General features: G+C 39.7%; 1 protein-coding gene across 1 annotated transcript; it reads right to left on the bottom strand.

The window, feature by feature from the left end:
* Positions 1-22,469: 22,469 nt before the first annotated feature.
* SUMF1 (sulfatase modifying factor 1) lies at positions 22,470-113,652 on the bottom strand. Its single transcript, XM_074198684.1, has 9 exons — positions 113,392-113,652; positions 106,555-106,728; positions 104,709-104,783; positions 76,285-76,367; positions 69,913-70,035; positions 68,996-69,110; positions 65,605-65,718; positions 37,434-37,493; positions 22,470-26,357 (listed from the first exon to the last, which is right to left on the bottom strand). The coding sequence occupies exons 1-9, from the start codon at positions 113,611-113,613 to the stop codon at positions 26,250-26,252; spliced, it is 1,074 nt and encodes a 357-aa protein (XP_074054785.1). The 5' UTR covers positions 113,614-113,652; the 3' UTR covers positions 22,470-26,249.
* Positions 113,653-122,622: the final 8,970 nt, after the last annotated feature.

The raw sequence follows: 122,622 nt of genomic DNA, 5'->3' as shown, positions 1-122,622 counted from the left end.
AGAACTAACATCTCAGGAATGTTGTTTCACCTAAAGTGATGTTTTCATAGGAATGAATTTTAAGGTATATGGTGCAAAGCAAGAAGTAATGTTTTGTCTTTTGTTTTTGAAGAAAGACCAAGACATCAGGGAGGTGATGCCATGACCTGCTTGTCAATTGGATTTGAGTCAGGGGAAGTTATTCAAAGCAAGAAATAAACCTCCTATCAAGGGATAGTTTACCTGTCAGATCTCTGGAAAGGGAAGCAGTTTATGACCAAGGAAGAGATGGAGAACATCTTTAAAAATAAACTAGATAATTTTGATTACATTAAATTAAAAAGGCTTTGGGGGCGGCTAGGTGGCACAGTGGATAGAGCACTGGCCCTGGAGTCAGGAGTACCTGAGTACAAATCTGGTCTCACACACTTAATAATTACCTAGCTGTGTGTTTTAGGGCAAGCCACTTAACCCCATTTGCCTTGCAAAAACCTAAAAAAAAAATGCTTTTGTGCAGACAAAACCACTGTAATCAAGATCAAAAGAAATGTAGTAAATTGGGAAACAGTTTTTACAACTAGCATTTCTGACAGGGGACTCATTTCTAAAAAATACAGAGAACTGAGTCAAATTTATAAAAAAAAAAAGCCATTCCCCAACTGACAAATGGTCAAAGGTTATGCAGAGGCAATTTACAGATGAGGAACTCAAAGCTATTCATAGTTATATGAAAATTTCTCAAAATCATTACTTATTAGAGAAATTAAAGCATCTCTGAGGTATCACCTCACATCTCTCAGACTGACCAATATGACCAGAAAGGTCAGTGATCAATTTTGGAAGGGATGTGGGAAATCTGGGACACTAATGCATTACTGGTAGAGCTGTGAACTCATCCAACCTTTCTGGAGAGTAATCTGGAATTATGCCCAAAGGGCAATAAAAATGTGCATACCCTTTGATCCAGCAATACCACTAGTGGGTCTATACCCTGAAGAGATTATGAAAAAGGTAAAAATATCACTTGTACAAAAATATTCATAGCAACATTATTTCTGGTAGCAAAGAATTGGAAATTGAGTGAATGTCCATCAATTGGGGAATAGCTGAACAAATTTTGGTATATGTGCCTTTTGGGACACTATTGTTCTATTAGAAACCAGGAGGTATGGGAATTCAGAGAAACCTGGAGGGTTTTGCATGACCTGATGCTGAGAGGGATGAGCAGTAACAGAAAAACACTGTACACCATAACAGCAACATTGGGGTGATGATCAACCTTAATGGACTTGCTCATTTCATAAGTGCAAAAATCAGGGACAATTTTGGGGTATGTTCGACAGAGAATACCATCTGTAGAGAAAGAACTGTGGAGTTTAAATAAAGACCAAAGACTATTACCTTTAATTAAAAAAAACAACAACAATGTTATCTTATTATGTAATCTTGCTACCTCTTATATTTTATTTTTTTCTTAAGGATATGATTTCCCTCTCAACACATTCAATTTAGATCAATGTATAGTATAGAAAAATGTAAAGCATGAAAACTGCCTTCTGTGGGGGGGATTGTGAAATTTAAAAATAAACATTTATTTTTTTTTTTTTAGGTTTTTTGCAAGGCAATGGGGTTAAGTGGCTTGCCCAAGGCCACACAGCTAAGTAATTATTAAGTGTCTGAGGCTGGATTTGAACTCAAGTACTCCTGACTCCAAGGCCGGTGCTTTATCCACTGCGCCACCTAGCCGCCCCTAAACATTTATTTAAAAAAAAATTAAAATTAAAAAAAAAGAAATAAGCCTCCTATGAAGGCAAAACTGGGTTAGCACCAATGGGGTTCCAAAGAAAAAAAGAACTTTTCTGACTCAAAGAGGTTTTTCTGTTTATTCCAAGGATCATCAATCCACGACTTCATCAACATAGAACATTCTCTTCCCCCCACTCAGAATATAGCCTGTCTGTGACTTGTCAGAGAATCCCTGGAGAGGTTCTTGAGACTCTTAAAAGTTAAGTGACTTATCCAGGGTCACCCAACCTGTATCAGAAGAGGTGAGACTGGAACCAGTCCTCCTGCCTCCAAGTCCAGCCTAGGTAGCTCAGTGGACTTTTGAAGTCTGAAAGACCCAAACTCAACTCCTGTCTCAGGGTGGCCCTAAGCACATCTCCTACAGGACCCTCTATGCTTCGGTTTCCTTATCCATGAAATGAGCAGGTTGGACTCAATGACCTTTAAGATCCCTTCCAACTTCTGTGACCATTTTATCTCCATGAAATGAGCAGGTTGGACTCAATGACCTTTAAGATCCCTTCCAACTTCTGTGACCATTTTATCCCCTATATCACTGTGCTCTTAGTAATAACTAATCAAGTCCAAATCAACAAGCATTCATTAAGCTTCGTTAAGGACTAGAAAAACAGATGCAAGTCTAAAGAAAGGCAGTTCCTGTCCTCAAGACACTAAAGACAACACATAAAAGAAGCCAGAAGCACAGGGGAAAGGAGGGAGGTGGGGATGGAGGTGCTCTTGGCAAGGGTCATAGGAGGAGAGCCCATGAAGCTATGGAGACCTGAGGTTCAGGGAAGAACCATCTAATCAGAAGGAAGAGTGCCAAGAGTGCAGAGAAGTACGGGGGTTTTCCATGGCCTTCTAGATAGAGAAACAGAAGTGCCAACTAAAGAGAGGATGTAATACTAAGTACTTCAAAGCAGAACTAGGAGAACAATTTATATAACAATGTTGTAAAAAAAAAATGAATAGTTTAGAAAGTCTTAAGAACTCTGATTAATTCAAGAGCCAATCAAGATTCTGGAAGCTTCCCACTTTCTAGGAGAGAGGAATAAATGTGCAGAATGAGATCCATGTTTCCAAACAAGCCAATGAGGGAGTTGGTTTTGCAGAAAAACACATACATAATTATGTCACCTGAAAAGTGAAATATGGTTAACGTACATCTTGGTTTTTATGTCTTATTCTCATTGATAACATTTAAAAACTATGTCAAAAAGAAATGTTGATAGCAGGTAGCCTTCTTAGATCATTTTTAAACATATCTCCATCTTCATCTTATAGATTCTTAGCTCCTTATTTCAAATAGATAATAATCATGTTAATGAAGGAGAAAGATAAGCAGTAATCTCTCAAAGGTCAATGAAGGGCCAATGAAGTCAGTCAACAAGCAACTGCCTAACACTGTGTGTGAAGGGTAAAAAGTGATAAAATTGAAAGTTGAAGAGATCAGAGATCATGGAGCACCCTGAATGTCAAACTAAGGAGTTTGCATTTTATCTTGTCACCCATGGGAAAGCACCCAAAGTATTTGAGCAGAAGAGAAAAACAGAGACCAGCAGATGGACAGGCAGAAACAGAAGAGGGAAAAGGAGAGAGAATGAATTAGGAAAATTACTAAAGGGGGAAGAGCTGGAAGAGGGTATCATTCTTAGATTTTGATTCCATGTCAGTCATTAATTGGGTATATACTATCAGATGCTTTCTCCCCTCACAGATTTTTACCCCCCCCCCAACTATGAACAGAGCTACTAAGAATATTTTTATTTAGTTGAGTTTATTGAGTAGAGTTAGGTGAGAGCTTCATGGTCACCAGAGATTTAATTGGGTCAGGAAGCCCAAAACCAAGGTCCTCTTGTCCTTGATGGTACGTGAAGTCCTTCACAGCATCAAAACGAGGAGAACACTAACTGGGGAGAACAGTAAAGCTAGGAAGCTACCAGATGGTCATTGGACTCCTCCATTACCACCCTAGACCCAGCTTTGCAGGGTCTTGCTCTGAGAGTGTCCCATGTATGATCACATGTCAAAAAAAATTCAGAATAAATCGGTAACTTTGATTATTAAAAAACTACATCAAGTCACAGCCAGATGGATAGTAATACTAGTTTTTTAGATGGTTTAAAAACTGGCACCTTTTGGATTGTTAAAAACTTGCAAGGCCAAAATCAACTTCATTTCTTTTCAAACAGTGCCACCCAGTGGAATTCTAGAGCATTATGAAAAGATTTAACCTTAAAAAGGAAGCATATATTAAAATGTGTGTACATATATGTGTGCACATACACAAATATATTCACACAAATTCTCAGCTTTGATGTCTATACTGGGTGGTAAGGATCTATAAGATATATATATATATATATATATATATATATATATATATATATATATATATATATATATATATATATAGCAATAGGGGCGGCAAGGTGGCACAGTGGATAAAGCACCGGCCCTGGAGTCAGGAGTACCTGGGTTCAAATCTGGCCTCAGACACTTAATAATTAACAAATTGTGTGGCCTTGGGCAAGCCACTTAACCCCATTGCCTTGCAAAAAAAGCCTATATATATATATATATATATATATATATATAGCAATCTTTCCATAGAAGATACTTTCAGGAACCAGAATAAGAATTTAACAGAATTGGAGAAAATTATTAATATCAAACTTAATTTTATAGTAAATTTGTTGGAGCATTTTTTTGTTTTTTGAATTTTACAATTTTCCCCCAATCTCACTTCCCTCTCCCCGCCCCCCACAGAAGGCAATCTGATAGTCATTATTGCCATGCTATACATTTATCAAAATTGAATGTGAGAGAAAAATCATATCCTTAAGGAAGAAAAAATGAAGTATAAGAGATATCAGAATTATATGATAAGATATCTTTTTTAAAAAAAATTAAAGGTAACATGTGGGGGTCCAGCCTCTGAAGGGTCCTTGGAACCTGACAGGAGGGATAGAGTCAGCGAAATGAGTTGAGTCAATACAGGGGTTAAAGGCAGGAGCAGGTTGACTGACTGTTAGCTGCTTGGATTTATTTTTATAGTCTCAGAATCATGTATGCATCAAGCAAGCAAGCTAAGATCATTTCCTTGATTACAAAAGTGTACAATTTTCATTATCAATCATATAGTTCATATGGTTACAAGTTTGATCATGTAGTTAATTTTTATCCCTGCTCAGGCCATGATGACCTCAACCTGTCTGCTACCTAGTTTGTTGCTGCATTGTATAATTGTTAATTCATTTAAAGTTATTAAGCAATTCATTTAATGGAATGTTTTTATATTTTCTGTGTAAGTAATGTTCTTCAATATACTCCCTTAACAATTTATAGTGAGGGTTGTTATGCTTGTCCACCCATCCGTTAACTCTTACAATAACCAATTTTCCTTTCAGCCCTTGTTGGTAGAAACCACAGTTAGTGTAACTTTTTTATTCCTGTGTATGGTAAGGGGGGGCAAAACTGTTAATTTCCCTGGAATTCTATCTGACCCACCTTGTATCTGTTTTCCCTGTCTATATTTCTGACATCTCCTTGGAATTCCCAGTGTTGAGTTTTCCAGAGATTTCATAATGTTGAAGCCTTTTGTATGTCTCAGGGAGAGGCAGGCCTGTTAAATATGTACAGAGTTCACAATCTGTTTTATTCAAGGAATTTCTCTGAAATCCTTCCTTTATAGTCATTCCACTATTAGGATGAGTAAGTATTGCAATCAATAATAGACCTATAAATATTGGTATGCATGGAATCCCTATATGTATTGAAGAAGGAAATGTTCCATCAGGCAGTGTAACCACCTTGAGTCTTCTTGCTGCGACTGTGTCAAGCAGCTTAGAGACCCTGGCTCCCAACAGTAATAGTCTTTGGTTTTTGTTCAAATTCCACAATTCCCTCTTTAGATACAGATGGTATTCTCCAACACAGATAGCCCCAAATTGTTCCTGATCGTTGTACTGATGCAATGAGAGAGTCCATCAAGGTTGATCATCACCTCCATGTTGCTGTTAGGGTATACAGTGTTTTTCTGGTTCTGCTCATCTCGCTCAGCATCAGTTCATGCAAATCCTTCCCTGAATTCCCATCCTTCCTGGTTTCTAATAGAGCCATAGTGTTCCATGACATACATATACCACAGTTTGCTAAGCCATTCACCAATTGAAGGACATTTACTTAATTTCTAATTCTTTGCCACCACAAACAGGGCTGCTATGGACATTTTTATACAGGTGATGTTTTTACCCCTTTTCATGATCTCTTCAGGCACCAATAGTGGTATTGCTGGATCAAAGGGTATGCACATTTTTGTTGCCCTTTGGGTGTAATCCCAAATTGCTCTCCAGATAGGTTGGATGAGTTCACAGCTCCACCAACAATGCATTAATATCCCAGATTTCCCTCATCTCTTTTGTTGAAGCATTTTGATGTTTGCATCAAACATCTGATATAAGTATAACATCTCAAATGTATAGGGAATTGACACAAATTTATTAAATTTAAAGGTCAAAGGCCAAGAAAAGGTTTCAAAGGAAGATATAGAAACTATTAACAACAGGAAAAATGGTTAAAATTTAAAAAAATTGTTCCTGCTGGAAGGTTTATCCAGGAAGATACTTTTGGTGGAGCTATGAACTGGTTGAATCACTCTGTAAAACAATTTAGAATTATCAAAGGAAACAGGTTCAGATCCCAACTCTACATGTACTATTGTGTGGCCTAAAACAAGTTATTTTTTCCTCTCTGGAACTCATTTTTTTTCACATACTAGATGGGCTGTGAGGTTCTTTTTTAACTGTCATTCTGTTTTTTTCCTGATTAAATTTATTTTTACCTTTGGATCCAGGCATCCCCCCTACAGGGTTTATACCTCAAGGAGATTAAAGACAGAAATGTTTTATGTGGACCAAAAAATTGATATCAGTGCTATTTAGAATAACAAACATTTGGAAATAGGTTATGTGTCCAATGATTCCCAGGGGATGATTAAATAAACTTTGGTCTATGAATGTAATAATGAAATTTGAAGAATTCTGAGAAAAACAGAAAGACTTTCATGAAGTGAAACAGAGAGAGAAAACAGAACCAAAACACAATATAGGTGATAATAACAGAAAAATACAACAAAATTAAGAAAATATTGGAGTAGTCTTTGTTAACAAGTGACTGATATGTCAAAACAATGTATTTATGTAAAATATGTTTAAAGAAAATGCAGTTTTGACTTAGGTGTCAATAATGTACCTCTTCTTATGACTAAGCAAGAGTTGGAGAACATTACCAAAAACCAATTAGATGATTTCAATTACATTAACTGAAAAAGCTTTTGCACAGATAAAACCAATATAACCAAGATCAAAAGAAATGTAGTAAATTGGGAAACAATCTTTACAACTAATGATTCTGACAAAGGACTCATTTCTAAAATATACAGAGAACTGAGTCATATTTTTAAAACAAAAAGCCATTCCCCAATTGACAAATGGTCAAAGGATATGCAAAGGCAATTTACAGATGAGGAGATCAAAGCAATCCATAGCCATATGAAAAAATGCTCTAAATCATTAATTATTAGAGAAATGCAAATTAAAGCTTCTCTGAGGTACCACCTCACACCTCTCAGACTGGCCAATATGACCAGGAAGGATAATGATCATTGCTGGAAGGGTTGTGGGAAATCTGGGACACTACTACACTGTTGGTGGAGCTGTGAACTCATCCAACCTTTCTGGAGAGCTATTTGGAACTAGGCCCAAAGGGCAACAAAAATGTGCATACCCTTTGACCCAGCAATACCACTACTGGGTCTATACCCTGAAGAGATGATGAAAAAGGGTAAAAACATTACTTGTCCAAAAATATTCATAGCAGCCCTGTTTGTGGTGGCAAAGAATTGGAAATCAAGTAAATGTCCTTCTGTTGGGGAATGGCTTAGCAAACTGTGGTATATGTATGTCATGGAACACTATTGTTCTATTAGAAACCAGGAGGGACAGGATTTCAGGGAAGCCTGGAGGGATTTGCATGAACTGATGCTGAGTGAGATGAGCAGAACCAGAAAAACACCGTACACCCTAACAGCAACATGGGAGTGATGTTCAACCTTGAAGGACTTGCTTATTCCATCAGTGCAACAATCAGGAACAATTTTGGGCTGTCTGCAAAGGAGAGTGCCATATCTTATTGTCTGATTTTGTTACCTCTTAGACTTCTCTTCTCTTTAAGGATATGATTTCTCTCTCATCACACCCAATTTGGATCAAGGTACAACATGGAAACAAAGTAAAGACTGACAGAGTGCTTTCCATGGCGGGGGGGGGAAGCAAGATTGGGGAGAAAATTGTAAAACTCAAATAATATCTTTAATAAAAATAAATTAAAAAAATAATGTACCTCTTCCTGCAGCAATTAGTATAGACAATCTTCGAATTTCAAAGGAAGGCAAAGAGGATGTCCTGCCGTCTAGGTCAGGAACTTCATCAAGGATGAGGGTGTAATGGAGAGCGGAAATTAAGAAGCATCAAGGATGATGCAATGGTAGGAAAGACTTCAGTGAGCTCCCTTCCAAAGACTCCTCCAAACAAATCTAGAAAGTACACTAGACTGAATCCTGATGAGGAAATTCAGAAAAAGACAAAGGCAGTTAGTTATTTGTCCATCCTAGCTCAGTAGAAGGAAGAGGTCTAAAGGGATGGGTTTGGACCAGAAGCACCCAACAAACGGAATATACCTTGCACCAAAATTAAAAAAAAAATCTCAGACCCATAGCAGGCCTCTCCCACACATACCAGGGCATGGTGATGGGAGCACATGCAAACTGGCAGCTTAATTAGTCATTATTTACTTCCAGGTCATAGATACAGGGCAAAAAGAGAAGAGAATCTGCACACAGGGATATTGTTCCTGGGTAGGGAGATGATGGGCTAGGTACTGAGAAGGGAAGGAGGTTCAGAAGCCCACAGCAGCAGCAGTAATATGACTCAGGCACCAAACTCAAAACAGGGTTTCACTTTTTGCATCTAAGCTGCAGAAAAAAGAAAAATCAAAGCAGGAATCCCAGACCAAAGGAAATCTCACAATTATTCTACTCTAAATCAATAGAACTTTCTGGCTAGCTTTTAGGAGTAGAATCCATCAATAATCTACTCTTTTTTTAGGTTGTTGTTTTTTGTTTTGTTTTGTTTTTTTTGCAAAGCAGTGGGGGTTAAGTGGCTTGCCCAAGGTCACACAGCTAGGGAATTGTTAAGTGTCTGAGGTGGGATTTGAACTCAGGTACTCCTGACTCCAGGGCTGGTGCTCTATCCACTGCGCCACCTAGCTGCCCCAGTAATCTATTCTTTTTTTTTTTTTTTAGGTTTTTGCCAAGGCAAATGGGGTTAAGTGGCTTGCCCAAGGCCACACAGCTAGGTAATTATTAAGTGTCTGAGACCAGATTTGAACCCAGGTACTCCTGACTCCTGACTCCAAGGTGCTTTAGCCACTACACCACCCTAGCCGCCCCCCCCCCCCAATAATCTACTCTTGCACAGATCCAAATCCAGATCAGAAATTTAGAGATTCCTGTGGGTGGCAGGGCAACAATTCTACTTTGCCCTGGATCAGACCACTTTGGAGTCCAAAAAGCATGCAGGACCTCAATCTATCCCTGAAATTGTAGAATAGCCCAACATTCAAAACTCCCAAGAAAGCAGGAACAAGACCAGCCCGGATCTTCCATCCAGAAGTGTAACATCAAGTCCAAAGTCAGGAAGTAGGCTGAAAGATTGAGCAAACAAAAAAGAACCCCCACCATCACAAGCTATTGTTTCAAGATGCTCAACATACAAATACAGAAGAGAATGATTCCAAAACATTTTCAAGCATTATCCCAGAGTTTTGAGACAAACTCCTAAAATTCCTGGAAGAAATGAAGCAAGAATTTTAAAAGTTTCAAAATTTTTACAAATAGAGTGAGAGCTCTTGAGGGGAAAAATGAAAAAGAAAGAAGAACTAGGGAAGAAATAATTGGAAATGGGAATTAGTAGCTTGGCTCAAAATGTTAAGCAACAAGCTCCCTAAAATTAGAAAGGATGAAATAGAAGTCAATGATTTCATAAGACATCAAAAAATATTAAAATAAAGTCAAAAGACTGAAGAAAATAGAAGAAAATATAAAGCATCACATAGCAACAACAACTGACCTAGAAGAAAAAGAAATTGAGGAGAAAAAAATTTAAAACTCATTGAACTAACTATCTGAATAACACAACCAGGAAAAAATAGCCTAGAAATTTTATTTCAAGAAATTTTAAAATAATTTAAGAAAAAAGAAATTCTTAGAACCAGAAGGCAAAATGCAAAATAATTCACTGCTCATTTCCAGAAATATGAAAATGAAAGCATACCAGAACTTCCAGATCAAAGGAAAAAAATATTATGAATCGCTAGAAAGAAAGAATTCAAGTACCAAAGGACCTGTAGTCAGGATAAAACATGATTTAGCAGCTACCACAAAAAAGGAGAGAATTTAGAACACGACATTCCAGAATGACATATATTTCTAGCACAGAAAAATTCAGCAAAGTTCAGTATAATAATACATTGGGGGGAAATGGATTTTTAATGAAATATAAGACTTCTAAGTATTCCTGATGAGAAGACCAGAGCTGTAAAGAGCTCTGAAGTTCAAGCATCATGAAGGAAGCACAAAAAAGGTAAAAATGAAGGCACAATGATAGGAATTAAAAACAAAGATCAATTGCTTCCATTTAAATATGGGAGTTCTATGTAAAAGTCTGAAACCCATTAGTATCAGGAATCATAGGAGAAAGTCGATCAAAACAGGCCTAGGAGTTGCTCTATTTTGTCTTGATTATGGGGAGAATGCAAAGTGGGGGAAAATATATTCACTGGGTAGGGAAGGAGAAAGAAGAGGGGAAATTATCTCACATAATGAAGGTGCCCAAGCCAAGAGCTATACAGTCAAGGAGCCAGAGAGCAGCTGACAGTAGAAGCCCCGTTCACATTTGAACTGGACAACAGGAAGAATACACACACACACACACACACACACACACACACACACACACACACACACACACAGCTGAACAGAGAGAGAGAGCTCCATTCCATTGAACAGAGAATTAGAGGGAAAGTGAAAAGGGCAAGAGGACTCAAGGAAAAGTAATAACTAAGCCAAACACCTTCTAAAATAGACAAAACTATTTAGTTCTTTTTGAGTTAATAAAGAATGGAAATATGAGAGAATACCCATAAATTAGGGAATGGAGGAACAAATTATAGTGTACAAATGTATTGGAAGACCACTGTACTGAAAGCTGATCAGGATCAGAACCAACCAGGATTCTGAAGGATTAATGAAGAGCAATGCAAAATGAGACAAATTGTTTTTAGACATGGGCAATATGGATATTTGCTTTGCAAAATTATACATGTGTATAATAGGTTTTGGTTTTCTTGTGTTTTACACTGTGGGTAGGAGATTCTGATAGAAGGATGAAAAAATATGCATCTTGGATTAAAACAAGTAAAATATTTTTTAAAATTAAAATTTTCAAATCTTAAATTTTTAATTTAAAATTTTTTTAAAAAGGTACATTTTCTTATCATTTTTCTATATTTTGATCATCATGGTTATACAGCATTGTTTCAGTTTGTTTCTATTTCCCTTTCCATTTTTTATAATTATTGTAGGGGAGTTGGTACCAATTCCCAACCTGATTACAGAAAGCAAAGGGCTAGCCAGCAACAAGGTACTAAACTGAAAAAATGTGGCCACACCTGATGATTCTTTTATGAAATGCAAACTCCTTGATTGAATTAAAAATTCAGTTGCCTCTGCAATTGAACAGAGATTGAATCTGCTCCAAGTGGCCCTAAAAGAGATCTGAACATTCATTTCGAGGGAAAAATAGGCAGAAGCACAGCTCTTTATAGTGCTAAAGAAGGGGAAATCCTGAAAAGCCATACAGAGCTGAAAAGGAAGAAATATAGGCCAAGATAGCTGATGTGAAGGAGTACCAGGACTCTGAGAACCAAGGTGTACAGTCTAATCATGCACTAGCCATATGGAAACAGATGCTATATAACTGAAACCCACCCCTCCCCAGCCTAGGATGCATCCTCTCCTCATCAATCATTCTGGGTTCCATTTTCCCCCTGGACTCCCCCCATAGATATCTGAATCTTCTTCCTCTAGACAAAATTTGCCTTTTTTTGTTTTCCTTTGTTTATGTCAATCAGGCAATACATTTGTCATCTCTATTACTAGGGACCAAAGTTGATTTTGAGCTCAGTTCTGAGCTGCAGTAGAGCCAACCTAATTGGGTACATCCACTAAAGGCAGGATCAATACAGTGAGATTCCTAGGAGTAGAAGGCCACTAGGGTGCTCAGTGAGGGAGAGACTGGCCCAGGTAACAAAACTGTAGCAGCTTAAAACTACTGTGTTAATAAGTAATGAGATCGCAAAAAAAAAATTACTTTGTTTATAAAAATTGTTATAAACTGTGTTAAATCACTAGCATTTGCTAACTTGTGGATGCAGTTTCAAAGAGGGAATTAAGGGAGATCATTCCAGAAGAGGAAAAAGAATTAAAACAGCTATTTTGTCAGAACAATATCTACAACTGGGAGCTCTGAGCTTGAAAATGAAAAATTATAGATTCTATTGTTACAACCTTTTAGAGTAGAAAGGGAATGTTTTTACAGGGAAACAAATCTAGGATATATAGACATATTTGTGTGGTTGAATAAATGATTCAGCTAAACATCCCTACTCAGCACATCTCATCACTATTACAAAGTCATGTAAATCATTTTCTTTTCTCTACTTCATGCTGCTAAAGTTTGTGTATAAGAGGACTTTCCCCCCCCCTATAAAGTTCACTATTGCCAATGCTTGTCTTTCCACTTGTGAGCCCAACATCAATATCTTTTCTAAGAGACCAGCTGTGATGGGTGTTAGTCAGAGGGAAAGTTCTTTATTTGAAAATTTGATGCAACTTTCTAAGATGGGGCATGAGGGGAGGTTTGAGAAGAGAAAGAATGAGGGTTATAGATGTGGAATATATAGATAGATAGATAGAAAGATAGATAGATAGATAGATAGATAGATAGTCAGGTATCAGTGTCAGTTGGTTTTGCTATTTTTTCTTTTTCTTTTTTAATCTTTGTTACAAGAAAAGATTCACTGAGGAGGGAAAAGAAAAGAAATAATAGATTCAGAAATGAACTTGATGTAAGAAAAAAATAAGAAAATAGCTTGTAGAGTTTAAAAAAAAACTCTATGCTATCCTCAACTTTCTGAGGGATAGTCCAGATCAGAATTTCCTACACATGAAAACAAATATTAGTCAAAATTAAATTTTTGAAAATAGAATATTAAAAAAACTCTTATGAAAATATGCTAGTGAATGAAGAAATCTTAACTCTAAAACCACTGGAAGGAATTGACTTTACCATTAAGAGAGGTTGCTGCTTCCTCTAGAAACCAACTTGATTTCATTCAGGCCTCAAGGTAAAGATTATGGTTACTAGAACCTGGGGCTGTTGTGGCTACTTTCTGGAGGAGAGTATTTTGGCTTAAAGTCAAAATAACAGCCCAAGAACTATGAATTGTGTTTACTCAGATCATTGTAATAACAGAGGGCAGTGAAAAGGCTTCACAGATTCAGAGACTGCTAGAACTGTCCCTTAGACTTCTAGTCCAATCTCCTTCTTCGATGAGAAAATTGAATCTCAGAAAGATGAAATCACGATTTGAATTCACTAACTTTGGAATCTTTAGAACCTCCACATCTTTCTTCATTCTTAGTTGTCTTTGTTTTGACTCCCCTTTATCTTTACCCCATCTTTAAAAAGCTAAAGGAGAGAACTGACTCCTTTTTGAAATATCATCCATAATAGTTATGTCCTCTAATCAGTTCTAAACTGTGATTGCCTTTTGAATCTTGCCTTTTGGATCTCCTTAGATTTTGAGTCTTCCAAGATTGTGAAATTCCCTGATTCAGAGTCCTATGGTATCACTGAAAGAATGCTGATGCTCTGGTGGTAAAGCAAGTAGTTAGAACACTGGAACCAATGTAACTTCCCAGGGACTCTCCAACATGATCCTTATTCAGTTATGGACTCCTCTAGTGGGTCTATCAAAGATTCTTGTTCAGGATATAAATATTCAATAGACTGCCCATCCTCCTCCACATCATCTGGGCACCTGGCAATAAGCCTGTGGGAGTAGGTGCTTTGTGTTTACAGGCCCAAATTGGAACTTCATTTGCTTAATTTCTTCAGTATGGACAGTTCGGTCCGTCTACTTCAAATGACTGCATCTCCTCAGGGGGCCTTTATGAAATTTGGGGATTTGGTTTAGTTTGATCAGCAAATAGAAGCATTTGGAGAACTGTATGGCTCTCTCTCCTATTTACACTCTGTATGGGACATTTGATGACAAGAGCAACTGCCATGGGTGAGCACCTCTCTTTTGTCAAAATTGAGGTTATTTAGAGGATTGCTGAATCCTGTCTTGGCATTATTAACTTGCCTTGAACATTGAGTCAATATTTATATTCCGGAGTCCTTCTGTCAATGCAAATGGCCATTGAAATACATGAGGTGCTTTGGGTTTTAATCTTTCTTCTGATGTTCTGTGACTCTGGACAAGTCATTTCATCACCTTGAGCCTCAGTTTCCCCATCTTTAAAATGAATAGCACCTGCCCCACAGGACTGTAAGGTTCGCACGAGCACCTGTGTACTTTGATGATGTTCGTCCTTCATTTTCTTTTACTTATGTATCCATATGCACGTGTCTAAGCGCCTCCCACCCTCCCTTACCGCTCCCCTCCCCACAGCAGGTCAGCCTTGTGCACCCCTTGCTGACAAGCACGTGTGTCTGTATGCAGTCAGGTGTGTTGGGTGCAGGACCCCCAAGGGGAGTTCTCGGGATGAAGAATTAGCATTGAGGGACAGAGCGCACGTAAGAGAGCGCTTGGGTCGTGTTCACCGACTCTGAAGGGCGGCGTTTGGCGTTTGCCGTCTTCTTCTTCTTCTTCTTCTTCTTCCTCTGGGTGGGGGCAGCCCCGGCCCCCCGGCCCCCCGGCCCCCCGGACTGGGGAGCGCGCCCTCTCCCGCTTCGCCCGGCAGCGGCTCCTGGCACTCAGGCCGCGGGGCTCCGGAGTCCGACCTCGTCTCTCGGGAGGCGCCGCCCGGCCCCGCCCGCGGGCTGCGCCCTCTGGGCCGGGGCCAGGCTCGGCTCAGGAGCCCTGGAGGCCGGGCACAGTGCGCTGCCCCGGGCCCGCGGCGCCCTCCTGCCCCGGCCGGTGCCCCGGAGCCTCGTGGCGGCTCGGGTCAGAGGGGCGGCTGCAGGGCCCCGGCTGCAGGCCCCGGCTCCAGGTCCCCGGCTCCATGCACCCCGGCTCCAGGCCCCCCGGCTCCAGGCCCCCGGCTCCATGCACCCCGGCTCCATGCACCCCGGCTCCATGCACCCCGGCTCCAGGCCCCCGGCTCCATGCACCCCGGCTCCATGCACCCCGGCTCCATGCGCCCCGGCTCCATGCGCCCCGGCTCCAGGCCCCCGGCTCCATGCACCCCGGCTCCATGCGCCCCGGCTCCGGGCCCCCCGGCTCCATGCACCCCGGCTCCATGCACCCCGGCTCCAGGGCCCCCGGCTCCAGGCCCCCCGGCTCCAGGGCCCCCGGCTCCAGGACCCCAGGCTCCATGTACCCCGGCTCCATGCACCCCGGCTCCATGCACCCCGGCTCCAGGCCCCCCGGCTCCATGCACCCCGGCTCCAGGCCCCCTGGCTCCATGCACCCCGGCTCCAGGCCCCCCGGCTCCATGCACCCCGGCTCCAGGCCCCCTGGCTCCATGCACCCCGGCTCTAGGCCCCCCGGCTCTAGGCCCCCGGCTCCATGCACCCCGGCTCCAGGGCCCCCCGGCTCCAGGGCCCCGGCTCCATGCACCCCGGCTCCAGGCCCCCGGCTCCATGCACTCCGGCTCCATGCACCCCGGCTCCAGGCCCCCGGCTCCATGCACTCCGGCTCCATGCACCCCGGCTCCAGGCCCCCCGGCTCCATGCACCCCGGCTCCATGCACCCCGGCTCCAGGCCCCCGGCTCCATGCACCCCGGCTCCATGCACCCCGGCTCCAGGCCCCCCGGCTCCATGCACCCCGGCTCCATGCACCCCGGCTCCAGGCCCCCTGGCTCCATGCACCCCGGCTCCAGGCCCCCCGGCTCCATGCACCCCGGCTCCAGGCCCCCTGGCTCCATGCACCCCGGCTCTAGGCCCCCCGGCTCTAGGCCCCCGGCTCCATGCACCCCGGCTCCAGGGCCCCGGCTCCATGCACTCCGGCTCCATGCACCCCGGCTCCAGGCCCCCGGCTCCATGCACTCCGGCTCCAGGCCCCCGGCTCCATGCACCCCGGCTCTAGGCCCCCCGGCTCCAGGGCCCCCCGACTCTGCAGGAAGCCGGGCCCCCGGAGCCATCATGCTGGAGGCCTGAGCGCCGGCCGGGCCGGGCCTGGCGGAGGGGCGGGAGCCCGGCCCGGGCCACAGTGTCCCGCCCCGCCGCCGCCCCCAAAGTAGCAGCTGGAACCCCCACAAGAAGGCGCCCCCACCCCGCCCCACCTGGGCTGTCCTCTGCCCCCGGGGCCGCTGCGGTCCGCTTCCAGCCCGAGACCTCGCCGCCACTGTCCGCACACCTGCCACTGTCTGGGGGGCCTGTACCTAACACACCAGAAATGCCCCCCTTAACAGCAGCCTTTTAGACTCCCCCCCATTTGTTAGGATTCTCCCCTTCCTCAGCTTATCCTATTTTTAACAGCCCTGGGCATGGTTTTCTCCAGCAGAATGCTCACTTCTTGAGCTTGCGAATCTTGTGGGGGAGGGGGTGTTCAAGGTGAATGGGGTTAAAGTGGCCTGCCCAAGGCCACACAGCTAGGTCATTATTAAATGTCTGAGATCACATTTGAACCCAGATCCTCCTGACTCCAGGGCCGGGGCTCTATCCACTGCACCATCGAGCTGCCCCAAATGTGGTATTTTTTTAATTTTCAGTAGGGCCTGGCATTGCCCAAGAGCATAGTGGATGGGGGTTGTTGGTGAATGGAGTCCCTGCCTCTAATCAGAACTTTCCCACAACAGAAATGCCACTTTGGCCTGTCCCAGAGACATCCCTAGTTTAGCTACTCATTCTGAAGGTGAGGAAACTGAAGCCACAAAGCTGAAGGGACTGGCAAGGCCAGGTTTTGAACATGGAACCTCTGCCTTCCAGTCCACCACCTTGACTACTCATGCACTCTCACTTATAAAAGTACATTTGAAACGCCCTATTTCCTTAATAATCTTCCCTAAGGGGCAGCTAGGTGGCACAGTGGATAGAGCACTGGCCCTGCAGTCAGGAGGGCCTGAGTTCAAATCCAGCCTCAGACACTTTAATAATGACCCAGCTGTGTGGCCTTAACCCCATTGCCTTGCAAAAACCTTAAAAAAAAAATTGAAAAACTTTTTAAAAACGATCCTCCTTAAGATACAGTTCAGGGTCTCTCTTCTGTTTGAAGTCTTTCTAGATCTCCCCCAAATACTATTTCCCTCCATTCCAAACCACCTTGGTTTTAAACTTTGCATATATTTGCATGTATTATCTTTATAGTTTTAAATAATGCATATATCATATATAAATATATAATACATGTATTTATGTTCACTGCCAAAATAAACAAATACTTGTTGTTTCCCCCATTAGAAGGCAAGCTCTTCTAGAAGAGACAACTCATTCTTTGTTCTTGCCTAGAACCTTAAGGGAAGGATTGATTATTGATGGCATATCAGTTTCTCAACTAGGCCACATATTCCAGGAGAGAGGAGAGGAGAGGGGAGGGGGAGGGGCAGGGAGGGGAGGAGAGGGCTCTGCTTTTGCTGGTCTTCTCATCTCTTATAGCCATTACATTGCATGAACAACTAAGCAGCCTGTCAAGGTCATTTGGATATTTATGTTTTCGGGTCATACAAAATTATCACCTTAAAAATTAGCCTGCTACATTGGTCAGATATCTAATTTCACCCCTATAAAGCTCCTGGATTTATTGAATTTTGAGTCCTACCTACAGTTGCCAAATGATTTTATGGGCTGTATAGGGGCCACTGGCCAGCCATTCCCCACCTGTGTTTTAGAGCAAAAAAAAAAAACAAAAACAAAAACAAAAACATGGATTTAGAGCAAAAGGGAAATTTGGAGGCCATTAAGTACAACCTCATTTTTTTTTTCAATTTCTAAACATTTTTATGTAAAGTATTGAGTTGCATATCCTACCCCTATCTCCCCTTCCCTTCCCTGAGATCAGATGTAGGGTATACATGTGGAACTCTGCAAAACATTTCCATATTAGTCATTTTTGTATAAGAAGTCTTGAATAAAAGAAAAAATTAAGAAAATGAAAAATGGCATGCTTCCGTCTGTATTCCATATCAGTTCTTTCTCTGGAAACACAGCATGCTTCACCATTAGTCTTCCAGGATTGTCTCGGACCATTGTATTAGGAGAATAGCCAAGTCATTCACAGGTTCTCATCCATCAACACTGTTACTGTGTATAACATTCTTCTGGCTCTGTTTGCTTCATTAGGCATCAGTTCATCTAAGTCCAAGTTTTTCTGAAGCATCCTGCTTGACGTTGCTTAAACTTCAATATTCCATTCCATTCACATACCACAGGTTGTTTGGCCATTCTCCTATTGATGGGCATCCTCAATTCTCTGGTCCATCCTCCCTAAAAGAGCTGCTCTAAATCTTTCTGTCACATGGGTCCTTTCCCCTTTTTATGGTCTCTCTCTCTCTCTGGGATACGTATCTAGTAGTGATGTGACTGGATCAAACTTCTGGGAATGGATCCAAATTGTTCTCCAAAATCAACCTTATTTTGGTGATGAAGAAACGGGCTCAGAGAGGTGTGGTAACTTGTCCAGGCTCACAAACCTGAGGCTGAATGATCCGAATTCATAAGGCAAAGTAGCTTGTGGGTAGTGGGAGACTCCACCTAGCCACCCACTAAGTAGCAGAGGCAGATGGACAGAACATAAGATCCTTATTGAAGAAGAGACTCACATTCAGGGCTTCTAAAAGTCAGCACAGCCCCAGGGAATAGCTGCACCTGTAACTGCCCTACCTTTAGGGTTTTCCAGGTCAGGCAAGTGTCTCTCCATGGGAGGTGGGATTCGCCAGCAGAGGGCCCATGTACCGTGGCCCCTACATTTGCCAGTGCCCAGCCTGGCAGCCCTTCAACACAAGAGTTAATTTAGTTACATAGCTGCTTAGGGCAGTGGCTGCAGATAATCTCTTAGAAACATGATGCTTTGTTGCTATATAACCTTTCTCTGAAAATTACACCAGGTTCAAGACTTGCTTGAGTTAACATTCACTTTAGACCGCAGTTCACAAGTCCCAAATGTTGGGGTTTTTTTTAACCTGGCCAACCAGAAGACACATTAGTTCAAAGCAGAAAAACATTTCAACATAGCAAGGTAAGATAATGGGCAAATCCCACTTCCTATATCAAAGAGTCCACTCTCCCACAGATTACCTCTGGAAACCACATGCCACCCCCCTTCCCTATTGAGATCTGTGCTTTCCCTGCTGATGTTGTCTTTTCACATATGGAAGGAAGCCCCAGGCCATTTATAGGGGGTTGTTCCTGTCTCTCAAAAGCCTTCTGCCTTTTCTTCTTGGCACAGCGAGAGTAGGAGAGGGGTTAGTCACCAAGAAGAAAAAGGTTTGTGTGTGTGTGTGTGTGTATGGGGAGGGAGATGGAGAATGACCAAAAATCAATGATGGACATCACACAGAACTGCAGATTACTGAAGAAGTAGTGTGGCCACTAGTGACCAGTGTCCTGCTAAGGGGGAAACCCTCCTGCTGGCCCAGGGCAGGGAAAGAAAGAGCTTCCCAAAGGAAAACAAAACTTCCCATCTCTCCTGGCACCTGCTAATTCTTTTTACTACTAATCTGGACAGGCATTAGATGTTGGGGGGGGGCGGTGTAGGGAGGGAACATTCCCTTTCTACAGAGGCCAAAGAGATTTTTTAATGTGCTTTTATAGCTACATTAGAGTATAAGCTCCTTGCCTGTAGGGGTCATCCCATTTGCTGTTTGTATCCCTAGCACCTTGCTGATGATTGGCTTCCTTTGGCTTTGCCTTCCAGCTTCCTTCAAAGCTCTACTACCTCTACTACAGACCATTCTGTCCACCCCATGGTCTCCCTTTGAGAACAACTCTCAGAGCCCCAGGCTTCAGTGCTGCAGGGCAAGGTAGGGATAGGCACTATATAGTTTCCACAGAATAAGAGGGTCTGAGCCTACCTTGTTCTGCTCCATGGAACCACCTAGGGAAGCGTATAAGGTTCAAATCCACCTGGATCACGGTATTCTATTTTTTGCTCCTTCTAGACAGGCTTCGCCTAGAGGCTAACAAACTGGCACGACTTGTGTCCCACATAGTGAAACTGCCCAGGCACTAAGTATCTCTTACAAGTTCTCTTATTTAAACCCACCTAAAAAGGACAAATCTCAGTGAGGTGTACAGTGGATAGTGTTGAGCTTGAAGTCAAGAAGACCAGAGTTCAAATGTGGCCTCAGACATTTGTTAGCTGTGAGACCCTGGCAAGTCACTTAACTCCTCAACTGGGAGACAGAACTATCATGTATGAAAAAGCTCAGGCTCTGTGCTAAGTACTCTACAACCCTCTCATTTAATCCTCACCACAATGTTGTGATGTAGGTCTATTATCCCCATTTACAGATGAGAAATTGAGGCACTAAGGGGTTCAGAAGCTTCCCAAGGTCATATGGTTATTACGTCCCAGGCCAAGATTTGAAACCCTAATTCCAGGCCTAGAGCTCAATTCATGTAATTCCTCTTCTCTGCCCTCAATGAAGATGGAGAATGGTGGGTCATCGTCTTCCCCTGGCTCCTGGATAATCCCCACTCAACAGCACCTTTGCCAAGCCATTAATAACTTTCTGACCTGGACATCATCCAGATTTTCTGCCTCTCTCAAATTACGAGGTCCCAAACAGGATACTCAAATAAGAAATAATTCTTCAAGTGATTTAATCAGAAGGGAGGTTTGAAAGGAACAGTGTAAAATATTCCTTTAAAGAATCAACCCCAACCCAGGTAGCAGAGAGGGTAACAGAAAACTAGATGGGCCAGCATGTACTTGGTGGGTGTCTGGGCGGCAGCAAGTCTGTCCTGGGGGTTTGCTTTGCTGATAAGGAACCTGCTTGTTGTTCTCAGAACAGGTGGTGAGTGGGGTTTCTCCTCCAAAAAGTATCAGGGCCTCCTGAATTCCCAGCATTCAAAAAAGGAAGCTGCCAGTCATCTCTTACTTAAGAACAAGCTCCAATTTTCTCTCTTAATGAACAGTTTCTGGACAATGCATTCAAAGAGTTTATAAAACACATTCTTGGCCATGAATGGTAATCCTTCCAGCTGAAGCTTTATGTGGCTGAGATGGGCCACAAGGCTCATGTTGGCTTTTCAAAGGAGTCATCTCTTCCCTTCTGGCCCCTTCCCGCTAGTACGTGAAGCCTCTGAAACTCCTCCTTTCTCTTCCACTAGTGAGACTGCTCTTTGGAGGACTCCATTATTATTCTTCCCTATTCATGGGTTTTTTTTTAAAGAATAAAATAAAATTTGCAATTTTTTTCAGAAAGCAGTAATGTTGTCAAATTTAATCTCTTAAAAAACCAAACCAGCAACACCCTAACAAATTTCCTAGATCGGCACCAAAGGAAATGACATGGGTGAATCTCTTATCAGTGCCACCTGATATGTGGCCTCTTTCCCTCTTGATTTTCCATTAGTTCATCTCGCTCTTTTCCCTGATGTTTTGCTTCATAGCACTTAGTATTATTACCCTATTTGGGCAGAAGCCAGAGAAGCTGAGAAGGCATAGATCTCTATTCCACCTTCTACCCATAAGAACATAAACCTAGATCTACAAAAGCCCAGAGAAATCAAACCTTTCATTTTACAGATAAGTAAATTGAGGCCCACAGAGACAAAGTGATTTGCCCATGGTCACAAAATTGATATATAGTAAATTTAGGAATTTAACCCACATTCTCTAACTAATTCTAGAGCTCACACATTATCTGTAAAATGGAAATAATACATCCTCCCCTACTACCTAACTGGCTTATTATCTGGCTCAAATTAGACAAAAAGAACTTCATAAATGTGAAGTAGTAAATGACCACAAGTTAATGAAGAAAACAGAGCCCAGATATGAATCCCTCAGGAGAGTCATCCTGTCCTGCGACATTCCCTTATGGACTCAGTTCTATCCCCTACCAACTGTTGGGCTATTTCACAAAGGACTCTTACCATTAACAGATTACAAACTCATGACCTCAAGCAAGGAAAAAACTTACTAATCCCCATCAACATTCCCATTCTAAGGGGGGGAGCTCCCTTCCCAACTTAGATGAAAATAGTTTGCAATGGCCTCCCATTTTCCTTAAGATTTTAATCAAACTGTTTTTCTCTCTCATAGGGACAAGACCAAAAGCATATAATTCTTCAGCCTGATACCAGTTCTTCACTTTAAGACCCTTTGTAATCATCATTTCCAAGGTGTATTAAACATCTAAGAAAGTAATGAACAGGAATTTCTATTCATCACAAACCAACCTCAACAGGTCCATTCTTGGGTGACTTTTATTCTGTTTAAAGAAAAAGAAATTACACTAAAATAAACATTTAGATAGAAAGAAAAACAAGTTTTATTATCCAGGAGTTTACTGACCAGAAATCACAAGACATTCTTATTTTTCTCTTTCTCCCAACACTACTTACCTTCAGACAGGACTAGGATCTTCCTCCAGGTAGAGCATGTTGGAGTTCAGAATTGCTACTTAATGCAATAATTACATTGATTTTGTTTTGTTTGACGAATGGGGGAGAAGGGATCTCAGCCTTCAAAGGTTTATGCTCAATATTATGATTTCCATGTTAGAAATACTGCTTGTGCCTTTTTTATAGGTCTTTAGAGGGAAAAATAAGAGAAATGCTTATAATAGCAAAGCACTAGGCAAAGTTTAGCAGGTATGAGTTCCAAGTCAAGCCTCTTGTTTTGACCAACCCTGAGCAAGTTCACGTCTTCACATGAAGACACGATTCACCAAGTCAATCAGAGTTTATGAATAATCCGTTCATCCCATTCCTGGCACATCAGCAATTATAACTATGATGGAATTATATGGTCCTGGGGGAGGAGGGAAGGGCAGGAAAGAGATGGCAAGTATTACTTTGGCAGAAGAGCAAGTTATTATGGATGAGACTCTGATGGCCATTTAACTAATCAGTACTTTATTACTTGGAGTTTATATTCACATGCTCTATCCTATTTTATTTCTCACTGTAAAACCCCAACTTAGGTCCAATTCACAGCTTAAAATTAGACTGTGAGATCCTTGAGGGCAGAAATTGTTTGTGCCTGTCTTTGCATTCTCAGGACTTAGTACATTTTTCTGACTGTCTCCACCAAAGACTATGAAGAACACTAAGGAGAGGAAACTCAAGCCAATTCATTTTGTTCCTTGTATGAGATTCACAAAGTAATTTTAGGTTAAATTCTGGAATTTATTTCAACACGTTTTTCGAAATTACATCAAGCCATATTTAATTTGGTTAGGGGTTTTATCAAGAAAAAATTTTATGTCAACTGGTAAAATAAGGTAGAAATATAGGAACAAATATAAAGAATAAATAATATTTCAGTTAAACCAATAGAATCCTCGAATTCTTTTATTGTTAAAAAAAAGTCCATTACTTTTTAGTTATAGTTTCTTCTCCAATTAAAAAACTATCTCTAGTAGACTGGAAACCAGCAGAATCAAGTTTTTCACCACTAGCCAAATCAAATTATTGTCATCTTCATTGATTCCTATCTGGTATCTTCAACTGCTTGCAGAAGAGGCCATCTAGGACCTGGCCCATAGTAGGTACATAATAAATGTTATAATGATTGATTGATTTGCCAACATGAATTGGAAAATTACCTATTTACTTTATTCCTGAGCTTCAAATTAAAAAATTGCAAAATCTGAGATTATTATGCTACTTGAACCTCTGCAGAAGTGAAATTTCAGATATTGTCACTCTTCTTTGGTGTCGTGTTTCTGAGGTTAAAGAAGGATGAATAAAATTAAATGTTCTGCTTAAAGTACCAAAGTAAAGAGTATCTAGATACATGGACTGATGTTGAATGTGTTTCCTGGAAGTCGTTTGGCAAACATCAGATTTTTCAAAATATTTACAGGTCTGAATACATATGCATCACATAGAGTTCAACATGTTCAATTTTTTTGGATCTATGAGTTTATGGTTGTAGGAAGTTCCCAGTGAAGAACCTCTTTCTAGCAATGCACATTGGCAGATGGATTGCAATTTAAAGTCTTAGAGAACCACCTGGTGCAATAAGAGGGTTAGTGACTTCCCCAAGGTTACACAATCATCATGTGTCATAGGCAGGACTTGACTTCTCCATTCCTCTGCTTTTCAACAATATCACTGTCCTCTTCCCGGTCATGTGTAACAAGGTCAGCTGAATATGTGGGAACACTTGGGGTATCTCACTGGTCTTACACTAGCTATTTCTCCTAGACTCAGAGTCTCCAGTTAAAGAACAATGAGGTACATCTGTGATTCAATTCTAAACTGTAAATTAAGTTTGTCCTAGGAATCAAAAACTTTCTAAAATTTATGCCAAAAAAAAAATCTGCGTCTTTTTGGTCCCCCCCCCCAAAACTATCACAAGCTCATACCATGTCTCCAGAAATAAAGTGGCACCCTCATAGATGCTGGGAGTCCATGCAAGAGTTAGGGCCAGACCAAAAAAGGAATGCACAGCAGTAAGGACTCTTTCCCCCAGTAAATGTCAGCATGGACAGGATGCCATTCACTTGCCGTTTCAGGAGGCCCTCAGCCACTGCCAGGGAGAAAAGCTGGCAGCAGGGGCCTTCTGTTTAGCTATATTCTCACTGCCTAGGATCATAAAGATCATTTTTTGGGTCCTGGCCTGGTATAGGAAATCCCTATTAAGGAAATTCCTTCTACCAAATTGCTAACAGGCAACTGTTCTACAACTGAAAATGAAAGTTGCCTGGGGATACTCATAAGAGAAGTGACTCCCGCCCCCAAGTCAGATACGTCAGAGGCAGGACATGAACTCAGATCTTCCAACTCCATCAACAGCTTCCTAACCATGATATCACACTGCCTCTCACTTAAGAACACAGATCTCATTGGAGCTTTCAAATGTCCAACCTCTGACACAAGCTCTGACAAAAGAAACCAAATGGTTTGAGTGGTGCAGTGGTCTACCATTAGACTGGCTAACAGTGTGCCCACTGTGCCATTCTCCCATGTGGAAGTCATCACAACAATATGCTATCCTTGGATTTCCTTGAAAATGAAAAAGGTGTGAATGAATACAAAGTGCTCATGTGCCTCCTTCCACTGAATGAAGCCTGTCTCAAGACAACTTATTTATGTGATTAATAGCACATAAGGAATCTTCCTTAGCCTCATAAGCAAACACAGCAAAGCGACTTAAGAAATGATCCAATTAAAGTCTCATTAAGCCTATAATGATTTATTCAAAATAGTGCACAATTCAGAGCATCTGTTATTCCAAAACCTACTAGATGTCCTATTATTCTTTGATTAAGAATACTGGACCATCTGAAGTTGGTTCATTCAAGGCCATTCACCAACATTCCCATATTTAGAATGAACAAGGACTGACTACAGACCTCAAATGTCACATTCACCAAAGACTGGCAAAAGAGAAAAATGGGGCTTGAGTACAGATCTGTCCCCCCAAACTAAAGGCACTTTATGTTTAAAAGACATAGCACTACTGAATCCCCCCCTCCCCAGGCATCAGGACACCAAGCTAAATTGGAACTCACTATTCCATTCTCCCAAGTGGGAGTCATCATCACAATTTACCATCCTTGAATTTCCTTGAAGAAGAAAAAAGTGCTAATGAATACAAAGTACTATGTCCCACCTCCCTCTGAATGAAGCCTGACATAAGAAAACTCATTTAACATGATTCATATCCCACAAGGCTCACACATGTAAAAACATCTTAGCTAAAAAATAAATCTGTCATAGATTCTTCTGAAATCATAGTCTTCTCATCCCCCCAAAATAACAATAAAATTGCAGCTCTCTCCAAAGACACAGCACAATAATAAAACACTGGTTACTAACACCCTGTGTCAGTGATTGGGTCTCGCAGGGAAGGGTGGGTCCTTTGGCTGGCAGCTTGGCGGGGGCAGAAACTGCCAAAAGGTGGGCATTTCATTTGACAAGAGGTTGGCCACTTCAAAGCTTTCCAGGAAGTTCAGTGCAGACTGGACATCACTATTCTGCTGGTTGGCACAGGAGGCCTCCTCCCTCCTTGGCTTTTATCATGTATCTGGGAGATGGTTGGCGGCACAGCGGAACCCAAGGTTTGAAGAGGAGCTGTCGGGTGTGTTTTGACTGCGGGCAGCACAGCGGTACCTGTAGCAATAGGACTGAGGACAGAAAAAAACAAAATTCCATTTTTACTCTCTTCAAAAGGCTTTAAATTGGCCAAAGCACTCAGCACTTAATATAAACACTATGATTTTTAGGTTCAAAACTAGCATAAAAACTTTACATCTCTGACCACCAAACATGAACTTTGGGGCAGAGGAAAGCATTTTTAGCCCATTTTCCATTTTATAGAAAAGGAGACTAAAGGCCAGAGAGGTCCAGAGCTTTCCCACCAGACTGGTGAATACTGTCCAGCTAGTCAGGAGAAAAGCCAGGACTCCAATCCAGCACCTGATGGGCTTCAAAAGAGCTTTCTTCACTGCAGTCTTCTGACAAAAGAAATGTAAGGATTATTATCCTCATCTGACAAGAAGAGAAAACTAAGTCTGCGAGCACAATGATGTGCCCAAGGTCACCACAGACTAATGCGATAAAGCTGGTGGAATCTTCCCTGGAGAAGGAGCTCTATACGGGAAAGAAAAAAACTTTAACAGAGACCCAACGGGGCAGGTATCCAGGAGAGAGCCTCACTGTTCTCAGGGACATCTGGTTTCATGTCCGATCTCTGACACAGAGTAGCTAAGTGACCACAGGCAAAGTCTGAGTCCCAGGTAACTCTTTGTAGATAAAGCAGCTATCTGTATCAGTGGAGGGAGTTTCCACACCACACGTTCTCCAAAAGGATGAAATCACAGATCCACACCAATAATCATTTTTTAAAAAGTTATTTGACATTAAAAAACAAAATATTTACTAAATGGGGATAAGGTATTATACGTCTCTTTCTTTCCTTCACCCTGAATTCATGACATCTTCTTCACCAACCTCCTACCCTTTGACTCTTTTTCCTGGTAAACACACAAAATAATGCCTGCGAATGGAAATAACCCTTTATGTAACCAATGCATTTGTTTTTTCAACTTTAAATTGGGAGTGCCTGGTGACCTCTCCATGTATACACATTTTGGGCTCTTGACTAGATTTCAAGTTCCTTCCTGTGCTAAAACTGTTCCAGTTGGGAGTGCCAAGAACGCCACCCTTCCACCACATGCCGGGAAGTTAAGTACAGGATTCAGATCCCGTGTCGGCATGCTCTTTATAGGTCAAGCTTCTAATTTCATTTTGCCTCTAGTCCCAAAGTAGAAAGCTCCCACAAATGTGCATCAGGAGAGCAAAACACCCTGAGGCAGACAGTCTGGAGAGTCTGTCCCTGGGACTCTTCCCTGATGGCCTGGACTCTCCCTACCCCACCAAAGTGCCTTCCTGTCGCAGTGGGCATTCTGCATTACTTGTCCAGGTTTGGGCTGGATCTACCCCAGGAGAACTGAGCTCTCTGAGAGCAGGAACTCTTTCCTGTTTGTTCTGGTGTCCTGATGGACCAAGCTCCAGCGGCATTCACAAAGTAAATGCTCGATGAACCGAACTGAAGTTTTAAGACACAAAGCAGGCCTGGAAAGAAGTAATACCTAGAACCTGGGGCAGCGGAAGGAGCCCTGGCTCTGGGGTCAGAGGAGGACCCAGGTTCAAATGGGGCCTCAGACACCGGACACTTGCCATCTGGGTGACCTCGCGCAAATCACTTAACTCCATTGCCTCACAAAACCAAAAGAAACCTCTAGGCCGCAGATGGCACTTTTGAAATAGCCCACTTCATCCTTACAACCACCCTGAGGTCGGCAGTGGCCGTAGTGGTTGCAGTGTCAATCTCGTTTATGGGGAGCATAGTGAGACGGACAGAGGGGACGGAACCATCTTGTGCAGGTCCTGCCCTCTATCCACTGAGTCGCCTCACCAGAGGTGAGCCATCCAAGTGGGAAGGGAGAGATGGGAGGTGCTCCCAGAGGCAGGAGGAGCAAGATGGATTTGCTCTTAAGAGTCCAACCTTGCTGGACAGGGGAGCCCTGAAAACCATGTGGCCTCAAATGATGTTCTCCATCCTGGTTTTGGACCCTCAACAGGCAAAGGAAGCCCCCACCCCACTTCGCTTCCACCCCTAATGGCGCTTCAGCATTTGTGGGCCAGGAATCCCAAGTTGCTACCTGAGCAAGAGCCTGGGGACATAAGCCTCTTCTGGATGGCAGAGTTCTACTGCCAAGGGATGCCAGCAATACCTAAGGGGGCAGGCTGCGGCCAGGCCCCTGTGAAGGGGGGAGGAGGAGGAGGCAATGCCTCAACAACTGACCAAAGGACCGGCCACCAGTGGGACGCCAAAGTCAGAACTGGAGTGGGAACTTGATTCCCTCGGCCATTTAGTCATTTAACTGGAGGCAAATCACCTCTGTGCCCTTCAGTTTTCTCATCTGAGAAGAGGGCATTCACACCACTTCAGCAGGCTATTTAGAGGTTCAAATAAGATTATGTGTAAAGTTTTTGTAATCCCTAGAGGATTTTTTTCTCTCTCAATGATTATTAGCAGGTTCAGATAATAATTCAAAGCACAAACAAAAGGAAGGGCAGAGTTGACGGTTGTGAAAAAAAAAATTAAAAATGCCAGAATGATAGGACCAAACCTGATCCTTCTACCCACAGTTGTTACAGGGATTAAAGAAGCATAGTTAATCCAGGAGAAAACAAACTCACTTGGAGTCTAGAGATCAGAGTTGCAGGCAGGACTATTCTATTTTGAGATACCAGATAACTCCTTTTTTTGTTGTTTTTGGGTTTTTTGCAAGACAATGGGATTAAGTGACTTGCCCAAGGTCACACAACTAGGTAATTATTATTAAGTGTCTGAGGCTGGATTTGGACTCAGGACCTCCTGACTCCAGGGCCAGTGCTCAATCCACTGCCTAGTTGCCCCTGCTCCAAGATAACTTCTACAGGTCCTCTCATCCTGAGTCTCCCCATTTGTGAAATGGTAAAAATAAAACATGTCACCTACCTCACTCCATAGTTGCCAAGATCAAATGAGAAAAATGAATAAAAATGTGTTGTTAAGAAAGGGGAATGTATTAAATAAAAATTACCATTAAGTATGAGGTGGTATTTATTAACAAGAATCTAGAACTCTAAACACAAAAGCACTTACCCTCCTTTAAATAAGTCACACGTTAACAGAGGCACTCAAAGGCCATATGAGCCAGTTGAGAATTTAATTGTACACATTCTTACACTATTACTACTGTCTTGTGCTACTAGCTCCTTCACAAAACTGTAAGGCTCTTTGGGGGTAGGGATCCAGCTTGGGTCTCTTCTGTATCACCTGCCACCATGCTAAGCTCAGAGTAAATTCTTTGCAAACAGAACATTTCAAAAGCTTCCCGATCCCTTATTTTTATTAACTCCTTCCCCCAAGCCTCCCACAACCTAAATAATAATAACTGACATTTATACAGTTCTTGAAGGTTTGCAAAGTGCTTTACATATATCAACTCATCTGATATTTAATACCTTTTGAGCTAAAATTCCTGAGTTGCACAATAAATCATTTTTCTTGGGCACCAAAAATATCTAATGATGAACTTGGCTCTCTTTTAAGCAAGAGGTCATGAACACCATACAATGCTGCACAGAGGAGCTGTGAGCAGATTAACCTTGGAACTGGAAAAAGATCATTTGTGATTTGTGAAAACAGGTCAAGGGAGCAGCTTTAATAACTTCTCCCCCAAAAGTAGCACATTCCCATTCCCACTGTTCAGAGACATTATTATCTCCAAGGTTGACACAGAAATTCTCTAACTCCGGACACCCCACCCCCCGTTACACACAGGTGTGATTACTGGAACCACATAATCCAAACTTGTTTCTGCATTTGCCCTATGGAAGAGAAGGAATGCACCACTGATAATTCTTTAGCTGGAACAGGAAGAGTGAAGTGAAAACATGTCTGAAATAATAAGACCTAAAGGATATAATTCAAAGAAAATCCTTGTCCTAATGTCCAAAGATCAGAAGGTATACATGTATCTAGGGGTAATGGAAGTCTCATCATACTACTACTCTTAGAGGGCTCTTGGGGGACAGTCAAATGATAAGGGTCTTTCAGAGAATTTGCCACAGCATTACACAGAGGGAAAATCAACAGACTTGGAGTCGAAAGAGACCTGGTTTTGAATTTTGGCTCTTACATTTACTAGCTGGATGATGCTGGACAGATCACTTGATTTCTCTTAGCCTCCTCATTTGTAAATTAGAAATGAGTAGCCATAGCACCTAAGTCATGAGGTTGTTACAAAAATAAAATAAAATGAAAGGAAACAAAACAACTTTGTAAAACTTAAAGCCCTAAAGGAATGTGTGGAATTATTATATTAGTTCTCTGTAAAGCAGGAAGGATTATGAAGGCATTTTAAAAAATGATACAATGGGGAAAAGGTCTTGGATTTGAGGTCAGAAGATCGAGATTCAAACTCTGGCTCTGTCATTTACCATCTGTCTGACCATAGGCAAATCATTTAACATCATGAATCTTAGTTTCCTCATCTGATAAATGGGAGGTGGGAGGTAGGGAAAGGAAGAAGAGGAAGCAGTTGTCTAGATCTCTTCTACTCTAAATCTATTATCCTATAAAATCAAGAAGGACTTAATGATATGACAGTTTATTAGGCAAACTTGTTAACATGTACAATGTCCCTGTGAAATTATTATATGGAGATAGCCTGTCTCATCTGACCCGATTGCTGCTAATTTTCCTAATTCAAATCGTTTCTCCCCATCTCTGTCATAATTACACCTTCATGTAACCCCAGAAATTTGTGAGACAAGCTGGAGCACATCCAGGTGAAGGTGATCTGGCTGCCATTATCAGAGGAAGGGATTGGTTGTGTTTAACCTGCAGAAGAGAAGGCTCAACAGGAACCAGTGTCAGTGGTTCCCAAGGGGGTGAAGGTCTGGCATGTGCAACAACAATCAGACTCTTTAATGCTTGCCCCAAGAGGTCAGCACCAAAAGCCCCGGGGTGAATGGACAGATGCCGATTTCAGTACAAAGGAAGAGAACTAACAGTACGATGGAATTCCCCCTTTCAAGAAATATTAGAGCAGAAGGTGAACAGCCGTGTCTCGGAGCTGGTGTTAAAAGGATTTCTATTCAGGTAGTGGCTGAACCTGAAAGCCTCAAAGGTCTTTGGCCATATAAGCCAGCATCGTGGCTGATCTCCCAGACTTCCCTTTGGATTCCAATTTACAGGGCTGTAAGTACCTGAATGCTTGTCTTGTAAGGGCAAAGCTCCTGTACTAAGCTGCTATTAGACAAGAAGCTTAAAGCCAGCATTGGCAGGGGTTTTTACTGAAGGTACAGAATGGGAAAATGGTGATGACATGACCCAATTTTATTATGATCACCTCCAGATCCACATACTGTTAGAAGAAGGTTCCCCTAAGCTCTGTGGTCCACATGCTGTCCTTAGGAAACCACTTACCTAGAAGACAAACTCTGGGAACCAAGAGGAGGAAAGTCTTCCACGATTAACTTCTAAATGCAACCACTTCTCAAAATAACTTTCGTTATGTCAGTTTTTAACCACCCTCACCTGCCAGATCACTTTTTTATTTTTAGGATGGGCCCATCCAAAGGGTTTAAAATCTTCTTGAAGACAAGTTTTCTCACACATCTGCCAGCTGTCCAAATGTATATAGTCTTACAAGTTTAAAGACAGCATGGCATAATGAAGCTGTTACTGGGCTTGAAATCAGGAAGGTTTGGATTCAAATCCTGACTCAGACACTCTCATGAACCTTGAATAAGTCACTTAAGAGGACTCCTGGCATTAAAGCTCTAGAGTCCAACCACCTTATTTTACAGGTGAGGGGACTGACACACTCAGGGAAATCCAGGGACTTGCCCAAGTAAGTGTCTAACCCTGAGCCACTGCTCCTTTGACTGCATCATGCTAATCCCCCTTTCTACAGCAACAGAAATTTTCTTATCCAGTTTTTCTTTTTTGTTTTTTCTGTCACTATTTTGGGATCATGTGCAACAAGGCAGAGAATGCACATTCTCTATTTACAACACTAGTGAAATATGAGTATTCACCTCACACTGACACTAGCCCACAAAATCACAGAATTTCAGGGATGGAAGGGCCCTCACCAACAACCTCCAAAAAGAATCCCACTATAATAACCCAGCAAACAACTCTCTGATGACTTCCAAGAAGAGGTAGTCTTGTTGTTGGAGCTCAGCCTATTGTGGAATATTTATTGCCATCAAGAATTAATTTAGCTCGGGGCGGCTAGGTGACATAGAGGATAAAGTACAGGCCCTGGAGTCAGGAGTACCTGGGTTCAAATCTGGTCTCAGACATTTAATAATTACCTAGCTGTGTGGCCTTGGGCAAGTTACTTAACTCCGTTTGCCTTGCAAAAAAACCCAAAGACCTAAGAATCAATTTAGCTCTTGGCAATTTCTCTTCACTCTTCCTAATTCTGCCCTTTGGGGCAAACATTCTCAAGGGTGCTTCAGTACTGCTCTCCCAACTCTCCCCCACCCCACCCCCCACATTTCCTCAGTCTACACTTCTCCAGCTCCTTCAAGTGAGCCTCATACCACCTGGAGTCAAGACACTTAACATCCTGCCTGCTCCCCTCAGGACATGCTCCATTATCAATGCCCTTCATGAAATGTAGCTGCTGGGGCTAAACATCATGCTACAGATGTGCTGTGACCAAACTACAAAGAACTGGCCTGGGCTAACGAAGATACTCCAATGACTGAAGCTACATTGGGATCAGAACTTTGTTTAAATCCCATTCTTCTTCCCGCCAGTTTTTGCTATAACTAAAAGATCATGAACTCAACTGCTGTAAATGAGGGAAGAAATTTTGTGACTAATCCTTCAGTTATCACAAGAAAATGAGCATTCTCCCCTTCCCCACCCTCCTAACTCAAAAAAGCACGTGACATCATTGATTCATTTCCTTGAGATAAGTGGTTTGCCTGAAATTCTAATCTTTAGCAACTAAAGGATCAAGTAATTAAACAGTTACATGGCCTAATTCTGAATGTTCCATTGTAAGTTTATGGGTTTATATGGGTTTGTTGGGCTGTGTGTGTGTGTGTGTGTGTGTGTGTGTGTGTGTGTGTGTCTACTTTTAGCACAAGAAATTATTCTTCAGGATGAGAGATCTTTGGGTACCTTAAAATTGGGTCACTTTATTAATCATGAAAAAGGAGAGAAATTCATTCCAGCATAAATTTAATCAAAATAGTTAATTAATGTGTGACATTGATTTCACCTGAGCCAGATATTAGTGCTGAAAACATGATCTCAGAGTTGGGAGCAGTCTCCAGCGATGAGGATGGCCTACCAATGGCAGGGCTCGGAAGTCAGATGAACAATATATAGAAAGGTTCATTTTTTTTGAAAAAGGCCTCCATGATAGAATGATTTTCAGGACAATATGGTATAGAAATATTTGCTAGAATACAGCATGTGATGCAAGGGAGAGTTTCTACTGACTGACACAAGAGCTAAAGGTCATCAGAGGAATTTACCCATTTCAATTCAACAACATTAAAACAACCATGTGCCAGATACTGTCCAACATACTGTGATACAAATATTGAAAAAAAAAATTCCTCCCCTAAAGTTTATGATCTATTGGATGCAAACCTGCTAGAATAGAGGTAAATTAAAACATTTTAAGGAACTAGAGAATATTAACAATTGGAAGGCTTAGGGAAGACAATAAGTATATTCCCCCATCTCTTTATCAATGGCTATTCATCTGGATGGGTTATTTACAAAAATGAATAATCTTTAGAGTTTAAAAGCCAAATGGAAGGGACTGAGAGAATCCCTAGGGATGCTGAAGTCTTCCAGATATCCCCATTAGTGGATGACATTGTGCTGACTGTTTATGCAGAACATTACAGAACCTACTAAATGAGCTCTATAATCACTCAAAAGAATTTGGTTTATTGACACTGGAAAACCCAAGCCAAAGAAGAATGCCAATGCAGCCATACAGGCAAACCTTACAATTCTCCCACCATTGTATACATCTTGTCCAGATATTAGATAAAACCAATGAACTAGGCAGAGGACTGAACTGGGAGAGGAGAGCCGGCTGAATTGCCCTTAAGAAACTTCCAGTTCTTTCAAAGATACTAAGCTTCCAATATATATTTTTATATATTCTAAGATAATAATACTCAAAGAAAAGGTGCACCTTTTTACTATAACAATATGACAACATTCTTCCACTGATTTTGTAGGTGGTATGATTTGTGGAATATCAGAGTCTTTGTAGAATCAGATTATGGTCAAATAAAGCAGATTACATATTCCCAACCTGAAGAGAGGACAAGTTTTATTTAACCTGACAGAAGATTCAAAGTACTCACATCTGAGCCCACAGCCAAGACAACTCTTAAAATGGGTCTTACAAAGTTCACAGGACTCTCAGTACCAATGAAAGCATATATCCAAGTAGTTTCTCTTTCAAGCACTCTCTCCCCCTCTAGAAGACCATATGGATTTGCAGATCCTTCTCCAGGGAATTATCACTACAACTATTATTATTTTTACTACCACTACTACCTACTACTATTACTACTGCTATAAAAGTTATGACTGGCTTCTCCTGAATGGACAAGTAGATTCTGTTTATTTACAGCTTCTAGAGACTCCACTGAAATCTTTGAGATTAGAATGAGGATCTGACAAAGACACTGGGTGTCAATTGATAAATGATCAAAGGATATGAGTAGGCAATTACCAGATGAAGAAATTAAAATTGTCTATAGTCATATGAAAAAATGCTCTAAATCATTATTGATTAGAGAAATGCAAATTAAAACAACTCTTAGGGGTGGCTAGGTGGCACAGTGGATAAAGCACCAGCCCTGGAGTCAGGAGTACCTGGGCTCAAATCTGGTCTCAGACACTTAATAATTACCTAGCTGTGTGACCTTGAGCGAGCTACTTAACCCCATTTGCCTTGCAAAAACCTAACAAAAAATAAAAACAGCTCTTGAGGTACCACACACCTATAGATTAGTGATCATGACAAAAATGGAAAATGATCAATATTGGAGGAGATGTGTAAAAACTAGGGCTCTAATACAATATTAGTGGAGTTGGGAACTGATCCAATCTCTCTAGAAAACAATTTGGAACGATGTCCAAAGGGCAATAAAATGATACCTACCCTTTCAAACAGCAACCCCAGTCCTAGGACTCTATTCCAAAGAGATCACAAAAATGGGTAAAAAAACCACATTACAAAAACATTCATAGCAGTTTTTTTTTGAAGTGGCAAAAAACTGGAAATTGAAGGGTTGCTCATTAATTGGGGAATGGCTAAACAAATTGTGGTATATGTGTGTGATGGAACCCTATGGTTCTATAAGAAATCATGAGGGACAAGATTTCAGAAAAGCCCGGGAAGACTTGTATGAATTGATGCTGAATGATGTGAACAGAATTAGAAGAACACTGTCCACATTAACAGCAACACTGCGATGAAGTGCCTCTCAGCAGTTCAGTGATAAAAGATAATTTTAAAGAACTGGTGATGGAAAATACCATCCATATCCAGAGAAGAACCCATGGAGTCTGAATGCAGACAAAGTTTACTATTTTTAATTTTTAAAATTTGGTTTATGTTTTAATTATTTTTTCTTCTCATGACTTTTTTTTTCATTTTGTTCTGATTCTTTTTTCACAACATGATTAATACGGAAATATGTTTAACATAGTTAACATATACATGTATAACCTATATTAGATTGCTCTCTGTCAGGGGAAGGAGCAGGAAAGGGAAGGAGGGAGAAAATGTGAAACTCGAAACCTTACAAAAATGATTGTTGAAAACTATCTTTTCAAGTGCTTGGAAAAATAAATTTTTTAAAAAAGACACTAAAGCTTCTGGATATCTCCTGGTGAACTGGTCAGTGTCTCTCCCCTGTAGTTAAGTCTGTTTTTACAGATCTGCTGCTCTAGTGAATTGGATTTGAGTGAGGGAGGCTGTGCTAAGTCATTAGCCTAACTTTCTCCTCCAGAACCATCTGAGTCCAGTGGCCAAATAGGAATCAGGATGACTGGAGATGACCCTGGATGTGAGGCAATCAGGGTTCAGTGACTTGCCCAAAGTTGCACAGCTAGTGAGTGTCAAGTGTCTGAGGCTGGATTCGAACTCCCCTCCTCCTGACTCCAAGCGCAGTGCTCTATCCACTACACCATCTAGTTGCCCTACTGTGAAAAAAAGTACTTTTGCAAACAGAGAACACTAAATGTGAGCCAGCTTCACATCACTCCAGGTCAAAGTATGTTTCAAACGGCACAGGAGCCATAGTCATTACTACAAAGGATAAACTCTGCCTTGACAGGGGAAAAAAAAAGCAAAGCAGAAAACCGGAATGCAAATAAAATCCCACCACCAACCAAGTAGGTTTCACAAGGCATACATTTTAAACCTGGAATTCTTTCAAAAATTAAGCTAATGAGGGTTTCCAAAGTCTTCCACCTCCATCTTCTTTTTTTGTTAAATTCTTAGTCTAATCCCAAAGATTTCAGTAAAATCTCTAAGACCTAGTAAACAAAGACAAGCTACTGGTCCTAATCAAGGAAATCAAACCCTAACTTCTGCTGTAACTGTAGTAGTGATAGGTATGTGGTAGTATCGGTGGTAGTGGTGGTAGCGATGGTGGTGGTGGTGGTAGCAGTAATGGCCCACATTTACAGAGAGCTTTAAGATGTACAAAGCACTTTCTACACAACAGCCCCAGAAGGGAGGTCTTAACATTTGTTTTTTGTAGATAAGAGGGGGCTGGATGACTTTCTCAAGGTCATTCAGCTAGTGAGACCTGGAGGACATAAACTGTTAGTAATGTATACACATCATTTACAATGAGTCTCAGAAACAGAATGTCTCCAAATAAAATGAATATAAGAGAAACAGTATCTGGCATGCATAAGGGAAATCTTCTGTACTCCCTGCATTCCTCTTTTTTAAGCTCTCAAGACCTCCCCAGGCCATTCACAGACTCCACTTCTCATCCTCCTGGGTATAACTGAGCCAGCTTGGTTTGGATGGGGAGCAGAAGGGGGTAGGGCTTTTCCCAATGGGACTCTGCACTGGCAACTCCACATCCCATCATGAAATACCTACATTTTCCTAAGTGATTTTTACCTTATGGCACATGTATGATCCTCCTTTCTTCACTCGGTCACTTCCAGAAGGGGGCCCTTGCTGTGAACAAAGAGAGGACAAGTTGTCAGGCCAGAAAACAAGATTAGTGGTCACCAAGCAGAGAGAGAGAGGCCACTCCAGCCCAACCATCCAGTCCTCTGTCCCTGGAGCATTTTATTCACATGGAACCTTTTCAGGCTATTCCCGTTCTATTTCAGGCTATTCTCTGCCTCAAAGTCCAGGCATGGTTTCCTATTTTCCTCCTAGCCAAATTCTATCAATCTTCTAAGGCCCAACCTAGAGCTCATTTCCTTTTGTGACTGCTCCAGCCCACCCTCCCTGCCTCTAAATTTCTCTAGCACTAACTATATAACACTTACTCATAGGTTGGTCACTTTTTATCAGTCACTTTATCGCAAGCATTATTTGCCAGGCACTATCCTAGACCCTGAGGATAGAAAACCCAAAATCAAACAGTCCTTCCCCTCTTTTAGGGAGACAATGTGGACAATGTGGGGAGTGGAGAAAAACCACATGTAGAAAGTAGCCCTTGAGCTGAGTTTTGAAAGGAAGTGGGGACTGAAAGTAGTAGAAGTGAAGAACAGATGAATTCTGGTGGGGAGGAGGAGGGGAAAATCTGTGCAAAGGCACAATAACCTCATCAACTCCTCCAGACATTACCTAGAACACAATCTTAGATGTAACCCTAGTATTCAGCATATCATGGAGTAAAGGAAGTGAAAGACTCTGGGTCTTGGAGTCTTATCCTGGACTGTTATTTAACACCTCATGTATGAATGGCTCATTTCCTCACCTGTCTAAATTATAAAATCCCAGAGATCAAGGACTATTTCTCCAGCTCTCTGGGACACACTCAGCAGACAGTGGTATACCACAAGGGCTTCCTGAGAAGATCTTCAGATTTCATCCTGTAAACTTGTGGGCCAAGCAGAATCTACTGGCTCTTCTTTTAGGAAAGGTGAGCATGGGCTAACTTTGACTTCATCAGCAGGCACTGAATGGTGGATCTCTCAGAGGTTGATACACTTGGGGAGACAGTGGCAGAGCACTCTACAGAGCAGAGAGAGCTCACACAAGCTCACTATGTGACAAGAGGCAAGAGTCACTTTCTGACCCTTTTCCAGAAATGACCAAGAGAGCCATATAGCTGCCTTATTGTTTACTAGAAGCGAGATGCTGGGATTCCCCCTAGGGGACAGTCCTCTCTCTGGTTCATCACAAACCATCAGGGAGGTAGAAGAGTCAAGAATGGAAAGAACCACATCTATTCTAGGCACAGCTGCCACTGCCTTTGAAACCTGTGCTGCTCAAATTAGGAAAAGAAGTATTCCTGTCAGAAACATTTCCAACTCTTGGGGAATTTCCCCAAGAAAAGCAACATCAATACCCCCTGTAGTTGGTGAAGCACAGTTGGGTTTTTTTTTTTAGCTTTCTTCATTGCTTAATGCTGCTACTAACAGAATCTCATCAAAGATCACAAAATGAATCCTGCAAATCCTCAAAGGCTCCATTATAAAAATTAAATTTTAATGCTGAACTATTAGTTAATTCCAGACAAATTCCTTGTGCCCCGGGCCTCTCACTGCTGAGACAGACACAACAAGATCCTCAGAGGTAGGGGGGTTTTCATAATGAACTGAGCAGGCATTGCTCTCTGATATATTAGAAAAACTTCACCAGAATTAGCAGGGTGAGGTTCATGACTCAAATCTCTGGGCAATGAAGTAGCAATTAACCAATTGATCACCTCTTAGTTCCACCATAATACTTACTCAAAGTCAAGTGCATCAAATCTGATGCAATTAAACACATGTTTAATAAACACTAACTAGATGCAAGTCACTGTCCTAATTAAGACACACATTCCTTTCACTCAAGGAGCATACAAACTATATGGAAAGGACATCTATAAAATCAGCTTCAATACAGAATACAAAATAAGTCCTTCAAAAGGAGACAAAGTCCAAAGGAAGGAGAGATAGCTCAGGCAGGGCCTAAGACATCACTGATCAGGGGCAGATGGGACAGGCTGCATAAGGGAAGTGAGGAGCCCAGTGAGAAGCTACTGTGATATTTTAAGAGACTTGGAATGGAAGCCTGCACAGGGACGGTGGTAGTGGGGTACAGTGGGACACCTACCAGCTGGGCAAACATAGAAGTCACCCAGTCTCCAAAAGCTTCAGTTTATTTATCTGCAAAATGGGATGAAAATTCTTGCTCTACCAACCTCAAGGGGCTGAGATTAGCAACTCTTGCAGAGTGTTGTGTGTGTGAGTGTGAGTTATGAGAAGGAATAAGAAGGAGGGAATGGATTAGATGTGGTGAAGAGATGAGACAGCCAGGGAGGCACGGATGGCAGCACAGTTTCTAACAAGAGAGAAACAATTTCTGATACCATAAATAGAAACAGAGAAGTCGAAAAATGAGGAACAGGGTTTAGAGTGAAATAGAGTCCAATTTTGGACATTTTGATATTGAGGCACTGGTCCAGTTCATCCTCCATTCAGCTTTCCAATTAATCTTCCTACTGGCTATGTCTGACCTGTTCACCCTCTACTCAATAAACTCCAGAGGCTCCTATCACTTCCAGGATTAACTATAAAATCCTCTGTTTGGCCTTCAAAATCCTTCATAATCATAATCCTACCATTTCAGTCTCCTTCCATCTTACTCCCCTCCATGCTAGTCGATGACCCAATGACATTAGCTGCCATTCTGTTCCATAACCTAGACATACCTTGGTATCTCCCTATCTGGGCATTTTCAGCGCCTGACTCCTCTGCCCAGAATGTTCTGGCTCCTCATCTTGGATTCTGGCTTCCCTGGCTTTCTTTAAAGCTCCACCTTCTACAAGAAGCCTTTCCTGATCTCCCTTAATACTGATGCCTTCCCCTCTGCGCAGAAATCATTTGGAGGAACTAATGATGTTTGTTTTCCCTAGAGATGAATGTGATGCTTGTATTCAAGTCACTGAAGGGCTATCTTGTAAGAGTGGATTGGGGCAGCTAGGTGGCACAGTAGATAGAGCACCGGCCCTGGGGTCAGGAGTACCTGCGTTCAAATCCGGTCTCAGACACTTAATATCTCCAACTGACTCTGTATATGGTTGTTTATATGCTGCCTCCCCTTATCAGACTGAGAGATCCTTAAGAATAAAGGCTGACTTTTGATTTTGGATCTCCAGCACTTGACCAAAGGAGATGTTTACTAAATGTTTGTCAACTGACTAGTTGGAGATGTCCAGTAGGTTGTGAACATTAGAAATTAAAAACTAGAATTCAACAGAGAAGTCAGAGTAGAAAATGTAGCTCTGTAAGTTATTCACAAGCTTCCATCAGGCAAAGACTGGAAAGCTAGATGCTATTCAAGATGTGGGAAGCCTGGATTACCAGGCTACAAAGTTTGTATTTTACCCTTTAAGTAAGACCGAGCTGCTGAAGGCTTTTGGGCAGGAGAATGAATGATAGAGGCTGATCTGTGCATTTTGCTATGATTTTGTCAGCTTTCTGAATAGTTTAAGAGAGCAGAGTCTGGAGGCTTGGTGACTGGTTATAAAATTATTAAAAGAATTGTGGTGAGAGATAAAAATGGCCTGAACTAAGGTGATGTCTGTGTAAGTGAAGAGGGGATGGTTCAGAAATCAAACTGAAAAGGCTTGGCAAATAACTGCGAGTGAGCGAGAGAGAGAGAGAGAGAGAGAGAGAGAGAGAGAGACACGGAGAGGGAGAGGGAGTCAGTCAATAATGACTCCTATGATTTAAGCCAAGTTAAGTGGGAAAATAATGGTGCCAAGACAGAAATAGGGAGATTAGGAGGAGTAGGTCTGGAGAGAGAAGTGATAAATTCAGTTTATGACATGCTAAATTCAAAGTGCTGTGAGACATCCAACTGGAGACATTCATCTGAAATATGGAATTGAAGTTCAGGGTCAAGGCTTAGAGCTATTACCTTGGGAGTAAACAGTGAAAGGATAAACCAGTCAAAAGCAAAGAAATAATGTCAGACAAAGAAGGGAGAAAGGAGCCAAGGACAGAGCCTTGTAGTCAACTGATTGAACATGCATCACATGTGTGTTTGGGACAAGTCACTCCAGATGCTCTCTGTGGTCCTTTGATCTTTCCATTAGGAAGGAGGTCACTGGTGGCCTTCAGAAAGAAGTTTCACTAGAATGGTGGAAGCAGAAACCAGGCTGCAAGGGAGCTGATAAATGAGTGGGTGATGAAGAACCAAAAGCCCTGAAAGGAGATTATTTTTTCTAGAAATCTAGCAGAGAAGAAAAGGAAAGAGACAGGATATCAGTGAATTCAACAAAAATGTCAAGAGATGAATTCTATCATGAACATTTCTATTCCAATGGAATCACAGTTATATACATATATACCTATATACACATATGTATGTGAAAGCTTTAATGATGTTAAACTATACTAAATTTTTTGGAATACAACACACACACACATACAAGATCATAGGTACAAGAACACGTATATACATTTGTTAATAGTCTAATAGTCCACTGTGCTTTTCGAATAAAGCCATTTCCTTGGCAACAATATGACAGACAAGTAATTACAAATTATCTGACAGACAAATTGTCTGAAAAACAGTAAGAAATCTAATTGAAGGGGAAAAGTCTTATCTCATCTAGGTGCAAAGGAAAGGGCAGGCACATGATTGTCAAGGCTGCCTGACTATCACTAGGAAGGCTGTTTCTGCAGGATATCTGAACATAGTGCATCTGTTCTTGCCTGCCATGCATTCCATTAACTACTTTATCTTTCTGCCTATGCAGAGACCACATTATAGACCGATCACTTCACCCAGAAAGTTCAAGAAAAGAAAAACATGCAACACTGGGTCTTTTCAAATCACACAAAACAAGAAACAGCTCCAAATCGTTATCATTGCACTCAGATGGAACTCAAATACTTAGCAATCCTGTAGCCTACGTGCTCTGAATAGTCCCTCTCCATATGTAACCATATGCAATTAGTCAGCCTGGTCTAGCTTTTTTTAAAAAGAAAGCAAAAGTTTAGCACAGACAGTATTGTTGGTCAATCCATCTCAATCAGTATTTATTTAATGCCTACTAATTGCTAGACACCAAGCCCAAAACAATCATCTTTACCCTTAGAAATTTCTATTCCGGTTGAGCAATGAACAGAGACATAGACCAGAAAAGTATGACATCATGCAATCTGAGGATGAATGTCAACAACTACTGAGTCTGAGTAAGACTTCCCAGAGTGGGCAGCAGTTGAGCTGAGGTGTGTTGTTCCTCTGTACTTTGCTAGGATCACATCACACTTGGGGTTCTGTATTTAGTTCTAGGAAGGCCAGAGAACATGTCTAAGGATGGAGCAAGGAATGAAGACCCCTCTGCGCAGAAATCATTTGGAGGAACTAATGATGTTTGTTTTCCCTAGAGATGAATGTGATGCTTGTATTCAAGTCACTGAAGGGCTATCTTGTAAGAGTGGATTAGGGGCAGCTAGGTGGCACAGTAGATAGAGCACCGGCCCTGGGGTCAGGAGTACCTGGGTTCAAATCCAGTCTCAGACACTTAATAATTACCTAGCTCTGTGGCCTTGGGCAAGCCACTTAACCCCATTGCCTTGAAAAACCCAAAACCAACCAAACAAACAAACAAACAACAACAAAAAAAAACAAGAGTGGATTAGACTTTCTCAGTTTGGCTCCAGATACAGGTTGTGGGAAGGACCAGTATATGCAATTTAAAAAAACAAACTACAACAAAATTCTTCCAAACAATTCAAACTTTCCTGATGCAGGCTACATGGAAAAAGGGATTGCTTCAGGCTGCAGCTGGAGGATCACTGGGCAGTTCCCCCCTACACACACATACACACACACACACACACACACACACACACACACACACACACACACTCCTGTTCAGTAAAGGGCAAGCCTGCATGAATGACTCCAGAAGGTTCTGCTTAAGACTGTGTGAGAATCAGCAAACAGGGCCTGGAGTCCTTGATCCGACCCTTAGGAGTTAAGCAACTGCCAACACGTCACTGTCTCTGGGCCTGTTTCCTCACTGGTAAATTCCTGGGCTGGCCGAGAACCATTCTAGTTCTCAATCTCCACATCCTGTGTCTCCTGAGCAAAGGACTTCACAAGGCACTAATAGCTTAATTATAAAAGAACTCAGAGCCAGACATCAGATTGCAAAAAAAGGAATACAGTTAAGGGTCCAGGGCGTAGAGGATGATAGCAGCCATTGTCACCAGCAGGAGATTCATGAGCCATTTCAAAATACCACGAAACAGAGGGCATAAAAACCTTGCCACATGAATGCACAACCTCCAACAGAAGGAGAGCTGAAGAAAGTGCAAGTAAGCAAAGCATGAGGAAGCAAGTTTCACTGTGTTAAAAGAAACAAGCATGCAGGTGGAAATGAAGCTCATAGGATTAACATTCCAAGACTTGGCCGGGATGACATCCATGACAAGAAGGAGAGAAAGGACACCTGCTAAAAAGAACAAAAGGGACAGACAGGAGCCATCATCTCAAAGAATGTGTTAAAGAGGCAAAGGACACTAGTTTGGTTTCACTGGCTGAAAGAACTCTGATCATTGAAGATCTAATACCATTTCCATTACCTTTCTATTAAGTCATTATTAAAGTGATGAACCTATCTCTAAATATAACAAAGCATATTCCTTCTAGAACACAGAGTTCTGACCCTGTCAAAGGATTTCCACCACTGCCCCACAATGACTTCTGGGTTGGGGGGGGGGCAGGGTTGGCAAGGCAATGGGGTCAAGTGGCTTGCCCAAGGTCACGTAGCTAGGCATTCGTTAAGTGTCTGAGGTCATATTTGAACTCAGGTCCTTGTGACTCCAGGGCCGGTTGCTCTAACTACTATGCCACCTAGCTGCTGCCCCCGGCCCCCCCAATGTTTTCTTCTTTGAGCTCAATGGAACCACTGACTAGTAAGCAGAAGGTGGAGCAACAAATTGGAATCTACTTTTTAAAAACCAAAACAAAGATACAAAATCCAGCATTCATAGAACTGGGGTCAGGGGTTGGTCTCAAAGATAGAGCTGCTTTTCCATGAACTGCAAATTCCAAGAAATAAAGCAGCCCCCTAAGCAGTAGATTTTTTCAGGCCAGACCCTTTCAGAGGCATATTCAGCTGGCTCCCTTCTTCACCTGATACCTTCAAACCTCATCAATTGATTCAAGGGATGTAGTCACCATCTCACAAGATGGTCTCTTAGACAACAAGAAACAGTCATCTCTTGATAACTCAATTTCCCTGAAGGCCTCACCTACTTTCAGAGGTCAGATGGCTCACAGCCTTTGAATTCCAATCTTACAGTAACCCATCACAATGACCATCTGTCTGAGCTTCTCAAAGAACATCCCTCAAAGCCAAGTCATGTCCAGTCCTTTACTTTTCAGATTCATCTAGGCTCTACCCCAGGGCCATCTCCAGTGCCAGGCCTCCAAATTTACCTTCCAATACAGATCCTGGTGGCCTAGCTTTACCAAGCCCCAGTCACTGTCCTTCCTTCTTCCATGAATTCAGTACCTGACTGGCAGTCTTTCTTTCCACACCACTCTGCCCTCATGATAGGAGACTTCAGCTATCTCAACACGCAGAAGTACGACCTGATACTTCCTCAAACACTCAAAGTTCCCAGTTCCTCAATCCACTCGATTCCCATAACCTAGTCCTCCACTCCATCTCATCCACAGACCAAGAGGCTCACACTTGCCTTGCTGGCACCCACAAGTGTTCCACTTCCATATTTATAAACTCCCAAATCCCTTCATCAAATTATTATGCTTTACAGCTCCTAACCCTATTCTTTGGTCTGATTTTGACTTACATTCTCTCCTTCAGGTTTTTTCCCCAAGTCACCACCCCTGCACTGGCTTCATTCTCCTTTTCCCTAAGATAGGTTGACTCAGGGGATAGAGCACTGGCCTCAGACACTTGCCACTTACTAGCTGTGTGACCTCAGGCAAATCACTTAACCCTAGCGTCCTCACATCCAGGGCCATCTCCAGGTGTCCTGATTCATATCTGGCCACTGGACCCAGATGGCTCTGGAGGAGAAAGTCAGTCCCCTCCTCACCCAAATCCCATTCATGTACTTGTCGTGGCATCACCTCCCTGATGTTGTAGTCTTCTTCAATAATGAAGGAAAAATAAAAATCAGCTTTGGGAGCGGCTAGGTGGCTCAGTGGATAAAGCACCAGCCCTGGAGTCAGGAGTACCTGGATTCAAATCTGGTCTCAGACACTTAATTACCTAGCTGTGTGGCCTTGGGCAAGCTACTTAACCCCATTTGCCTTGCAAAAACCAAAAAAAAAAAAATCAGCTTTGGGGGAGCACACAGCAAGAATCATTTGAATTTAAACGAAATCTATTTACACTCACATCCCTCCGTGGACAGGCAATCGTACCTGTCCAAACTCCAATCCTGGAAGACTCTCACATCTGCCTCTTCTCCTTCTAAACACATATTGTTAGAAGGAACCAGACAAAACAACTTAACTGTGCAGATTGAGTTGAATGTACCTTGTCGGTAGCGACTGGACTGTTTCTGGCATTTCTTTGCATCCCTTGCATTAAGGACAGTATCAGGATATAAAGGGAAGCCCTTCCAACATCAGACTCTCCCAAATGAACCACAGGACCATTAGAGGGATTTCCAATCCATTCCAGGAATGCAGGAATTTCTCCCTGAGAAACTTTTGTTGCTTCTGCCCCCCTGCCCGCTTACTGTCTGCCACTCCCAGCTCCACTACTCCACAGCCACCTTCAGGGAAGACCAAAGTGTGTTACTTCACCTTCCCAGATACAAACAGATGTCACTTTCTAATGTTTCTCAGAAAACCCAATAATCTTGAGAACATCAAAAAAAATTTTAAATACAGCTTTTTTGAATCTTCAAGCAGGGGATGGGGGGCTCCTCAACTCAAATTTAGCACATAGCAATAGTTATTCTGAAATATATTTAGAGGAACTTCAAACAGACCTGCAGCCAAAGTTCAAAGTGTCTTTCCCAAGGCAGGACAATGCCACCAGCAAAACAAAACAAACAAAAAATAAACCTCAAACTACCTCAAGTTTACCAAATTGGGCTATGTGCTAACGTACAAGTCTGAGAGGTCACCCGAGGCCCCACTACCATCTCTGCCCATCTATCTTCCTTTGAGAGGAAAGGCATACTGGGCCAGGCAGCCAGACGCAGGCCAAGCCTTCAACTTGTCTGGACACAATCACCACCAGGGTTAGGAAAAACAACAATCTTGTAGTTTCATAGCAATACCTTATTCAAAATGAGGAAAGAGAAGTGGGGGGGGGGAGAGGAAGAAAGGGGAGAGAAAGAGTAAGAGGAAAAGGAAGAAAAGCAGAAGAGAGCTTCTCTTCCTGGGCAGCGGGGAAGGAGGCTGTAGAAATTGTTCTTACTATCTGTTAGAAATACTTTTTGCCACTTTATGGGTAAGGTGTAATACTTGAGTCATCAAAAGATAACCTGGGAGGAAAAGGGGGGAAACTGGTTAACTCCACTTCATTAAGCCTGAAGCTCAGCACCTGTTCCCCATCTTTTCTCCAATGGAAAGGGTTGGAGGCGTCCCCTCAGCCTGGAGCCAGGAGCTTCTCGGGAAGTTGCAGAAGGTTCAAATTTTGAAACAGGAAGAAAAGCCGATCTGTTCCTGAAGATAAAGGAGGGAGCAACTTCAGCTCCAGGAAATGACGGAGCTCATCACTGGGGCCACCAGGCAAGGAGACCCAGATGCAAGTCCAGAATAAGAGGGGGAAGGCAGATCTCACCCCAATTAGAGAACAGACCGACAGGATGGAAGAGAAGGGAAGGAAATGGAAAGAGGAGCCCTTAAAACTCTGCCAGTCAAACCACTCAGTGGCTCCTGTGGTTGCCTCAGAATAGGGTTTCTGAATTCTGGAAGAGTGTTAGGGTAACAGGAGAACTATTTCCAACTCAACACGATTCTCAATTTAAAACCAGCCTGTCCTAGCATGGAGGCTCCCTTTCTAGGAAAAAACAAAACAAAACAGCATTTCTTCCACAATCCTGATTTCTCTCCTGCCAAGTGAACAAGAGAGCTCCTGTTCCAAGCGCCATTAATCTGCTCCCTCTCTTCAGTAGGATGGCAGGTGGTTCCCCCTTCCCCTAGAGACAATGCATTTTACCATACCCCAGAATAAGATATTTCCCTCTGACCCTCTGATATTCTCAAGCCTTTATTATCAACACTGGCTCCACTGGGTTCTGGCTGGTCAGTAAAATCCCTCACTTAGGACCTCCCATCTCCTCCCCTAAAATCCCTAGCTGACAAACCCACCTATACTTCAGAATACACTATGGGAACCACTGAAACTCAAAATCCAAATGTGAGCAACAGTTTAAAACAATCTTGAGCTTTTGAGAAAGCATTTTCCTAATCATATTTCTTTTTCCTCAGAGAATCAGCATGGAATAATATTGAGATGGCACTGCAATCTCATTTGGACTTCACCCCAACTCTGTGAACAAGGTGCTCTTCCATTATTTCTTCAGATGAGAAAACTGAGACTAAGACATTAAGTGACTCACCTAGATGCATAAACCTAAGGCAGAACTTGAACTCATATTTTCCCTCCAAGTCCAGTGCCACTATCCACTATATAAAGGATGCAGAGCCAGCCTAGAAGCCAGGAAATCTAGGTTCATATCCCACTTCAGAGCCATTCAAGCAGAATAACTCTGGTCCCCCCCAATTCAGTGCCCCCAGTCAACTCCCATAACTCTAAAAGCACAAAGAAAATGTTTATCTGCTTTAGTAAGAAACCTTTTCTCAGAGCTCCTCATAACAATCCATTCATAAATCTAACCCCTAGCCCAGTTTTTCCTCAAAAACGGGGGGGGGGGGGGGGGGGAGGTCTGCATTTCTCTAAAGCATTTTGAAAAGGCTTTTATCTTTCTTGTTTAAAAATATGTTTGAGGGGTGGCTAGGTGGCATACTGGATAAAGCACCAGCCTTGGAGTCAGTAGTACCTGGGTTCAAATCCGGTCTCAGACACTTAATAATGACCTAGCTGTGTGGCCTTGGGCAAGCCACTTAACCCCATTTGCCTTGCAAAAAAACCTAAAAAAAAATATGTTTGAATTCCACACTTACATACACATCAAAAGGAGTCAAGGGAGAAGACCAAGGCTAGAAAACAGAGAGATGACTGCTGGTCCAAGCAAGGTCCTGGAAGAGGCTAACAGAACTGATTCAAGCTTGAGCATAGCAGATTACTTAAAAGAGGGAGGTATTGGGGTCAGCTAGGTGGCGTATTGGATAGAGCACTGGCCCTGGAGTCAGGAATACCTGGGTTCAAATCCGGTCTCAGACACTTAATAATTAGCTAGCTGTGTGGCCTTGGGCAAGCCACTTAACCCTATTGCCTTGCAAAAAAAAAAAAAAAAAGAGGGAGGAATATCTGTGAGCAGAGAAAAGGAGAGCATTTGTGATGATGCTAAGTGTGAAGAATAAAGGAGAGTTAAGTGACTGTCACCCAAGAGAGTGAATAGACTCATAGGGGAGAATGAGGATGCATCAAGACAGCCCAATCTGCTACAGCTAGAGGGGAGTTAAGTGAACACACATGGGAATCATCATAGGATCAAAGATATAGAGCCAGAAAAGACCATACCAGCCACTAAGGCCAACCACCACATTTTACAAATGAGGAACCTTGAGGCCAAGTGGTTTAAATAACTTGCCCAGCTAAGGTCACCCAGAAAATGTGTTTCTGGGACAATTGTCTCAACTCAAATTCTCTTGAGCATTTAAATGCTTTAGACTTCTTCTCATGATCAGCATCCAACTATAATGACCCCAAAGAAACTAAGTGAGAGGAAGAAAAGAGGTTGCTTTCAGACAAAGTAGCCCAGGGAATGGATTAAAACACTATCTCTATAATGGAAGAAATGCAAGAGTCAACCTCAGGTCATCTGCAATGACAAGCCAATAGTTGATAGTTTTGTTGGGGTTTGTTGGTTTGTTCTTAAACAACATAAGCCTGTATCACACCTGGCTGCTAATAACTGGTCTATTTTATTCCATACACACTGTAATATAGTTAAAGAAGCTTTTAAGAGGACACACACTGGAATCTTTTTAAGTGAATCATTTCCCATTTCCTACAAATGAAAGTGATTTCTTACTAAATGGGATTTCAAACAATGCAGCATGTTTTTATAATTTCAAAGCACTTCCCTGCAAACTTACTCTCAAAAGAAAAATGGCCCTAGGGCTCCAAACTGTGGTGAATTAGTTTGAAAATGGAGAGTAATCACTTTTTGTTCCATAGCTGTATTTTGAATAGTCTTATTCAAAATATTCTTATTTTTATCAATTGTGACAATAACCACAATCTCAGCAAGAGTTCCAATTTATTGACTGCATGTGCTTCAAAGATCTTTACAAACTCATGATTTATTTATCATAAAATAATGGGGGGGGGGAACCATTGTACTTATGTTACATACTCTGGAAATGGCTCCAACCTGGGCTGGAACGGGATGCTGGCCTGGTAAAGAAATGATAGCTAGGAATTAGTTTTACTTGAAATTTCATTTAGGTTTTTTTTGGTTAAGTTTATAGTCTCCATTTTTAGCAATTCCTAACCATTAGTAAGTTATAAAAGGCTGAAGCAGTAGACTCTTACTAAATGGCATCTTTAGTTAAAATTTTTTTAAAAAAATCTTCAAGTGGCAAGTACTTCAATATTTCATCTGTGATTCCCCTGTGTCTGATAGTAGAGGGGTGCTGGAATTAAAAAGCAAAACCAGGAGATTGAATGATACATTTTCTGTTCCTCAGTCTTTTTCCATGAACAGAACAGAATGTAAATTCTTAAAGGACACTGCTTCATTTTTATGGTTGAGATATTTTGTAGGTGGCATAGTAGATAGAGCACCGAACTTGGAGTCAGAAAGGAATTGAATGAAATTGAATCCTGTCTAAGGCACTTACTAGTAGTAAGAGTAGTGAGACCCTAAGTGCTCTTTGCCTCAGTTTCCTCATCTGTCAAAATGTGGATAATAACAATAGCTACCTCCCAGGATTGTATCAAGTGAGACTGAAGATAAAGGCTTTACAAATCTCAATGTCCGCTTTTGTTATTTGTATGCTCAAGGACTAGGGCTACACAGGGTACCAGTAAATAAATACATTCTCTTTGACAGTTAAGCCTAGCTTTAAGCTACCTCCTGCTCTGAGCATCTATGTAGAGCCCATGAAAAGAGGAATTCTCCGTAGCTGCAAGCTACAAGATGGACTGGGTTCCATTCCATGTCACTAAGGAGGTATTTAAAATAAAGCCACATATATAAACAAGTTCTCTGGAATAAGAGATCACTGAACACATTGTTTATGCCCCTCCTTCTATGCTACCCTCATCTTTCCTTAGTGCAAAAAAGTACTTTCTATCACTTAATCCAATGGATTCTTGATCATCAATTTGAATTCTCTCTCCAGTGAAACAAATCTCCAACCATCCAGGTTTTTTCCCCCTTCTTGCATGACTCCTGACTACTTCCCTTCATAAATCTTTATGGGGGAATAATCAGGGAACAATCCACCCCAAAGGTCCATGGTTCCTTCCTTGATCTCACTCCTTGCTTTTGCCAGTCATTCACATTTCTAATGACAGTCTAAATTCTCCTCCCTCTTATGTGATGATCATCTAATATATGGGTCATTATTTAGCTAAAGTGTATTTGGAAATAAGTCATTCCCCCTCCTCCCTCCACTAGAAGGCAAGCTCCACAAGGGCATGACCGAATCTTACTTTAATTATTTTTGTACCCCTTCTCATAGCTAGTCCAGTGCTTTGTACAAAGCAGACACCTGAGAAACATTTTTTTGAATAATGAATCTCAATCAGCATGGAGGGGTTAGATATATAAGCATATGTATTTCACTGAATATTTTACTTTTAATCTGATGTCATCTTGTTGAACACCCACCTGTCTCTATACAGTTGCCCAAATTTCATAGCATATGCCTATTCATTCCCAAGGTGCTATAAACAATGGAATATCTACTAACCAGGCTAGCATGAAAAAAAAAAAGACTTAATAGAGTCATGTTTCAATTTTCTTGGCCATAAAATGACCTTCCCAAATGTCTTTATTTTATATTATAGGAAAGGGAGAATAAACAGGAGATAACATTATGAAAGTTCACAAAAAGGACTCCATAGACATTTACAGTATTATATTACTGTTTTATTTACCACTGCATTATATGATTACTTCAAAGTTCAATTTATTAAATCAATAGTGCTGAAAATAGACTGTAACTCAGTAAAGAAAGGGAAGAAAAAGTGATATTAATGAACTCTAGAGATGACTTTCCAAGATCTTAAAGTCCACCTTACAGGAAACTTCAGTAGGCAATTCAATGCATATACATGAGAGAAATTACGGATCACATCTCCTAAGTCACTGTTTATCATTGTGGATCATCTTTAAAGTGATGTTCTGATGTGGGCAGCACATTGTAAAACTGTATTATGTAGGCATAAATGGTCCATTTGAATCTTGCATTTCTAAAGATGGGGACTAGTCAATGCTGCCCACATCTCAACATCTGGAAACACAGGTTCTAACCTAGCTCTGCAAATGACTGTGTGGTCTACATCTATTTTGTCCTAAAATTTCTCTCTTAAGTGAAGACCTACCATTCACCCATTCACACACATGAAGTGTCTAGCACTTCAAAAGATAGAAGAGTTATATACATATCAAACTGGTGAAAGTCTTCTAGTATTGTTTACACATCTAGCAGTGAAAGAGAAAAGAATGAATGAAAGACAGCTGCATGGGACAGACTGAGCAGTCTTTTCTTTAGGAATCGGTGGCCAATCATGTTTGCAAAGCCAATGCAACAAGATTAGAAAGGCCCAAAGTGTTTTGTTTTTATTCTTCACAACTTCAGCCTGGATCTAAAAGAAATCTAATATTCTAATATCCACCCCAAAGCTCATTTTTACTCTAGTAAAATGATCACTAAGAACAGTCTTGAAAAAGAAAAGGAAATGTTTAGCACACCGTAGGCCCTTAATGTTGTCACTGTGATGTCACAAAAGGGCAATGCAAAGCCTGAGAGCTATAACAGGAGTTCAGGGTCTTTCCAAGCAAGAAGCCCAATGTCTGTTTGTGAACTCCTGTCTTTTTAGCACCAGCTGGCAGTGCCATCTGCCCTGCCCTGCCACGCCACCACCTAGACTCCACAGAAGAACAGGCCTGGAGCAGTTGTCTAGATTGTTGTACCCTAGTGACTAGTTTCATAGATAAGGCATTAAAGCAGAGAAAAGTTAAGAGGTTTATACTTACTGCATTCGAGAAATAAACCTGTGACACATTAATGTGCTGTTGGGAGAGTTGTGATTCAGTCCCACCATTCTGGAAAGCAATTTGGAATTATGCTAAGAAGATGATAAGAACAACCATATCCTTTGAGCCAGAAATCCTACTGCCTAGACCCCAAGGAGGTAAAAAATAGACAAAGTCTCATACACACCAAGATGAAACAAATGTCTGGAAACAGGTTTAGCTTTGTGTCCACTGAGCATGGTTAAGTCAACTATGGTATGTGAATGAAATGATAGAATACTGCTCTGTAAGAAACAATAAATATGAAGAAAAGTAATGGAAGACCTATGTGAATTGATGCAAAGTGAAGGAAGGAGAACCAGAAAAAAACAAATATATGGTATATGTGTTTACACACATGTATGAGTTTATACATGTATGCCTAAACAAAACATGTGTGCCTTTGGTTTTACACATGTATATAGTATGGGGGGGAAGAGACAGAGAGACAGAGACAGAGAGAGAGAGAGAGAGAGAGAGAGAGAGAGACTGAGACAGAGACAGACTTCAACCATGTGAAAGGACAAACCAGCAAAATGTAAATGAACATTAATTATAATGATCAAGTTAGTCACAAAGTAAAGGAGAAAATGTATCTTCATCTTTTCTTGGTAGAAGTGGGGAACCACAGGAATGAAACATTGCACATATTATCAGACTTGGGTGACACACTGGCTAGATTCGCAAACTGCTTTCTCCCCCCAGTCCCCAGCAACCCGGCTTCTTTTAAATTTTTTGTTACAAGGTCCTTTTGGGTCGGAGAGAAATGAGATGTATATGTAGAAATGAATGTGCTGTAAGGATAGCAATTTTTTTTAAGAGGGAAAAATCTAGGGATTCACAACCTCCTGACTTTCTGGTTCCCCACCTAATTACCAGTCTGTTACTGGCCAACATACAATGTCATTCAAGATGACCAATAACAGGGAGAAAGAATGTAAAGAGTTGTGGGGACAAGGAAATCCTGAGGCCCAAATTCTGTTCAACTTTGATAGGAAATGGGAACTCTTTGAATCTCAGGCCAAGGATCTATAAATGGGGGAGGGGGCAGGGGAAGGGAATAATATTTACACCAAAGAAATAAATCACAACCTCTACAGAAGTTCAATGATGTCATGTACACAAGCATAACTCACTATATAAATGAGCTTTATTTGTATTAGGAGTAAATTATACAATCTTCAATTTAATGTTCCACCTGTGGGCCTGAACCATTTTGCTTGCCTTTTGTTTCTTAAATAACCCAAATCTTGCAGCACATGGCAATCCCTTCTCTGGGCACTTATAAACTGTGATGCAGCTAATAAAAATCTTTTGACTAAACAAATCAACATAAGGAGAACAATGTATAAGTCATTCCCTAAAACCCATAGTAAGTTAATACAACAGAAATTCCCTAAACACTGAACTCAAGAGGAAAAGGAAAAGCTAGACTTGCAAAAATAAGACAAAATACTCATTGTGAATTTTATTTTTATTTTAGAAAAAATCAGAATCAGCTAGCATTTAGGTAACACATCAAGACTGGCAGAGTGCTCTGCCAATATTTACAAACTGAGGCCCTATTTGGACTCTAGGGAGCAAACACTCAATCACCATCAGTCTCAGTTTCTTCATCTGTTAATGGAGTTAATAACACAATATTTTTAAAGCAATTACAACCGTAGTGGGTGCTTTACACATACATATATATATATATATATAAACATATAATAATAAATAATATACATAATGTATCAATCCTCCTCCTGCTTCTGATTCTGCAGTCTGGCTCCCAAGCCACTGTGCCACCTAAACTGCCTCTAATTTAGGCTGGCAACAAAAGCAGAAAGACTATGGAAGAAGTCAGGGGCCTTGACAATCAAAGGTTTTCTCTTTTCTTTTTTAGTCACACTGCATTTAGGCAAACCACTAAAGAGAAGTGAAGAACCTAAAAGAACAATTCATCCTCTCAAAAGTCCCTTTCCATTGCTTCCCAGTAGCAGGGGAAGGCCCAGAACAGCAGAACCATTCACTCTGACCCTAGAAACCTTGGAAGGCCCAAGGACAGGCCAAGGTTTGGATGGCCCCAGACCAGTTCATTAGGTTCAGAAAGGACTATCAACAGACTAGTCTTAAAAAAATTAATTTTCTGGCTATGTCAACTCTGAGGAAACATAAAGTTATTAAGTATTTACAATCTTCACTAGTGGAAGAGTTACCTGCACTGAAGAAATCACAGATCCTCTAAAGAAAAAAGAAATAATGCTGGTACTTTGCAGTTAACAAAGAAATTCAAATTTGATCTAATTAACATTATTAATGCCACTCTGATATTTTCCTTTTAAAAGGATTAGAAAGGTAACACCCTAAAATGTGTTATCAAATGTTCAAAGGTTTAAAAAGGTTTCTATTATTTGTGACATCTAAAAAAGTGAGGGGGGGAGGGGGAAGGTTTCCAGATGTACCATACAAACCATGACCACTTAGAAACAAGATGGAAAAGAGAAGAGAGACAGGCACTAGAAGCAACAGAAAGTCAAACCCCAATATGAGATAAACCCCAGAACATAAACAAGTGGTGAAAGGAATCCATATCCAACAAGAGCTGTAAGGAAAAAGGCAGTTGGGCAGAAATTTGATTTAGACCAATATCTTCCACTATACCACAATGGCCTCCAATATATGTGAAATGACTGTAAATGATATCATAAAACGAGAGATAAATCAACGGAGGTTACTTTCTACAATTAGAGCTACGATGGTGAAGATTCAAAAACAAAACAGAGGGGGCAAAACAGACAATTTTAACTATATGAAATTTATAATCTAGTTAGAAAAATAAAATATAGCTCATATATGCACAGTGATGTAGGGAAAATCTTTACACTGAATATCAATATAGATAAGAAATTGAACAAAACTATAACAAGACCAATTTCTCAATAGAGGCCAAAGGATATGAAGTTTTCTTTTTTGTTATTTTTATATTTGCTAATACCCTTTTGTTTTTAATAACATAATCATTTCTGAATATATCCTTCCGCATCTCCTACCCAGTAAACCATTCCTGGAACCAAAGATTTAAAAAGAAAAAAAAGCAGTTCAGGGGGAAAAAAGTTCAAGACATTTAATCAACATTTCAAATGCATGTTCAACATTCTGTATCTTTAGTTCTTTATCTTCAATTCTCTTTATTTTTAAATTTTTTTTAATTGATATCTTTGTTTTCATATATCCTAGGAGTTCCCCAACTGCTGGATATAGAGTCCTTTCACCACTTGTTTATGTTCTGGGATTTATCTCATATTGGGGTAAGACTTTCTTATTGCTTCTAGCTCTTGAATCTTTTCTCTTTTCCATTTTGTTTCTAAGTGGTCATGGTTAGTATGGTACTTCTGGAAACTTCTTCGCCCCCACCCTTGCTTCTTTGCAAAAAAGATTTCTTTAAGAGGAAAAAAAAAATCAACCAAACCAATCAAAATATCAAAAACCTGACACTTCCATCACTCAATCTCTGCAAAGGTGGGGGGGGGGGGTTGTTTCTTGCTATCTTCTTTGTTCAAGATTTTTGTTTGGAATTTTATAAGATTAATTTTTTTTCTCTTAAATTTTTGTTGATATTTTTGTTCTTATATCATCTAAACTTCTCTATGTCCTTCACTTTCCCCCTTCTACTGGAGTCAATACATATAATTTCTTTAAAAAAAAATGAGGGAATAGAACCAAGATGGTGGCATGAAAGCAGCATTTCCCAGAAACTCCTTCCCCCCAAAACTCCAAAAGCCATCAAATTATGACTCTAGTCAAAATTTAGAGAGGCAGAACCCACAGAAAGACTGAGTGATACATTTTCCCAGTCTAAGACAATTTAAAAGTTCCAAGGGAAAGGTGTGTTTCACCAGGACAGGGAGTTGGAAAAAAGCCCTGGCTGCAGTGCAGCCCAGCCCAGCCCAGCCCAGGGATTACTGCTTGAAGGGGCAGTGAGAAAATTCTGCTACACCAGAATGAGTGTAGAGTGAGGAGCACCGGCCTCAGAGCAACCCTGAGGTGAGAACCTGCAGTGAGAATCGCGGGAAACCAGTCTGCACCTCCAGAGCACAGCCCCAGGTGGTAAGGGGGTCGGGAGACTGCAGAAATCTCTCTGCTCTCCCTGGAGCAGGACTCTGCTGTTTGCCCACACTCAGATCCAGGCTGCAATTTGGCCTTGCATACTAAGATAGCAGGGCTCCTCTTCACAGCTCCAGGGCAGAGGGGAGCCCCCCCATAGCCATCTACATACCAAAGCACAGGCAAGAGAGCATAAGACCTTAGAGGAATAAAGGTCCCAGTGGAATGTCCCCCCAAAAAAACCCCAAAGTCTTAGAAGTGCAGTAAATTAGTCTTGGGCTGAAGAAATGAGCAAACAACAGAAAAAGAACAATTTGACCATAGAAAATTACTTTGGTCCCATGGAGGATCAAAATACATACTCAGATGACAACAAAAATTCAATTTCCAAAACCTCCAAGAGAAATAGAAAATGGACTCAGACTATGGATGAGCTCAAAAAGGACTTTGAAAAGCAATTAAGGGAGGTGGAGGAAAAATTGGAAGGAGAAATGAGAACAATGCAGATAAATCATGAAAACCAAACCCGCAGTTTGGTGAAAGAAAGACAAAAAAAAACTGAAGAAAATAATGTTAAAAACCAGTTTAGGCCTAATGGAAAAAGTAAAACAAAAGGCAAATGAAGAGAAAAATGGCTTAAAAAGCAGAATTAGCCAGCTGGAAAAGGAGATAAAAAAGCTCTCTGAAGAAAGTAACTACTTCAAATGTAAAATGGAACTAAAGGAAGCTGATGACTGAGAAATCAGGAAGAAATAAAACTCTTCCAAAAAAGTAAAAAATGAGAAGAAAATGTGGAATATCTCACTGGAAAAACAACTGACCTCAAAAACAGACTCAGAAGAAATAATTTAAAAAATTATTGGGCTATCTGAAAGTCACAACCAGGAAAAGAGCCTAGACTTCATTTTTCAAGAAATAATACAGGGGTGGCTAGGTGGCGTAGTGGATAAAGCACCGGCCCTGAAGTCAGGAGTACCTGGGTTCAAATCCGGTCTCAAACACTTAATAATTACCTAGCTGTGGGGCCTTGGGCAAGCCACTTAACTCTGTTTGCCTTGCAAAAACCTAAAAAGAAAAAAAAAAAGAAATAATACAGGAAAATTGCTCTGAGATCCTAGAAGTAGAGGCTAAAATAGAAATTGCGGGAATTCACCAGTCACTTCCTGAAAGAGATCCCAAAAGAAAAACTTCCAGGAATATTATAGCCAAATTCCAAAACTCCCAAGTCAAAGAGAAAAATACTAAAAGCTTCCAGAAACAAACAATTCAACTACCGAGGCTCCATAGTCAGGATTACACAGGATCTGGCAGCATATACATTAAGGGCTCATAGGGATTGGAATATGATATTCCAGAAGGTAAAAGATCTTGGTTTACAACCGAGAATCAACTACCCAGCAAAATTGAACATCCTCTTTCAGGGGAAAAGAAGGACTTTCAATGAAACAGGGGACTTTCAAACTTTCCTAATGAAACAACCAGAGCTGAACAGAAAGTTTTGGTCTTCCAAGTACAGGACTCTGGTGAACCATAGAGAGGATGGATAAGGTCTAACTATGAGGAACTTAATGATGTTGAACTGTTTGTATTCTTTCATGGGAAGAAGATACTGATAACTCATATGAACTTTCTCATTTATAAGAGCAGTTAGAAGCAAATATAAACAGGACACAGGAAGGAGTGGAATATAATGGTATAATATAGTAAAAAGATTGATGGGTGATAAAGGGAAGTACTAGGAGAGAAATGAGAGGAAGAAGGAGCTAAGATATTTCACCTAAGAGTCAAGAAAAAGCTTTTTCAATGGAGTAGAATGTGGGAAGGTGAGGGGGAATGAGTGAGCCTTCATTCTCATCAGAAATGGCTCATAGAGGAATTAACATACACACTTAATAGGGCATAGAAATCTATGTTGCCCTAGAGAAAAATGAGAAGAAAGGAATGGGATAAGGGGGAATGGGGGAGGGAAGGGGGGTAATAGGTGATAGAAGAGAGGGAAGATTGTGGGAGAGGGTACTCAGATACAACACACTTCTGATCAGGGACAGGATGAAAGGAGAGAGAACAGAATAAATGGGAGTGGGGAGGAATAGAGTGGAGGGAAATACAGTTAGTGATAGCAATTGTGGGAAAAATACTGAAGCAACTTCTCTGGTGGACTTATGATAAAGAAGGCAACTCATTCCAGAGATAGAGCCATTGGAATCTGAACACAGACTGAAAGGGTGGGGAGGGAGGGTTTATGTTTACTCTTATAAAAAAAATTATTGTAATAATATAAAATAAATAAACCAAAAAAGTGAAAAAAGAAAAAAGTGAGAAAGAAGAGAAAATATACGCAAAAGTAATCAATACAAATATTGCATACTAGTGGATCACCAATACTCAGTATCTTCTCCAAACACCTTTGCAAAAAAATGAGTGGAATCATTTCATCTCTCTCTTTTGAAGTTAGGTTTATTCCTTGTAATTTTTCCAACTCTCACTTTGATTGTTCTGTGATTGTAGTTTATTCCATTTATATTGTTAGAGCCATTATGAAGTATAATGCTTTCTTGGCTCTGCTTACTTCACTGTCCATCACTTTATGTAAGTCTTTCTATGTTTTATATATGCTGCTGCTGCTACTACTACTACTACTACTACTACTACTACTACTACTACTACTACTACTACTACTACTAGAATTTATTCAGCACATCAGGGTTGCAGAGTACTTTCCATATATTCGTCATATCCATGGTTTTGATTTTTTTTTTTTTAGGTTTTTTGCAAGGCAAATGGGGTTAAGTGCCTTATCCAAGACCACACAGCTAGGTAATTATTATTGTCTGAGGCCAGATTTGAACCCAGGTACTCCTGACTCCAAGGCTGGTACTCCACCCCATCATATCCATTGTTTCTTAACAGTAATATTTCATTACATTCATATAATCACAATTTATGTCTTCCCCAACTGATTTGATTTTTTTAAAATGCTGCTATAAATATTTTGGTTAATGAGGTGACTTTCTTTTTATCAATGACTTCTTCTGAATGGATACCTAGCAGTGAAATCTCTGGTTCAGAGTATGGAATAAATTTTAGTTCCTTTATTTGCATATTTCTTAGTTGTTTTCCAATAGGGTTGGACTAATTCACAGGTCCACCAACACTGGTTAGTTGTGCATAAGTACTCCAACAATTTGTTGGGTGATGAGGATTGTTTAGAACATTCTTTCATAGAGGTGTCAATAGTCTGTTATTTTCCTTTTGAGAACTGTTCTTTAACCATTTATCCAATAGGAAATGACTTTTGGTGTTCCATAACTCTGTTAGTTATTTATATAAGTATCTTGTATAACAAATCCATATTTGAGAAACTTGGTGTAGAATTTTTTCCTAGGCAACCATTTCTCTTCTGTGTGACCTTCGGGAAGTCACTTAACCGCATTGCCTTGCAAAAACTAAAAAACTAAAAATGAAAAATGAAAAAATAAAATAAAGTGTTATAGAACTAAGTCTCCTGTGAATCCATCAGGACTAGGATTTTTATTGTGTTTTTTTTTCTTTCTTTACAAATTCCTTAAAGCTAGCTCTATTTCTCCCCCACCCCCAAGCTGGATTATTTAAGACCTCTATTACATATTCTGTTAGCTTGTATATTTTGCATTTTAAAAGGTAATACTGGACTTATTCTGTATGCTCAACTTACTGGTCTTTGTGCATATAGGCTCTTTTTGTTCCTTCTAGATTTTTTTGTGACTTCTTTATTTGCTATTTGGTTGATTTAATCTTCTGCCTTCTTTTTAATCAAGTTGATTAAAATTAATCAATTTTGTTAGTACTGTCAAAGAAGCAGCTTTTGTTTAACATTTTAATAAATTATATATTTACATATTTTAATATTATATATTTAACATTTCTATACTCCTTTTGATTCTCAATTTATCTACTTTTGTTCTAATTTTTTAAAAAGTATCCTCAGCTCATTAATCCACTCCTTTCCTACTTTGTCAGCATGTTTTTAGAAACACAATTACCCCTCCAAAGATAATTTTCATTAAGTTATGTGGGGGGATTGAAAGTTTACTCTGGGCCAACCTTGGTCATTATAATTACAAAGCTTTCATTTCTGTTCTTATTGATAAAAAAGTTAATTTTTAATTACAAAACACACATGCACATATATCAAAACAGTATAAATCAGTAATAGAAAATGAAAATTAACAGTAATGAGGTTTACCTCACAGTCCTAAAAACTGGCAAAGATGAGAAAAAAATGGAAATGGTCATTGTTGGAAGGGCTGTACAAAGCCAATCAACAGATCAAAATTTCAAATTTAGGTCTGATGTCAGGAAAAACTTCCTAAAAATCAGAACTGTCCACATTTGACAAAAATAAATTTTAATAAATGCAAAAAAATCAGCTTTACAAATACAAGGTAGAAAAATATAGTTCCTGAACTGGTCATTAGCTTTATTTAGCTAATAATAAGACAGAAATTGTAAAATGGATATACCTGTGATCAATGAAATTATACATCAGTTTTAGGCCTAAATCACAGAAAATTATAGGACCACTGTATTCTACATGGCGGAGCTCCTGAAGCACTGTGTCTACTTCTGTATCCCAGATTTTAACAGACTCATCAACTCCCCAAAACATAGCCAATCATGTCAAGATCCAGGGTACATAGCGTTGTTCACAGGTGTAAGGGTCTCTCTTCACACTATTTTGCATCATGATGTTATTGGCCTAGGGGCCTAAAACAAAGCACCCAATTTATTTTTGATTTGATGTCTTTTATCCTGACAGTTCTTGTTAAACAAACTCAATCTTAAAATGCCAATTTTTCCCTCCCACCCTTAACACAATCTCAGATCACCAGCATTCTGTCATCAATTCTCGGATGCTCAAATACTCATGAAGCTGGATATTCCTTCCTTGAACTAGTAGCATATCACCCTAGTTCATTCAGGAAGCAAATGCAGGTGCTCCCTGCAGAAGCTCCCTCCACTAGTCACTGAGGGGCCTAGGACCAGTGAAGATGGAGAATATCTGACACCCTTTTCACATCCTTGGAAGAAACACAGACAGAAAGCTAATGGCCCCTCAGTCATGCACAGATGGTCAAAGAGACGCGTTCCCACTGTGCCAGAAGGCTGCCATTCAGGCTCTCCTCCTAAGCACACAGAGGCTTTTTATCTGTGAACAATGTCTGCTTGAAAATAAGTGCTGGTCTTCATCCTGCAAGTGGAGGGGAAGGTCTCCTGGCTACCTTCCCCTCCCAAGAAAGGATTGTCTTTGACCTTTCTATCCCCCAAAGCACAGAAAAGAAGCGCAACTCCTGAGGCATCTGGCCTCTTCATCTTTCACCAAGGAAGCGCATGGAAGGCTTGGATTATTCATGAGTAGTCCATGTGTTAACACCCTCAAGAAAGGCAAGCACCACAAAGCACAATTCATCATCACACCCAGGAAGGGGCCTGGGGCACAAAATCCCAGGCATGACAACCTCTACAAAATTTCCTGAATGGCAAATGACAGCTGCTCACCCACCAGTGAGGAGAATCATAAGGATTTATTTTTCCTTTTCCAGTCATTTCTCTTATTGTGAAAAGGCCAAAATGTAAAATGAAGCCTGCCAGGTCCCTGTCAAGCTAGTCTTAGAGGAAGTGAGATGCCAGAATGCCGGGGCTTCTCCTTCAAGTTGAGGCCATTCTCTATGTGTCTTTTCAATCTGTTCACAAGATGAAATATATTTGAGGACATTATGTTTTAACAACTTATTATGTTTTCTTTTTTAAAATGTTTTATTGATGTCTTTTGTTACCATATTCCAGTCACTGAGGGAGGGGTGTTTGGTGAGGAGGGAACGATTCTTCACTTCACAACCATGGACAACATTTTCCTTGGGACAAAGACATAGTTACCTCATCTGAAGATGATATTCTATCCTGTCAGGCCCCCATCCCAGTTCCCACCCCAGAGAAGAGGAAGAAATTATATTTCATTATTTCTTTTCTGGTAACATCAATGGTTTTTCAATTACTCAGTTCAGCTTCTTTTGGAATGATCTTATTATTTACATTGTTGTAGTCAGTGTGCATGTTCTTTTGTTACACTTTTTCATTCTATATAAGCTCATAAAAATCTTGCCAAGCATTTTTTAATTCTTTGCGTTCATTTTCTAGTATACAATATTTCATTATATCTATAATGTCAAAGTTTTTCCAGCCTACGAATGATGACTTTTCAATGTGATACATTTGATGTTGTCCAATCACTTCACTTTTTGTGACTCCATTTGGGGTTTTCTTGGCAAAGACACAGGAGTGATTTATCATTTTCTTCTCAGTTCAGTTTACAGCTAGGAAGTGTCTGAAACCAGATTTGAACTCACAAAGATGAGTCCTCCTGACTCTAGGGTTGGTATTCTATCCTTGTACCACCTAGCTGTCCCTAATGTAAACACACACACACACACACACACACACACACACACACACACACACACACACACACACAAACACACACACTTTTTATTCTACTACTAACCTCCTTCCTTTCTTCCTGTAGTATCACATTCTTTCTGAATCTTACACCCCTGGGGCTCCTTGCTCCCTCTGACTGGAGAGGGGTACAGGATGGACATCTGAGAACTCCTGCCAGCTTGTCCACTTAAGGAGAAGCTCCATCTGCCTACAAGATTGCAGCCTGCTCCCAGTCTCCCCCAGTCTGCTCCCAGTCTCTCCCTGTCTGCTCCCAGTCTCCCTCAATCTCCTCCAATCTACCCCAGTCTGCTCCCAGTCTCCTCTAATCTGCTTCCAATCTGCAGATTCTTAGTCACTCTATCTCTCTCCTACTCCATCCCCAACCCTACTTCTTAGTAGTTTTATATATGCTGTTTTCCCCATTAGACTATGAGCCCCATGAGGGCAAGGAAAGTCTTTTGCCCTTCACTGTATCCCCAGAGCTGGGCATAGAGATTGGCACATAGAAGACACCTAATAAATGTTTGCTGTCTGAATGATCCAAGTCAGTAAAACAGATACAATCAATGTCCTTCCTCAACCACATTATGAGCAATGTGCAGGCTAAAATGGTGCATAATCCTTCTACCGCCTGTCCTATTATGCCTAGAAAACTGCTAAGCTTTTAAAAATGCCTGCTTAAGAAATACTTTTCAATGAACTAAATGAACAGAATTGGAGTCCCCTAACTCATCATCTATAGAGAGCACCTCATCCCCTCCCGATATTCCAAAATGCTGCATCCCTTGCTAACCTTCCAATCACACAAGGGCTTTTATCTCACCTGGAATATCTCTCATGCCATGTCCCTCCATGGAGGGGAGGGACCAAGTCAACCAACCTTTATTCCTCTCCCAGCTGTGATTCTGACATTCTGACCTTCACTGCAGTCATACCCTAGAACACATACCGAGGAGCACCCAACCAGTCCCGCAGCCCCACGACTTTCCCATTGCTGACCTCCTCCTAGTGGCACCATTTTTGGCAAAGGCCCAGACTAGATAAACTTCCTTCCCCTCCTGACTGTGCTTCTGACTTCCAGGATTTGAACCCCCTGTCCTGGAACCTTTTCTCCCCCTCCTCACCCCCACCTCTTTTCGGCTCCTTTTTACACAGTCTTCTCTTACTAGAAGAGAAGCTCCTCAAGGGCAGGCCCATCTTTTGAGTGTCTTTGTACCCCCAGCACAGGGCCTGGCACATGATAAGTGTGCCCATTAAAACAATGTTCACTGCTTGCCTTGCCTGCCTGCCATCATTTGTAAACTCAAGGTTACTGACCAAAAACCTCTCCTAAATAATAAAAATTCACAGACTCCTCTGCTCAAAATTTCCAATGGTTCCACATTACAGTCTGACTAAATCCTAATTACTCAGGCTGAAATTGCTCTACAATATGGCTCACTTCTTTTCAGAATTATCTCCCACTTTTCACCTGTATTACTAAGTAGGGGAAAGGGACAGTGGATTTCCCAGCTGCCATTTCCCAGCACTCTGCCCTGGGTACAGAGACCACATGTGTCTGAGGTGGGACCACAGCTCCGGTCTCCTTGGATCCAAAGTCGGCTCTCTCTATCCACCACAATGCCATCCTAATCCATTCAAACTAGATTATTTATTGCTCCCCCAAAATACCCTACGTCTTCCTACCTTTGCTCATATACTCCTCTCAACCCAGAATGTCTTACTCCCCCCTCCCAAATCTACCTACCAAAATTCTACTCAAATTCCAAAGCCCTATTCAAATGGCACTTGTTATGAAACTATGTCATTCATTATGGATTCTGCCCCCAGCCAACAGATGGTATCCTTCCAGTCTCTTACGCTCCAAAGTACATGATTGGTCTCTCATGATTCTCATCACAAGCTCCACTGCATAATCATTATATACCTTAATCTTATTGGACTCTCCCCTCTAAGTCTTTTTATATACCCATAAGAGCTTAGGTCAGGGCTTTAACCATAACAGATCCTTACCAAGCACCACTGAATTGAAATTCGAGAAATATGGTCAAACTCCCCCAGACAAGTTAGATTCCCTTGCTGATCCCACCCCACCCCCCACTACAATATACAGCCAGTACAACTAAAAGAAAGCAATGTAGAGCACACTTCCAGAAAAGAATACTTACAGGATCAAGGGCTTCATCAACAGGATGATGAACAGTCCACCAGTCAGAAGTCCACTCCCATGCATTCCCCACTATGTTGTATAGACCATACCCATTTGGAGGAAAGGCAGTAACCTATATAAAGTAAAAAAATTGTTAAAATTTTCATTTGTTTCTATAACTACATTTGGCTGGGAAAAAAAATCACTAAATTAGAGTTCTGGTTCTCCCATATGAATATTAATGTCCCTTTTATCAGTCAAAATACAATTTGGCCAACAAACATGAATGCAAACAAAGATGTATTTTCTAAGTTTGGGCCCTTAAGGGGAAGTTATAAACCCACAGAGAGTTTATTCTTAAACAGGATAAAATATGATTAAGTTATTTCTAACAGGAAAATTTATCATTGATCATAAAACAAAACTTCATCTAACAGAGGACAGCAGAAGGATGTTTACTACATTTAAAACATAAAAATGAACTCAGTTATGAACCATCTCGAGAGTTCAACTGGGTCCAGTAATTTGAAAAGTCACAGCAGTCAGGTTACTATCAACATCAGCTCTCACAACACAGTCAGAGAGTGCCCATTTCTGAATCCTGAAGCCCTAGCCCTGAACCATTTCCCCAAGCCCTCATCATAAATGTAAGCTTCAAAGTCAAGGTCCCCAATCCTCTCAGGCACTGTTGCCTAATTATGGAATATTCTTGGATTTTTGATGACTCTTAGTCTCTAAGAATCTGAGGTAAATCACAAATCTACTTTAAATTTATATTTTCTGAGGCAGACTATGGAATTGGGATAAAGAGGGAATGTATCAAAATGGTAGCATTTAATTAGCATGGGACAGATTTAACAACAATTTACATTTTAACAGTGATGTTTATGTACACAGACATTTGTGTGTGTGTATGTACATATATATATACACACACACACACATATATATATATATATATATATATATATATATATATATATATATATATTTGTTATTAGTCATTTTAGTCCTATTTCACTCTTCATGACCCCATTTGGGGCTTCTTGGCAAAGATATTGGAGTGATTCTCCATTTCCTTCTTCAGCTCATTTTAGAGACAAGGAAACTGAAGTAAACTGAGTGAGGTGACTCATCCAGGGTCACACAAATGCTAAGTGTCTGAGGGAGGATTTGAACTCAAGTCTTCCTGACTCCAGACTCAGTGCTCTATCCACTGTACCCCCTAGCTGCCCACATATGTGAACATATACATATAGACACACTCACTTCTTGGATGGAATTCACAATCATTTCACATTTGTGAATTAAGAAAGACTCCAGGAGAAATAACACCTTGGAACTGGACCTTGACATCTACAAGTAAAGTTGACTGTGGCAAATTAGGGGACAGGGAGACTGAATAGGGAAAGAAGAAGCCTGGCAATAGGAGTTGATGTTTCTAGCTATTTGAAGTCTCTATAAACTTGTTCACATAATGATCCTTACAATAACTCTAGGAAGCAGGAGGGCACCACAGGTACTACCATTGTCTTTGGGAAATCAATGAAATGGAGCCTCATAGAGACTGGGCTGAATCTGGGTCTTTCCAGATTCCAAATTCTGGGTTATTTCCATAAGGCAGAATTCTTCCTGAGGAAGAAGATAATTAAAAGAATGTGATGGGTTCAAAAGAAGAACAGGGAATCCAATCGGCTAGAGCAGTAGCTCTCCAAGTGTGATACAAGGGTTCCCCTTTGTCCTATCATGAGATCCACAAGGTCAAAACTTTCTTCATAAAAATATTAAGAAGTTTTAATTTCTAACATGGTAAATGCTGATAGATATAATCTATAAAAACAAAAATTCTTTGAGATCATCAATAATTTTCAAAAGTATAATGGAGTCCAAAAAGTCTGAGAACAGTTGGACAAGAACAGAGCGTTAGCAGGTATGATGGACTTGAATCAATGGCCTTAGGAATATAGATTTTAATGGAAAAAACAGAGGAATGATTCAATGTCTTTTTAACAAGAGTGCCATAGTCAGAATTAAATTTTAAGAATCTGGGCTCAGTAAGTCTACAAGATGGACTAAAAGGCTGACAGCCTGGAGGAAGGGAGATGAGCAAGGAGATGAGGATCTGAAACACAGTGATAGTTCTGGAAAACAAGAAGACAAGAGAGATTTGAGAAATGTCCATAGAAATAGAAAAGGCAGAAGAATAAACAGGTTGTGGAGGAAAGAAAATGAATTCTGTTATGAACATGCTGAGCTCAGTGCACAACTAGAACACTGAGGCAAGAATTCACATCACCTTCTCCTCCTCCTCCTCCTCCTCCTCCTCCTCCTCCTCCACCACCACCACCACCACCTTCACCACCATCACCTTCACCATCACCACCACCACCAGCAGCAGCAGCAGCAGCAGCATTTATTTAGCTCCTACCTCCTATGTGATAGCTACCATGCTAAAACACTTTACAAATATTATCTCATTTCATTCTCAGGATAACACAGGGAGATAGGTGTCCTTATTATTCCCATTTTACTGCAGAGGAAACTGAGACAGGTTAAGCTAAAGTGACTTAACTAGTAAATACCTGAGGCAACATTTGAACTTATGATTCCCAACTCCAAGCCAGCACTCTGTGCAATGCACCCCCTAGCTTGCCCTTAGCATGAAATCTCATACTATAAAATTACCTGAAACAAAGAGGTTCAATGGGATGGCATAATATTTGGGAAGCAAAGGGGGTGAATGCATGATTCCACTATGTGTAGAAAACTCTGTCCACAGCTACACATCAGCATCTCATCTGTCATTTATACATCAGAGGCAGCCTGGCTCCCTATGTAATTAAGTGACTTTTTGGGGGTCATACTTTTTGGGGGTCTCTTGCCACAGACAGAGACTGAACTCAGATCTCCCCAACTCTAAGGCCAATCCATTGTCTACTCTGCATTCTGCCTCTACAATACCAAGGCCAATGAGCCTTTATATGGGTCTTTTAAGATATTTACAGAGCAAATCCTAACACAAGCTTTTATTTTCTGGAAACTATCATCCTCTCAAGTATGTTCATAGCATTTTACCACTAAAAATCATTTCATGACATTCAGTATCTTAAAAATACATACAAAAACCCTGCCTGTCTTTTGCTTTGCCATCAAAAGGTGCAGTTATCTCCTTTGCCTTTATTTCTTGAGGCAGAAATAATGTTTTTTCAAAGACAATTTATGAAAACCAGCTAAGTTTCCTAAAGTAGTTACTCTCACTAGTGAATTTCTCTCCAGGCTATTAAATAAGACAATTCTCAGGCCACTTCATTTAAACTGTCTGATAAGTCTCAGTCTCTGCTACATGGGCCAAGGGAACAGAAGAAATGGACAGAGAGGGTCCATCTGTGGCATCCAGCCTTCATACTCACAGGAGCCGTTCCTTGATAGCCGTCTTCCCCAGTGTTGCTCACAGGGAACTCTCCCTGCCAAATGTTGGCATAATGTTGACCTTTTGGCTGCAACTTGTTGCCCCATGGGAAAAGTCTGTCAGAAGAGACAGAGATGAGAGTCTGTCAAATGGGCTCAGGCCTCTGGACTGGACTCCAGAAGAGAGAGGAATGGAACAAACAGAAAGACATGGCCTCAGTGGTCAATCCAAGCTACATTTAAGAGGGCAAGACTGAGGCGGGAGGAGGAGGGGAAGAAAGAGAGGAGGGGAGACAGAGAATGTCTGCAGAACCAGATCCTATAAAGCACCCAGATCCTTCAATCTCCTTCCAGATCATTCAGGAGGACTGAAATAGAGGCACTCTTGGAGAACTGCAACCACTCAGGCCACATTAAGTACTTATATGGTAGTCTGGTCACACAACATTTCACTGGGACCTCTTTATAAATATTTCACTATTTTAAGGAGTCTTTTCCTAGAAGATTTAACCCAGGCATCAATGCATTCCAAGTTTTAGCAACATGGAAATATGTATTAGTTTTAGAAAGTGCCTAAAAATAGGAAAATGCTGCCTGGGAGAGAACTTGCCAAGTCGATGTAAAGAGCAATGAGATCTTTCTAATTCCCTAGCCTTACAACCTCTAGGACTATTGAAAGCAAAAGGAATAGAACTCATTTGATGATTCCAAGGCAGGGTTTGGCCAGCTTTCTCTTTCAGGGGATGAAATGGTATTACCCATTTGTCAACAGATCCCAAGTAACTGCTGAAATAAATTAAAAGTGAGAAAAGGAACTAAGAAAGGATTAGTTATAAAACCCTACTTAATCACTGAAAGATCTCCTGAACACTGAAGAGAAAAGCAAACCTGTTAGAAAGGTTTACACTCTATATAGTACCTATTCTCCAGGCCCCCTCTGCAACTATATTCCCATTCAGCTTCAGTAGGTAACCTCTTCCCGGCCCAAGTGCAGTAGGCAACCGCGTCATTCCAGGAGACATGAAGGACAGGGTGGTCCAGCCTGACAGGAATAGGAGAAAAACAACATAAAGAAGATTAGCTTCAAAGAGGCTCACTTCACTGCAATATGCCCAAATCATTCCAAAGCATGGTTACCACATGGTTAAAACACACATACCCAGAAGTTAGTCCAGGGTTTAGAGGTGCTCAGCTAGTTACTGAGTCACGTCATCTTTTGTTTTCTGCTTTACCCCAGAAATTACAGAATCTTAGTTTCTCAGTTCTGAAAGGGTCTTCAGCTATTCCAACCCCATAATAGAAGCAGAAAGAACTCTCCAACTCCTAGGAATGTCTTTTTTTAAAATATAAAATTTTATTTTTTCCCAATTACATGTAAAAACAATTTTTAGCATTTTTTTAAATTTTTGAGTTCCAAATTCTCTCCTTCTCTCCCTCTCCTTCATCAAAAGGCAAGAAATTTGTTATGAATTATATATGTGCAGTCATGCAAAAAATATTACCATGTTAGTTATGCTGTAAGAGAAAAAAGACAAAAATAACAACAAAAAGAGAATAAAGGAAAAAAGTATGCTTTAATCTGAATTCAAAATCTATCAGTTCTATCTCATTATAAAGTCCTTCAGAACTATTTTGGATCAATGTATTGCTGAGAAAAGCTAAGTCATTCAAGAACATTCCTATTACTGTAGACAATATTCTCCTGGTTCCACTTATCTCTCTTTGCATCAATTGATATATAAGTCTTTCCAGGTTTTTCTGGGAACAAACTTATTTCATCATTTCTTAAAACATAATAACATTCCATCACAATCTCATGGGACTTATTCAACCATTCCCCAATTCGTGGACATCCCCTTAACTTCCAATTCTTTGCCATCACTAAAAGAGCTACCGTAATTTTTTTTTAAATATATATTTCCCCTTTGCTTTTTATCTCTTTGGGATACAGCCTAGTCTACTTTTGACTAGTTCTATCAAAAAATGTTTCTGAATATCAAGTCAAAATATGCCTCTCAGAAATTTCTACCTGCTGTTCCTAGTACTGCCTCCTTTGGTTAAGCAGAATAAATCTAATCCCTATTTCACATAAAAACCAATAAAATCAGTTAAGACAGCTCCACTATCTAGCCCAAATCTTCATGTCTCCACATGAAATATCACCAGTATCTTCAACTATCACTCTCATGACATGATCTCAAGGCATTCCAAAATTATGGCTGATCTCCAGCTTAGCAATGTTGTTCCTAAACAGTGGTGCTGAGAAAAGGACACAATACTCTGCTATAATCTAATTGCAGTGAAACAAAGCAAGATCATAAGTCTCCCTAAAATACCCACTTCCTCATTTTTCCTAATCATATGTAAAGATAGTTTTCAACATTCACTTTTGCTAAATTTTGAGTTCCAAATTTTTTTCCCTCCCTCCCTTCCCTTCCTCCCCCCCACACCAAGACAACAAGCAATCTGATAAAACTTACTTCTTAGGAGCTAATCTTCCATTCTTCCATCCCACCTCAGCCACACACAAAAATGATCTTGCTACCTCCCATAAATGTATCACCTGATTCATGCTCAAGAATTCCAAAACCCTGTTAACTTACCATAATGTATTTGCTTTCCACACCTCTCCCACTACTATTCCCTTACAAAATCCTAGTCTTCATCCACCAATCCCTTGACCTCCAAGCCTTGACCCCTCAATTCTCTCCCATGCCATCACTGTTGCACTAGTTACTCTCTATTCTCCCCATCTTGATGCCTTGGTGAGTAATTTAACTGCACTGTTCTCTTCTCTTAAGACTCTGACCCCCTTAGCATACTGCCAAGCCTTGCCTTGGATCATTCTCATCATTTATCATCTTCATGCCTACCATATATGCAGCAAAATGAAGTTGGAGAATATCATGCCATCATTCTGATTGGGTCTACTACAAATATATGTAATGGCTATCTTAACTGGGCCCTCATGATTTCCATGCAATCTTACTATTCTGCTCCCCCCCCCCCTTATTAATTCACCACTACTATACTCTCCACTGCACCTCTTTTACACTTTTTTAATCCCTCTTCAAAACATCCCTTCCTTTCTTTCTACTTGATATTGCTCAGTATCTTTTGCTGGTTCTCCAACCAGATCATATCCTTTGACCACACATTTATCAAAGGGCTCAGTTCACCCTCTTCTCATCTCTCACTTGGTGATCAAGCTTCTCCCATGACTGTAATTGCCATCTTGACACTGAAGATTCTCAATTCTGCCTGTCCTGCCCCACCCTCTATTGACCTCCAATCATATCTCCAAATGCCTCTCTGACATCTTGAACTAAATGTCCAGTAGACATTTTAAACTCAACCTGTTCAAAACTGAACTCTTATCTTTCCCCACTTTCCCTATTATTATAGAGGGCAGCACCACCCTCTCAGTCCCTCAGGATAACAATGTAAGAGAAATCCTCAACTCCTCACTATCTCTCATCCCCCATATTCAACCTGTTGCCAAGGCCTGTTGACTTCACCTTTGCAAAATCTCATGAATAAATCCCCTTCTCTTCTCTAACACAACCATCACTCTGGTTCATGCCCTCATCACCTCATATCCGCATCATTACAAGAGCCTACTGGTGGGTCTTCCTGTCACAAGTTTCACCCCACTCAGTACATTCTCCATTCAACTACCAAAGTGATTTTCCTAAAGAGCAGGTCTAATCATATCATTCAGTAATCTCCAGTGACTCCCTCTTGCAGAATCAAACAGAAAATTCTCTATTTGGCATTCAAAAATAGTTTTTAACGTAACCCCCCTCCTACCTTTCCAGTCTTCTAACAACTTACTCCTACTCCTTCTCTTCAATCCAACAACATTAACCCTCCTGGTTGCTCTGTGAACGACAGCTCGGCATATTTGCTCTTGCTGTCACCCATGCCCAAAATGCATTCATTTCTCACCTTCACCTAATGGCTAACTTTTAAGTTCCACCTAAAATTCTATCTTCTATAGGAAAGTCCTTCCCAAGACTTCCAAATTCTATTAACGTCCCTCTAATAATAATTTTGGGAGCAGGTTTAACTCTTTTCATATCTTCTGCACTTAGCAGAGTGCCTGGCACACTGTAGGCACTTAATGAATGTTTACTGACTGTTTAAGCACATCATCACATTCTTCACTCTGAAAACTGCGCCTCTGTGAATACGATCAAAAACTGGGGTAGCTTAAGTGTCTGCCCTATCACACCAGTGACTCAAATTTTACTTTCAAGAGACTAAATTCACACCATATTGTTCTCAGAACTTCTTTTTAACCACATCTTGCCCATCTCATACCAGTATAATGAAGATTCTGAATTTCTTCATTATAAGATCCTAATATTCTGACTCCATGGGTAACCTGTCCCTTTCAACTCTGGGTCAATGGTAAATCCAATAAAGTATGCCCCATTCCTGACAACCATGTTAGAGAGCACAGGGCCAAGGCAGAGCTAAGGACAACCTAGTAGAGACAACCTGCCACAATGATATCAATTTAGTAATGACAACACATTTATAAATAAATATTTATAGAATGCTTCAATGTTTGAAAAACACTTTATATCCCACATACACTAAAATATTTTTCAATGTTTTGACTAGTCTTTCTGAGTTGGTTTTTCTTCTCTTTTTTATTTTTTCTGCGTGGCTCTCTAAAAAAGAGGGAGAAAAAGCTACACTATTTATCATAAGCAATGTAAAAAAATCATGAATTTTTAAAATTAAAAAAATTTAGGTCTCTAAATATCGTAAGTTCAGTGTTTTTTTCTATAACTGGCTACTTTTTGGGATTAGTCATTTAACCAACCCCAGACTAATAATCCTATCAAAAATGAGAGGCATTGGCCCTTTGTGGTCATTATTTCATCATGAAGAATTTCAAAAGCCATTGCATTAATGAGATGTTCTGAGATTCTTCCAGGAATCAGTCAAACTCATCAACCTATATTCTCCATATCCTAATCTCTGAACATCTACAAAAATCTGGAGGACATTTGCCCTTCATCACTGTTCTCATTCATCGTGACCTTTCAAAGCCAGTGGCTCAGTAATCACCTCAGTCAGCTACTTCACTACATAAAAATGACATTCATTCAGGCACAGTGCCTGGAACTCTCTGAAGGCAGACAGGCACTCTTATTTTTTCCTTAATCTGAGTATTAAACTTCCGACCTATTAGTCACTGTTGCCCTATTCTTACCAGTTCAAAGCTTATTCACTATGACAAGGGGGGAAAAAAAAAGCAAAATTCAAATTATGCCCTTTTTTTCCTTCCCTTCTCCATCCCCTCCCAAGAGGCAGTCATGAGCCTACTTTGACCCTTCCCTTCTCCCCTAATATCAGATGTTCACATGGATTATTTGTGCCCAACCATGTGGAACATTCCAAGCTTGTATTGGACACACTGTGATTTGTCTCAAACATAGTGATGTCATTTTGTCTTCTTCAATAATGAAGGACAAGAACCAATCAAAACTGACATAATCTTCATTCTCTTTCTTAGTATTCATCACTAACATAAATCCTCTAGGTCTTCTAAGTCTTAATCATCTTGATACTATTCTTATTGAAACAGTCCTCTATTTTTCATTCATAAACATTATTAATGTTTCTTCTGTAAATATCCTCTTTTCCCTAAGTTGATGAGTTCCTTTTCTAATCACAATGATCTCTTCAGATCACTTCTTTTTATACTCACTGAAATTCTTTTGTGTCTCCTCAAATCAAATCATCACCAACTACCTAATGACCATTTCAAACTCACTGTCTCAGAGACATCTCAGACTCAACATGTCCAAAATAGAATTATCTTTTCACCAAACCCTCTTCCTACTGAACTCCTCTATTTCTATCAAAAGTCCATTCTTCCATTCCCCCATGTTAGCAGCCTTGGTGTCAACCCTTGCTTCTGAACTGTCTCTTATCCCATGAAACCACTCAACTACATAATCTTTTTATTCCTACTTCCACAGCTCTCCCAAATAACTTCTCTTGTTCAGGTCCTTATCATCTAATTCTTCCTATTTAGCCTCCTTACCTCCTCTCAATTCAGAGCATCTCTGAGGATGCCACCAAGGTGATCTTACTTAAACTCCAGAGGATCCAAGTCAAAAAGAAGCTCCTCTGATTTGCTTTGAAAGTCTTTCACAACCCTGCCCCAACTTCACTGGAGTTACTCCCCTTCTCAACTGAGCCAAGTTTGGCTTCTTCTTCATTCCTGTATATCCCCCATATTTGTGATCTTCTCCCTCCTCAACACCACTTCAAAGAATTCCTCTCTCCCTTCAAGATGCAGATCAAGCACCACCTTCTCTATGAGGTTTTCCAGATCCCCTCAACTGTTAGTGTCCTTCTTTTCCACACTACCTTGCATTTAATTACTTTGTATTTATTTGCAATTGTTTTCTTTATATTTATGCTGGATGTCCTTAGACATTATTTGTGTTTATCCCACTGAAATATAAACATTTTGCAAATGGGGATGGTTTCATTGCCTGGAAGGAGTAGCTATGCTTAAAAAGGACTTGTTGTTCAACATTAAAGAACTCCCCATTCTACTGGGTTGACTTCTCCCTCATGGATTTTTATTTTATGAGATTCTCTAACCTCTTTCTCTGAATCTTTTTGAAATCTGCATTTATAAAACTTTAAAGTCTATGTTAGACAACTGCACTTTCCTTCTGGATGAAGAATTCTAAAATGAACAGGCTGTTTGCCCCCTGAGATTCCAATCATTTCTAAATTTAGTGACCAATTCTTTGTTAGTCAGAATCAGGTCCATCCAGAAGAGCAGATAATTACTTTGCCATTACTTTAGAGACTGGATCAAATAGAGGCTTTGTGATTCACCAGATAGATAATGTTACTGTGGCACTTCAGGGATTCTTTTAAAAAGTATGCCAGTGCAAAATTGGAAATAGTTTAAAATCTTAACCTTAAGCAAACAGCTTCAGCAGTGCCCATCTGGCAGGACAGAATTATTAACATAAGTAAATATTTCATAAACTTAACATTCCTCTTTAAAAGTAATGTCACATTTCAAAAAGACTTTTTTTAAAAAAGTCCTCTAATGATGAAATACAAAAAATAGTCACAATATAAAATGTAAATGAGGGGTTGGCTTTTGACATAAATTCCTTGGGTGGCCAAATTTTGGTGAACTCATCTGAAGACCTTGCATTCATTCTATAAAAAAGCACAACCATGAAATCTGCAAAGTGAGAAAGAAGGCCTTTCAGTTCTGGAAACCTGCAGCCTAACTCACCTGTGCAGAATAGTAGAATCAGGGCCTTCAGGATGTCTCCAATTAGCACCTTTAACAGGCAACCACCACGGAGCAGCTGCAACCTTAAAGAAAATCAAGCCAAGGAGAAGATGTTACTGATGAGCTTTAAACTCCCTAAGAGAAGATGTTACTGATGAGTTTTAAACTCCCTAAACTTCCCTTGCTGGAAAATTAGACACAAATGTGAGGGCAACATGTACCTTATGATCTCTAATGTTCTTTGGGGCAGTATGAAAAATCAAGCCCTATTCCAACTTACCACAAAGCAAAAATGCATCTAAAAACATTCTGAGAATATAAATGTGTCTTTTTTTTATAACCTACTGTAAATATTAAGTTAAAATGATATTTTCATAGGGTGCCTATAGCTGAGATATTCATAGAAAATTAGTCTTCCAGAAACTCAAGTAAGGCATGAGTAGAATCATTTGGAGTTTTTTTGGTAGGGAAACAAAAATGCAGAAAGGTCATAAAGATGCTATCCATCTACAGAGAAAGAACTGATAAATACAAGTCTTCTATAGAGTGGGATGGGGAGGGGAAAAATGTAAAAGGAAGCACAAAAAGCAGGATAGCTTTGAAAATGATGAGTTGCGAGACAGGGTGGGGCGGAGCCAAGATAGCAACAGCAGAAGAGCCTCTCTTAGGCGCTCTCTCTATAATATTTCAAAACTCATAAAATAGTGACTCTAATTAAATTTTCAGGAGACAGAACCTACAGAAAGATCCAGTGAGGCAATTCTCCAGACCAAGGTAACCTGGAAAATAGCAGAAAGGCTCCACTCCATGGGGTTAAAGGGGCGGCCCGCCAGAATGAAGGAACTTCAGCCTCCCAGAGGCAGCCCCAGGGCACCTGGGAGCCGCAGCTCACAGCAGCAGGGGCAGTTTCCTGACCTACACCCTGGGGAGCACCGGGCACAACTTGGAAGACCAGTGCGGGGACCTCTGCCAGAGTGAGCACATGAAGCCCTGCCCTCAGGGCACTGAGCAAGCGGAGGTGGCAGCTGCAGCCCAGATCCAGGAAAAAGAAGCAGGTGAAGCTGGTAAGAAGGAGCCCCCAGGCAACTAAGCCTTGAGTGCTCAACCTACCAAAGGTAGGAGGGTGGAGACAGACTTCCGAGACTTGTCCTCTGTACCTGGAACAGGACTCTGGGGCTCTGACCACATTCAGATCCTAATCACAGTCTAGGCCCCCCATAGAACAGCAGGGCCCCCCCACCTTGGCCCTGTGGTAGAGGGGTGTGCATGTGGTCATTCACAGACCAGGAGGGAAGAGAGAGATCTTTGTGGGGGGGGGGGTATCCCAACAATACTCAAAAGCTCAGGAAGCACCCCAAATCCAGGCTCAGGCTGGGAAAATGAGCAAGCAGAGAAACAAGAGGAACACCATTGAGAAATATTTTGCATATGAGCCCAAGAAGGATCAAAATACTCAGTCTGGAGATAAGGAAGTACAAACTCCTGCATCTAAAGATTCCAAGAAAAATGGAAATTGGGCTCAGGCTATGATAGAGCTCAAAAAAAAGGTTTTGAAAATCAAGTAAGGGAGATAGAAGAAAAATTGGGAAAAGAAATGAGAAAGATGCACAGCAGCTTAGTCAAAGAGATCCAAAAAAAAAAATACTGAAGAAAATAACATGTTAAAAACCAGCATAGGTCAAATGGATAAAACAGTACAAATAAAGTTATTGAGGACAAGAATGCTTTAAAAGGCAGAATTGGCCAGATGGAAAAAGAGATAAGAAAACTCTCTGAGGAAAATAAATCCTTCAGATATAGAATGGAGCTAAAGGAAGCTGGTGACTTTTACAAGAAGTCAAGACACAATACTTCAAAACCAAAAGAATGAAAAATTAGAAGAAAATGTGAAACATCTCACTGAAAAACAACTGATCTGGAAAACAGATTCAGGAAAGATAATTTAAAAATTATTGGAATACCTGAAAGTCATGATCAGGAAAAGAGCCTTGACCACATTTTTAAAGAATTCCTACAGGAAATTTGCCCAGATATCCTAGAAGCAGAGGGTACAATAGAGATCAAGAGAATCTACCAATCTCCCCCAGAAAGAGATAAAAAAAAAAAAAACACAACCCCCAGGAATATTATAGCCAAGTTCCAGTACTCCCAAGTCAAAGAGAAAATATTACAAGCAGCCAGAAGGACACAATTCAAATATTGTGGAGCTGCACTCAGGATCACACAGGACTTAGCAGCAACTACATTAAGGCTCATAGGGTTTGGAATATAATATTCCGGAAGGCAAGAGAGCTTGGAATGCAACTGAGAATCAACTACCCAGCAAAACTGAACATCCTCTTCCAGGGAAAAAGATGGACTTTCAATGAACCAGAGGAATTTCAACTGTTCCTGTTGAAACAACCAGAGCTGAACAGAAAGTTTGATCTTCAAATACAGGACTCAGGTGAAGTATAGAGAGTGGAGGAGAAGGGTAAAATGTGAGGGACTTAATGATGGTGAACTCCATGTATTCCTGCATAGAAAAATGATCCTGATAATACTCATAAGAAACTTCTCATTTAATAGAGCAGGTAGAAGGAGCTTTTATAGATGAAGTACAGGATGAAGATATAATATATTGTAAAAATGGAGTCAATGGCTAAAAGGGATATGTAATGGGAGTAAGAGAAAGGAGAGGTAGAATAGGCTAAGATATTTCATATAATTTTTTTATTACAATGAGCTATTGCAACGATATGGAAGGGGGAAAGGTGGGGGGGGGACGAGGGAACCTTCACTCTCATCAGAGGTGGCTCAGAGAGGAAACAGCATATATACTCAATGGGGTATAGACATCTAGAGTTAGAAGGAGAGAGGGGGAGAAAGGGGGAAGGGGTGGGGATGTGAATGATGGAAGAGAGGATGGACCATGGGGGGAGAGTGGTCAGATATAACACATTTTCTTTTTTACTTCTTGCAAGGGGCTGGGATTGGATGACCTGTCTGGGACCACAGGGTCAGGTGGTTGCTGGGCCTTAGGGGTGGTTGCTGGGCTGGGGGCTTCCTGGCCCCAGGGCCACTGATCAGTCTGCTGTACCACTCAGCTACCCTACAGCACATTTAAGAAGAGGGACAGAGTGAAAGGAGAAAGAAAATATAGTATATGATAGTAGGGAAGAATGGAGGGAGTTGTAATCAGCAATGGCAATGGTGGAAAAATATGGAAGTAGCTTTTGTGATGGACTTATAAAGAATGTGATCCACCTGTGACAGAGCTGGTGTTATTGGAACAGACTGAAGCACATTCATTATTATTATTATTATTATTATTATTATTATTATTATTATTATTACAATTATTTTCCTCTTTCCTTTACTCTATTGCTCATAAGGGTCTATATTTTGGGGGGATGGGGTACTATGTTTACTCTTTTTGTTTTTTTAGGTTTTTGCAAGGCAAATGGGGTTAAGTGGTTTGCCCAAGGCCACACAGCTAGGTAATCACTAAGTGTCTGAGACCGGCCAGGTACTCCTGACTCCAAGGCCAGTGCTTTATCCACTATGCCACCTAGCCACCCCATGTTTACTCTTAAACAAGAATATTTTAGAAATGTATAAAAAAACATCATTTGTAAAAAATAAAAATAAGACCACACTACATGGAAGAATACAAGGTGTACAAGGGTAAGGGGGGAGGAGAAGATAAGGAAGAGAAAGGCTACAGAGGAATGATTTATGCCAGGTCAAATCCAGGGCTAGCAATGAGGAGAGACAATCTCTGTGGTTTCAAAAAGAGAAGAGCCTACAAGGATAGGGATGAGGAGGAAGGAGCAAAGATTGATAAAGTGAAAAGGAAAAGCCTTATTTTAGTAGTGGGTAACTGTACCACTGATAATGCTTCTTTGGTGAAGAGAGATAGTCCATGAAAGGAGATAAGAATTTTATACCACATGTGATCTGAGGGAATTTGAAAAGTCTAGTCAGTCTATATAGAGTGTGGGAGAGGCCTAAACCCCTGAGAGAAATTGGCACCAGGGGGAGTAGGACAGCATGGACCCAGGGAGATTTTGAAGTAAATATGGAAAAAAGTTAGCAATGTCATAGATCCATGGTGGACTACATAATGAGAAATGTGATGATGGAAGGGTCCTACCAGAGGGCAGTGTCTTCTTGAATACCTGTAATAAATGGCATTGTGCTAGGACTGAGGTACCATGGAAAAGGGCAGGGCAAGGGTCTCACTACAAGATAGTGGCAAGCCTAGAATGGAAACCATGAGGCTATAGAAAAGAAAATCAGAGAATAAGGGGACAGAGTGGACACAATGAGAGGCATGAAGAGAGTGAGGGAAATATTTTTTGAAAAAAAGGTGCAAAAAAAAGGAAATGTAAAAAACATGGACCAGTTGAAAGGGAGGAGAAAAGGGGGGGGGAGGGGGAGAATCTACTTGACTAAGAGGGAAAAAAGATGAGGAAGAAACAGATAAAGGAGAAAAAGGAATTAATAAAAACCCCCAAAAAGAAAGGAAATAACAAACAAGAGGAGGGAATCAAGGGGGGATGGGGAATAACCAGTCACCCTTAAAAAAAAGATTAAAGTAAATAACTGAAGGAACATAATAATCTGTTTAAAGCAGAAGAGAAGAAAAGAAAGTGTACCTTGAAAGTAAACCCAACACACAGATGAAGAATAAACTCAACTCATACCTTTAAATATGAATGGATTAAACAATCCTATAAAACAAAAAAGTACCATATTGGATAAGAAAATAAAACCCTACAATCTTCTGCTTACAAGAAATTCATTTAAAAAAAACAAAAACATGCACAAAATAAAATTTAGGGAATAAAAAAAATATTATGCAGCAGATGAATCCAAAAAAAGCAGAGTTGGCAATCATGCTATCAGATAAGGCAAAAAGAAATCTTTAAAAAGGAAAAAAAACAAGGAAACTTTTTGAAAGGAATCAGACAACAAAGTAATATATGTAATATGTTTCAAATACCTTAAGCATCCAAATTCATAAAGCAAACATCTGAGTTTCAAGAAGATATAAACAATAATACAGTCAATAGAAATCAATATCATTTTATAAGTTTGGATAAGTAATAGAAAGAAAAACAAAAGTAAAAATACAGAACTGAAAAAAGTTCTGGAGAAACAGGTTTAAGCTTTATGAAGTCTACTAAATGGGGACAGTAAAAGAATATACATATTTTTCTGTACCTCATGAAACTGCAAAAATTAACCATGTACTAGGCACAGAGGTATTACAGATATAAAAAGGCAGAAATGGTTAATGCCCTCCCTTATAGGTCATAATGCAATAAAAATAGAAAGTGCTTCAGGAATCACAAACTAAAGATACAGACTTGAGAGTAAACAATGAAATATTAAAGAATGAATGGGGCAAAAAACAAATCACTGAAATAACTGATAACTGTGTAAAAGAAACCAATGATGAACAACATACCATCATTTCTGGGATGTGGCTAAAGCAGTCCTGAGGGGGTAAATCAAATCCTTACAAACATACATTAACAAAATAGAAAAAAAGAGGGAATTAATAAAGTGAAAATGCATTTTGAAAAATAAGAAACCAACAAATAAACAAACCTAAAATAAGCACAAGCAACATTAAACATTAAAGGAGAAATAGAGAAATTATAAAACAAGAACAAAAGTAAATAGAAGATAATTTGAAGAGGGAGAGAACACTATAAGTAGGGCAGAAGCAGGGAAGGCTTCAAGGAAAAGGTGTCACCTGAACTGAGCCTTAAAGAAAGCTAGGGATTGTATAAGATAGTTAGGGAAGGAGCACAATACAGACATTCAAAACTGAACAGAGTACTCCAGATGTGGTCTGTAAGAGTAGATAAAAATTATCATACCTATATGGGAATGATGACATCTCATAACAGTCAAGATTCAAAAAAGATCATACAAAGCAGCATCAATGAACCAAAGCAAAAGGATAGAATTTTGTAAACTCTTTTTCAAAAAATTATCTAGTTAGTTAGTTAGTTAGTTCAAGGCAATGGGGTTAAGTGACTTGCCCAAAGTCACAAAGCTTGGTAATCTTTCAGTGCCTGGAACCCCCAAGTCAAGTAGCTTCAGTTTCTAGAGCAGACTGGGACTCCTCTGAGACCCTGCCACAGAGTTGAATTTGTGTAACACAAGTTCATGTAAAGTGAGAACTGTCTGTAGAAAATAGGAGAAGAAAGTCTCGCTATAATTTATCTGAAAAAAAAAAACACACCACTCCCTCAAATCCAATTCACAGACTTGTCATGGCATCACCTCCTTGATCTCATGATCTTCTTCGAAAATGAATGACAGGGGCAGCTAGGCGGCGCAGTGGATAGAGCACCAGCCCTGGAGTCAGGAGGACCTGAGTTCAAATGTGGCCTAGCTGTATGACCTTGGGCAAGTCATTTAACCCCACTGCATTGCAAAAAAAGAAAAGAAAACGAAAAATAAAGAACAACCACAATAACAATCACTATATCCCAAAGAGATCAAAAACAAAAAGGATCTCTATATACACAAATATTTATGGCAGTTCTTTTTGTGATGGTCAAGATTTGGAAATTGAGGGATTCCAATCAACTGGAGAATGACTAAATAAGCTGTGTTATGATTATAATGGACTACTATTGTGCTATAAAAAAAATGACAAGGATATGCTCAGAAAAACCTGAAAGGACTTAATTGAATTGATACAAAGTGAAATGACAGAGAACTAGGAGAACAATATATATACAGTAACAGCAATACAGCAAAACAGAACTATTGAGCTATTCTCAGCCCATACAATGATCTAAGACAATTCTGAAGAACTTATGAAAATTGCTAGCCATCTCCTGAGAAAGAAATAATATGAACGTTGCAGATTTTTAAAAACTTTTATCCTGGCTTTTTTTTGTGATCTCTTTTCTTTTACAACATGAGTTATATAAAAATGTTTTTCATAACTGTACATGTATAACCTTTATCAAACTGCTTGCCTTCTCAGTGAAGGGTGAGGGGAGAAAAGGAGGGTGAGAATTTGGAACTCAAAATTTTAAAAAACAAATGCAAGTTGAAAAAATAAAATATTAAATATGTGTGTATATACATATATATATATATATATATTAAAAACAGCTCACAACAAAACCCTCACACTTTCATATAACTCATATAAACTCAATCACAATTTGAGACCCAGCACAAAAAAATGGAAAATCTCATTTCCTTTACTTCAAATGTATTTTCAAATGTGTGTATTTTCACAGAGAAATCAAAAAGCTGCAAGGCATATTTCCAAGGGTACAGCATTCTCTTTTATTGGGGCTTGGCAAGAACTTTCATCTTGGGACATTCTTACTGAGCAGACAGTTCAACATTTAGGAGCAGGTGACAGGTGACTCGTCATATGTCAAGCCGGGGACAGAACAACACTTAGGTCATTTCCCCTCAAATGTGTAAGGAGCCCCTCAGAAAGCATTTGGCTCAGATACAGCTGAGGGATACAGATACAGTTTGAGTACAGATTTTACCCACCTTAAGAAAATCAATTATATCATTAGGATCACAAATTTTAGAGTTTGATGGATCTTTAGAAGTGATAAATTCCAATCCTCCAATTTTACAAACAAAGAAAGTGAGGCAGAGAGAGGTTTAAATGTTTTGCCCAGCTTAAGTGTCTGAGGAAGGATCTGAACTTGTCTTTCTGACTCCAATTCCAGTAGCCTAATCATTATGCTATGAAACAGAAGCCTACTCCCCAACCCTCCTAACACACATACACACACACACACACACACACACACACACACACACACAAACACGTGAACACATGAAGGAGTAAGGATGATTCACTTTCAAAAAGGTTTCAATGCAAGCTCACTTAATAGAGCTTTATGAAGTCTTCTAAATGGGGACATTTCAGACTTCAGTCTCAACTTAACTTTTTGGATATGCCACCAATGGACAAAGGTGAGATACATGAAGTATACAGACTTTCCTGGTGATCTAGCACACCTCAAAATACCAAATACATTTTCATTTGGCAAAATGTCAGACCACACATTAAGCATAAATGCTACAAACTATGCAACAGAAGTAATATGACACTCAATGGAAAGCCCACTAAACTTAAGTCGTGTAGGTCTCCTCATCTGTAAAATGAAAGGCTTGAACTAGGTAATCTCTGAGGTCCTTCCAACTTCAAAGATATGAACTTACAGAAGAGTCTGAGAGTTTGGTTCCATTCTCTCCTCCACATCTCGGTAGTGGCCTATTTTCCCTTTCTCTAGAGTTCATCTTTCTGAAAATTTTTTTTCACCAACTCCCCCACCATCCTCCTCCAATGGAGACTGCCATCTGTGCATATCTTAAAAACCATAATCAAATTCTTATAACCCAAAAACAACCTATTTGTACAAACCATAAAATGGGAGTGATGAGCCTAAAGACCATTAATCTTAATGAAGGTAGAAGTTAGAATTCAGACTATTCAATAAGAGTGACAATAAATGTATTCTCAAAAGTTCTGAACATATTTATTATTCTTTAACAAATGCTTGTATTCATCCAGCATTCTGGGTTGTAAAATCATCTTGAATCTTTCATAGGATATAATATGTTCCAAAGAAGTAGATTTGGCCTTAAAAGTAAAGGCTAGGGGCGGCTAGGTGGCACAGTGGATAGAGCACCAGCCCTGTAGTCAGGAGTACCTGAGTTCAAATCTGGCCTCAGACACTTAATAATTACCTAGCTGTGTGGCCTTGGGCAAGCCACTTAACCCCATTTGCCTTACAAAAAAAAATCTACCAAAAAAAAAAAAAAGTAAAGGCTAGTTCCCCATCCCTGGACGAGTCTCATTCTGAACTCCCAGGGACTGTCAGTTACATGAGAATCCATTCTTCCTAGGTATGACATTCTGAGGAATGATATAAAGAATGGGCTTCCCAAGGTCTCTCAAAGATAATTTATTTCATCATCATCCTAATCTCATGGATATTTTGAGAAAAGGGTCCAAAGATATCTTTCTTCATAAGAAGAAACTGAATCTGTAGAGAGTAACTCTTTTTCATCTTATTTTTATAACCCCAGAGCCTAGCACAGAATAAGCACTAAATAAATATTAGTTTACTGATTATATTCATCCCCCAAATTAGAGAATTTCAGGACTAGCAGAGAGTTCTATAAAATATCCAATTCAGATGCTCTAAATATGAAGGTCATGCAATTTTAAAAATATTTTTGATAACTATATTTCAATAAGAATTGGTGTAGTTTATAATCTTCTGGATGTTATTTTATATATTTAAAAACATTTTGAGGAGTTCATAGGCTTTAGCAGACTGCCAAAGGAGTCTAATATATTCATTTTATAATGTTTTATTTAAGACCCCCCAAAAAAACTTTAAGAGACTTAACCAGGGTTAACACCTGGAGGTAGAAAGGTACTGAAAACTTCCTTTTTTAATCTCCAAATTTCCAAAGAAGTATGATCAAGCTAAAGTTCTCTCACCCTGTAGGAAGGAACTCAGAGCCATTGTGCTGGTCAGGTTTAGGGGGAAATGTCACAATTCCCATTTTACAGATGGGAAAATTTAATCTAAATCAGAATCAAGGGGAGGATTACTTCTCTGAGCAACTGATGGCACTTTGTACCATTTGAGCAACATAAACTGGAGTCATGATTACATTCCATTCTTGCTAGGTGTGACACTACCATTTCCCTACTCTTTAATACCTTGAGTCAAGAATAATTTTTAGAAACAGATATCTTATTGTCTGATCTTGTTACCTCTTAGACTTCTTGTCTCTTCCTTAAGGATATGATTTCTCTCTCATCACACTCAATTTGGATCAATGTACAACATGGAAACAAAGTAAAGACTGACAGATTGCTTTCTGTGGGGGGGGGGAAGTAAGACGGGGGAAATTGTAAACCTCAAATAATATCTTTAATAAAAAAAGAATAATTTTAGGCCTGTTTATTTGCAATACATGTAAATAGACCAAGCAATAAGAGGGAGTTCATATTATATAATGAACTTGACTCTAAAAATGACAAAGATTTTTTTTTGTATACCTACATCTTCCTAGTAAAATGAGACAACTCCTAGAATCATGAAATTCCCCCATATAAAAAAAAATGGGTTTAACCTGACCTATTTCTATTCAACCATCTCCATAGCAACTGTCTTATGTTTAAGTTGAAACAGCTGTACCTAACAGCAAGCAACAGATTACAATGTAAATAATATCCATGTGAGCAGCAGTCAGACCCGGGCCAAAGGGAGCTTTGCAGAGGAATAGAGTCCCCCCCCCCACAGCTTTGGAGGCCTAACCAAACTGAGGTAACAATCCATGAACGAAAGAAAAGGTGATTTTATTCTTTGGAGGTGTTCTTTACAAATGCACAGGAAATCAAGAATTACAGAATTATGCAAATCAAATCTGTTGAAAGATGTTCAGTTTCATGACTAATCTCCAAATTACATTTAGACATGTGAATTTAAAAAATGGTTATTTACTGTAAAATAGCAAAAACATGATAAATAAGAGGATTTCAAAGATGGCATTGTTAATTGTGATTGAGAAACTGTAGGCATGCTCAGGATGGTCACAGCAGTAAAAATGAACAAAACAGAGAAATTCAAGGTCCATGCATCATAGAGCAGTTATTGGATATCAACTAAATTAAAGTTGGAGAGACCCAAATAAAATGACCTTCCTCAACACCCAACAGCTATATGATCATAAGAGAAATTTGCTTTATTAAAAAAAATGCAGTAAAAATAAATGGCTGATTTAAGTTTGATGGCTTATTTCCGAGTAAGTCTTTTGTCAAGGATCTTATACTGCTGAATGGGTATTTTTCAGTTTAGCGATATATTGAAGAGTGGCAGGAAATGTCATCCATTCCTTTACTTTATTCCAGCAAAAATCAAAATGAAATTCTAGACAGACTTGAAGTTTTAGAATATTTTCCCTTTGGTTTTTAGTAAATTTCTTCATAATTCATTGCAAACCTGAACCATGCTGGTAGTATACCACCATCAATATGAAGGAAAGCATATGTGTCAATGATTAGACTATGGTCCATTTGTAAAAGAACCTTTCCATTCTGTAAAAAAAGGCAGCTAGAATAAGAAAGTAAAAAGAAGAATCTGATTTGAGTTTAAAATTTTTAAAGAAAAGTAAATAATAAAAGTTTAAAATGGCACAAAAATACGCTTAAATTCTGTACTTATAAGTTTTTTGTTGGTAAACTGAGGCTTCACAACTTCCTTAATCATTTAAAAATTTAATAAATGACTTTCATAAACTGATTCATTTGATTTCTTAAAGTTGGTTTAAAACCTCCAAATGAAAGGATTTTAGTAGAAAGGATGCAAACCAAACTCCTCATTTGACTGAAAAGAAACTGAGGTCCAGTGGGATTAAATGTTTCTTTTCATCTGAAGCAGATCTGCAGATGAACTAGTCCACTTCTAAATGAGAAGGTTCTAAGATTAGAATCTGAGCTGCAGCAATTTAAGGAAAAAATGTATGTGCAATGAAAAATCAAGCTTTTCTAAGGTCATACAGTTGTGAAATCACTTTGGTTTCTCCAAAGGGGGATGAAAAATACCTCATAAAAATAAAGTTACACAAAAAGTCTATGAAATACAGAACATGAAAGATGACAAACATCCTTCAACTACCTATGGCATGCTCACTAATTTTCTTATTCAATATTAATCCTTGAAAGTTATAGAAATTTCACTGTCCTTTGAATAAGACAATTCTATCCCCCCCCCCCCCCCAGTTTTAACTAGTTCTTGAAAGCAATAGAAGATTGACTAGAGAAGGTGCCATGAGTAAGGGATATACCATTGTCAGCATAGGTCACACAGCTAGTTGAAAAAGGCCCCATAACTTTGAGAGCCTCTGTGAAGCTGACCTGTCAACACTATGCCAGACAGAGAGGCCCAGAGCGAACAGAGAAGATAAAGGGGAAAGGCAAGTCACATCTACCTTACCTCTTTTCTCCTCCTTCAAGGAGGCAAATGTACTTTAAAATAGGCACAGGGAGTAGGACCAAGTAAGGCCCTGTGACCATAGTAATGTGTAGGAAGAATATCAGGTACAAAAGCAAAAATACAAAGTAAGCAAAGTTCATCCCTGGTGGCTCGCTATCCCAGGCACCTCCAAGCTGCCAATTATTCCTCACTGTGGGGTAGGAAACTATACTTCAGGGAGGGAAGAAGGAAGAAAGAGAGAGAAGGAGGGAAGAAGGGAGGACATTCTCTCCTGTTCTCAAAATCACAATAGCTCTTTATATTACTCACAGGGGACATTCAATCAGTTGCTGGGTTTTAACCAACCTACCTGAACAAACTTGTGTGTTACCTGAACAAACACTTCCCTGCTCATATCTCCTCATCCAGGCCAGACCTTCATCACCCCTTAGTGATGAACAGCTGCCTAATTAGCCTCACTGCCTCTAGCCTTTTCCTTACACTTCTACCAATAGGATCTTTCTAAGAGAAAGGTCTGATCACTTCACTCTCCTGTTCAAAAGATTCTGATGGTTCCCTAAAGCCTCTGATCCAGGGAACACCACAATTGGGATCCAGGCTCATTCTCTTTTCACCTTGATGAGAACCAAGAGCTCCTGATCTGGAAAAGACAAAAACAGAACTGCCAGCTGATTAGTAAGCTTCTCCCAATATGCCCTCATTCTACAGAAATTCTCTGAGTCCCACAAAATCAAAGACCTCCCCTAAGTCAAATGACCAATGATTCACTGATGAGGAGTTAGAGCCCAGCATACAAGAAGGGAAGTTATTCAAAACATCAAGATTGATTTCCTTAACAGAAAGAAAGGTCGTTTTTACCTTTGAGAGCAGCTTCAACACTTTCTTCCCATCTCCATGATGGGATTGCTTATGGCCAAAATTAGACTAAAACGTATATTAAATATTTCATTTGGTGCTAAATTAAAACAAGGCTGCAGCCTTTGCAACTCCATGATTCTAAAGGTGATCTAAGGATAACTTTGGAACAGGGTCAGTGATGCTCTATTATGACTTGAGGAACAAGAACTAAAAGTCACTTAGATAACTGTCTCAATCTATTTCCCTCTGAAGTGAAGATAATTCCAACTCAACAATGGTTTCAGGGGAAAAAAAAAAGCAAAATCTCAAGAGTATAAAGTATATATATATATATATATATACACACACACATATATATACATACACACACACACACACACACACTTTAATGAATATATATAAAGATACAACCACCTCCACTATTAGTTTCCTCAGGCCAAAAACCTCCTCCCGCCCCGACATGGCCTTTCACTCTGCAGGCTCACCATCCATCGGGGGCTCAAGGCCATGGTGGCTGTCCATCACACAGAAGGTCTGGGTGTGCTTTTAATAGTACTAGCACTTTGGGAGCTGGCATTCCTGGCCCTGTGTTTCAGAGACCACATGCACTTCTTGTTTGTTGATCTGGGTTTTAAAGGGAGAGCTTGTTAGAGTAAACAGAATAAATCAGGGAGAGTTCCCAAGAGAAAGTCACTCAGGTTTTAAATACACTTGCTTAGTATTGTTACAAGTTTGATACAGAAGACCTCAGAGTCAGAATGTTAAATCAGGAAAGCACCCAAGGGATTTAGGATACATCCCAAGAGAAAAAGATAAATAAAAGTTTTATAGCTGAAGAATCTGTGGGGCAGCCTAGTTTAGCAAAAAAGGACAGTGAACTTCATCAGGAAGAAATCATTTAACCTTTCAGGCCCTTAGTTTTATCATCTGTAACATGAAGTGGTTCACCTAGATATTTGTTAAGTAACCCTCTACCTCTAAATCACTAGTTTAGAACAGAGGCAAAACTAGAGGCCACAGCTCTGGGTTCCCAAAACAACACTCCTGCCATTCCAGCACAGGGCATTTGGATCCTAGCAGAGCGTGACCATCCTACTCCAGGTAACACTTTATGCAATCAATGATTTCCAGAATAGCTGCATATTTTTTTCATTAATTAAATCATATTCATGGTGCATAATAAGAAGTTCACAATTAAAGTAGCCCTGTAGTGGATACTTTTTTTTAAAAAATTCATTTTTTTTTCAATCAACAATCTCTCCTTCCCATCCCAATTGAGAAAGAAAAACAAAAAGCCTTCTTCAAATATGTATAGCTAAACAAGCCAAATACCCCCGCTGGTCAAGTCCCAAAATCAATCTGCACTTGGAATTTCTTTTCTGTCACCTGGTGAGTAGCATGTTTCATTATGTGTCCTCTCAAACTGGGATAGGATACTATGTTGATCAGAGTCTTAAAGTCTTTCACAGTTTTTTTTTTTACAATATTGTTGTTATTATATAAATTGTTCTCCTGCTTCTGTTCAATTCAATTCTTCATCAGTCCATACAAATCTTCCAAGGTTTCTAAGAAAACATCTCCTCCAACATTTCTTATAGGACAATAGTATTCTATCACATTTGAATACCATAACTTATTCAGCCACTCCTCAATTGAGGGGCATCCACTCAATTTCCTATCTTTGTCAATGAAAAAAAAAAAGCTGCCATAAACATTTTTGTTCATATAAGTCATTTCCCTTGTCTCCTATCTCTTTGGGTTAAAGGGTCAGAACACTTTAATAGCTTTTGGGACATAGTTCCTAAATGTGTTCCAGAATGACTAGAACAATTTGCAGTTTCAGCCACAGCATTAATTACACATTTTCCCACAGCCCCTCTATCATTTCATTTTACTTTTTTGTTGAACCTCAAGAGTTGTTTCAATATTCCTTTCTCTAATTATTAAAAATATTTTTTCATGTGGCTATTGCTCTCTTAAATTTCCTCCTCTGAAAATTACCTGCTCATCTCCTTTCACCATTTTTCAACTGAGGAATATCTCATATCCTTATAAATGTGACTCAGTTCTCTATGTCTCTGAAATAAGACATCCGTCTAAGAATGTTAATGCAAATATTTCTTGCATTTAACTACCTCTCTTCCAGTTCTAATCATATTTGCTTTGCTTGCACAATAACTTTTTAATTTTATGTATAATCAAAATTGTCTATTTTACCTAATGTGATCCACTCTTTTTTGGTTCTGAACTCTTCCACTATCCATAGATCTGACAAGCAAGCTCTTCCTTGATCCTCTACTTTATTTAGGATATCACTCTTTAACATATAAGTCATGTATCTATTTAGAGTATAATCTTGTTACATACAACATAACATGTATGACAGTCTCTTGTAAAAGAGAATCAAAACCTAAAGTCTAAAGTTTAGTAGCACAATGTAACAAAACACTACCTTACTGTGGGATGATAGGTAAGTCATTTAAACTTTATGATCCTCAGTTTCTTTATTTGTAAAACTAGGTCAGATTAAATGAACTGGAGATGAGGACATTCTAATTGTAGTTTTGCCAGTAACTTCAATAAAATGTGCTTGTGGCCAGGTCATAATTTTAGACTAATTTTCTCACTTGTAAAGTTGAAGGTATTGGAAGAGATGATCTAAGGTTTCTTCCAGCTCTGAGTTTCTATGACTTAACATTTCAATTTGTATGTGGGATTCTTAAAGTAGGAGGCCCATATATCTTGATCATTTATTTGCTATCTACCAAATGAATTCTCTGCCTTATCACAAGGTCATTTTATGACACAAATCTCAGACAGTAAGAATAATACATTCTATTGATCTTACTGAGGATTGATCTTGAATGACTCAAAGACAGTGTGCCCTGAAGAAACAGGTAGACTTCTAGGGGAAAGCTAGGTGGCCTTGGAGTCAGGAGGACCTGAGTTCAAATCCAGTCTCAGATACTTAATAGTTACTGAGTTGTCTGACCTTGTACAAGTCACTTAACCCCACTGCCTTGCAAAAACAAAAACAAAAAGAAAAGAACTTTGTAGACTACAGTTAACAAGTATTAAAATTGGCCTAGCTCCCTGGCATGTCTCAGATAGATCCCCTTCTACTTAGATGTCTTAATATGGAACAGATAAAACAGTGTGCCATTATCCTGTCACACTTGGCTCTTACCTTCAGGTGTTATCATAAACACCCTTCTAAAACCTCTCCAGCACAGGGATTTCTAGGGTCAGGTAGACAAGTGCTCTTTTCACAAAGACACAAAGGGTAGCTGTTTAATCACTGTTCCCTCCTTATCTTATCCATTCGCTCTTACCCAAACCTACCTTCCTGAATAATTTAGTTACCACATACCTACTCAACTCTGATGGCTAACCTCGTTCTCTGGATTGACAGCCCAAGAAGGGTCACACCAGGTCCAGGTCCAGGAGGCTGTCAAGACTGAATGTTTCATCAGATGATAAGTAAAATGGATTTTTAAAAATGTCTAAGTCATAATGGAGTATCAGGTTGCATTTAAAGGACCATAGTCATATCTGTAAGAATTCATTTTGACAAAGAATACTGCTTTTCAAATTAAATAGGGTCATAGCACGTTAAGGGCTTCAGATAAATTCAAGGAACCATAAAATAGTGGATGGTGTGAAATACACAGAAAATTAATCACAAAACTGCAGCAGTTAGGCCAAACATTAATAAAGTACATGCAGTTCTTGTTTGAATTTTACAACCACAGGCAGAAGTATTATGAGTATAATTTGACAAAGAATGAAGACTGAAGTTATAGCAGATTGTGATTTAAATCCCAGTCATAGATTTAGAACTGGAAGAGGGCCTGAAGACAACCTGCTCCAATCTCATCATTTTACAGATGAGAAACCAAGATGGTTGAATGAACTGACCAAGAATGAACATGTTAAGAAGTTCAAAATGGAGGGTATGTTCATCAAATAAGGAACAGCTGAATAAGCTGTGGTTTATAATTGGGGTGGGATATTATTATGCTATATAAGAAATCTGGAAAGACTTACATGAACTGATACAAAGTGAAGTGAGCAGAAACACTGTATGATGATCAACCGTGAGGGCTTATGATGAAGAATACTATCTCCAAAGAAAGAACTAATTAAGTATGAATACAGTTCAATGTATACTATTTTTCATTTTTTGTTTATGAATTTTTTTTTCTTGGTCTCTGTATTCCTTCCCAACACGACTAATAGGGAAATCTGCTTTACAGGACTGCATATGTATAACCTATATCAAATTGCTTGCCATTTCAGGGAAGGGGGGAGAAAAAAGAAGAAGAGAAAGAGTTAGCAGCTAGGTAAAGGAGATCTAAAAAAATACTGAAGAAAATAACACCTTAAAAAAACAGATCAGGTCAATAGGTAAAAGACACAAACATAAAGAAGAGAAGAAAAAGTAGAACTGCCCAAATGTAAAAAAAGATATACAAAAATTCACTGAAAAAAATAATTCCTTAAAAATTAGAATTGGGCAAATAGAAGCAACTTTATCAGACATCAAGAAATAATAAAACAAAACCAAAAGAATAAAAAAGAAAAAAAAGTGAACTGTCATTGGAAATACAGTTGACCTAGACAATAGATCCAGAAGAGATAATTTAAGAATTATTAGATTACCTGAAAGCCATAACCAAAAAAAAAAAAAAAAAAAAGGACCGAGATACTTTCTTTCAAGAAATTCTAAGATCAATTTAAAGACTGGCAAATTGCCTTCTGGGGGGGGGGGGGGAGTAAGATTAGGGGAAAAATTGTAAAACTCAAAATAAATAAAATCTTTATAATTCAAAAAGAAAAACATGAAACAAAAGAAATTATCAGACAGTGCTTCCAATTTCTTTAGCTTAGGTGTGAATAAAACTGTCAATTAGATCAATAGTTCCAGCCTTTGTAATATCAAATAACATAAATTTACCACAATACAGCCAAATAAGAGGGCCAATTAAAACCTGGCAAGACCACTGGAATTCTTTAGAAGAGAGAAAAGGTAGTGCTTTTTGAAAAACTGCATAAAAAGGAACTGAATTAGAGTCATAATCATTAGCTCAAAAGCTTAATAGTAAAGTATGAATTATTTGCAAAGCATTTTACCCTCTTTTTCGCAAATATAAGCCTGATCTCACCTTTCTTAACAATTCTATCTCTACTATCAACTCAGTAATTATTAAAAAGTGATCAGAAACCTTCATAAATTTCTATTACTTTATTGATTATCTCAAATCAGCTCCATATGCATAACTTATTCATGTTCCACAAATACATAAAAGTGACAATACTAGAATATTTGATATCTACATAGAAAACTTTTCTCTACTTAACACATATAATTAAAATAACATCAAAAAACAATTGAAATAAAATGTGGTACTTTTTAGGAATAGAGGAAATCTATTATACATCTTCCTATTCTTAAATGCATTATCTCTCCTGCACAGAACTATGACTTCCAAATTAAAGATGTTGAATCCAGAATTCTTATTAATCATCTTATGTATACATGACATCAAAATATATGACACCAGCAAAAAGAAATACATATTAAAATAGCCCCTCCTTTCCAAAATAATTTCCAAAGCATTCTTTCTTTGATGGTATCAAAATGTTATTTGGTCCTAATAAACATAAAATTCTTAATATATACAAGCAGAACCAGAGGATAAAGGTTTCAAACTTGAATAAATAAGTCAAACTGAGCCAATGGACAAAGACAACATTTACAATATACCCATCCCAGGGATATATCAAGCATAATGTCATTACAGAGAAATTCATAGCAGAATATATTAAGAGACTTCTTGTCATCCTGAAACCGAAGCTAAATGGAAATAAATATTTCAAACAATTAAAACATTGACTCATACTTTCAGTACTATAAATTCAAGTATTATCGACTTGAAAGCATCCTAAAAAAATTTTGTTCAATAGTAATGAAATACAAGACCATTCACCCAAAATAACTATAGAAAGTTTGACAGTTTTTTGACAAAAAAGAGGAAGAAATCATTAGAACACAAGATAAGTAGGTCAGAACTACCAAAATACTTTGACCAGGCAGATGTTATTTTGTCAAACAATAGTAAAGATTTATGACAAGTACATGCCACTGGGCTTGTCAAATATAAATCAAAGTGCTTTACTTCCAGAAGGAGCCTACAAAATGGTCAAGTACCAAGAATGGAATCAAAGGCCTTGCATAAGCAACACGGTGAACTCAGGTGAACACCAAGTAAACTCAGTCAACTATGCTAACAAAGATGCCCTGAACACATGGTTGAGTCATGCAGATTTGTCTATAAAAACAGAAGAGTTTAATGATGGCCATTGAGGATCAAGTCTTTGCTATCAGAAATTATAATACAGTTATCCTTGATGAACCCAAGCAATGAAAATTGCACAAGGACACAAAGGAAACAGTTCAACACTTTGTTGAAAGTTGTAAAGATTCAGTACCTCTCAAATAACATGCAATACAAGTCCTAGTGGCTAGAATTATATATCAAAAGCTCATTATTTTTCTGGACTAAGAGATGACATCCTCCTATTACAAATACAGACCTCAAAATATTCTGAAGAACTCAACCAATAAACTACTAGAACTAGACCATTATCACTAACTAAACTACTGCCCATGATTGCCCAAATATAACACTGATCCATAAAACCCAAAGAATAATCTTTTTAATAGATGTTCCCACACATATTACTCAATCTCCAAACTTCACCAAACAAAAAGCTTTGAAAATATAGAAGTCCAGCAAAAAAGATCAAAATCAAGTGAGAAGAATATAAAGTACTTATCATCTCTGTCATCCTATATACTATTGGAATTGTACCAAGGAAGCTTTCAGTGAGCATACAGAAAGATAAACTTACATACTAACACTCTTAATCTACAACAAAAAGCATTTTCTCTTTGTGAACATGTTTGTGGGACCAACAAGAGAAAGGACTAGAAATTTTCTTTACTATCAACTGATTCAAAAAAAGACAAAGAAAAGGAATTATGTATCAGAGGTGAAGTAATTAAAGCTGAATCCACAGGACAAGAATGTTTTGTCCTTTCTTTTCTTTTCTTTTCTTTTCTTTTCTTTTCCTTTCCTTTCTTTTCTTTTTTTGGCTTTTTGCAAGGCAATGGGGTTAAGTGACTTGCCCAAGGTCACACAGCTAGGTAATTATTAAGTGTCTGAAGCTAGATTTGAACTCAAAACCTCCTGACTCCAGGGTTGGTGCTCTTTCCACTTCACCACCCAATGTCCTTCATTTTCAAAGAAGACCATATGAATTGGATTTGGGGGAGGGGGGGGGAGGGGGTGCTAAGTCACCAGCCCCACTTTTTCCTCCTGAGTCATCTGGGTCCAGTGACCAGATATGAATCAGAACACCTGGAGATGGCCCTGGATGTGAGGCAATCAGTCAAGTGACTTGCCCAACATCTAGTATGAACCAAGTGTCTGAGGACAGATTCAAACTCCTGTCCTCCTGATTCCAAGGCCAGTGCTCTATCCACTGCACAACAAGCTGCCCTTAACAGAACAAGAAAGCAAGAAGTGGATTAAAGTAACAGCATTAGGAATTAAACAAATATAATCATACTCACTCAACACCTCTTCCTTACTATATTTTGGCAATTCCACTTTAACTTTAGAGTTTTGGGACCCACACAAACTGATGCCCACTCCCCCCACAACTGCAATGAGCAGATGTTATTCATTCTGCCTGGGAACCTGGGGGATGGGAGGGAAATCAGGTTAGATAACCACAAAGGCTACAGAGACAGCTTAGAACTCGCACCTCCCAAACTCCAAAAACCCTGAAAAAATAACTAAAGTCAACTCTGCCCAGTCATAGAAAGAAAGAAAGAATGAAAGAATCTTAGATAGTCCTGGGGAAGGGGATAATGAGAGAGTCAACACTGGGTCTAAATGAAAGAGGCCTGAAATCCAGCTGTTTTCCCAGAAGCTTTTTAGGATGGCAACAAGGTCTCTCATCATTGCTCTATGTGGTTTAAGGCTGAGACACACACACACACACACACACACACACACACACACACACACACACACACCCATGCCTCAGCTTTTGAATTATCTCCTCATAATTATGGGTATATTTCTAATGATAGACAGAAAAAATGATCTAAACCACATACAAATGTTGTATACACTCATATATGCATTTTTAAAAGACTTTCTTTTACAAGACTTTTTAAAAACTTAAGAGCATACATAGGTAAATTAACAGAGGACTCTAAATGTAAAAGAAAGGATGAATACTAAATCATAAAAAAGATTACAAATTTCTCTGAATAAAGATCATAACACAAAGAAATTAAACTAATGCTTGATTACTCACAGAATTCTGTAGAATCTCAAACTACATGAAACAACAGAATATTTCAGAATGTTTCAAAAGGGAAATGAAAAACACAAGAGATCCAGCTAGGTAAGAACCAATGCTAGAATTTATGGCCTCTTTTTAGCAAAGTAGAAAAACTTGAATCAAGAGAAACCCCCACCACCACCACCAAAGAAGTGAAAGAAAGAACGACATATTTGGAATACAAACATAATAAAGAGGACAATCTGAAAAAAAAGCAAATAATAACAATGCTGAATAAAGTAATTGTTACTGATACTGACGATAGGATGAGCTGAGACACCTTAAGGATCATAAAACATAATTGAAAACATATAGGAAGTAATATGAAAAAAACTGTACAAATTTCTGAATATAAGCAACTAAACACCAATCATAAGAACCAACACATTACCTTAAGGAAAGAAAATATACAGTTCAAGATCAAAGACATCTTAGTGTTTACAATTCCAAGTTGTCAAGAAGCCTGAGAAACACTTTCAATTTATTCAACTGTGCAGTAGTTTACAGAGTACTGTATATAAAGAAAAAAGCTTTGGTATAGCCAGTCTGGAAAGCAATTTGGAATTATACAAATATAGTGGCAAAAATGTCTATATCCTGTGATCCAGAGATTTCCTCTAGTCATTGACAAAAAGAAAGGTTTCAAGCACAGCAAAAGATAAACTGTATCAGATGAATACAATGAAAAATTATTATAATGTAAGAAATGACAAACAGAATAAATACAGAGAAATATGGTTAAGACTTCCTTGATGTAATGCCAAGTGAATAAAGCGGAGAACAGAAAACATAATCTTTCATAGGCTGGCAAATCATTTTACAAACAGTATCACATTTATCCTCAAAGCAACCCTGGGAGATGGATAAATCACAGAGAAGCTAAGTGACTTGTCCAGGTTCACACAGCTAGTCCAATCTCTCCTAAACACTCAACATCTTTCTCTATCCATTATTATCCTGAACAACTCTAGTCTTGTCTCCTAAGTTTTACTGGATGCTCTCTGATGTTTGATTAATCAAATTTACTTTCACTTCCTTATCTGGGCTTCAAAAAAGGCCAGAGTAGTTTCTAGTCTTTTTTTTTTTAAGGTTTTTGCAAGGCAGTGGGGTTAAGTGGCTTGCCCAAGGCCACACAGCTAGGTAATTATTAAGTATCTGAGGCCGGACTTGAACTCAGGTACTCCTGACTCCAGGGCTGGTGCTCTAGCGGCCCCAAGTTTCTAGTCTTAAATGGTGAAAGGAGGATTTGAGGGAATCATGAATACCTCATCAATCATCAGGATATATTAAGCATCAAGCACTAAGGACACAAAGAACAAGTGAAAAGCTTCTGCTGTGAAGGAACTTAAGATTCTACAAGGGTAGACAATGTTTGGTTGCAGAAACATTTGAGACGTGTGCAGATTAAATGGAAGGTAATCTTTGAGAAGGAATGAGATGCTAGTGGAATCTGGGAAAGACATCAGCAGAAAGGGATGTTCGAGTCTGGAAGGAAGGCAGAGAATCTATGAGAGGTGAGGAAGGGCATTCCAAGCCAATGGGCACTCAACGCAATAGTCCCAAGACAGCCATGGAGCTGGGAATGAAGAATCAATCAGTAAGCATTCATGGAGCACTGTGCTGAGCTCAGGGATACAAAAGTAGACATAAGGAAGGCAGTGCTGGCGGTCAAAGAATTTACAATCTAATGGGGAAAGACAATACACAAAAGAAAAAAGGCAGGGAGGATATTCTGGTAAAGATCTTATCCAGAAGGAAGCACTAGTGTAGACCAAAAGTATAGTTTGGGAAATTCCCAAAATTTAAAGTGAGTTGGCTAATATTAGGGAGTTCCTTTTAAAGGAGGGAGTTCCTTTGAAAAATAATTACTCCCAGTAAATAAATTGTATTATTTTATATCAGATTTCCATAAAAGGACAGCTGGACTATACAGTCATAACAGAATCTTTCTTAAATATCATTGTACCTTGGTGGGGGGGAATGAACAGTTAGCCTCAAGATAATGGAATACAAGATTTCAATGCTTTGGAGGTCAAGTTCATGGTGTCCAATCCTCTATACCATTTTCATTTTGTTTAATGAATCATACTCCTAACCTTGGTCAGGCCATTGTTTGACCTTGGTCACTAAGGAGACCAACCAGACAGAATTCATTAACATCTGAGGAGGAAAGGAAAGTCTATCTACTGCCAAGAATATCATATTCCCACGTGAAGAGCAATATGGTCAGTGGCTGCAGGTATGAGCATCAATGTGGGAGGGTTTTGTTGCACCAAAACAAAGGTCCAAAGACACACAAACCATCCACCACTGCAGCGAGAGAAGCTCCTCCATAAAAATACTCAATCTATTCAAAACATAGATGGCAGCTAGGACAAAGCTGAGTTCAGAAATACCAGATAATAATAGCTAGTATATAGGCAGTGGTTTAAGATTTATAAAGCACTTAACAAATATTAGTGCATTTTACCCTCATAAGAAAACTATAAGGAGGTTAAACAATTTGCCTGGTTAGCAAGTGGACCGATCTTTACTCTGGTCTTCCTGACTCCAGGGACACTGGACTGCCCATTGTGTCATCTGGACACTCCTAAAGCTCTCAACCAAGCAAAACAGCTTTTATTTAAGGCCATTTTGTTGCAGGCCAGAAAGAGAAGCAGATTATAGTGTGGAGAAAGAAAGATGCAAGACAAACCAATCCACAAAACTCAGTTGTTGATTCAGGGAGAAAAATATTTAGTGATGCCAAAGAGGACACTCCCCAAGGCTAAATGGGACTATTAGTGAGCTGTTGTTGAATTAATTAAAAAAAAAATCAACTAAGGTAACATCTGATACAATGCTGACTGATTTTGTATAGCACCTGCTTTGGCTTATTTTAATTTACTTTTACTATCCACTGAAGCGTGCCATTCTGAAAACTTACTCTGCCTTGCATTACTATGCATTTAAACCTTACTTAGATTTCTAAAACCTTGGATTTTTTTTTTTTTTGGAGAGAAAGTAGATTTTTTTGTCTGGCCTTAAGACAGCTCTCTTACAGTTTGTGTTCATTTATGTAACTGACTCAAATCCCTAGCCCTTAACAGTTCTAAGCCCAAGCTATCGAATTTACTCATTTTTGTTTACAAGATGACCAAGGGCACACTGACATCTTACCTTAACTCTTCCCTAGCATCATCTAAACAAACAAACGAACAAACAAACAAAAATCCTCACCATTTCTTTGAGAAAGAGCTCTCTTTCACTTTACAATGACTTCTTTATAACCCTGATGTCTTACTATGTGTGGAATGAGACTAACTGGTATATCCTTTTGATCACAGAGGAGAATCTCAAAACAGAATTCCACCTTCCTTTATCAAGAGACAACTTTCTCAGGAATTTGCTTTTCTAAATTATTAACAAGTTGGACAAGGCCACATCACAAGCAAGGAGTTAAACCACTGGTCACATGGGAAACCTGCCAACTGAGTCAGAACATCCTTATCTTCCTGTATTCCTACCCCACATTTATTCCTCATGCCAGAGATTTGAGAGATATACTAATAATACACTTTATTAAAACCAAAGCAAAGAACAATCTCCTAATATTATCCTTCCCAGAGACAGAAAGCCACCCAAGATCAAACAATACAAAAACCTGGTCCCAGTCCCACCTCTTATCAAATCTCTCCTTCAAGATCATTGCCTTTGCCTCAAAGTATCAAACAACAAAAAAAAGCCAAGAACAAGCATTTTTTACCTAATATCCTGAATATGAAAACAGAAGATTCTTTGGAACCACAAGTCTGCAATGAGTACGAGTTATTCTACAAAAAACAAACTTGAGTCTTAAATCAATGTATCTCCTCCCCATTCCCTGCCTTCAGGACCTAAAAAAAAAACACAGTAAGTAAATCAACTTACAAAGAACATCAATGAAACAGATTCCTTTTATGAGCTTCAGTCCTTTCCAAATACACTTAAAAGGTTTGATTTTCCATTAGAGGTCATTTAAGCAAGTGATCAACACTATAATCCCGTAAGAGCTACTTGTCCTTGTCCTAGATATGAACAGAGAGACTTCACTATTTACTTACCAGGTGCAATCAGGAACCTGGCAATAATCTGTCACGCCTTTTTACATCTAATGCGTGTAGAGATTCTCGAGTGACAGGAGGCAACATATCTGCAAGTGCAAATGGCAATCATAATTGCAAATACCTAGTGAGCTAAGCCTAGTATCTTCAAATAAGCACCTGATGCTGAGTTGCAAACACATTAAAAAACCAGCTCTGACTGATCTCTAGCTCCTTAGGTAAACCATAAATACATAAGCACTTATTGTGCAACCTAATTTCCAAACACAAACTTGTAGGGAGTGAGTCAATTTGTATCCATAGTGCTAAAAACTTGTATGGGAGGAGGGAGGGGTAGTAGAAGAGGAAGCCTGTCTAAAATCTTTTCCAGTATTCCTGGAAATATTTTGAGAATATCACACCACTCTTTTTTTCAGTGGTTAACATGTCACTACACTGCTCTGAGCAGAAGAGAAACACTAGCTTGAAGGATTTCATTTTTTGGCTTAACAGCTTTGAAAGGAGTGGGCAGTGTACCATGAATATATAGATTCACTTCTCATAGGAGTTCAACAAACACTTATTTAAAAAAAAAAGGATTCTATTCCTTCATTGGGAAAGGCAGTCTCATTTTGGTCCTCTGACCCTTCAATTCCTTCTGTCTCCTTTTTTTTAAACTTCTCATTCTATTCAAATTATGTCCTTTGACTCCTATTTTTGTCATTCCGCGACCCACCCTCTAAGAAGTCAACTAGACTATAAACAAAAATAAATACCCCCCCCACCAAATCATCCAAAAATCAATGATTTTATTGCTTAAAAGGCAATGGAGCATGACTTAACAGGCTCCCCATCAAAACAAATCTCAAAAACATGAAAAAGAAATGAAATTGCTGGAAAATCCCATTAGAAAAATGAAAACTCACCCAAAAGTTAATGAGTATAAAGAAGGCTTCTGATGCCACAAAAAATATTATGGGAGGGGGGGGATCAGAAGAAAAATTAATAGGTAACAGGGTAATAGTAAATGCTTTAAGGTAAAATAAAACACATTGAAAGAATTCAAAGAAGAACCAGATAGACAATAGGAAAAAATGTCTCAGAAGATGAAAAAATTCAGCAAGAGAAACAAGTAGAGAGACATGTGAAAATCCCCATGAATACAATAAAAACAAGATCAAATCAATACAAGAACAACTAGACTGAAATAAAATACCAAGCTCAGAAAAGAGCTCAATTGGGTTAAGTCTGGGACATAATAGAATACAAAAGAGAAAGTCTGAAGGATGAAGGAAAGAAAATCTCCATTAATGAAATCCTATAATTACCAAAGAATATAATTTGATTGTATACTTTAGTGAGTTACACAAGAAATTTTTAGAAAGACCTCCCATAATCTCAAGAGAGAAAACTGAAAAGGCTAATATCTACCAGCAAACTTCAAATGTACTAAAACAAGAAAAAAATCCTTAAAATCACCAGGAACAAAATATGCAGGGATGTGAGCTGGGAGGTAGCACCAATCAGAATCTCTTCAAGTGAAAAATAATGGGGGGGGATGGGGAATTGGAACATGATACAGCTCCCTAATCTCAGCAGAAGTGGCAGAGCATAGCTATGGAATGAAACATATATCTCAATATGGTCAATGAGTGAATTTATTTTACTTATTTATATTCTGTTGCTTCAGGAGAATATTTAAGGTGGAGAAAATAAAAAAGTCGTGAGAAATTCATCTTCTGAGACATTTTTCCCATTGTCTATTCAGTTCTTCCTCGAATTCTTTCAATATGTTTTATTTTACCTTAAAGCATTTATTATTAGGTTTTTTAAAAAAAGAAATTCAAAAGACAAGAAAAAAACAGATTAAACTATTATTGCTATTTTTTTTTTAGGTTTTTGGCAAGGCAAATGGGGTTAAGTGACTTGCCCAAGGCCACACAGCTAGGTAATTATTAAGTGTCTGAGGCCGGATTTGAATCCAGGTACTCCTGACTCCAAGGCTGGTGCTTTATCCACTACGCCACCTAGCCGCCCCCATTATTGCTATCTTTATGGAGCTTTTTCTTTAAATAAAAGCAATAAATTACATTATGGGGCTTTAGTTGGGATTTTACTCATTATTTATTTACTTATTCAAATTTGCTAAGGTTATTGTTATTAAGTTGCCATTCATGCATAAAGATACACAGACCTATACACACAGCTATAATTAAAATTAGTAAGGACAGAATAAGCTTCAAGACCCATTTTTAACAAAGAACAAAAAAAATGATATGGCAATTTTATTTTAGAGTGTACACTGCAAGGCAGGCACCTCTGGCACAATACACAGAAAACTCAAAATTGAAGTTTTAGCATAAAGACTCTTAATATTATCCTAATTAATGTTTTCTTCACCAATGTTTGAAATTCAAACTCTAATTCCCAAATTGAACGCATGCTTATAATTTCTTATAGTTTAGAACTTAAAATTTCTTATAATTTGGAACCAAAATTTCTTATTTGAATCCTCTACTGGGCATTGACGATGATAAACAGGGAAAAACTATCAGGACCTTGGATAGTAGCCAATGAAGCTCCAATCCAAACTGACCCACTGACCTATTTAATTAAGCAAATTTAAGCATTGCTTAGGTGAACAAAGGAGTCAACAAAGGAGTCCAAATGAGATCAACCATTATAGTCACTTAAATTTACAGTGTTTTACAGTATTTCAAAATTGTCTTCACAACCAATCTGTTGGATAGGCAGGACAGGTTGTTATCTCTACTTTCCAAAGTGACTTTCCAAAATGACATAGCTACTAAATGGCAGAGTCAGTAACAACACCCAAGCCTTGACTCCTCCGATGCTAGTAGACTTTATCCTCTACCACACTGTCTTACAATGCTTGCTGAGATTAAATCTAGGACTTGACCCATTTATTTTTAGTTAAATTTCATTTGCACTGACCCAGGTAACTCATTATTCAGGAACATTATTTTCTATCAACACCCCTTCCTTTATCTCCCCTCAAACTGTCCCACAAATGTATTTAGGTCATCCATAGCACCCAATTTAATTAAACATCTCTTACTGCCTGATGGATGTCGCTCTTCACCTGATCACTCAACATGCTGTCAAAGACAAAGGAATCACCAAATTTCTCAGCCTAGAATGAAGGGAAAAATAAAAATGTTTAAGTGACTATATGCATATCGATTTCTTTACAACTACCAAAATCACTTGGAAATCAGGAAATTTGGGTTCAAGTTCCAGTTTTACTATTAATAAGTTATATAATCTTTGGCATCCATTGAATCTTTCTGAGCTTTCATTTCCTAATTAGTAAAATGAAAATTATTCTTATCTTACAGAAGTATTAAAAAGATTTAATGGTACAATAAATTTTAAACAAAAAGTTTATACTTTCTCACATTTCTTCAGCAGACCCACTGAAAAATATTTACCCAAATAACTGAAACAGGTCAAGTTATTCTTTTAAAATCTATTTGGTTCAACCAGTGAGTTCACAAATTAAATACCTTCTAAAAAAGTATCTTGCACAGTGATTAACAAATGCCTGATGAGGGGCAATTCATTAGCTCAGTGGAGAGAACGCCAGCCCTGGAGTCAGGAGGACCTGAGTTCAAATCTGACCTCAGAAACTTAATAATTACCTATATGACCTTGGGCAAGTCACTTAATCCCATTACCTTGAAAAATAAATAAACAAACAAACAAATAAACAAATAAATAAATAAATGGCAAATAATTTACCTTCCAGAACCTCAGAATTTCTGATGGCAGAAAACCTTTTAGGCATTCCAAAAAAACAAAAACAAAAAAAACACTACTCTGAATATGTAATCTTATCCTAATTGTGGGATAATACAGAATAGAGAGTGTGTCCTCCCCATTACCCACCATACACAGATGTAATAGTATCTGAGCTGCAGACAAACATTTCTGGTGAAATTAATTCTACAGCTCTAGATGGAATCATGATGGAAGAAGGGTGGACAGACAAAGAGGCAAATCATCCATACTGAGGGGAGAATTCAAGCAACAGAAATGGATAAGACAACCAAAGGAAAAGAGAGAAAAGAGAAGGCAGCCTAGGACAAAATTTGGAGGAATATCTGTATATAAGGGGTAGGAAGGAAACAATGAAGCTGAAAAGGTCTAGTCAAAAAAGTAGAAAGAGGAAAGAAGGAAATAAGAATTTATTAGGCAACCACTACTATTAAGTCACTATGTGAAGCACTTACAAATATGATCTCATGTAATCCTCACAATAAGGACTGTGGAAGGTACATGCAGTTATTAGACCTATTTTTATAGCCCAGGAAACTGAGAAAAACAAAGGTGAGGTGACTCACATAAGGTCAAATGCCTAGTCAAAGTCTGAAACTCAGGTCTTCCTATCTCCTATCCATTGGGCCAACTAGCTGTCTCAAGGGGTGGAAGGGAAAGAAGAAAGGACATTAATTTTTAAAAGGTGGGGGGGGGGCAAGAATGCCAGATTTAAAGCAACAGAACCTCAGGTGAATCCCAGTTCTAGCCCTGACTACTGGTTTGACTTGAAGTGACTAAGCTTCCTCTCTGTCAAAAAGATGTTAGAATAACTACATTTGTGCCACTGACCTAACATGCTTGTTGTGAGAAGAGAGCTTTGAGAAACCCTGAAGGAAGCTATCATTATTTTTAGCAGTATTAAGGGAATTAATAGACTTGCCTAAGCCTTGTGATTAGAACTCAGGTTTTACAAAGTACAATTCAAGGCTATAGAGGTAATAGGGACCACAGCAAACTGGGCCTCTCAGCCCTTCCTTCTTTTGCAGGAAAGGCATCTTTGTTCTATTCTGTGCCATTGTCAGGTTTTCCCACTCCCAAGAACTAAGGCATTTTTAAAAGGAATTTTAAAGGAACGAGGTACCCACCTCAGTCACATAGCCAGTGGAATTCACAAATTTCTCAAATTCAGCATTACTGACTTCGTACAAATCCATGTAAAAGGAATTAATTCTGACCCTTCTGGCTGGTCCTTCCCCATCCTGCTTTATCTGAGGATCATCTGTGCCCATTGTAAACACACCCGCAGGGATATGGGCCATCTGAAAAAGAAGGAAAAAAATAGGGAAAAGTGCTGTCAGTTCAATGTGCAGGAGGAAGAGTACTAGACTGATCATCAGAACCTGTTGGGTGAAACCAGGCCAACTGTATCCTTGAAGTCCATGCATTTCTTTGGGTCTCAATTTCCTCAACTATAAAATAAGGGTTATACTTACAGTTCTACATCCATGATCCTAAGAATAAGAGACAAAAATGTCTTTTCTTCAATTAGTAAGATCATCTTAAACTCCACAAATCAGCATAAGATGTGAGAACTCCTTTGAAAATGATTCTTCCCATTAGAATGCTATAGGTTCTTCCTCAAAAACACACTCCATTTGGTTAGAGCACCTGTCCTAGAGTCAAGAGGACTAAATTCAAATTTGGCTTGAGAAACTTAATTACCTAGCCATGTGACCTTGGGCAAGTCACTTAACCCCACTGCCTTGCAAAGACCAAAAAAAAAAAAACCTTCAGTGACTTAGAAGAAGCAAAACAATTTCATTTCTGTGACCTTAAGATTGGAGAATTTTACTTGTCAAATCTTTTAGGATCATAAGGGAGTCATAAATGCTACACTGAACTAAACTGCTGGAAGTTTTCTAATAGACTGTAGGATAGGAAGAAACTTTTATGAAGGAGTCCAATTCCCTGATGTCACTGTTCAGAAAGCCAGGAGGAGAGGAAGGAATTGAGGAGGGGGGAGGAAGAGGCAAAAAAAAATCATTAGTTAACATTAAAATAAAGGATATGGGTGCAGCAAGAGACTCATTTATCGAATAAACTAGCTGTTAAGAGTTCTACTTCAACTTACTCTGTAAACAATCAATTAATCAAAGACATTTATTAAATGTCAATTTACCAGGCATGAGTCTGGGACCTAAAGTTTTTAAGATAAAAATAAAATTCTTAGCCCCAAGGGGCCTACTTTTTAACTGGGAATAATACTTTCTTTCAATGTGAATACAATATGTTCACAGATCACAAAAACAAGAGGCGCAAAATATATACCAAAAGAAATCTGGACTTTTTAAAGGATGGACATTTGAGTTAAACTCTGGAGGAAGGAAAGTCAAGGAGACAGAGAGGATTCCCAGCACAGGAATAATAATAATTGTTCATGCATGCAGAGGCAGAGGTAGGAAACAAAATCTTATGTTCATCAAACAGCAAAGAGAGTATGAGAGGGAGGGGAGGAAGGAAGGAGAAAGAGAGACTGACAGAAAGAGAAAGAGAGAGACAGAGAGTAAAACAGAGACAGAGACAGACAAAGACAAAAGCTGAGAAAGAAACAGAGACAAAGAGACAAGGACAGAAACAGACAGTTTTGGGAAGGCTTTTAAATGTCAAAGACTAGAATTTATATTTGAGAAGTCAATGAAATTTCTTAAGCAGTAGAGGACATGGAAATGTGAGAGATAGATGAAATTGGGGAGAACCTTGGAACAAAAGGGAGGCAATGGCAATAGCTCAGGTAAAAATTTATAAGGATCTGAATTGGAATGTTTTGGTGTGAATAGGGAGAAATATGTAAACATTTTTTTTGTTTTTTTCAAGGCAATGGGTTAAGTGACTTGCTCAAGGTCACAAGCTAAGTAATTATTAAGTGTTTGAAATCAAATTTGAACTCAGGCCCTCCTGACTGCAGGGCTAGTGCTCTATCCACTGCAACACCTAGCTGCCCCAATATGTCATCTATTTAGGAAATACATTGACAAGATTTAGCAAATAATTGAATAAGTGGATTTAATGAGAGTAAAGAACTTCAAGTGACTTCTCTAAGTTGTGAACTAGGTTCCTGTAAAAACAGTGATACCCTGGACAGAAACTCAGAAAAATTAAGGAGAAACATGGATTTAAGTGGGAATAATTTTGAAAAGGAAACAGAAAAATCAGAGATATATTCCACTGACTCTTAGTATAGAATATTTGAGTCCAGCTTTCCAAAACACTGCTATGTAAGATATTCAGGAATCTTTGGGAAACAAGTGTTATTAGCATCAACATTAGCCTCTTGATCTAACATGTTGTCAAAGTGAGAAATGGACCACTAGATAACCTGATTTTTAATGTACAAACAAGTACAAAATCAAAGACAAACAAGGACCTCAGTATAACACTTATCTCCTAATTATCACAAGGTAGATAAGGCAAAAAGCAAATATCGTCTTGACTTTAAAACAATCTTTCTAAAGACTAGAGAATGAAACAAGGGTAACTGATAGCCTCAGGAGGCAGTGGATTCCCAAGCACTAGAAGTCTTTACAGAGGTTCAAATTGTGTAATAATGAGGCCCCAGTATAAAACAAAAGGTCTACAATTCCCTTCATTTGTTTATAAAACTCCTCAATCCCTAGAAACTCAGTTTTCTCTTACTTTAACTTTATTTCTCCATTTTCACCTGTCCTGCCCCCCCAAAAGGAAAAACTCGAAAAAGACTATTCATAATATAAAAGGTTAAAAATTAGTTTAAAAACAAACCAATAAATTTTATAAAAGAGTTAAAGGAGAATAAAAAAAGGAAAACTTTCCCCAGAAGACAAACAGGTCCTATTATAAGAAAAGTTATCAATTCCTCCGCTCCAAAAGGAAGTCAAACGAAAGCCATTTAATAGATTTTTTTAATTACCTAATTTTGTTCTCTTATCTTCTCCTGCCTGAAGGTGAATATCAACAATTCTAAAGATTTCCACTGTGGACTCCTGTCCTAATTTTTTTTCTTTTATTGAAGAAATAAGGCTACACAATTTTCCATTCTAAAGGTTGTAGATAAAAATAACCTCTTCTACTCTGAATAAAATATGCTTCTCAAATTGAACAAACAAAGTGGATGTTGTCCCATTTTACAAACTAAAAGCTAGTCTGGAGAGACATGGCAAGCAACAAGTAGCCTTTGGCATTTGAGAGTCTCTTGGATAACAAGGAGATCAAATCATTGAAAACTTGAAAAAATTAATGTGTGCTATTCACTAGGAGATCAAATACTGAAGCCGAAATTTAAATATTTTTAGCTACATAGAAGAGGAGAATCCAGAAAAGACCCCAGTGTTGGGAAAGATTGAAAGCAAAAGGAAAAGGGGGCAGGAGAGGATGAGATGGATATAGTATCATGTTAATAATGAAGTTTCACTCAGACAGACTTCAAGAGAGTGGAGAATAGAAGGGCCTGGAGTCCATGGTCCATGCATTTATGAAGAATGGAATTTGACTGAACAGCCAAACAAGCCTTTGGCACAGTCTACAGTCAAGACTTCCCGAGAGCAAATGTAACAATGCATAAAACTCTCAATTCTTTCTTCCAGGATCAGCAAGTCAGGAGCAATAATCCCCCAAGAATTCAAATGGGAAAGGAGCTCCCTCTGCCCATTCCTGGTACTCTTCATTCAAATCAGGTTTATGAATGACTGAAGTAAATGAAGAAATCATCCTGTTTTCCCATTCTTTGTAGTACTCAGAAAAAGGATGCAGCTCATAAAGTGCTTTACCTACAACTCCATAAACTGAGTTACATATGTATTTGTGGTGCCCAGATACAGAAACGACGGTGCAGTGGTTAGAGATCTGGACTTGGAATCAGAGAGACCAAGATTCAAATCCCACCAGATCTTCTAGCAATGGGGATACTTCAAAGGGTTATTGATATATTATATTGCCCAGTCTCATACCCCTGGTAATTATGGGATCTGGGACTCAAACCCAAAGCACAGGTATTTTATAAATATCATCTTTTTTTCTCCTCTTTTCTCTCTATTAGTAGAGTTCAGGGAGAACTAGTATCTCTGGTAGGAGGGTTTGTTGATCCCTTTTCAGGACTGCTCAACCAGATTTGGTGTCCATCTAGCTCAACTCAGACTTGTGGCTCCAGGAAGGTGTAGCATCACACCCAAGTAACACTGTCTCAGCAGACGGATCAAACCAGGTTGAGGGAAGTAATAGGCCACTAACCCATTGGTAAGTTAGGGGATATCTACCCCAAGCATGTGAAGACTTCTGCTGAAGGAATGAACAGATGAAAATCATTTGTTCCAATGATCAGAAAGGTGGCTGAAGCAGGTGCTGTAAAGGCTGAGCTAAAGATGCCAAGATCATTCATTCACTGCATCCTGGGTCTGACTTTTGACTTGCCACTGGACTTCAATGACTCTGAAAGAGAGAGCGAGGCTGACAACTTTTTGCAACTCTGCCTCACTTAAATCCAATTCACTCACAAGTCATCTAGGATGTCACTGGTCATCTTCAGAAATGGAGGACAAACAATATTCAATATCAGCAAGTAGAGAAACATGACTTTAAATGAGTTATGGTAGGAATACGCTCAGCCATTTTGCCTCTTCTTTTTTTCTGCTTTTATTTCTTCTTCTTCTTCTTGTTCCTCCATCTCCTCCTCCTCCTCCTCCTCCTTTCTGTCTCTGTCTCTCCCTCCATAAAGACAACAAATACTAACCTTCTTGCCTTGCTGAAACTTTAGCAGCCTAAGCAAAGGACAGACTACCTTCAGTAATAACAGACCAATCCAAAATTCCATTAGTCTAGGACCACAGTGAACATGTCAAGCAACAAGAGTTAGATTTTTTAACAGCTTAAAAAAAGGGCAACAGAGACTTCATTTCCTTGTCAGTTTCCAAAACCTGCCTTTCATCAACCCTAACACCAAAGCAAGATACCCGGGCATTCATTCAAACTATTTTATGTAAGGCACTGAGCTGCCCAAAGGCCCTGCCCTGAAAGTCTACTAGAAAAATAAGTTCAAGGGAGAGATTATCTCATGTCAGAAAAGTTCAAGGAAGATTCATAGAACAAGTTTTATTTCAGGTTAGGCTTTAAAGACAATTTATGGGTAGGGAAGAAGGCAAGATCACTGACTGTAAAATCTAATCCAAGTTAAATTGTGTAATCATGTAAAGAATTTTAATGTTCTAAAATTATGTTCCTTGAATAGAGCTGCTATACTAAGAAATTTCTTAAGGTTGAAATAACAAAAGGGGACTTGCTTTGTTGCAAAGTATTAGGATTTGCAGTCAACTCAAAATCATTTTCATAAATGAAAACTTTCATCAAGATGGATTTTTAGCTTTATTTTATTTTTTTAGGTTTTTGTAAGGCAAATGGGGTTAAGTGGCTTGCCCAAGGCCACACAGCTAGGTAATTATTAAGTGTCTGAGACCAGATTTGAGCCCAGGTACTCCTGACTCCAGGGCCAGTGCTTTATCCACTTCGCCACCTAGCCACCCCTTTAGCCTTATTTTAAATGAAGCTTTCATTTAAAGAGTCTTTGGATGTTTTTCTGCAAAGACTCCTTTTAAAGCAAGTTGGCCCATTGTTGCTGTTCAGTTTGTTCATTTTTCAGTTTGGGCCTTCTTCTGAACTTCATCTAATGTTTTCTTGGCAAAGATACAGAATAACATTTCCTTTTGCAGATTTGCCCAAAGTCACACAGTTAGTAAATGTCTGAGGACCTATTTGAACTAAGGAAGAGTCTTCCTGACTCTAACCCTACCCTTTATCAAATGCAACAACTAGTTGCCCCCAAGTTGGCAAATACAGTGCCTTATCTTCCAGAACTCCCCCTACCTGCTAAGTCAGCCTCTATGTAGCACTTCACAGGCTATAAAGTACTTTTCTACTATTCAAGTTTTATTTCCTTTTCCTCCTCACTCCTATTTTCTTAATATATTATAAATATCAACACAGTACTACTAATGACTTTAGTAATGAAAGGACAAATTGAAAAGTCTTTATCTTCTCCAGGTTCTTCCTTTTTTGTTTTTTTTTAAGGTTTTTGCAAGGCAATGGGATTAAGTGGCTTGCTTAAGGCCACACAGCTAGGTCATTATTAAAGTGTTTGAGGCCAGATTGATTTTTTTTTCCTAACCAAGTTCATAACATCCCTCACTCCAAAAAAAAACAAAAATCATATCCATAGACTCCTTAGGAGAGATTCATGGTCATGAAGACTCTGGTATTATTTCATTGCATGTTAAGATCATAGGAATAATCACAGGTTACTGAAGGATTTAAAGTTGGATGAAGAAATGTCTAATACTAAAAAGATGCTGAGGTCACGGTGCCAGGTACATCGCCCACTACAAGTAGAATAAAAGGTGGCAGAACAAGTTTCAGGGTGAGGAAAACTTTCAAGCACTCTATCCTGATACCCCAAACCCTGAGGAGGTTCTAAAGGAATCAGCAAATGCCTTTTGTAAACTCCCTGGGCAGACAGGAGGGCACAAGCCTCTTTCACTGGCAATGTCCCAGGGGGGTGAGCAAAACCACCCTGATGCCCTGAACATGCATGTTATCTGATAATAAGATCACTGAGGCCATCCTGAGCTGTTTGGGGCGGGAGGAGACTTCGGGGTCAAGGGCCCCCCGATCCTCCGCTCCGCCTCTTCGCAGGTAAGGAAGGCCCGGGGATCCAGATCCCACAGCGTCGTCGGTGCCATCAGAAGGGGCGCCTGCGGGGAGTGGGCAGGGGGCATCTCCGAGTCGCGGCCCCAACCTGCTCCTTTTACAGAGGGGGAAACTGAGGCCCAAAGAAGGAGCCTGGTGCCCAGGACCCCGCCACAGAGGCCGCGCTGGGAAGCGGGTCCTGGAGCTCCGAGCGCACCGGCCCCGGGCAGCAGCGCCCCCGCCCCGCCCCGGGGTCCCCTCCCCCCGCCGCCGACCTGCGGGGGCAGCACCGGCCGCTCGGAGGAGGGCCTCTCCGCCACATTCGCCTCCCGGGAGTATCTGTGCGCCGCCGTCCCGGGGCGCTGGGGAGAACCGCAGCCGCATGTCCCCGCCGCGCGGGCCGCGCCCACGGCGCCAAGGATCAGCAGCAGCGGCAGCGGGAAGAAGGGCGGCGGGGCCCGGCGGGGCCGAGTCAGCCCCGAGCCGGGCGCGGCCATGTTGTCCGAGGAGTCATGTGACGGGGCAGGGTCACGTGAGCCCGGGGCCTCTCCGGGCGGCGCCGGGGCGCATGCGCGCGGCCGCTCCTCGGCGCCAGGCAGGATCGGGTCGGGGCGCCCTTGGTGGTCCCGGGGGAAAGGCCCAGACCGGAGATGGACGCAGATGCCCGTGCGCTTATACAGATACGCACACACGCATGGAACATTTTATATATATATATATGTATATATATATATATATATACACATATATATATGTGTATATACATATATATAACATGTGTGTATATGTATATAGGTGTATATATGTGTATAGGTGTGTGTGTATATGTTTGTATGTGTATGTGTATACACATGTGTGTATGTGCATGTGTATTATGTGTTTATATATATCTGTGTGTGTGTATGTATATATATGATTTGGTCAAATAATGAAGGAGAGTGAAAATAGCAATGGGAGACTTGGCCAGGCAGCCTCGAGCATCAGCTCTGGGGTGGGCCTTAGAGAGCCAACTGACACAACCTGGGGGGCCTGCAATGCCGTCCTTCCTCATCTCTGCCTCTGGGCTTCCTCTGAGACCCCATTAAAATGCCATCTTCTACAGAAATCTTTTCCTGATCCCCCTTTGTGCTAGTTTCTGATGACTCCAGTATATTTTTTTATATAGTTGGGGTTTTTTTGCAAGGCAATGGGGTTAAGTGACTCACCCAAGGCCACACAGCTAGGTAACTATTAAGTGTCTGAGGTCACATTTGAACTCAGGTGCTCCTGGCTCCAGGGCCGGTGCTCTATCCACTTTGCCACCTCACCGCCCCTCCAGTTTATTCTTTATCCATCTTGTTTTGAGGAGTCATCTGCAATTTGTTATCAGACTGTAGGTTCCTCGGGAACAAAGGCTGTTTGGGGTTTTTTCTGGTATCCCTGGGAACTTAATACATGATTAGTGACTGACAGGCAACTGGAGAAATGGAGGCCCTGTGAAGTCACGTGAGGGCCCCTGTCTCATAAGGAAGGTTAAAATCAGGGTTCAAATCCACAACCTCTAACTCAAGAGTTCTCAACTTGGCATCCTGATCTATGGAAAGCTTTCAGGGAAATTTGGATGGAGGGAATACATCTTTCTTTTCATTAGCTTCTGGCTGAAATCTCAGAAGAAATATGAACTGATGAAAAGTGAAGTATTCTCCATCCCCACCAACTAAGAAAAAAGAAAAGTAAAACCTTTATAATAGGTTTGCCACCTCCCCATATTGACTGTATGAGGTAATTTTTCAGTTGCATTTTAGGTACTATAATTTTGAACGTTTAGGGATGGTTATCAATAATTTCCATTTTCTTCAAAACCATTGGTGTTCTTTGAGCTCTGATCTACAATAGTTATTGGTTTTATTTCTTTCTGGGATGTCCCTGTAAATATTGTAACTCAGACTTTCAGAGATAGGAAATGTAAATTCATTCCAAATTCATCTGTTCTTTTTTTAAATCCAGTTGCATCGATTTTAGTGGTACAATTTAAAAAAAAAAAAAGTTATATCAAGGGGCAGCTAAGTGCCGTAGTGGAGCACCAGCCCTGGAGTCAGGAGTACTTGAGTTCAAATCCAGCCTCAGAAACTTAATAATTCCCTAGCTGTATGGCCTTGGGCAAGCCACTTAATCCCATTTGCCTTGCAAAAACCGAAAAAATAAAATTACATCATTGAGATTGTTTCATTTGATCTTTTTGATCCAGGAACCAGGTAAACAATTTATACAATAAGACTTAAGAACTCTGATCTGTGCAATGACTAACCATAATACCAGAAGACTGATAATGGAATATACTACCCATCTCCTGACAAAGAGGTGATAGGTTCAAGATGTAAAATGAGACATATTTTTGAAAAGGACAATATGAGGGTGAAGTAGTAAAGAGAAAAAATAAATGTTTGTTCATTAAATAGTAAAATAAAATGGGAAAAAAGAAAGCTGCGGACAAGATTCTCATAAAATAAGAAGCCTTGGATGGATTGTAATCTGCCATGATAAAGATTAAACACACTGATAAGAATACAGATCCTTCAGAGAGTATACTGGACTCAGTTTATTATTATTAAATTTTCTGAGTGAATTATAGAGAGAAATCTCTATAAATCAGGACTTGATTTACTATGTTGCAAAACTGAAGCTATCCTTTGTTGATAACAATATACTTTTCAGAGCATGGGTACTTTTATATACAACACAAAATTTGGGGATTTATAGTTTTATTTATAGAGAACAAACAGGAATAATTAGATCTATGTAGATCTTTATTCATTTTAATGATATATACAGTTTTTAACTCCTTTAAAAACAAAGAATAACCAATTTCACAACAAAAAGAAAAGACATATAAAGAGAAGCATTGACAGTTTTAAAAGTTAAAAAAGGACTATGCATTCTTGATACAAACCCCTCCACCCCACCCTGCTCCAACACTGAAACATTTGGCTAGAGTACTAAAGCTTTTTAATCTATTTAAGTTCAACAGGCAAGATTTATGGCTTGCTATTTATTATACACTGTTAAAAATCCAAGCAAAAAGAAAAGTCTCCTCTAGGAGCCTACTGGGGGAAGACAACACATGAAAAAAAGAGCTAAAATGTATTGGAGGAGATGCAGGAGGTTAGGAAAAGGTAGCAATTACAAAATAGAGACCTGGAAGGAACTCAGAAGGCCACATTGGCTGAAAGATGTTCCATGACAAGAAGTCCTAGCCTAGGTACGGAGGGAAGCTTCAGGGTAAGAACAACAATAATATTCAACATATTCCTTAGCTTTACAAATTTCTCCTATAATCCTCTCAATATTCCTAGGGCATAGGTGCTATTATTATCACCATTTTACCAGTGAAGAAACTGAGACAAATAGAAGTTAAGAATAGTAGATGTCTGAGGTAGGGTGTGAATTCGGGTTTTCTAGATTACACTTCCAATATGCTATCCTTTGAACTACTCAGCTACCTTAGATGAGAAGGGAACTGCATCATGGTATGATAGATTCTGAAAAGTCAGAAGCATAGCCCAGAGGGAATCCTTCAAACTTCAAAGTACTACTCTGGCTGAAAGATCATTACAATTTGGATGGTTCAATGTCATTTTGCCAATAATTTGTTTGTTAAAAAGATTGACTAACATTTTAGAGAGAGCAGATCTATGCTATTTTCATCTGGGTTTTTGACTTGGAATGTCAGGCATCCTGATTCTCAATAGTCTCTTATGATCTGACATTGATTCAACCTGGGTAACATTTCATAATTTGAGGTCCCCAAAACTCTGAAGATTCTAAAGAATAGATAAACTTTCAAATCTCCATGGAAAAGTAATTTCTTGCTTGCCCATTCAACCAATATTGGTTGAATATACTATAATCTACATATACATGTATTGAAAAGGAATATCTTGCAGGCCATAGCAATACCCCTAGGTATTTGTACCAGAATGTTACCATCTCATGAGTGTGGGTGGGATACACACACACATGCATACATACACACACATACACACACAAAGACACATACACAGACACACACATACATAGAAGATAGATCCTTTATCACAAATTTTAAGATTTTGAATCTCTGTGAACAACTCTTATTAAAGGACAAAAGTCAATGTCTTGTAAGATCTGGTCAAATAACTTTTAACAGGTGAAGAATCCATAGACTAATTAATCAGCAAGGATAGAATCGAAGTATTTCATAAGATCCATAGAAAGGAATTTTTTTGTTAATATCTACCTTTATTAATATTTCTCCAAGCTTGCTTATTACACAGGTATACATGGATGGGTCTGGTTATAGAACCAAACTCCCAAAATGGAATCTTGAAAAAACTGGGTCCTTATACATTCCACTATCAGAAAGTGGGATTTGGAAAGCTACTTCTCCATCAAGAAAGGGAGTGGCTTTCACTTTTTTTAATTTATTTTTTTATTCTCATTTTGTACAAATGTTTTTCTTTACATTAATAAAATATACTTGTTTACAAGTAAACAAAATGCCCCTCCCCCCATGAATATAGATAGACTTGCTTGGGTGAAAAAAGTAAAGGGGGGGAGAAAAAAATTAAAATTAAAAAAAATAATAGTAATAATTGTAGCTATGGCCAGGTGGCGCAATGGACGAAGCACCAGCCCTGGAGCCACGAGCACCTGAGTCCATATCCAGCCTCGTAAACCCAACAATCACCCAGCCGTGTGACATGCAAGCCACCGGATCCCCACTGCCCTGCAAAAACCAAAAAGAAGAAAAAAAAAAGACCCAAAATAAAATAAATTAGTAATAATAGTAGGGGTGGCTGGGTGGCAGACAGAGCATTGGTCCTTGAGCCAGGAGCACCTGGGTCCAAATCCAGCCCCAGACACCCAATGATCACCCTGCCATGTGGCCCCAGGCAGGCCACCCAGCCCCACTTGCCCTGCACCCTCCCCCAAATAATAATAACAAAAAATGTGTTTCAGTCTTTGTTCCAACACCATCAACTCTGTCGTGAGTGGATCACATTCTTTATGATAAGTCCATCACGAAAGTTACTTCCATATTTTTCCAACGTTGCCATTGCTGATCGCAACTCCCTCCTTTCTTATTTCTCCACTACCATGTACTATATTTTCTCTCTCCTTTCACTCTGACTCTGCTGTAGGGTCGCTGAGTGGCACAGCAGACAGATCCCTGGTCCTGGGGCCAAGAAGCCCTGAGGCCCCATACCACCCCTTAGGCCCAGAATCCACCTGGCCTCATGGTCCTGGGCAGACCATCCAATCCCAGCCCCTTGCAAGAAGTAAAAAAAGAAAATGTGTTATATCTGACCACTGTCCCCCCATGGTCCATCCTCTCCTCCTTTATTCACATCCCCACCCCTTCCCCCTGCTCCCCCCACTCCTTCTTACTCCAGTTGTCTATACCCCATTGAGTATATTTGCTGTTTCCTCTCCTAGCCATCTCTGATGAGAGCAAAGGTTCCCTCATTCCCTCTAGCCTCCCCACTTCCATATCATTGCAATAACTCATTGTAATAAAAAAAAATCTTATTATATGAAATAGCTTGGACTATTCCCCCTCTCCTTTTTCTTTCTCCCATTCCATTTCCCTTTTTTTCTTATTGACTCCATTTTTACACCATATTTTATCTTTGAATTCAGCTTTCTCCTGTGCTTCAACTATAAAAGCTCCCTCTACCTGCTGTATTAACTGAGATGGTTCATATGAATATCATCAGTATCATTTTTCTATACATGCAGTTCATCCTCCCAATCTCCATGCTTCACCTGAGTCCTGTATCTGAAGATCAGACCTTCTGTTCAGCTCTGGCCATTCCAAAAGGAACCTTTGAAATTCCCCTGGTTCATTGAAAGTCCATCTTTTTCCCTGGAAGAGGACATTCAGCCTTGCTGGGTAGTTCATTCTTGGCTGCATTCTAAGCTCTTTTGCCTTCTGGTATATTGTATTCCAAGCCCTACGAGCTTCCAATGTAGCTGCTGCTAAGTCCTGTGTGATCCTGACTGCAGCTCCATGATATTTGAACTCTGTCCTTCTGGCTGCTTGTAATATTTTCTCTTTGACTTGGGAGTTCTGGAACTTGGCTATAATATTCCTAGGGGTTGGTTTTTTGGGATCTCTTTCTCAGGGGGATCGGTGGATTCTCTCCATTTCTATTTTGCCCTCTGCTTCTAGAATATCAGGGCAATTTTCCTGTAGTAATTCTTTGAAAATGATGTCAAGGCTCTTTTCCTGATCATGACTTTCAGGTATTCCAATAATTTTCAAATTATCTTTCCTATGTCTCTTTTCCATATCAGTTGTTTTTTCAATGAGATATTTCACATTTTCTTCTAATTTTTCATTTTTTTGGTTTTGAAGTATGGATTCCTGATTTCTGGTAAATTCATCAATCTCCCTGAATTCTATTCTTTGTCTGAAGGATTTATTCTCCTCAGAGAGTTTTCTTATCTCTTTTCCCATCTGGCCAATTTTGCTTTTTAAAGCATTCTTCTCCTCAATAACTTTTTGAACTGTTTTATCCATTTGACCTAAGCTGGTTTTTAGCATGCTATTTTCTTCAGCATTTTTTTGGATTTCCTTGACTAAGCTGATGACTTCATTTTCATGTTTCTCCTGCATCTCTCTCCTTTCTTTTCCCAGTTTTGCTTCCAACTCCCTCATTTGATTTTCAAAGTCTTTTTTGAGCTCTATCATAGCCTGAGCCCAATTTCTATTTTTCTTGGAGTCTTTAGATGCAGGAGCTTGTGCTTCCTCATCTTCAGACTGAGTATTTTGATCCTTCTTGGGCTCATTTGCAAAATATTTCTCAATAGTCTTCCTTTTGTTTCTCTGCTTGCTCATTTTCCCAGCCTGGGCCTGGTTTGGGGTGCTTCCTGATCTTTTGGGACACTCCCACAAGGGTCTCAGTGTGTGAGGCTCTGTCCTCCCTCCTGGTCTGTGAATGACCATAAGTGCCCCCCCTCTGCCACGGGGCCAAGATGGGGGAGGCCCTGTTGTTCTATGGGGGGGCCTAGACTGAGATCAGGATCTGAATGTGGTCAGAGCCCCAGAGTCCTGTTCCAGGGGCAGAGGACAGAGCTCCCCAGTCTCTCTTCACTCCCCTCCCTCAGCTCAATGGGCTCATGCCCTGGGGGGCTCCTACTTACTGGCTCCACCTGCTTCTGTTTCCGGGTCTAGGCTGCTGAAAGATCAGGCTGCTGGCTGTGTGCCCTGAGGGCTGGGCTCCACGTGCTTGCCCTGGCAGAGGTCCCCTGCTGTTCCCCCACTTTTTGCTGGTGCTCCCTGGGGTGCAGCCCAGGAGACTCCCCCGAGCTGCGGCCCCCAGCGCCCCGGGGCTGTCTCTGGAAGGCTGAAGTTCCTTGGCTCTGGCGGGCCACCCCTCTGGCAGGCCACCCCTCCAACCCCGGGGAGCAGAGCCTTTCTGCTCTTTTTCAGGTTACCTTGAGTAGGAGAACTGCCTCACTGGGTCCCTTTGTGGGTTCTGTCTCTCAAAAGTTTAGAGTCCTTAGTTTATGAGTTTTTATCAGAGAGCTCCTAAGACTCCATCCCTTCATCTCACCATCTTGGCCTAGATCGGCTTTCCAGAAAGGAATTTTAAAGTGAGATATAGTCTAGTATCTTGCATAAGTACCTCTTCAAAGCTGCTAAAATGATGAAGCCACAAATTAAAATTATCTACATTTATTGTATTTTTATTTATGTTGTCTAATGTTTCCTAATTACATTTTAATCTGATTCAAAAATATGTCTCATTTTGCATCTTGAACCTATCACCTCTTTGTCAGGAGATGGGTAGTATATTCCATTCAGAAAAGTGAAATTTCTCAAATTGCAGTAGTCCCCCTTACTCTCTGATCTTCTTCAAGGCTACTACCTGACTGTTTTGTGTCAGTCACTAAATACAACATCAGAGGAACTTTCTCCAATTTCTTTGGTTTTGTGTCAGTCACTGAATACAACATCATAGGAACTTTCTCCAATTTCTTCTGCCTTTTGTGCTATTCAGTATGCTACACATTTTGAATAAGATGGGGGGGGCTCTTGGGGGTAGTGATGATTTCTCAACTATGCTCCGAGGACCCTTTCAAACTCAGCATGTTAAAATGCCTATAGATTCATACTTTTAATGCCAAAAAAGTAGTTTTCAAAGTCTTTGTTTGATAGCTTATTATGATATGAATGTAATTCCATCTTCTTGAAGGTTTTGAAAGGTACAACTGTTCTCAATGGTCTGAAAATCAGTGTAAATATAGAGATGCTCATTTTCACCATTTTTTTCCATCCACAGAAACCCCTTAAATGTATTAAGTTGTATTAGAATGAAGATAGCAAGACTCATTTGAATAACAACATTCAGGTAGTACTATTTCTAAAACCACTTAAAATACATATAAGAGATTTTAGTGTCAACACTTTCATATGTTAGGTGGGGTTTGGTGGGATCAGGTGGTCTGTGTGACATACTATAGTCAACAACCACAGCAAGCCCCAACCTCTCTACCTACTACTGGATTTACTCTTTCTCAGAAAGGATTCTAAAGCAATCAAAAAATATGTTCTGATAAAGAAAAGAAATGTTTATTAACTGATTGACCAAATTATGACTGTACCTATGTATTCATTGCTATATAGAATGCGTTGATATGCAAACTTCCTCAAATTCGTATGTTCTCTGCAAGATATGGTCTTGGCTGACTTGAACAGTGATGTCAACAAACCAGTTGGAGCTCCATAATGACTTGGAAAGCCACAAATTAACATTATCTATATTTGTTGTAGTTTTATTTATTTTGTTTAATATTTCCTAATTACATTTTATATGGTTCAAGCCTCAATCCAGAATTTTTTGTTGCTGGTGGCTGCAAGTCTGATACCTCTGGACTACAGCACTAAGAGACTGTGTCCAGGGTCACACAGGGTGTATGTGTGAGAGGCAAAACTTGAACAGGTCTTTTGGGTACAAATGAGATAACATATATAAAGTGCTTTGCAAACATTTAAGCATCATGTGAATGTTAGTTTTTATTAGTATTATTCCTCATTTTAAAGCCTGCTGTCAACTAATCAATAATCAGTAATCATTTCCAAAGTGCCTACTATGTTCTGAATACTACAATAGAACCGTGGATGTAAATCTACAACACACTGACTCTTGCAATTTTCCTTTTTCCTCTTATATTAGGAGTCATGAACAATCTCTTATTAATTAATCAATTAACTTAGCCCCATCTTAATTTATTAAAGTGGAGAAAACTTTTTTCCCTATAACTTTCACTTATGTCTCCCTCAAGCTTAAATATTAATATTTCTGTCTACATAGTTTATTAACAATTCTACTAACAATATAAAGACATTTGAGTATTTCAACAATATAACACAGTGAGGAAAAACACTTCTAGGAGCAGATTATCTTTAGCTACCAACTGTAGCTGCTGACTTCTCAAATCTGGAAACAGTCGCACTTATTCAGCTGTCTCAGGATAGCAGT

The sequence above is a fragment of the Macrotis lagotis genome, chromosome 8, assembly GCF_037893015.1.
Source record: "Macrotis lagotis isolate mMagLag1 chromosome 8, bilby.v1.9.chrom.fasta, whole genome shotgun sequence".
NCBI classification, from domain to species: Eukaryota; Metazoa; Chordata; class Mammalia; order Peramelemorphia; family Peramelidae; genus Macrotis; species Macrotis lagotis.
This window is presented reverse-complemented; position numbering and strand designations above follow the sequence as displayed.

Bases quoted from the DNA above. Each gene is read 5' to 3' on its own strand.
- SUMF1 (XM_074198684.1), bottom strand. From the start codon at position 113,613: ATGGCCGCGCCCGGCTCGGGGCTGACTCGGCCCCGCCGGGCCCCGCCG. The intron at 70,036-76,284 runs GTGAGTTAGGCT...TATTCCTGTCAG, and splicing joins GATTCTACTATTCTGCACAG to GCTGGACCACCCTGTCCTTC. The intron at 26,358-37,433 runs GTAAAAATCACT...TTCTGTCCTCAG, and splicing joins GATCATACATGTGCCATAAG to TCCTATTGCTACAGGTACCG.